The sequence below is a fragment of the Cyprinodon tularosa genome, unplaced genomic scaffold (assembly GCF_016077235.1).
Source record: "Cyprinodon tularosa strain WSP-4 unplaced genomic scaffold, ASM1607723v1 ctg193, whole genome shotgun sequence".
NCBI lineage: Eukaryota > Metazoa > Chordata > Actinopteri > Cyprinodontiformes > Cyprinodontidae > Cyprinodon > Cyprinodon tularosa.
Window position 1 is genome coordinate 565908 of NW_024038694.1, and position 144179 is coordinate 710086.

Below are 144179 nucleotides of genomic sequence, written 5' to 3' on the forward strand. Positions count from 1 at the left end.
TATTTTGCTAACTGTTTGTAGACTGGATATAACAGATTTGTTTAGCTCTTTTAAAAGTGTAAAAATTAAATAACATGATCTGTGAGTTGTTTATTTTAGAAAGTTCAGTAAAGATGTTAGGATACTTCACCCTAAAATCAAGGAAGCATCATCACAAGCCCGAATATCTCTTCTAGCTCTTGTTCATCCATTGAGCTAAGTAATGCAGCACTGAAAGAAAATGCTTTATGTCCGGAATGTTGGTGACGAGGCTGAATAGGAGAGAGAAGTGGAGGAACTTTGAAATTGTAAAGAAATTTACTCTTGACCCCTATAACGGATTGTAATAAAGTCATGCTCATTCAAAGCAAAAAAAAAAAAAAGAGAGCTGGCATATGTTTTTTTTTATAACTCATAAAATTCCACACCTGCACTTCAAATATTCCCCTCTTCACTTTAATATGGTGATGAACTAGTGAGGTTTTATACATCTACAGAAATCCAGCATGTGGGGTGTAGATATGTGCCTGATTGTGGATGTAGTTAGCCAGGCATGAATTTTCATTTGATCCCCGGAGTCAAGAGGAGAACAATTGAGTATGAACATAAAAAGCGGCATCCCAGTAAGACACACTTGGTTTATTCAAAATTGGAAAATTGCTCTTTGTAAATGTTGTTTAAATTGATTTTGTGGCTAAAACTTCAATGGCATTACCAATTCCATAGAAGTTTAAAACATTACATAAAAAAATGGAATAAGCCCATAGGGAATACAAATTTGAGATGCCCAGAGAATAGTGAAGTAGATTAGATTGATGAGTAATTTCCCACAATACTTGTCTAGTAGGAATTTTTAGACTCATAAAGTTGTCCTTGTGTACAGTAATGATGACGCAGTCTGTCTCCAATTACAGCAGGTATTGTGTAAGCATGTACACTGAGGATGAGAAGCCATTCCCCAGATGCTGAATGCCAACGTCACTGGTAGAGACAGAAATAACGCACACAATCTGTTTTAGATATGAATCCTCGAGGGGTGCAGGAGAATGTGCTGCTGTGTTTTGTGGCACCACTGGATTCACATATGAGACCACTCTGCCAATGCTTAAAAAAAGCCCAACTATATTTCAAATTGATCATCTATAATGACAGTTAAATGTGTAAAAAAATGTGAGGCAAACTTGCAAGGTTGCATTCATGGACAAGTCAGAAAAAGAGATATTGCACATGCTGTAGTTGCCAGGTTTCTTCCATTTCCTTTTTCTACTACTTTTTTTTTCTTCTTACAGACAGATATTACACCCACTTTGGAGCTCTTCAACCCAATCAGGGCATTCTCCTACCATCTTTGGAGATTGAGCTGTTCATCAGAGGCAGTTAATTACATTGTTCTCTAAAGGGTTGACAAGTTAAGCCACTTTCTTTTCCTATTTTGGATTCAGACAAGGAGGCTGATATAGTACGGATAACTGCCTTGGTGAAATCACATCTTCAATTGTTTAGATGAGGAAATAAAAACAAAACTACCTTAGTGTTGTGTTGGCTAATACAGAAACATTAGGATTCAAAATGTGTCCCTCCTTGGCACTTCACTATTGTGGTCTCTTTTCCCTCTCCCCTATGGGCTACTCTATTACAGAGAGAACAAGCACATAATTGGAATTTAACACAGTTACAGATAGAGAAGACATATGATTGTCTTGTGGAACTGAGAGACTCTTTAAACCTCAACAGTGACATGTACAACAAAGCCAACTGGCAGCACTGATCTCTTTAAGAGAGCGGTATTATGTTAATTTTGCAGGTTTATTAGGATTTGAGACGCACTGAATGACTCAGTGCTTTACAGGCAGAGCTTTCTAATTGTTGTAGCCTTTGTAAATGCTGCTAATTGTTTTTTTTTTTACTTACATGATGCTGTTAGGAAAAAGACTAAGGGACACAACCTTTAACTTTAGTTCTTTTAAGATACACTGCCATCGTAATGTTTTACATTCAGTGAGTGCGCATGAACAGTATAGAATGACTAACATGGACCAATTGGGAAACAGTTGAATAGTACGGTAGATATTCTTGTAACCATTGCAACCCTGATGAGAATGAAATAATCAGTCAAGTACTAAATTTTATTTAAAAATGACCTCCCAATAACTATTGACTGCACAAAAACAACCTCCTTTATTTCGAAATAGATCAAAAAGAGCCAATCATAACATAATAGTTTTCATTTTTAAGTGGCCAAAGTACTAGATTGTACCTCAGCAGACAAAGTGACATGCTAACAGCACCTTCTCTAAATAGCTCTTTTATACTGTGAAAGCATTTTTCTCTGTCTTTTTTAATATTTTATTTAGTGTATCTCAGAGAAAATTGTTGTGTAGAGACTTCACAAATTAGCTAAAGTGAGTAAAACTGGGTCAGTAGGTGTCAATTTTCTTATTAAGTCGTTAGATTAACCTCCACAGGTGAAGCCCTGGATGAGAAATATATTATTATCGCTTGGATCCTCAATCATTCACTTCATCACTTTGTATTGACATTAATTAGCCTTTTCTCAGACCTAATTACACACCAGTACATACAAATCCAGATGTATTTTTAGCATTCCATTTCAGGTTCTGATCTAGTATATTTAATCTTTGATGATTTCAAAATTTTCCACCTTCTAGACTTTAGTACTAAGCAATCTTAGTTCTTTGTAGCCATATATACCTTCATTTGTCATGATCTGCCCTGATAGCTGACCTTAATTATTAATTTCATTCACCTGCGCTAACTCTGCCCAGTTCCTAATCATTACTCATCTTATCAACCTGCGTCTGTTGCTTTACATTCAGCTCAGCCCAGCAATTAGGGCCAGATTTTGTTTGATGTTTGTTGTATGATTGTTTTGTTAGTTTGAATTTATTCCAAGATTCTAGTCCCCGTCCCAGGAGGCCAGTGGGTTGAGAGGGTTTTGGTGTTTGTCTTGTGTCCTGATCATGTCCTGGCTCCTCGGTGAAGCACAGTTTAAATGCCGTAATCCTGGCTCCCAGGTGTAGTACAGTTTAAAGTCCCATAATCCTGGCTCCTAGGTGTAGTACAGTTTAAAGTCCCATAATCCTGGCTCCTAGGTGGAAACCAGTTTAAAGTTTCGCAGTTATCCTTGTACCTTGCCTTGTTTCTTTCCCTCAACCTCTGAGTCTGCCTGTCTGCATCTGTGTGTTTCTGTCTGAGCTCGTTGCTGAAATCATGGAAATCTGAACCTGCCTTCATGCTCTGTGGATTCCTGGAACCCTGGATGTGTTTGTTCCTGTGTGGATCGGAACCCATGGCTGGGCTGCAGACTCCTGGATTCCAGAACTGTTCCTGTCATATCTGTATCCCTAACCTGATGGGACTGAACAGCCAGGTAAGCGCTCACTCAGATAATCATCTCCCTTCAGATGATCGTGGTCACTCACCTGTTTCTCCCTCCAGAGTGCCAGTGATTGGGTGTTGCCCCTCCTCCCCCTGCAGCCTCTGTGGTCTGTGGATCAACAGCAGCCATTATGTGTTTTGTGTTAATAAACGTTTTGAACTTTCCCTCTGTCTGTCTCACCTTGAATACTGGGTCTATCTGTCTCGCTTCATGAAAAAAAAAAATTCTCCCTCAACCTCCTTTCTCCTCTAACATTGCCTTATACAAGGAAGTCCTTCTACATCAGACATATTTTCTTATACGGCAGCAAATATCAATAGCATTGGATGATATTTACCGGTGTGGGGAAGATGAATGTCCTGCTCTAAATGCTTCAACCTCATTGCCTCTTGGAGTATTAGTCATGTAAACAACGTCTGCTTATTAATGGTAAAAGCTTTCCCTAATGATCCACACCTCACATGACTCTGAAATATCAAGTCAGGATATAAAGAGCAGCCATAGATCATCATAATGAATGATGGGAGGCTGGCAGAAGGCTGGGGGAGGAGACCCGTCTCGATGCTAATTCACTCTCTATTTCCCTGCTTGATTCATATTCTATTTGGTCATCATATATCAAAGCTGTATGATTCTTCCATTAATGCAGCAAACTTTGCCTTCACTTTACTGATGGGATTTGTCAGCATTACAGGGCACTTATGCACCTAAAAATGATGCAAGATTTATTTTTAGTCTAAAGTAAGAAGATGTTCTGGTCACCACAGTTGCTTGAAAAGATAAAAAACCTCAATCTGACTTCGATGTGAATGTTGAGTTACTGTGCCTCCACAAAGGAACTCCACAAGGAATAAAAATAATTTACCAATGTAATCAAATGTGTTCAGAAAAAGCAGTATGTGTCATCTGACAAGTGCTCTGATATCAGTCTGACACAATCAGTCTCCTGAGAGAAACCATCAAAGCCCTGTTATTTTTCTATTATGCTGGATGATTTCTCAATAATTGGCACTACTGTAAATTTGTTTCTTGTCAAACACTGAGTAATCAGAAACCAGCCAGCCGTAAATAAACAAATGCACTTCAGTATCCCTTAGCATACTAATCAGCTCAATCACAATATTGTTCATAATGAGGAGCATTTCCTTTTACTGTGCTGCTAAATGGTCAGTGTTAATGATAATGAATCAGAAGTATAGCTCTGAATTTGCTCCAACTGCCTCTGTCACTTATCCATGTCCATGAGCAGATTGGCTTTAATGCATCCAATCTGTGTAAAACACCAACTGGTTCATATCACATCAATGCAGTAATGAAAGTGCCTCTGGGAGCAATGGTTAAAGGGGTCAGGTGTATGTAGTGGTGCATTAGCGTTGCTTTAAGGGTGTAACATTTCCCACGATGCAGGTGGATGTGTCTGTTGAGCCTCTTATATCAAATAATTTAATTCTCCAATTAGCTCAAAAGGTTTAGAGAAGGTAATGGATGGGAAACTTAAGTGGTTTTAAACCCATCTGTTGTCAGTTCTTTTTCTTTTGAGCTAATGATATTGAAAGATAAATGCTTCTGACATGATTATTAGTATTTTATTGGATATCACAGAAATTATTTATTTTAAGTCTACTTTATGAATATTGTGTTATCCTGAGGAATATTGGCACAAGTCACATGCAAAATTATCTCAGTTAGACATATTAAATTCCTTTACATACTCTCTACTTTAATCCTTAATGTTAAACACTGGTGTCAAATTAGGTTAAATACACCAACAGTTCCAAGAAGAAAACGTGATAATCATCCCTCATCCTGAGCAAGTATGTGTCAACAATAAAAAAGGAAAACCTTTTTTCTAACACTAGAAGTCATCAGCCAAACCTGGATCAGTATTAGCAGCATTTTGCTGTGACCTACTGGGGATTAAGATATTAGATGTGGAGCACAGAAACATACAGCAGTAAATTTATTATTGTGTTCCTGTAGAATCCAAAACAGCTAAGTGCATAATCTGTAGTGTTATCTATAAAAAAAAGAGCAATTTTTTGTTTGAGAAGGGGACAACAACTGAAACTTCTATCATTGAGCCCAAACCTTTGAAGTATACAGCTTAAAGTATAAAGTTTATCAGAGAACAATGGCTGATGCAAAATGCAGCTGCCAGTGTTCTCCCTAGAACTAAGAAAGTAGTAACCTGACAACAGCCAGATGCATGTCTCACTCCGCCTAGCTCCACTCACATACATCTGGGAACCCGCCATAGGAATTGCCTTTACTGAAGGCTGGGCCTTATCAAAGCTCCTTGCATATGATTGGATAAGCCACTTGTCTGTCATCTTTATTGACGTGCTATTTCAACCACTCACACCGAAGCTAACCCGTGACGCTGTGAGAGGAGGAGCCATTTGGTAGATCAAGCTCTTGCCAAATCCGGTCGGGAGAAGGGCGAAAACATTGTTTCCACCAACAAAAGCCTTCAAAGCCGTTCTCTGATGTTCTTTTAATGAAACAATATCAGATAGATTGGACAACACAGAAGAAACAGCAGCATCAATGCTAACGCCTGCTTCCGCCATTGTTGTTGGAATCTCACGGTCGCTTCTCCACTCCAGGACACACCCGCCCTGCGTCCTGATTGGACAGACCATAAATTCGGTTGGGGAAATCACTTTCAATGAGCGGGTTCCCAGATGTATGTGAGTGGAGCTAGGCGGAGCGAGACATGCATCTGGCTGTTGTCAGGTTAAGAAAGTAGAGCATATGAGCCTGGTTTTGAAGTCCTTCCATTGGCTCCCTCTAGCCTATTGAACAGACCTTAAAATTCCTCTGTTATTCTATAAATCCCTGAATTGATCAGCACATCAATATATAACGTCTGCTCAGTGGAGCAGTGTGCATCCACTGAGCAAGAAGGTTGTGGGTTTGATTCCCGGCCCGGGTTTTTTCTGCATGGAGTTTGCATGTTCTCCCTGAGTATGCGTGGGTTCTCTCCGGCTCCCTCCCACAGTCCAAAAAGTCACAGTCAGTGTATCAACCGCTCAGGTCTTCTAGGGAGAGGCATTTAGGTCCTATATGCTCAGCTTATCTGAAGCAAACCTCCAGAAGGGTTTAAAATGGCTGAAAGTCTGAGTTCTTTTAAGTCAAGGTTAAAAACCCATTTGTTTAGAGCTGCCTTTGACTGTTGAAGTTAACTGGGGTACTATTAGTTTATGACTTAGACTTAGACAAACTTTATTGTAATTTTGTACACACAGAGTGTATACCAAATGAAATTTCGTTCAGTACAGCTCTCAAGACATTTCCATTTTTTAAAGTACAGCAGTGGGCAAATGTAAACATGTTATCAAATGTAAACATAAGACTGAGATATGACTTGGAATTCAGCTTTTCTTTTCAATATTCAGCTGTCTGATGGCTATGAGGAAGAAGCTGTTTCGGAATCTGTTGGATCTGCATCGGATGCTTTTATGCCTCTTCCCAGAGGGCAGTAGCGAGAATAGTCCATGGTGGGGTAGTGAGGGGTAATTTATGATGTTAGGGGCTCGCGACACAAAGCACTGGGATGATATGTCTTTTATGGAGGGAAGAGGATCCCCGGTTATCTTGGCATATTAATTTATATTTGATATATTGTCATAGGTTGCTGCACCCTTGAATATGTTCCAGTCAGAGCATTCAAAACAGTCTTGGAGTTTTTCCATGGCACCCTCAGACCATACTCGGACCTCTTATACTGTTGGTTTAGCCCTGATCAGCTGGGACCTGTATAAAGAAATTAGCTTGACAGAGAAGTGATCTGATGACCCAAGGTGGGGGCAGGAGCTGCTCTGAATGCATCTTTGATGTTAGAGTAAACCAGGTCTAAAGTGTTATCACCCTGAGTTGCAAAGTCCACATGTTGGTGGAAATGAGGGAGCACAGTCTTCAAGTTAGCCTGGTGAAAACCAATGGTGAAAACGCCCTCTGTGTATGCAGATTTGAGCTCAGAGATAGCCTGGTATAGAAACTTCATGGCCTCTTTTGTATTAGTGCTGGGGGACACATAAGTAACAGTAATGCTGATCACACTAAACTCTCTAGGCAGATAGAGCTGTCTGTAGTTGACATAAACTTGATGTCTGGAGAGCTGAAGCTGGCGACTGATCCAGCATTTTTACACCAGCTGCTGATGATGTAAACACAAAGCCTGCCACCACAAGTCTTACCGCTGAATTCTTTGTTTCTCCGCGGTATGGCGTTAGCCCCTCCAGGTTATCGCTATGCGACTATGGTTGTGGTCCTATTGTTTAATTTGTTTACACGTTTTTTTTTAATATTTATTTTCTTTTATTCCGCTTTTATTTTTCCTCTATTTTATCCATTTCATTTAAAGTACTTTGAATTGTCCATATACTGAATTGTGCTATACAAATAAACTTGCCTTGGGTTGCCTTGCCTAAATTATCAAAGTAAATGCACAGGCAAAAAAAAACAACAACAAAAAAACACCGCCAGGAAGGTGAATGGGCTAGACACATCTACACCAGGTCAGGTGTAGCTTAAATGAAGAGAAATTATAAAAAACAAAAACAAACAAGACAAAGTTAAAAGCAGCAAATAATCCAGATAATGAACAAATGTCTAGACTTATCTAGCTAGACGTAGACTTTAGAAGCTAGATACACTGACATAAAAAATGGATGAACAATGACAGGTGTCTCAAAAATGAACGAAAAAAACTTAGGTGGTTTTATGTTTTAAATAATGCTTACCTGGTACGGGGAACTGCAGAGTGTGCCAAGGAAGTATTCTCAACACCATTCAAAATGTTGGATACAAGTTAGCCATAATTCACACTTTACCACATCAGTTTATTTTTCATTATTACTCTGCTAGGTACTCTATATCACTTAGTTGTATCAGTTGTATATTGAACCCTAGCATAGATTTAATATTTGTAAGTGTCTATATCTTTTTTTTTATAAGCATATGAACAGATGTGTATGTACACTTACCAACGAGTCCAATGGGGTACATCCTTAAAAATATGTATACATGAGAGGATGTCAGAAAATGGTTCATCGTATCTTTTTTATCTAGTCAATTAATCACAGATATCACAGCCTCAACTTTTCACATCTATGCACATTTTCTCTGTGTTTCTAACCCACCAACTTTATTGGAAGTGAAATAACAAATCACTTTAGGTTACCCGTGTGTTGGAATCAGTGTAGTGCAGTTCTAATAATGTATGAGAGAAGAGAGGGGTGATACAGGCTTAGACATGGATTCATGTTTCAGATACATTACCATTCGGTCCACTGAGTCTGGATCTTTCAGCTTGAATAATCATCATCCGTCCTGTTGGCTGGGGAGCCAAAGGGAGCGGAGGAAATTAGCGGATGTCTGCTCTGAAAATTACTTTATATGTTACTGTGGTAATTTCTCAAACGAGGCTAGTAACAACATTGTAAAATGGAACTAATCTTGGAAAGAGAGGAAGTAACAGTTCAGGAAATCTGGTGCACAGAAACATACAAACATGCAGCTAGTAGTTAAATTAATTTTTACTGTTCAGGTTAGCTTTTATCAGTATCATTTGAGCCCATTAGTATTTTCAAATGTACAATTCCAAAAACACCTACAATTTATACATGCAGGAAATTTAGTACCTCAACTTTGCAAAGATTAATCCTTTTTTGCAATAGGGTATTCTCAGAGAACAAAATTTTTAAAGCTACTGGTATGAAATCAAAAGCAGGATATTTTAATGTTAAGTATGGTAGGGAGGATCTGTGACATTGTGTGTGTTTCAGTACCAAAAGTGTTTAGAACCTTATTTGGGTGTTTTTAAGAAATTAACACATTTTGAACAAAAAATATGAAAAAAAAGAATGAAACCAAGGCATCAGAGAAATGTTTCGCTAAGCAAACGCACAAAAAAAAAAACAGATTTTTTTTTCATCGTCATTACGGCAAACAAACCTAAATTCTATAGCAAATAGTTAGGTTGAGTTTAACTGAGGTGAACATAAGGAAGGACTCTGATCCCTGGACAATTTAGAGGAATGGGTAAAGAGCCCTCATGTTGCAATGTGTTACAGGCTGCATTTGCTCTTAGATTAAAGGGGGTTGCACGCATTGACAGCAGGTGTACTGATAATTGTGGCACTGGGGATTCAGTTAAAAACCAATTTTTTTTTTTGGTGGTGTAGCTGTAACATTTTTAAGCTTCTCATTTCTCTCAAGGTAATCCAGTCTGTCATTTCTAATTACAGCCTGCCAAGAATTTATTGTTTACCAATCATGTAGCACAGAGAGGAGGCCTTGGGAGGTCTTGGATAAACTGCCGTGTGAGATTTTTTTTCTGTTGTGGACACAAACATTGTGTAGGCTGGATATGCTTTGACATTTTCATGTGATTCCTTTCTAGTGCTTATCATACTCACTTATTGTCAAGGGTGACCAAATTTTATGTCTGAGATATTTCAAAGTGTTTTGGTGGATTTGGAAACATTGGAATATTTTCAGGACATTTCGTGTGGCTATTTATCCATCCTTGATTAATTTTAGTTTGGAGTTGCCAACCAAAGGTTAGATGGCTTTGGCAGTATGTATAGATCATTGGCTTAAAAAGCTACTGTAACTAGTATTGCAACTATATATTAGAAGAGGAGAAGAATAACAAGAATAAAGATGAGGGTGCCTGGGCATCTGAGAAATACGCCATAAGGCTTTTCACTTTCATCATCTTGGCCAAACATCAATGTTGAAATTACTTTGTTATGATTTTATCAACACCCAATGTTAGTAAACCTGCACCGATCCCTGCTTTTAATTCTACAAACCTTCTTAAAAAAAAGATATGTTTCTTAAAAAAATATATATGTTTTTTCTGCTTTTTCTTTCTTGTAATTCACCATGAACCTCCAACCATTCGCTGTTATATTGAGACTTGGGCTACTGAGGCTTGGATTGGATTCCAAAAACTACATCCAAGCATCCAGGCTTGTTAGAGTGAGTTTCTCTCATTCTTCTGAGGAAGTCAATCTTTTTAATGGATCACTGAGCTGAGACTTCCTCACAAAAGGTGAGACTTAAAAAGATGGACTCATGATCCTCTTATTGGCTGAAAAATATGCCTACCAGAAAGCTACCATGGAGGTAAAGAAATAAAGGTTTTTATTTACTCAAATGTTATGATTTCATGTTTTTTAAATGAAAAAAAAAAGACAATTTTCATGAAACGTTGGTTTAATTACAGTTTGATAAAATCTGATAACTAGTAAAACTTATTAAGTGGCCTACAGAGTATTCTGTCTGTTGATTCAAACACCTCAATTTTTTTTAACAAGAGAAGTAGAAGCTTAACCGACTGCTGTTCATCACTAATTTTTTAACTAGTGAATTCATATAACTTATAGTTAATAAAATTACACTTGTACTGATTCGTTTGGTCGCTTATTGTGATTTCTCTCCCCAACTCTAACACCTTTTACCTCTAATTGTTAATACAAGAAATTAATAGCACTGTGAAATTAATCTGACTTTTTAATTATATACCAACTGGTTGAATAGGAAGAAGAAAAATCCAGTTTGTTTAGACTGGCAAGTAAACATGAAATGACTGAAAAATATTTACAAATTAGTTATTTAGTTATACAGTTTTATGATCAATTAAAAACAGGGATAATACACATGATTTTACATAGTATTTTTTCTTCTTAAAAGAGAAAAAAATTGCCTAAGTAGAAATTTTGATTCTTCTAAATGTTTTTTGCATAAGATTTTTCTACTATTTAATTAACTGATTTTAAGGCAGCTTCCACATTTTACCTTGGGTACCAACAGATTTCCCATGCCTGTATTTGGATTGAATGTTGGAAACTGTAAATCATATACCAATCTTATGTTTACATTCTATCACTTCTTCTTACAGTTTATCACTGCTGCACTATAAGAATGCAAATTTGTTTAAAGCTGTACTGAATGAAATTTTGTTTTGGATACACTCTGTGAGTACAAAATGACAATAAAGTCTGTCTAAGTATAAGTATTTGAGTTGTTGGTTGTTGATATTAAACAGCCTGGCAACCATAAAGCCACATTCATATGAAAACAAGGTGGTGTTTATCATTTTAGGTTTTACAAAAATCCATAGTGATGTTTGAGAAGTTTGCTCACACTGAAGGGCTCACAATCAATCCACCAGACTCACACATAGTGCATTATTTAAAACAAGAGAGCCACTTGACTCAGGAGTGTTCAAAATTATTACTTTATTGGTGCCTTAAGTATTTCATTAGAGATGCAGCACAACAGGCCAAGCTTTAAAAGCAAAGTGGCTCTCAGATTCCCACGTGTGGAAGTGCTATTGGACTTGTCCTGCCAGCCTCGGCGCCTGTGCTTGCTTTGGCACTGGCACTAGATTGGAAAAGGGGTTATGCCTGGGGCCAACAGCAGATTCAAACACTGAGACTTATGTATTGTGGAAACACAATACTGCTGCCCCTTCCCCCAGTGTCTGCGTCTGAAGCCATTTCCTTGATCTTTGGATTCTTCTGTTGTGTATTTAGCGGTTTATGCTATGTGTGAGCAGGATAGACTATAGGGGTCAAGTGTTGAAAAGGACATTTTGGGCCTTCACATCTTTCAATCTTTTTGGTAAAACATGAAACATTTTTTTTCCCCTACATATGTGACTTCCTGCATGTCTCACCTGTCAGAAGGGATTTTCTGCAACTCTTAATGTGAAATTTTCTTGGCGGAGTCCTGACAGGATGCTGATGCATGGAAAAACAGCATGGAAAAGGATCACTTTGTCTCACCCTGAAGTCCCAGGCTGACCCTGGGCTGAATCATAATAATAGCTCTGTGTGACAACCATACTGGTCCACTCAGGGCAAATGTGAGCTGACAGTTGCTTCTGTGTGAGGAGCTTGCATGTAGCAGCAGTTAGTGTTGGCCACTCTTCAGCTTTATTGTACTGTTGGTAATAGAAGCCACAGGATGGTAGTATGCCAAGGCTGGTGAACTACAGGTGGGGCAGATATTGTACAAAGCAGCCAAAGCATCATGTCCCACGAATGATGCAGTAGAGCCAGGAGATAAGGAAGAGGATGTAATCAACAGTGGCCTATTAGGTACTAACATCACACCAACCAGTTACGCAAGATCCATAACTCAAGAGTTGTTTGTGTTTGATGTCCACAATCTCCTGAATAAGCTAGCTAATGTAATGCAGTGCAAGGTGCATGGTTCTATATTAAGTCTTATTCCATACATCCAAGACAAAGAAAATTCCCATGTCTATAGATGAACGGCTCAACTCTATGCAGTCTGGCCAGGTCCGTTAGCTTTCACAGGGTCTTTGTTTGTTATGGCCATTTAGTGGTTGCAGGGGACACAGGAGGGTCGAGTATCAGACCGCCTGACCAAACAGTCACTCTACTGTTCTCCAGCAGAGAACACAGGAGCAGCCTCAATTAGTTTCTGCAGTAATCTCCCACCGCTGTCACATGATCTGGGCTGTTTGTAATAACACACAGGGGGCCTAGACCAGTCCGCTCAGGAAATGAGATGATCCATGGATGACAGCTTAGACACAGCTGCCATGTATCCGTTATTAATATGCTGCAAAAACTGTTATCCTCTCCCCCTGTCAGTTTGTAACTGGATGCACATTTGTGCATGTATTTGCAAGGAGACACAAATAAACTCACGTCTGAGATCAGTGTACATCAGAGATCCGAAGATTAACTCTAAAAGTTGATCAGATCATTCTGTGTGTGCTATATATTTCCTGTGAAACATAAGCTGATCTCAGGGATTTAGTCCCAACCTGTTGGTATAACTCTATAATACTACTCTGGGACTATTTACAAGCATGCTGTTGCATAAACTTGAAAGTAATTTCAATGACTATTTCCTTTCTATTGATGCCATCTGAGCCCTCAAATCTTAAACACTGAACATTAACAGTATCTGTTTCATTGACAGTATTGAAGACTGTGCCCTACCCTGTATTAGTCCTCAGCCTTCTTGCATGAATTGGTTGTGGAGCAGAAAGTCGTATGACTCAGTAAAGCGTTTGAAGACTTCTCCGTAAGATTGGAGAAATACCAAGACTAAAAAGCTCCAGTTCAAAGGCTGAGATTTCCTTCTTCTTGGCTCTCGGCAGAGTGGGAGATCAAAGCTAAATGCTGAGCAACAAATGTGTGTTTCTGTCACTGGTGATTTGTCTGTGTGTTTGATCAACAGCCTCCCTTATCTGCCTGCTTCACTCTGCTGCTAATATGCAGTAATAGACTGCCATTCGAGAGACATAAGACGATGGAGATGACATGAAGGATGTGACATCGGTGTAGAGCTGATGAAGGGCAGTTTAAAAAACCTTAATTCTGTAAAACTGCAAAAGAAATATTTGACTAATGTTCCTCTAATGTAGAGTCGTCTACACCATCTTACAGACATGCTTCAGATCATAAAAAAATTAAAGGGTGACATAATACCTCACTTACTGTAATTAACTGTATTTGTTGGCTCAGTCATACCCAGGTCAGATTTATTTTTCTAAAAAGAGCCTGTCTGACAACATTTAGTGAAACAAAAAACAAGTTATTCATATCTATCTGCCTGAGAAAAAAAGTGTTTTCTAAGAATGTCGGACTTTGGAGATCCACACCCACCTATGGTGAAAATATAGAGCTCTGGTAAATTGTCCCAGGAATGAATAACAAATTGACCCTAAGAACATTGGTGACTTATCCCTCTTGTTTCAACAATAAGAAAGAGATGCAAAGAGTGCAAAAATGGTATTCATTACTGAGCTCCAAGGCCAAAACCACTGCTGACCAAGAGAACTAAAAAAATGGCCATATTTTGATAACCCATAAACTTTAGATAAAATATTTTATGGACTGACGAGACAAATGTGAAGTCTCTTGGAATGTTTGAACCATTTAACAAAATAAAAACAACCTTATATTGCTAGTCTGATAGATATTGGGATGTTATTGTAAGGTCTGAGGTTAAGTTACTTCTTCCAGGCAAGGACAGTTTGTCATAGTAGATAGAACCGTGAATCCTGAAGGGCGAATGTCCGACAATAATTTTTGACCTTATGCTTAAAGGAATAGTACACCCAAAACATAATTAGCCTTCATTTTCTACTCACCCCCATGCTGAACAACACTCTGGAGTACTATTTTGATATCCTAAATGCATCTGGAGATCTGGGAGGCTTCTTGCTGTCTGCTGACATTCAAATAATGGAGGTCTATGGTGCCTGAGGCAGAAAGGTCCATAAAAGTCCACAAAAAACGTGTCAATATTCCTCCATACTGCTCGTCCAATGTATTCCAAGTGTCCTGAGTGGGTAGCGTCCATAATTTACTCGAAACGAAGTCATTTAGAATGTTTTTAGAGCATAAACAGTAGTGTATAGGATTTCCTAAAAGCGCGTTCATGAGTCTATGGAAACCGCGGCGGACCAAACCAGACGAAAGTGCGCAAACACACAAACTTGTCACACAAACTGGCCGCTTGCGTTTTCCCCCTTCCACATTGCCTAGGCCACATCTAGACCCACAGCTAGTTCTTGATTGTCTCTCTTGTGTTGTGGTGTGGAATAACATAGCCCAGACCACGCCTCAAAATTGGGCATAGCATAAATCAAAAATATCTGCCTCATACCTGAAACAAGCTCACTGCGACACACTGCTGCGGGAGTATAACCAGCCCTTGCAAATTGAATAGCGACACGTTTATAGACTGACATTCACAAATTCAGACAACTATGCATACTCTACAAAGTTATTGACTTTTAACTTACCCAAGAGATTAGAGGGTGATTACCGTTTTCATATGAGGGCCAAGTTTGGATATAGTTGCCCTTTAAGAATGAAATCATCAAACTGTTTTTTTCTATTCAATCAGGTTATCTTTGTCTGATTTTAAAATCTGTTTGGAGATCTAGTCATTGACTCTGCTACTAAACCGAAAAAGAAGAAGTCTACAGGAACATGCAAATGTTTTTTTTCATAGCTCTCTGCTTAATAACTCAACAACTTAATCTCATATACCAATCTTTTAGACACCACTGCTTCCTCCTTGTCCTACCTATTTTGACTTTGAAAAAATAAAGAAATCAGTGAATTGAAGCCCATTTATTTTTCTAAAAGGAAATCCTGGCTTTGACCCTGTAGTGGTAAAATGCATGTGGTTATTGGCAAAGGAAAAACTTTTCCCACAGGAAGGACTGAGAGACCTGTTTTTCATGTCTTGGCTGCCTTTGGTCTCACAAAAAAGGAAATAACATGGCTTTTCAAGTTACTATGTAAATACTCAAAGAAGTGTGCCACTGTGCTTAAAAAAAACAGCATGGTGTTTATACAGGTCATATTTAACTGCACAAGCAAGCACAGCTAATCCACAAAGTGGTTCTTGATTTAAAAAAACTGAACACATTCCTGCGGGTTGTATGTTTGAAAACAGCAGCTCTTCTGTATGCGATATTTTCCTCCTATGGGCACATGTTTTCCTACTGAAAAAAACAACAACATTTTTTTTAAGTAGCTGAATCTGGACAAGTATGATAAATTGTAGCCCTATTTTCTGCTCTATACATGAAAATGTGACACCATCAGGCTCCCTGCTGGGTTACTGGCCTCGCTGACCCTTACCCATATTATGATGGGTCTAATTAGAAAGGTTAGATGTACCTCTAGTTTGAAGGTGAACAGTCCACTCAACAATTTGTCCATGCAGTCTTTCAGAAAGCCCCCTGCTGATAAAATAACCCACTGAAAAGAAGTGGAAAAATCCACAGTCTTTACTCAGAAATCACCTTTATGGTCCAAGTCAGAAATCTCCAATGACACCAGCTGGCTGGCTAGAGCGCAGACCACAGGGTGTTGGGATTGTCCACGTCCCTCTTCTCCTGCCAGCTCAGCCTCACACTGTGCACAGCTGGACAGGATCTGGATTAATGTTGTTTGTGTGGCAAGCATTAACTAAGAGCTTGTGATGGTGTGAAAAAGGTTGGGTTTGTTTTTGCTCACCCAGAGGGGCAATGAAAGGTGATGTCAGAATGGGACTGTTTGTTTACACCAAGGGTCACTGCTGGATAATTAGAACTCATACCCCTTCCTGAGTACTTTTCTTTCCCAAAAAAACAACCAAGGTGGCTTTATTAACTCCGTCAAGAAGGTTATGTTTTTTGGCAAGTTTCTGTTTTACTGTCTGTGTACAGAATAACTTAAAAAGTTACCAATAGGGCACCTTAGTCCAAGGAAAAATCCTTTACATTTTGGTGATGATCCATATCAATATCCGGAAGCAACAACTTTTTATAGGATTCTTTATTATTACTTGGCGGAACAAGCAGTTCCCCTGTAAACCAGAGGGTGGCAGCAGTGACTACAGACAGCCTCAGCGTCAGACTCAAAAAAATCCCTTAGAATTATACTGTATTTAAAAACACAGGAAAACACTCCAAGTCTCGATCTGCTGATCAAACAAGAAAGCAGAGTGAATGGAGAAAGTGAGAGCAAAACATTTTGTTATGATCCAGATCATGTGCAAGTTTTAGCTCCAGGTGTAAATTCACAATATAGGGCAAAATGAGCTGCTTGGCATATAAGTCACGAATAGTCCTGTGGACACCAAACAGAGATGTATTTATATTTTAGATGTAAAAAGTAAATGATTTATTTCTTTGTGACTGATGATAGAATTATCCTTTAATCCTCAGATGTCCTTTTATGCATGCAATCTGTTCCAAACCTTATGCTGTAATCAAAGGGTCCAGTTTGCTCCTAGGTAGACTGTCTTAGTGCCGCTCCGTCTGAACTCTTTGATGCCTGAATCTGGCTGTGTGGAGTCTTTATCAGATTTTCCTCTGAGCTGAGTGTCTGGTTCCAGGAGGCAAAAGGACTGAGTTAGTGAGAGTCTCAGGGGGGATAAGGTAACAGGTGGGCTGAGTGCCATTCACGAGGGTCAGACCGCACAATGCTGGCATCTCTCTTTGATCCTGATACCATCATCCGAGTGTGTGCTCAGCGCTGCTCCCTATTTCACCGCTCAGCGACTTTACATCCATCTGCCTTCGACTGTGTCTGCAGAACTGCCCCCAGATCCAATAACACAGCACCACTGTAAGACAATTACCCACTTTAATAACGGGCATCATTACACACCCAGTGGATAGAATATGAAATACTAATTTTGAATGCAAATATGTGTATATGTGTCATACGTGGGAGGGAAGAGCAGTGTCAAATCCCATCTGCACTTTTGCTGACTATAATGGGGCATTTTTTAAATGTTAGTTTCATCAGATCCTAATGCTTTCTTTAATGACTAGTTTTACTTACATTCTTCTTTCTATAACTCACTTCAAATCTGAATATCATGATTTGATGTACATGAAGAACACAGTTAGGTTTTGAATTTTGACTTAAGGAGTTGACAATGTAATTTTAACAAAAACAACACCACAAGCAGAAAACAAAGCTGAATTACCAATATAGTGTTTTATAGTAGAACAAGTAGTACATTTTCATGAGATATTACCAATACAGCCAGCTATAACATATGGGGGAATAATTAATACAACATACATCAAAAATTAAAAACATACAACAACATCTGGTCTTCTGTCAAAATAAAACTGTGAATAGATGTTAATAAGAGTTTATTGATATGTGTACATTTAATCAACATAATAATCTGTTGCCCTATGAGTGTTGGAGGTGAAAGAACTTTGTTGCAATTCTTAAAGTATATGTATAAACAAAGTTTAGACTATTATCAGCTGCATGACGCTGTAACATTAGAACAGAACTATATGAATCAGTCTTCTTGAGGTTCTTTTCATCCCTGTTGTGAATCCTAACAGACAAACAGGCTCTTAAACGATAAAAAAAGTTCTGTAAATAAACCACCTCTATAAATGCCCACCATCAGTTTGACTCTAGTTTACTGTACTGACATGTCAGCGAATTCCTTGTTCTTGAAGGAGCCACTAGTGACTTATTGGTTCCCTCTGAAGAACCAGCTATTCAGTGCAAGACGTGAACTAGAGTTGCTGCTCTGGAACGTCTTTTGTTTTGTTGGAACAGGCGCAACGCATTGTAAAACACATTCTGGAACATTCTGTATGGTAATAAATAAGTATTCCCATCAAACTACGGTAAGTCATATTTTCATTTGATTATAAACTAGAAACATAGACATGGTGGTAATGCATCATTTCAACCAACAGACTCCTCTAGATATTGCGCACTGAAATTGAATAAGATGATAAATATTGGAGAATTATAAATAGCCTCTTTCATTTTTCTGGCTTTACATAGACGAGAAACAATTAATTCTGATAACCTCCTGAATAGAAAGAAAAGTTTTATATATAACTATGTAAAATGTTGCTCTTTTTTTATTTTGTCATTAATAATCAAAAACAGTGAGAACTCTTAAGTGCTACTGCAGCAAGGCTGACAGTCACGTATAACAAAACAATTCCCGTTCTCACTTAAAAATTCCCTTAAAAAAAACACATTTTTATCATGTATGTTATCAGAAACACTCCAGAATATAACAATATATTTCTGTTATATATTACTCTCATGCTTGAGAAGTTTTATAGATAAACCAGCCACATACAATTGGCAGAAGTCTAAATGTAAACATTACTGTATGCGCATATATCTATATATAGATATAAATATATAACCTCTGTCAAACTATTGCATGTCTGCCTTTTATTTCAATGTTATAAGGGCACATAATATCATAGGAAAATAAACCTCCAGTATTGCCTGAATATAGATTTGATAATGTAGCAACACAAACTGGTAACCAAATAGACAGTGGCGGCTGGTGGAGTTTTCTCCAGGGGGGGCTATAAATACAAAATAGATTTATACAAACGACGAATGCAAACAACAAAAAACATTATAAAAACACATAATAATTTCGCATATTGGTTTACTTTTTGTTCATAAATCTTAAACTTCTGAGGCTTTGTGAAGATAAATCTGTGTTTTGCATGGTCCAATATTGAGTGACAAACCTAAAAAAATAATGCACCAGATTAATAATGGAGAAGCTATTAGTCAGTTTTATTTTTTTAATGTAGAAAAAACATTTAGTCTCAGAGAATGTGTTTATTTAAGAGCTACTAGACAAATGAAGAAACATCCAAAAAAGTACACTACATTATATTATTTTCCATATGATTCCCTGATTCTTCAAGGTTATTTGCCTTTTCTAAAATGTTATCCATGCTGGGTCACATCCTGATGTTTAAAAAAGAAGGCAGGAAGTCAAGGCAACATAATAAGGCGTTCCTGTCACCTCAGGGTGCACCAGATCTGCGCCCCAAGCTCTCCTATACTTCTGTATTGCAGAGGAGCTACTGCGCATGTACAACTTTTAATGAGAGCCAATGGGGAAAGATTTTTGTGCCCCAGGGCAGAAATACGTCACCAATCCGTGCCAAGTAACCCTTTGCTCCTAATTAAAGATTAAATATTTATCTTGCACATCTAAAAAATATACATCAATGTATTTCGAAAAATTTTACATATTGATTTAAAATTAAGTCAGAAAAAAAAAAGGTATATTAGGGATGGGAATCAAAAGCCAGTTCCTATTCGTAACCGATTCCATGTGTTCCAATTGCATGGCACCGTTCGGCAGCTCGCTTAATGATTCTCTTAACGGTTCCACACAGCACCAGAGCCGCTCTGGGCAGCACGACTTCTGTCACGTTTGCCATTTCTACAAATAAATCCATTTCCTACCCCTCTTTGTGGGTTACTAAAAGTGCTACAAAGTTGCTCCGGAGTTCAGGGAGCAAGAGAAAGGTGACACTTGTTTATTTAAATCAGGGGAAGATTAGTTTATTTCCCGAAATTGTACAATAATGCTTTTTCATTAAACTCCATTCTCCATTAGATTTAGATGACTGTGACGAGACGGGTAGCCTGGCTGTCTCAGAGGCTGGCAGCTCCCGTTCACTGCCTTCTGTTTTCGCCAAGGCAGGCAGAAATAGAATGTCCCAGGTGAAGGTAGACGAATGTCACTGTGCACTTACCAAGTTCATTGTTTCACTGAATTGATAAGAGAACCGATAAGGGAATTGATAAGGAATTGAATCGTTTCACAGAATCGATAAGGGAATCTGAATCATGTAAATCTTATCAATTCCCAACCCTAATATATATATATATATATTTTAATGTCTTAATCAGGGTTGTTGGGTGGGTGGGGCGGCGCCCTAGTGCCCTCTATTGACCAGCCGCCACTAGTCTGGTTGTGAAAAAAAAGAAGGGGGATGGTGGAACTTCTTTTTTTTGGAAGCATGCATAGCCTAATTAATATAGTCTATTCACCTAAAGCAATATACATGGTATGGTTGTTACTTGTCAGATACACCGGTCATTGACCTTTACCAAGGCACCTTACAGTAGAACTGCAGTCAGTCCGTGGACTGGCACGGATATTACTGACCCTACACAGTTAGGAACTAATTTCTCACTGGGATCAGCTTCGTAGTCATGGTAGGCTACTTCTTTGATTAGATTTATTTTGCTCAGGCTACTCGTAAGCCAACAGCCCGCCAAATGTTGAAAGGGCAATATTACTGTTATTACTGTTAATATATAGCAGAAATTTTACACATTCAGTGATAAAATGTCACAGGGGATGGTATGGGGGGATGGTCATTTAAGAAGGTGATGATTTTTAAGATTTTTTTAAGAAAGCGGATGGTATCCTCCCTCAACTTGAGTAGTGTATATAATTAGATGATTGAGCAACTCATTAAATGGCTTCAACTGATGGCAAGAGCCCTTAAATTAGTATTTTTCCATCACAATATAAGCAGTACCTCTTCTATTTCTGCACACGGATTATTAAATAATGTTTACTCACCAAAAACACAAAAGCTGATTGGCTGGTGGTGAGTTTTCTATTTTGTGAAAAACTTACAATAAAGTAAGCTATTTATGTTGCATCTTGGTTGAGCATTACATAGGTGCAAGAAAATGACCACCTGTTAAAACCAACATTCTTCAACACAATAAATGGCTGAATTCAAGAAATTTCAAGACCATCATCGTTTTTTTTTTTTTTTCTTTTTTAATTTAGGAATTTTTAATACTCTGCAGGAACCGTGATAAAACATGCTTTTCCTTAGATAAATTACAAAATAGTAAACCGTTTTGACAGCAAGTCATGAGCATTTCTCTAAAAGAGTGTTCTTTTGTTTCAATAATAGATAAACAATTCGGTAATTAAACAAAAATGTGTTACTTTCAAAGCACCTAAACACATTTTAGACGTGATTAATTTTTAAAGATAATGTAGAAAAAGCTGTTATCAGATTTGATTAAGTTTATTGCAGCTATCATATGTTCTGAAATTATTTTAATTTAAAAAAATGTTCCTTTACCTTGAAGTTTAATAACATATAGAAAACTCTTTGGCCTCTCCAGTGTAAGCTATGGGATCATCTCTGAAGCAGGTGTTTTGTGAGAGAGCAGGCACCAAACTAAATATCTAGAGCGAGAAAAAAAGAAATGGAGAAGAGAAAGTGAAAGATTCTGTCATGCACTGGGTCAGAGGAATGCCTGACTATAATCATCTGTGATGGTATAATCACAGCTCAGTCAAACTTTATTCTTGGCTCCTCTACCCCCTCCTCTCACTGCTTAGAAAACTCCTTCTGATATGAGTGAAACTGGCAATTGGACTTCAGAGAACCATGTCTCAACTTCGTCAGCAGAATCTCTATTATTCCCAGACTTTCGTTTTTTAAAGCTAATCTACGAGTGCTATTCCCAGTATAATCTGCGTCTGTGTATGAAGAGTGTCCCACTGCGGCTGCCATATGTTCAAAGATTAATGAACCCAATTTGCAAAAGTGACCTTTTGGCTGCTAAAGCACTGCCTCTACTAAGCCTCTTAATGCCTGCCTTTAAAAGATTTGTTGTAGAGAACCACTCTTAGATAGAAGAAGGGAAAATAAGCATACCACAAGTTAGAGGAGGAGACTGGATTAAAGTCAAGATGATGTGGAGACCATATGAGGCTCAAGAGGAAAACTTTCAATGGCGAAATAAAAAAAAAATGTGTGAAATAAAAGTGTAAAAAAAAAAAGCATGAAACATCTTAATAATAATAACACTGTCATAATCCTTTAAACATAATCAAATAAGCAAAGAGGGTCTTACATAGGTCATTAAAGAGACATTGTAAACATATATGCATTATGAAAAAATCTAGTGGTCAGTTGACGTGAATATTCAGTAATAGGAGAACTGTATACATTTTTGACCCCATTTAAATCTTCAAGGTCAAAATACAGAACTAGGCCTGAATCAAACTCTGTGTGAGCTACCCTTCACAAAAATCACCTACGCACCTTGAGAGAGTCAGATCTGTCTCCCAATAGGTCAGGGGTGGCAAACTGGTTCCAGAAAGAGCCGTGTGGCTGCAGGTTTTCTTTCCAACCAAGCAATGGCACACCAGACTCCATTCATCTCATCAAGTGAGTCCAATCTGAACATGATGACTTGATGAGATGAATGGAGTCTGGTGTGCCATTGCTTGGTTGGAAAGAAAACCTGCAGCCACACGGCTCTTTCTGGAACCAGTTTGCCACCCCTGCAATAGGTCATGTGACTTAGAGCACTTCTTTACGGTCTAGGTACAAGATCTTCTCTGGTAGTCAGACCTGCACGTCATGCCAGTGACGTTACGCTACATGACTGGCTGAATGTTGCCACATGATGTAAAACATAGTGGTTGCCCAGACAACGATAATAACATCATGCTCCGTGCAAAGTCGGGAGCATCTGTAGTGTCAGTGTGTCAAATGACTGATGAAGTTTTACCTGATCGATAACATAACTGAAAAAAATCTGTTTATGGTGAACAAAGTAACTGCAAGACCATGATATAAAGGGGGAGAGCTTGGTAGCGCTGTGACTAGCTGTACTCAGTAACCAACAGGTTAGCCTCTTTTAGCTTGATCAGTTAGCCATATTAAGCAACACTACTTTTAACTTTTTGTCAACAACAACCATTCTTTTTCTACAAGTAGAATAACTGTTTTATTTCTCTAAAATCTCTACGAAAGTCATTTTTTAAGAGGTCCCATTTGTCCTCCTCATCCCTCAGATCTTAATAAAAAGTATAAACATAAGCTTAGACTGTTTTTTCACCTTGTGACTTGCGAGCACTGGCGAGCGCAGCACAGCCCGAAGAGGAAACATGGGTCCCCCTTCCAATGGGCTCATCACCTCTAGGACGGGCCAAATGGGTCGGGTGCAATGTGTGATGGGTGGCAGTTGAGGGCGGGACCTTGGCGTTCTAATCCTCGGCTGAAGAAGCTGGCTCTTAGGACATGGAATGTTACCTCTTTGGTGGGGAAGGAGCCTGAGTTAGTGCACGAGGTTGAAAGGTTCTGACTAGAGATAGTTGGACTTACCTGGCTCTGGAACCAGTCTTCTTGAGAGGGGCTGGACATCTTTCCACTCAAGAGTTGCCCCTGCTGAGAGACGCCGAGACCGAGTGGGCATACTTATTGCCCCTCATCTTGGTGCCTGTACGTTGGGGTTCACCCCGGTGAACAAGAGGATGGTCTCCCTCCGCATACGTGTGGGGGGATGGGTTTTCACTGTTGTTTGTGCTTATGCGGCAAACAGCAGTTCAGATTACCCACCTTTTTTGGAGTGTTTAGGGGGGTACTGGAGAGTGCCCCTCCTGGGGATTCCCTCATTCTTCTGGGGGACTTCAACGCTCACATGGGCAATGAGCTAGAGATCTGGGGAGGCGTGGTTGGAAGGAATGGCCCACCTGACCTGAACTCGAGTGGTGTTCTGTTGTTGGACTTCTGTGCTAATCATGGATTGTCCATGATTAGCACCATGTTCAAGCATAAGTGTGACCATATGTGCTCTTGGCACCAGGACACCCTAGGCCATAGTTCAATGATCTATGTTGTTTCATCTGAGCTGCGGCCGCATGTCTTGGACACTCAATTGAAGAGAGGGGCGGAGCTCTCCACCGACCACTACCTGGTAGTGAGTTGGCTCCGATGGTGGGGGAGGGTGCCTGTCAGACCTGGTTGGCCCAAATGTATTGTGAGGGTCTGCTGGGAACGTCTGGCAGAGTCTCAAGGTTGTCGGTGCATGTTGTGGGGGCAACCCTTGAACACACTGGTGGACAGGAAGCTGTGAAGCTGAAGAAGGAGTCCTATCGGGCTTTATTGACCTGTGTGACTCCAGAGGCAGCTGATATGTACTGGCAGTCAAAGCGGCAGATGGCTCGGCTAATTGTGAGGCAAAAACTCAGGCATGGGAAGAGTTCGGAGAGGCCATGGAGAAAGACTTCCGTAGGGCTTCGAAGCAATTCTGGTCCATGATTCAGCATCTCAGGAGGGGGAAGCAGTGCAGTACCAACACTATTTATAGTGGGGGCAGTGTGCTGCTGACCTCGACTCGGGACGTCGTATGTCGGTAGGCGGAGTACTTCGAAGACCTCCTTAATCCATTAAGGAAGCAAAGCCTGGGGGCCCTGGCTCCATTTCTCCCATCTCTGGTGCTGAAGTCACTGAGGTGGTAACAAGGCCCCAGGGGTGGATTAGATTTGCCCTGAGTACCTTAAGGCTCTGTATGTTGTGGGGATGTGTTGGTTAATGTGGCTCTGCAACATTGTGCGGACATCTGGGGCAGTACCCCTGGATTGGCAGATTGGGTTGTTGGTCCCTCTATTTAAAAAAGGGGACCGGAGGGTGTGTTCCAACTACAGAGGAATCACATTCTTAAGCCTCCATGGTAAGGGCTATTCCAGGGTTCTGGAAAGGAGGGTTCGTCGGATAGTCGAATCTGTGATTCAGGAAGAGCAGTGTGGTTTTCGTCCTGGCCGTGGAACACTGGATCAGCTCTATAACCTCAGCAGGATGCTGGAGGGTGCATGGAAGTTTGCCCAACCAGTCTACATGTGTTTTGTGGATCTGGAGAAGGCATTCGACCATGTTCCTCGTGGGTCCTGTGGGGGGTACTCCGGGAGTAAAGAGTACCGTGCCCTTTAATAGGGGCTGTTAGGTCTCTGTATGACCGGTGTCAGAGCCTGCTCCGCATTGCCGGCAGTAAGTCGGACTCGTTTTCGGTGAGGGTTGGACTCTGCCAAGGTTGCCCTTTGTCACCGATTCTGTTCATAACTTTTATGGACAGAATTTCTAGGTGCAGCCTAAGTGTTGAGGGTACCTGTATTGGTGGCCTTAGGATTGCATCTCTGTTATTTGCAGATGATGTGGTTCTATTGGCTTCATCAGGGCGTGATCTGCAGCTCTCATTGGAGCGGTTTGCAGCCGAGTGTGAAGCGGCCAGGATGAAGATCAATGCCTCGAAATCCGAGACCATGGTCTTGAACTAGAAAAGGGTAAAGTACCTTCTCCAGGTTGGGGAGGATGTACTTCCCCTTGTGGAGGAGTTTAAGTAGCTTGGGGTCTTGTTCGAAAATGAGGGGAAGATGGAGCGGGAGATCGATAGGCGGCTTGGTGCGGCGTCTGCTGTGAAGCATGCACTGTACCGGTCTGTTGTGGTGAAGAGAGCTGAGCCAAAAAGCAAAGCTCTCGATTTACTGGACTATCTACGTTCCTACCCTCATCTATGGTCATGAGCTCTGGGTCATGACCGAAAGAATGAGATCCCAGATACAAGCGGCTGAAATGAGTTTTCTCCGTAGTGTGTCTGGGCTCTTCCTTAGAGAGAGGATGAGGAGCTCAGTCATCGGGGGAGGACTCAGAGTAGAACTGCTGCTCCTCCACATCAAGAGGAGGCAGTTGAGGTGGCTCGGGCATCTGGTTAGGATGGCTCCTGTACGTCTCCCTGGTGGGGTGTTCCAGGCATGTCCAACTGGGAGGAGGCCCAGGGGGAGTCCCAAGAAACGCTGGAGGGACTATGTTTCTGGCTGGCCTGAGAGTGCCTTGGGATTCCCCTGGAGGAGCTGGCCCAAGTGGCTGGGGAGAGGGACGTCTGGGCCTCCCTCCTGAAGCTGCTACCCCTGTGACCCGTCCCCGAATAAGCGGAAGAAGATGGATGGATGGATGGATGGATGGATGGATGGATGGATGGATGAATGGATGGATGGATGGATGGATGGATGGATGGATGGATGGATGGATGGATGGATGTTTTGTCACCTTAAATGGCAGTGCTCAGTGTGCAATGCTTTTAAATAAGTCATTTTTCTCAAATGTATTGTCTCAACTCTGACAGGTTGGAAGCAATTAGGATTGTTTTCTTCTATAATAAACACTGTAATACTTACATTTTGTGAAAAAGTATTAAAATAAATGGAGAGTGAGTGCATCTTATCTAAGGGGCCAGTTTCTTTATTTTTATTCTTTTACAGTATTTAAGTCTTCATTATATTTATCTTACAGTCAGCTGTTGATACTAGCTCAAAGCCTGAGATACTGTAATGTTTCCCTCCTGAGTGCTAATTCTAATGCAAAATGAAAACAGTCAGCTTGCTATTTTAGCTAGAGGCATAGAGGCAGGGTTTAGATTGTATGATTGTTAATAAGACTCTAAATGTAATCTGGGTTATTAATTGTTGCAAAAGTTAGTGCATTTGCTTTAAGCTGTTTGCATGGGTCTTTTCTCTGAGATCGTTAAATCTGTCTAGCTTTAGGGTTAACGATAGGACAGTGCCAAAACACAAACAGTTTCTGGGACACAGTTGAACACTAATGAACAAAAGTTTCTCAGCATGTGTTTTCAATATTAAAGACATAGACTTTGGTGTTTCTCTAGTGATAAATCACAAGTTATACTTGCCTAAATCCTCCACCATCTGACTTTGTAAGAGTTTTATGGTTAAGCAATTTGTCACAGCAGCTGTTTTAATTTTGAGTCTGAAACACCAGCACAGATGTTAGGACATTTATTTTACACAGTTTGAAATCAAAAGTGATGTTTTCATTGCCTTTTTCATTTATTTGTTTCTCTGTATTACTTAGATTTCACTGTAGTGCTTATTTCACAAGGCAGGGCAATTCATGGTAATGCTTAAAACAAAATCCCAAATTACATTTATTTGGTGTTTGTAAAAACATGACAACATTGTTGAATAATAATAATAATACTAATAATAATAAAAACTGGTGATTTCCATAGAAATTTAAATGTGTTAACCATCTCAGTGTACACTCTAAAATAAAATGTCAAAAATAAAATTTGATTTATAAAACCAGGCAACAACAATCTTTGCTATAGATGTGTTGATATAACCTACTGGCTGTTATTTTGATAGCACAGTGTCATGCCTTTTGCTTATGTTTGCCCTGTGTACATGCTACCCCAACCCCTAACCCTATAGGGCTGTGTATACTCCCGCAGCAGTGTGTGATTTATGCCCAACTTTGAAGCGTAGTCTGCACTGTTATTCCACACCACTACACAAGAGGAACAATAACGAACTAGCTAGGATTGTGGATGTGGTGGGTGGTGTGTTCTCTTCCTGTTACAGAGGTCATTCAACAACAATTGCGACTGGACCAACAGCACTGAGATGCAGCTGATCAATCTAAAAATAGATTCGCTTCTTCACAGACTCGCTGTTCTAGCCGGTCCTCCAAGTTGTTTTCACAATGGCGGTCATACAAACAAAACATGCTGGTAAGGTACCAGATATGAAATACGCATAGTGTAGAGCGGAGGTAGAATTGACAAATTAGAGGCCTCCTTTCTCTCCTCCCTGTGACGCTCTTTGTGGCAATGTCTTCGGTCACCTACAATTTTGGGGAGGTGCACCAGAGTGTCTGCGGCAGTGGGGGGGGCATATCTGGGTTAACTGCGACACACACACACACACACACACACACACAGATGACCTGGTTTCTGAGCATAAACCAGGCTTATCTGCTATCAAACTTCAAATGTGGCTGAATGTGGTGGAGTAGAATATCTGCAACCTTGAGTAAGGAAGATTGTAGAATGCCTCCTTTGCATTTCAAGAAACCACTCCAAAACGATTTCCCGAAAGATCCTCACATTTGTCTGTATTCTTTGCCTAGCCTCCTTTATTGTTAGACCGGTGGTTGACCACATGATCAACCAAAGTGGCTCGGATCTCATCAGCGATGATAGTTCTTGGCATTCCTCATCCTCCCCTCCCTCCTCCTCTCACTGTCATCCCTCTAGCTCTGCCTCTATTTCCAAAGTTGGCATCCATTGCTTTATAGCTCACCTGTTCCCTTTTATACTAAAACTCTTTTTGCTAATTGTTAAACTGTGTGGTAGGTGTTTACACATGTGTCGTTGTGCATAGTGGGGTATTTAACTTTAGAATTTGGAATGATAGCGAGTGCTTGTGAAAACAACAGAATTTCTTCATGAAAATTGTGGCAAAATGCAAAGAATTATGTGTAGTTTTGGAAAAAGTATGTTTCAGAACTGCAGTTTGAGTAGGAGGCAGGAATTGTGCCTGTAGTTGAGCAGAATCGGCTAGGGATGTTGGTGGGTGAGTGACATGTTTTGGGATTTTCTCTCTCCTGCGGGAGTTACCGGCAGTGTGGGCATGTTATTTGCGCAAACAATTATTGGTTTGTTGATTTACCCACTTCAACACTTTTCCCTCCATCTTCTTCATTCTTGACAATTTTACAGTCTGTTATAATACTGGAAGTTTTCCATATGTTGATTTTTAAATTGTTTAGCCTTTTAGCAATTAGTATTCTAAAATGGCATTTATTTATCCTGTGATATAACGAAAGTATAGATTATATGGGAAATTATAAAATTCCCCATGATTTATCTTAATTTATAATCATGAGGTTTGTATTAATTTATTTCAGTTGGTGGTGGATTAAACAAACACCTTTTACTTTTGCTGCAATCTCCTCTGCCCTATTTTTGTGAATATGGGGCATGGACTTTATCAATTAAGAATAAAGTTTGTTATAGAAAAGGTCTGTACGGTAGGGAATTTTTTCAGGTTTGATATTCAGAAGTAATAATATTTTTTTATGGTTGTATTTAAATGAGCAAGACTTCAAAATAAATGGTTTGTTGTAGGCTTATCATATTTCACTGGACTGCATTGACATAAACAAATTTAATGGGAATTTGGCAAATTTCCTTTTTATCATGTTATTAAATTGAAACCGCTAACATAAAGATGGACAAAAGAAAAAGGCCAAAATCCAACAAGATACCCTTTTTTTCAGGCAATTTTAAGGCAGATCCTTTAACTGTCAGCAAAAAGCTGACTTAAATATAGACAGTAGTTGAAGTTAAGAGTAGAAGTTCATGGTGGTTCCAAGAAAATGAAAAGGCTTCTCAGGATTATTTGTTTACTCACTCAGTCTTCACTCCTTTTGTTTACTTTGATCAATGGAAGTTGGAACTTTAATAAATCAAATTCTTGACTATATGTAATTGTTACTAATCATTATAAATGCTTCTATCAATGTCTCTTTGAATGATTCCCAAAGATAAGTGAAGAAATCATCCATCAGATGGCTTGTGCGACTTTATTGACAAATAAAAAACACTTATTGGAAGCTGCCATTTATTTTATTTTATTTTTAATCTTTATTTTACCAGGAAAGAAATCCACTGAGGTTTGGAATCTCCTTTAGATGAATGATACAAGACGCAAGCAAGGTATTACATGTACATAAACATTATTCATAAAAATAACAGTAATCTTAAATTATTTAGACTAAAGTATATGGAAATAAAACATAAAACACCATAAAAAAATAATCAAATCACCTAGAAGATTAATTTAACACTTTATTTAATTCTATAGATGATCACAAAATTTTAAGATAAAAAAAGTACACCTGTCCAGAGTGTTCCCCATGTCTCACCCATAGACTGCTGGGTAGAGGCACCGGCTCCACCACAACCCTGACGGAATAAGCGGGAGAAGAGAGAAGATGGATGGATGGATGGATGGATGGATGGATGGATGGATGGATGGATGGATGGATGGATGGATGGATGGATGGATGGATGGATGGATGGGGGCAAAAAATCACCTTGCCTCACCACCACACCTCAATGTATTGTCAAATTTCAAATAACCCTTACAAAAATCAGAAGTAATTGGAATCATGGTTTACAGTCAATTGGCCCAGACAATTTGAAGTCCAAATTCTGAAGTATTTCATTAACTATATTCTAAACCTTGGTTGTTGTGTCCAGGAAAAAAGTAGACCCATTTAATAAACTGAGATTTACTATTCTGAATCCATAATAAATTAATTACTTTCACTTTAAAACTGCAGAAAATAAATAATGCTTTGCTCAGACACAAAGTATGAGCATGGAATGACATGGAATGAAGTTGGTATCGTTTAGAGACATTTTAGCATAAGCATCTGGCATCTCTGGCTGGTTTCAGGGGAACCTTAAGAAATCCTCTGAGCCTTTACTCCTGCTGTGCAAACATCATGAAAGATTTTAGTGGTATTAGAAGAAAACTAAAATATGACTGAGCACCAGTGTTCAGCTGTAGTTTTTCCATCATAAAGTGTAGGCCCTAAAATACTTATTTAGATAAAATTATATTAATGCAGATATAGTAAATTGAACAGCAGAGAGCATGATCTCACTTGTTTACACAAATTCTGCAGGGTCTCTCTCAGTATTAGTAAAGTCAGAGCTTACTGAGGATGGCTTTGTTATTGAGTCTGACATTGGCAGAGAAATTGATTGTAGCTTTATTCACTAGACACAAATATGTTTTAAAGCAAATGAGTGAAAAATCTGATCTGTCAGGAATATTGATGCCTGTGCTGATGGTGTCTGATTGCAGAACTAAATGTCAGGGGGCATATTTTCCTATTATTGTAGTCCAGCTGTCTTAAATAATCTGTATTTTTGGGGCTAATCAGCAGGTGTCTTTTTGCAAAAATGAGTAGAATGCATGACCAACTAAGAGCCTGATCTTCAAAGATTCAAAATAAAGGGCGTTAAATTGCACACACAAATTTTTTTTTTTTGAGCATGTAGTAAGTAAGCATGTTGAGGGTGATCTACAAAGATCGCTGCACAAATATTAAGATGTCTAAATGAGTCCAGTCCCGCCCATTTAAAAAAAGCAGAGATACATGCATGTGATACATGCAGCTTAAAGGTGGCCTTAAAAGAAAAGTGAGGTTCTAAGCCATGACAGGGAAGGTAATATTGATAATGGTTATTTAAATAATAATTTCAAATTATTTACAGCAGATTATGCGATAAACCAGTGGCTCCCAAACCTTTTTTATGCCACTGTCCCGTTTAATGTCAGACAATATTTTCACTGACCTATCTGTAACTCTATTACTCTCTGGTCACTATGGTAATGTTAGGTATGCCTTTCAAATGAGACATCACAAAAACACAGTGTATAAAAACAGGCTACTAACTAGTCACAGGAGCTGTGAAAAAGTGTGAGCTCTATGTTTTTCTGCAATGAGACAGTGGAATTTATGGGAGGAGGCATCACATGACCTATGGACAGATGTAATAGAGGTAAAAAAATTCACAAAAAAACACTACTTAGAATTGGTAAAAAAAACAACAAAAAAAGTGCTTCTTGTGCAACTGGTTCTGGACCAGGACCTTGGGGTTGGTGATCGCTGCTCTAAACAGCTGTATTTACCTTCACCAGCTCCATTAAACAGCAGCTTGATGCTGCAAAACAAGTTAGGCCGATAATAATTTAATATCTAATATCATAACTGTGCCATGTGTAGAGCCCATTGAAGAATATCAAAATAGAAAAAATTCCATCTTGCCATAAGTAAACACTTCTGCCCTCCCCCATGTCTCTTTCCAGCGGTTGTGATGGATATTTTTGACGGGTTTTCATTATGTTTTGTTTTTAAATATCAGTGTTTTTTTTTTGTTGCTTTGGTGTAATTGTTTAAAGATTGTCTGCTGTCTCACTAACTTATGCTGGCCTGTTTTATTTACTATCATTAATCTGTTATTGATATTTTTTATGGTCCAAATATGTATAAATTTCCAAAGAATCACTCTCCAATGACTCCTTTGTGATAATATTGACCACAGAAGTATTTGAAATTTGAGTTTGAGCCTGACTTTGAAAAGTGCTGCAGTTTTTGCTATGAAGGAAAAACTTTACCTGGAGTTAAGGTCTGGATTTGAAAAATCTATTTGCATGTGGTAAATGTTGACATTTGCTTATCCTCCCCGGTTCGGACATTAGAATATGATCTGCCTATTGACGTAGGCACACAAGTAGAAAAGGGCTTTGCACATGCTGTTTGCTGAATTGCAAAAACAAATCACTGTGCACCTTTCTTGAAGATCTGCTCTGTGCATACAAACATGTCTGCATGTGTTTTAAGATGCACAAACCCTTTGATGGTCAATCCCTATGTCTTGTACTTGAAGAAAGGCATGCTGCCTGTACAGTGCCAGGAAATAATTCCACAGAATTCATCTTGGTAAAAAGAAGTAAGGGTTGTGCTTAGCCTCTTTTGCTGTAGGCCTACTTCTCTCTTTATCATTGAGACTTGTGTGAAAATATTTTAAAATTACATTACATTTAGTGAACATCCTTTATTCTTGAGGAATCAAAAACTATTGGTGTTGACTTTATGCAAATAATTTAATTTTGAAATAGGTTTATTTTTGACAACAAAGGAAAGAGACAAATGCATTAGATACTACCTGAAAAAAGAAATGGGCTGCAGCTATTCTTCTTTTTTATAAAACATGATATCTTGTAGTTTTTGATCAATGCTATGAATACATAACATAACGAGTTAAATCTGCCCCCTAGTGTAACACCATAGTTTCTAAATTTGACTACACACTTTACTGTAGTTTAGTCAACTTACTTTAAATGTACAAACAGCATTTTCCCAGTTAATGCACCCATCTATAAGGGAAATTCAAAGATGGAAAAAAAATCTATGGCAATATACGTGTGCTACATTTTTGTATATCCAAGTTTATCTAATGGAGCCTGACCTTATGCTGCTCTGCCCACTTCTTTTCTTGGCTTCAAACAATCTTTAAAAAACCTTCCATATCTGGTTCAGTAATTTGTTAGTAGATGAACGGAATTACAAAGGAAAGTGACAAGCTACATTCAACAAAACTGATTTATTGAGATGGTCCATTGAGCTGTCATTGATTAATGCTAGGAATACATCTGAAGATAGCCTTAAATCACAAAGGAGGAAATTTTGATTAAAGTGCAATATTTCTTTTTGTGGATGGCTCAGCATAAAACAAATGAGGTGCAGCTTGATGAAAGGTGATTCCCAGTATTTCACTGAAGTTTTCAGTCTGTCCTTCAATTTCTGCAGTACAACTTTATTTGAAGATAGTAGACTTGATACCCTAATTTTTTTTTAGATCTGGAAGAATTTATATATCATAGAAATTGTTTCTCTCTGTCAATTAAATTTCTATTATATGATTGATTTTGATCAATCATGTAATTATATTGATAATTTTCTGTTTCCTTGCACACATTTTTCTTTACCACTAGCAAATTGGCAAGGCAAAATCCCAAATTCATTTGTTTGCGAAACAAAGTGAGCAGGATTGTAGGGAAGCCTCCAAAGCTAACTCTAGACCTGCAGGAAAGAGTCTCTACACAACAACCATTACACTGTATTTGTAAGATAACACCTTGTTTAGGAGGCAAGCCAGGAAAACAGCTTTTTTGTCCTACCATCACAAGTATGCAAAAATGTAAAATTTTGTGAATTCCACTATGACTTCAACTGTGACTATATAGTTTGGTAAGAGATTTGAAGATACAATTTTTCAGTAACAAACATCAAGGTGGGTTCCACATGAAATAACAAATACAAATGTTGAAACATCTTTCTGTTCACTGTGGTAAATGATATGCTGTTGGCCTGTGTCTTTTTCAAAGGTCCATTGAACCTTGTCTGATTGCAAAGCATCACTACCTCTAAAATATATAACACATTAAAAACAAACCCAATCTGTCAGTAAACTGAAAATGGGTTATCATTGGAACTTTCAACAGGATAATGATCCAAAACATATGGACAAATCAATACAATAGTGGTTCATTAGGCACCAAACCAACCTTCTTGCATGACCATCATAATTCCCAGACCCAATGCCAATAGGGAAGCTCTGGGGTATATTGATGGGGTGAAAGCAAAATGAGTCTGAATGGTCCAGAGAGACAGGGTAAAAAGGAATGGTTAAATATCCCTCTCTCTTTATAATCCAGTAAGACAACTGAGTGCAGTCCTATTGTCAAAAGGATTCCCAACGCCTATAATATTAGAAACAATCTTTATTTTTTTTATCACAGGACCTTTTTACGTTTTTTTGGACATCTTTTCCTGGGGTGTCAAAAATCAGTGTTTCCATACTTAAACAGTTTATGTAATTTTGATTATTTGGCTAGTTTACAGAATTCTTATTAAAGTGTATTATTTTGACTGAAGGAAGACAGCATTTCCCATGAGAACCAACGCATAGCGTGGCAAAATCTTGATCAACCGGTCTCCCTGCAGATGGATTGAACTAAATTTTTGTTTCCACTGGCTGTGTGAAAGATGAATAACAACGAAGTAATGAATCTAATTGTAGCCTAACAATGTTGGAAATAAGACATTTTTAACTTTGATTTTGTACCATATTCCTTCACTGCCACCACTGAGCCCCCACTCCCTCCTTCTCCCTCACCTGACTCGTCAGTGACTGATGTGCTGACCAGTTTAGAGCCTTGAAAAAATACATATAATGTTATGTTTGATAATCACAGTGTTTTAATCACAGTAAAAGTGTGAAAAAAATTGCATGAATATACACTCTTTCAGTGATATTTAGCGGCATCAACTTCCGTCTGTATAAAAAATGGGGAAAGGGTGAAGTGATGTATGCTGTAAAGCAGTCTGCAGATTTGTAGATGTTTTGTGTGGCCATCCTCCTCAAAGTTGCTTATTGCCAGTGAAAGCGATAGAAACCCCCTTGGGCCATGACAGAGGTTTCATTCAACTAGATGTAATCTAATGTATGTATAATCACAAAACTTGTTAAAATATTTATGAAGGTTGAAAAGTTACTTAGTGTTGGTTTAACACTGTTGTGGTAAGAAGGTCCAAGGTCTGAAGCTCGGCTTGCAGTCTTTCTGCACGGAGTTTGCACTTTCCTCACATTAAACCATGAGTTCCCTCCATGTACTCTGGCTGCCTAAGTTAGGTAAATTGGTTAATCTCAATTGCCTGTAGAAGTGAATTTGTGTAATATATCTATACTTTCACCTTGGAGGATGTTAAATGCCTTTCTCTGCTCCAAGTCTTCTGATTCTTCGTGGTCCTGCATTAATACAATAATTGTGTTAGTAAATGTAGTTCTCTTGTATTAGAAATATCTACAGCAGTTTTCTGACTGTGACAAATGTATCTTACTTTCTCCACACAAGCAATAAGATTAATGTTCCATGCCTTCTATGTGACATTCATGTGTTGAAATGTCTTTCCATTGATTTTTTTACTTTAAAATACATAAGAACACTTGTTGGGCATTAGTGCTTTTCATCCTTTCTATGTCAATCTGTTTGATTACACTAAGGAAGTAGCGTAATGTTTTTTCCCTCTGGACAAGAGCAGTCTGTTAAGAGGGTGGTCATTGGGTTAGGGCATTAGTTGCCCCCACCCTATTCACACGACATGCTCAGAACAGCTGAAGGGTTCTCTTAGCAACCAGCAGAAAGTCTCAAAGAAATTCCTCTGTGTGGTCGTGCTCATTTAAAGAAAGGTGATGATTCAACCTGCTATAACAGAGCAATATTTTTCCTATTTTCTGGGACTCCTGTCAGACCAAAAGCAAAAACTAGGGCTTTCAGGCAGGTGTTTCGTTTCTCCTTCTGCCTTCTTTGGTCTTTATTCATGAGAGAATATTCTGCTTTGGGAGGTAAACACACATTGCAGTGTGCTTGCTATTTATTAAGTATTTAGCATCTGTCTGTCGACAAGAAAAGCTCAAAACTAATTATTACCATCTGAGAACAGCGTGCAAAACTGCTCCCATGTCCTCACAGTGTGGGACTTGTTCGCAGTGGGGAGGGGGGACAGACAGCCTGAAAATTAATTTGAGACAGGAGTATGCTGTGAAAAAGGAAAGGAGGGGGAGCGACAGATAGAACGAGAGCAAATAAAGCATCCAGGGAAGCATAGTCTGTCCCAGACAGGGTCCCTGGGTTCTGCTCTTGCTCCTCTGTTTACACATAGAGAAATTTCTGACAATTTCACAGCTTCCCTTTTCAGTGGCCATTATAAAGGGACAGATTCCTTCCTGGTTACTCACCCTCTATCCAGTGAGAGTGGTTGCTATCATGGGAAAATCCAAACCTTTGGCATCCTCAGTGGGTTACCTCTCTGCGTTGTGCTACAGCCTCAGTGCAAATAGCGGCCCCACGTAATGCCTGTGAAATCTGTGTGCACGCAGGGTCCAGGGCACATTGCTGGGATTAAATCAAACAGGACCCCTCATTCAGAGAGTCCGCTCTGTAGCAGCAAGGTCTGTTTGCATTCATGCCCCTCTTTCAGCTCTGTCCAGTAGGAGGGTTTCTCTGTGTTTTCTCTTTGCAGAAGAAAGTATTGTATGATTGTTCCTAATATACAGGCTTACCCTCCTCTAATCAGATGAGAGTGCCTTGAGGGCAAAATGGCACATAGGCATCATGAATCCAGGATGACAAGGAAAAAACAGATAGCAAGGCACAGGCAGGCAAACAAACCACAGGACTCAACCAGTGCAATATTTTAAGATGTAAGAGGTCATGCTGTTGTTATGATGGCATTTAATATGTTTAAACTAGCTGAATATTTGCCCTACTTCACTCAGAAAGGAGCTATGGGCCTATTTATGCCCTATCCCAGGTGTCTTTACTAACACACACACCCACCAGATTAAGTAGAGTTATGACCATCTCAGGCTAGGTAAGCTGAAGTATTAGAATAACATTCAGCCAAAGCACAAGGGCAAGCCACAGAACGTTTTCTGCTTATATTTACTTAAAAAAAGTGCAAGAAGTCAGAAGAACTCAACTCTGGAAAAAACCCATTGACACACAAAAAAAGCCCCTACAGTATACTGTGTGAGGGTTTATGAGTCATCCATGCTGCTGTGTGTTTAATGAGCATATGAATAGATGTAATCAGGTGTGCTTGGCAGTGGTCCTGTATTCTATTAGTGTCGAACATGATGCGGGTTGATGAGTTATGAATGTTTTTTTCTGGGGCAAACAGTGTGAGGTAATCTGAAGGCACAGTTTCTGAGGTGAGAATATATTGATCACACACCACATCAAGCAGGGCCAGCAGCTGGGAAACAACGGGAGAGCCTCACTTCCACAGAGCCCACCGGTGAGCTTCCTCTCATATTTTGCTTGTTGGTGTGCTTCAATGCTCCCCCAGCAACACCTCCCTTCTCTCCGCCTCTTTCTCTCTCTCTGCAATGACCACTCACAAGGCTTGAGAGATTGGCGGAGGAGAGGATGTGTGGAGGAGAGTGCATAAGAGAGCACTTAGTCTGTAGAGCATTAATAAGCATAGCTCTTGGCGAGAAAGTGCTTCCTACATTCCCACACAAAAAAATCTCACACGAAAAGTGTATATTCTGTCGCTCACATGCTCAGCAATGGCTGGCATATCGCCAGTACCTCTCAGGGCTTGAGAAGAAGGGATATGTAGTGCAGATTCAAGCAGCCACGTCTGTCTAAGGGGATGCCCGGGTGTGCAGAACACTGCCACTGTGGAACAATGTATTATCCATACCCCTCTGAATCTAAATGGTTCCTGCCATAAAAGAAGGGCCAACGTGTCAAGCAACAAGCAAGAGACTCCTCCATTACAAATCATGTCTGAAAGCCTATATACAACCTCATGATTCATATACACTCTGAGTTACAGAAGTGATAATTTCCACTGACATGCATCATGCCAAATGTAGCTGGAATATTATATTACCTACAACACATCCTCTTATTTTTTCTCAGAATGTAGGGGGTCTTCCATGCTACTTGGTCACTTGATAGCGTTTACCAAACCTACAAGACTTATGTCAGCTTTAGGTATAGTGACATGACTTTTCACCTGACAAGCACAAACGTTATAGCCATCATTGCCACCGTCCTGAAACCAAACACATAGGATGCAATAGTGATTCCAGCAGTTGCTAATTGTGCTATTAAGCTGTTTTTCTCAAAGAAATATAGATTGTTGATGATAATGATGAGATTTGAACTATTAAAAACCAGTCCATGACAGACAAGAAGCAAGAATGATCATTGTTGTGAGCGAGCTTCCTGTCACAGAGAATATCTTTGCTGGTGTCTACGCTACCTGTGGTACTGCTGAGGCACAGGATCATCTTTCTTTACCAGATGATTATACCAGCCAAAGATCTAAAGCACAAATATAGTTCTTGTTAAAATTTGTCTTCTTGTGAATCTCTTTTAATGCAGACTCCGTTATTGTTCCAGGCAACCAGTGAACATCAGTTTGTCTCGGATCATGGAAAAGGTCTTATCTGTGTGCAGCAGTTAACAATCTTTGTCACCTTTCTGCAAAGCCCACTAAATCAAACCCTCTACAGATCCATGCTGCCTCCCATTCACCTCTCAAGTAAGCAAATCAGTCATCAGTTGTCGTCAACTGACTCCATCCTGATGAGTCTTCTTTCTCTCCTTAGACCAGAAAGTTGAACCGACTTCCTGAAGTCCTCCACTTCCAGATTTTTGTATCTTTTGAAACAACAGTTCAATGTTCACTCGCTAGGCTACTGGGTTATAGCAGTGTGTTTGTGTTCTGAGAAGGTTTTAACTACCAGGTTTGATCCCCACAGCCTCCACTCTGGGTTCCTTAGCAAGACCCATAACCCTACACTGCTCCCTGGGTGCAGCCCACTGCACCCCAAAGTGAATGGTTTAAATGCAGAGGTAAATTTCTCCAATGTGAGATCAATAAAGTTTAATTATTATTTTAAAATGAATGGTTACAATTTCCCATTTTTAACACTCTACATCTTCCGTAGTAGCAGAGCTTTATGGTAAGTGGAAAAAATAAGCAATGGTATAGAAGAGACAAGACAATTACATGGATACGATCGATGATAAAAGAAAACTTAATTTTGAAATAATTCATAAAACTGAGCCTAAAAACTGATGTGAATAGATGCACTTCAACCTCAAGAGTTTGAGCACTTTAATAACAGGAATTCTATCATTAGGAGCCATACTGACCATCTCTATTTTGTTTGTATTTCGTTGTAAATATTTTTTTCAAGCCATTTTTTATTTCTGTCAAGGTCCCATGCTAGACTCCAGCAAAAGATTGATTTATGAAACACTACAAAAACTCACCTCACATAGCCACCCCAGATGAGCGTGGGGATGTTTATCAGCCTCAAAACTCAATGACCCACAGGTACTACTCAAGATGTAACATTGCCAAAGAAGACATCATATGCCTGTTGGTGTGTGCCTAAACATAAAGGTTATCTGTACATTTCCCCTTGTATATGTGAAATCTCTACCTTACTTTATTGCAGAAATATTAGAAAATCAAGAGAATCGCTCTTTTAAAGAAAAAAAAAAGACTTTAGCTTTACCACCAGGGAGTCATTTTGGTTTAAAGTGGGCTGGAGCAGACTGTAATTTATTATTGATCTCCAGGTTCCATCAGACTTGTTCTATATTACATTGTAGAGAACCTGTAATGTTTTTCAAAGACTTTCATGTCATGTGAAATATATTTTGCTTATTTAATCGATTAAAAAATTATTCTAAGCCTGTAGGGTAGAGGTGAGCTTTGGATAATATAAATATTCAGGTAATTATATGCACATAGAATACTTCAACTTTTTTTGTTTGCTTTGCACAATAATTCTTAAAAGCCCAGAAACTGGAGGGAGTCAGCTGCAGAACAGAAATTTATTATAATGTGTCTATTTAATGTCTTCTATCCATAATGTTCAACTTCCTGTGCTAACACTTCTCAAATATTTTTAGGAACTGTTTACCTTGAAGTACTATTTTCTCTCTCTGTATTGCTTATTTACACTGTCAAGCTGCAGCTGAGCTACTATGCTGAAACTGATGTCAAATTTACCTAATCTTCAAAACAAAGAAATCCTGACGTTGTTTTGTGTTTTGAAAATACTGAAATAATTGCATTGTGGACACACAGTCCCGTGAGTCTTCTCATCCTTATTTATATGATGCAAATTACATTCCCCTTTTCCCACATGTAAAACATATTAAAATTCCTCAAAAATCTGTAAGTGAAAGCATTAACAAGCCTGATCTAATAATTAAATTACAGGTGAAAAAAACATGATGAGAATGTGATTTCCTTATTACAATTGTGTATTTTATTTTATTTATGTTATTTTGACACATGTAAGGTGCAAAACAGAGGGCCTGGACAGGTTTCAATCCCTAGTCATCTGGGAGAAAGTCAAGTGTGCTGGCAAGTCAGCCAAAGGGATATACTCCTGGCCATTAATCAGAGGCGGCGTGAAATACCCAGTGATGGGACTAACGGCGTTGAAAGTAACGGCGTTACTAACGCCGTTACCCTCTTTTAGTAACGAGTAATCTAACTAATTACTTTGACTGTAACTATAACGCAGTTACCATTGCAGACACCCCGTTACTGCGCGTTACTCAGGTCGCACAAAGAACCTTTTTTCATGATAGGACTCGTGCGCAGCTGCGTGAAGCTGACACCCCACCCACGTCAAAAAACTCTGCAAATAGACTGAATGGTTAGTGCAACGTTAGTGCAGATTTGTGCAGAAAAAAATATTGTTTGTGCTACTTTTGTTTAAGAGATATTAAAGATTATTTTTTTAGGTCATCCAGAGGTGCGCGCCTTGTCATGAGAGAGGAGAGGATGAGAATGGCTGATGTATAGTGAGATTCCGTCTGTCAGTGGGTAGGTGGGTGTTTCCGCTGGCGGGTGTTAACGTACAGCACACAGAGAGATGGAGAGTGAGGAGGATCCAGCAGCAAAACAGCGTTTTCCTGATGGAAATACCGGTGTTACGCCGAGCTGCGTTTCCCCATCACATACGGTTTCCTCTGCATCTCCGCACAGCGCAGGCGGCACGAGTCACCGCGCAGGCGACAGGAAACGCGCATGCTCGCTAAAGGCGCGCACCAGTCGCCCTGTGCTCGCGCCACAGGAGAACTATGGAGAGCGTGAACGATCAAATGAAAGCCTATATGGAGAAAGGGAGAAATCTGGATGGATGGATGGATGGATGGATGGATGGATGGATGGATGGATGGATGGATGGATGGATGGATGGATGGATGGATGGATACTCTGCCTTCTCAACCTACTGTATTTTTTATTTTAAACATTATTTGATGGCCTTTGTGGCAGGGATGGAGATCCATATTTTATGTCACACACAGAGTATACATCTAGATAGATAGATGTATAGATAGATGTTGCAGTATCTATAACAACCCAAACACACAGGATTTCAGAATTAGACATCCCCAGTTATTAATTTCATATACTCACCAGATCGGAATGCCCTGTTAAAAAACTTCACATGGCGTACCCCCCTGATGTCATTTACATTGAGTTGCAATAAATGCAAAACTCTCTGCAGGTTCTTGTCTTTGTCGTCCGCTCTATTCAGCTGGCTTTTGAATCACACCGCGAGAAGGTGGGGGCTGGGTGGTGAGGGTTACGGGGGCGAGAAACGCAAAAGTAACGCAATAGTTACTTTTACTAGTAACTAGTTACTTTTATTGTGGAGTAACTCAGTTAGTAACTCAGTTACTTTTTGGGAGAAGTAACTAGTAACTATAACTAATTACTTTTTCAAAGTAACGTACCCAACACTGGAAATACCCCACATAAAATAATAATCTAAGATAATTACAACCTTACCTGAGGCATTTTACCTCAGCAGTAAACCCTACGAAAAAGACAACAGGCAGCATTTTTACCTCGGCAGAGGTTATGTTTTTAGGATAGTTTGTGTTTTCATCTGTCTGTCTGTTGAAAAGTTATGCATGGATTTAATGAAATTTATATCAGATGTGTCCCTCGTGCGAGGGACCAATCCATAACATTTTGGTGATGCGCTAGATCATGATCTGGTTGCAGGAATTAGAAGATTCTTTAACATTGTAAGATAGGGATACAGTATGGCAGAACAAGCAGTTCTCAACTAAACATGAGGGTGGCAGCAGTGACTATTGACAGCCTCAGCATCGGACACAAAAAGTCTGAAGGTATTTTAGTGAAGATAAGAACACATAAAAAGAAAAATTTTTGGTTTTCTCTAACAGAATCAGTTTAAAACTTATAAATTAATTTTATGGACTTTTGTTTAGCAGAGGTATGCATCATGCCAAGAAATAATTACTGTAAATTATCCCAATCATGTGCGAGTTTTAGCTGTATGTGTTAGTTACAATTTGGGCTAAAATTTGCAATCTCCGGGTGCTTCTCTACATGAAAGCACATACTTTCTACAATTAGGGGAAAAATAATGTAAAGTAATCAGGCAGGCTATGAGTTTTGTTGTCAAGCTGCTTTTGTGTTACAAAAGCTGGTGGGTGAACATAAATTAATAAATAAGTGAGTTTTTGAAGCATTATTTTATCAAGTGTATGATCAGGTTGTGTATAATTATTTTCAGCCCATGCCAGCACATACGCCTGTAATTAATTAACAACATAAGTGTTTCCCAAGCTAAAAATAAGTAAACAATGTAATTATGTCACAGAATGGAACAAATGCTTGTAACTTTAATACGGACAAACAACCGGTATTTCGTATTGATTACTTTTGTGTTCAGCGGCTCACAACAGGCCTGTCCATCTTTTACAATTTCAAAACTCTTTTCTGGTATTATAAACATTAGCACATTTCCCACTGACAACATTTAGATGTCTTTTTTTATCATTCCAATGTCTGCTATGCCCTCCATAAATTTGACAGGGAGGGAGACATAGCTGCTCCTACAGCGGTGGCTTGTTTCACGGGACATATTGTGATCTGAGAATTGATAGATATGTTGGATCATGTCAATTTTGGTTCATGGCTAAAGTGTTCCTCCATAACCATTGGTAATGAATAGTGATCAAACATGCCTATTGAAATAAAAGAGAAGATTTGCATTGGGGTTCTCGAGTAAAGGATACAAGTAGACAATTTAGAAGAGGCATGAGTACTAATGTACTAGTTATTGTCTGTTATTATAATAATTACCCAATAAGTCTCAGATATTCAGAACAAAAATTCAACATTTCAAATTTAATTTTAAAATTGTTTCAATTAAAGTTAGTCTCAATGTCCACATAAGCATAAAAAATATATATATATATATATATATATATATATATATATATATATATATATATATATATATATATATATATATATATATATATATATATATATATATATATCAATCAAGTAGCAGCTCAAGACAGTGGATTAAATGATGGAAGGAATCCCTCTTAGTTTTGCTCCTCTTGTAGCCCTGTCATCATAAATAAAAAATGTGTATTTATAGATAAATGGTAACACGCTGCTAAATTAGGTTTACATGAAAAGCTAGTCTAAAAAGGATGAAGAATGAAGGTGCTCTGTAAGATCATTAATCCATTATTTCAAGTATTTTTCTGTAAATGGTGTCAAAATAATTTAGAATGAACCCCTAGTTCACCTATAATGCTGAAATTTTCTGGAAAAATATATTATGTCTTATAGTCTGTCACTCACAGTTTTTACCACATTCATCATGAACAGTTTATATTCACGTTTAGTTACTTCAGATGAATACAGTGAGGGTGAAATCCAAGGGCTCTTTGATGGGTAAGACACCTCTCTATTGGGATTCCCTACCCTACTCTCCAGTTAAGCCAAGCAGCCGAGTGGTCTATCAGAGGTTCCTTGCCATTCTAAAAACATTTAACAGTGCTCTCATATATTTAACAATTGACTACGCATATGGTCTATTGAGGTGTACTTACTCACTGAAAAAGCATATTCAAATTACTTTCTAATTAACATGTAATGACCGACTCACTGGCTTAGGAAGAATCCCACACCAGCCTGCGGTGAAAACCCGGAGCTCTGCCACTTCAACACCGATTTAAAAGTACGCTATTTCTAGACAATTGAATACATAGATTAAGTTATAATGTGTACCTTATTCCCTAAAAACATCTTAAACAGTATTTTGTGAGAAGCATGAGGTATTAAAAACCACATTTGTACCTTCATCGGTTGTTGCTGCTGTAGCCAGTGGAATGAAGCACTGCAGCTTTACGAAAAGCACCCCTCCAAAGCCCAGAAAATGGATCTTTAGATGAACCTGTCATGATGGGATTAGATGTCTAACCCATATGCAGAAACACACGTAGGTTAGGAGAAAGTTCAAAAGGTTTATTGACAAAAGGTGTAAATAAAATGTGAACAGGAACTTGGGTGGTCAGACTGGTCACGGCTGGATCTCCACTGCTTAGAAGTGGAACTGATCAGCAGGGGGGGAAACTTGAGGGTCCAGAGGCTAGTAGGCAGGCAGAGGGCTGAGGGCTAGCAGAGACTGAACTGAGTGCAGGCAGGCGGAGAACTGAGAGCTTGGCAGAGACAAACTGAGTGCAGGCAGGCAGATTCCAGGTTGAGGTCTCTCTCTTCAGTGTTTCAGGTTTCTAGGCAAGTCAGGTTCTGAGAGACAGGGAGAAAACAGGGTCAGACAGGTTCACAAGAATCAGGCAAGATCTGGTAGACTGGCTCAGGTTTTGCTGGTACCATTACTGGCAACACTCTGGTGCTGGAGTGTCAGTCTCCTCCTCCTTAAGTAGGAGTCCTCTTGATGAGCAGATGGAAGACAGGTGTTGCAGGTGAGCACAAGCCCTCAGGAAGGGATCCTTGGAGCCCTCTGGTGGGCAATCCTCCGGATCCCAACAGGAAGCACAAGCCCTCAGGAAGGGATCCTCTGCGCCCTCTGGTGGGCAAGCCTCCGGATCCCAACAGGAAGCACAAGCCCTCAGGAAGGGATCCTCTGCGCCCTCTGGTGGGCAAGCCTCCGGATCCCAACAGAACCAAAATCCCAGGAAAGTGAAGCTCCAGGAAAAGTGAGGTAAATGGGTATGGAAATGCTCTAAAATGCTCTATAGGCTTTTCACTGACATTGAGAAAGGGGCTTATAATTTTCCTTAGGCAGACTTTTTAACCTCAGGTAAGAATCCAAATTTAGGCAGACTCATAAACAAAGACTTTTGCCCTCTGTCTCAGCAGTTTTGTTTGTACTATGAAAGAACAGAGCAGTACCTGCACTACTGGAGATGAAGCTCTAAATCAACATGTCCAGCTTTAGCTATATCAAACCATCATTCAAGAACAAGAATGGTGAGTCTTTGTAATCTTACTGTGGTAAATTTATAGCTTCTGTAAAGCTGGTTTAATAACTTCTGAGATCTTTTTTTATGGGCCAAGAAGATAATGGTGAATTTAAGAGGGGTAGATGCCCAGGAAGGCTTCAAGTTCTCTTGTTCATACACAACATATGTGTCACCTGCTCCGCAGGTGCTTCACAGTACTAGCCTACAGCTTTTACTTCAAATGTCAGATTTTCTTCGCTGGTCCCGACTTGAAAACCAAATATGGTTGTCTTGTACAGCATAAAACAAAGGTAGAAATGGTTTACGTTTGGTTTACCTTTTGCAATTTGAAAACAACTGATCATTTAGTACCGTGGCTGATAGGTGCAAACCTGCAGTAAATGACGAAACACGCAGCATAAACATGTATGATGCAAATTCCAAAACATGCAAGCACAACAACCAAATGCAAAAGAAAAACATAGCAGACAAAAATGCAATGAGCTGCAAACTTGTGAACAAGGCATAAAACTACAAACACATGTATGGTACAAAACACAAAAGCACAAAAAAAAAGGAATGTAAAAGGGAAACCCTGAAATCCTTCATGTTTGCACCTGTCAGCCACCGTAATTAAACCCTTTGATTTAGGTGTTTTGGACCAGGCAGCCATCTAACATCTGACAAACCTTGTGTAGTCACTCTTGGGCAAGCATTTACAAAGGGATAAAATGGAAATCACTAGTTGGATTCGCTTCATCTGAGTTTGGTTTGACTGTACTATCAATCTCAAGTGTTGCAGATGCAAGTCATGTTCACCTCTAGAGCAGTAATATATTGTCTACCATGCACATTGCAGCACACTTTTCACACAATGTAAGAAGACCTATGTAGGTCAAAATTTATTCCACTGCTGGACTACCAGCAGTGGAATAAATAAGGAGATTGTAAATGTTCAATATCTTTACTATTACTTAACTTTTTGGCTTCTACTAAAGGCTTTCTCGTTTCACGGTCACATGGCCCCAAAAAAAAAGACCTTCTTCAAATAAACAGCAGTACAATACCCCTTTCATACTGGCCGAAAAACCAGTTTAAATCGGCTTTTAGTATCAGTGGGAACAGCTCACTGACGCATGTCTACCCGGGTTAAAAAAGTCGATAAGCAACCCTTATTAAAATCACATTGGCTCTGATCAGGATGCTGTGGAAACACCAGACCTGGGTTGATCCACTAAATTGTGTGACACCATTGAATTCAACGTACAGACGTCACCTAAAAAGCACTAACTATGTTTACATGGTGCAGCGCTAAGAGTGATTCGGACAGATAAGAGCTAAATAATAAAGAATACTGACTCTTACTGTGCCGTACATGTAGTTCTCCATTAGTTACTTCCCTGATTTCCGTCGCACTGTCGACATCATCAATGCTCACCAAGCACGGTGCCTTCATCAGATATGCAGTGGTGGTGGACAGTGGCCAAGCAGCTCTCCAGCAGGGGGGTAGATCCTGCTTTTCCATCAAATGGGAAAAGAGCCAAAACTACATTTTGAAAAACCTGGGTTTTCAGTGGGAAAGTGGCTTAATAATCAAATAGGTCCTCAACTTTGAAACATCCAATATTGTGGAAAATGAATATTCAGCAGTATTTGGTTTTCATGGAGAGGCATGCAGAGCCCCAAACGGGACCAGCTACAATGGTGGCGCTATTCATGTTCCAATGCATTTCATTGATGCATTTAACACCTTTGGTTGCCCTTTTTTTATATATATATTTCTCAAGGTGTAAATTATCAAGATTTTCTCCCCTTTCATTATTTTTACTTTAATCTGAAACTTTTCTTTCAATCAAGAAAATAACTCCAAACTGCCCTCTATTAGGTACAACTCAGAAAGCAACTTAAAAACACTGAAAGCATGAGGACACTTGGTTGCACAAGAGATAGCAGACCTATTTATGTGACCTATATAAGTGCTCTAACAGTTGATATTGTTTTAGTGAAAAAAAAATTATTTTATTTACAGTTGGGGGACATTGCCAGGATTATTTTCTCTTAAATAAAACCTCAGGTTGCCGTTCAATGCACTCAGCAAAATGACATGTAATTGTTTTAAAGATAACTATATTAGACACGTTTCATTTCATAGCATCAGAACAAACATAATCACATGCATGTGCCTGAATTTTAACTAGATTTATTCTACTGTTCCTCTCACTTCATTAACATATCACGCTGTTTCAGAATATTTGCTATGCATTAAACATTGCTGGTAATAATTGTGACCAATTTGGTACAGGCTTGCTTTGATCTACAAGAAGGATGGCATAACATAATTAGTCCCATTTTTTATGTTTTCGTTGTATGTTAGCGTGTGTCTGTGATTTGGGCCATGGTTTCATACCATCAGCTTTTGGTTCTGGTGCACTCTTTGAATAAAATGTGTGCATTAAATCACAGACTCTCTGCTTCCTGCACACTCACTGGGAGGTATGTTTGTGACCAAATCATCAGCTTGCAGTTTCATCATTTAGGTACCTAAAATAGCAGGCCAGGTAGCCAGCAGCAGGCTAGTGGGTAGAAAACCTGCCAGCTGGCAAGCACACACATCAGCCAGCTTCTAAAGTGTCCAGCCAAGTTGCAGGAAGCAGCTGAATACATTTGAAATGGATGACTTTCAGAGTGATAATTGTGGTTTTCCTGTGAAAAGGGAGCAGAAGGGCAAGCAGAGGGTCTGGCTGAGAGGGTAATGGGGCTAATAGAGCTGGTAAATGAAAAGTCAGATGATGATAACTCTGCAGCTCATTCTATCTACACTCATGTGTAACCCTCTTTTATATATATATATATATATATATGTGTGTTAGAGCGAGCAAGAGGAAGAATATAGTTGCCAGCAGTTGAGAAAAAGGGAGTGGTACGAAGGCCAGCGACCTCCCTCAGGGTCTGATGAATCCTTCACAGTTCTGAGAGATTTATGAAACATTCATGATGGACGTCATCCCTTTCCGTTTCTCTGTCATCGTTTCCTTCTCTCCCTCTGCATGAGTTACTCTGTCCTTATATCAGATGGAGACATGAATTTCATTTTTTCAAAATAACACCCCTGTTTTTATTTTTTTGTCTCTTCCTGTTGAGTCCATTTCCATTTTTATTCTTTCCCCCACACAGATGAAAAATGCTTCCGATGGAAGTAAATAATGCATCCCTGTATTAACCTCCATACTTATGAGGTGCAAAGATTGTAGAAATTCTCTGTCAACGACAGGCAAGCACGTACAAAAGGAAACCAGATCTGAATGGTCTTCAGAAATAAACTGTTTATGATATATTTACTGCTCACCAGAGATGGTCTATAATGTGAGGTTCTTCACACATACACACACACATCCATGTTTAAGTGCACTGTCAACAAACTAGGGATCAGTCTTTCTTCCATCTGCTGAGTGCGTCAGTTTGCTGCAGGCATTAAGACACCTTCAGTTGATGTGCCTACAACAGTGAGAGCAAGTCACGCCACAATAAGATCTTCAGCTCAAAATCAGAGCTGACTTTGTAGGAACAACAGGAATAGATTAGAGTAAAATTGAAATTTCAGGAAGAAAGAAAAACATTTAAAGTAAAATCTAGCAATGATTTTCTACAAAAACAATGTCTGAACTGAGGGTATGTTTTTTTATTATGATTTTTTTTTTTTTTTTTCAATACTGGATATTCTCTGCTACAATATCCCTAAAAAACCCTCCTAGGTAGTTTTTATTTTTATTTTGCTGCATTAATTGCTAACAAGGGAAAATGAGACTGAGCATACTCTTACTCAAACATGAGATGGCACCATGATGAGTTAAAAGAATGCCAACCTAGGCTTTGGTTTGATCTTTTTACTGTTCAGATTCACTAACACAGTTCTACAGCCCTATTTCAAAATTAGATTGGACAGTTTGGCAACCGTTGCCTATGCTTCACTAATTATCCTACTGTATGGATTTTTCTTTGAATATAGATTGATTTCCTTCTATGATATTGAACTAACCTACAGTGACCAGACACACATACACTGAGAGCTCCCTTTTTGTCCGATGAGTCCATTATCCTCCATTTTAAAAATCAATATTTTAACCAAAGGTCTGTCTGCCTGATGACAGAAACAAAATAAGTTTGCTGAGGTCAACATTAATTTATCATCCTCTATGTTTTTTATACAACTGCAGCTGAATCAGAGTAAATCTAGAAAAAACTTCACCTCTAAGGAACTATACTTACTATTTAATGCTTTTCTTTTTGTGAAAGTTTTGATCTTCCCTGTTGCATGCACAAAGCTCACCAGGGGATGTCCTGAAAGGGCTTATCTGCTGTTTAACAGGTAACAGGCAACCAGCTGTCTAAGCACCTTAGCTTGTGACCGGAGACACCCTTGATGTCATGTGAGTTGTGAAATCGGACAACGATAAAGCTTACAACACACTGACTTGGCTCTCAATGCTTATTATTCTCTTAGTGTGTACATGAATGGACACAAAAACAAGCAGGCAGGTTTGCAAATATTGTCGTACATCTTTACTGTATCTGCTTTTCTGTCTAAAGTTTTCCTTGGCAAGACAAGGTGCTGTTGCAGAAGGAAAATGTGGAAAAGCTAAAAGAGTTGTGAAAAACACATTTTAGCTGATAATTTTTGAGTTGACAAGGTTCATATATACTGTAAATTTAGAATCAAATGATGTCAGAATGTCAGTTTTTATATGTTTTGCTGCCAGTGAAATGCTAATGTAAAGCAGGTGATGGTTTACAACCTCCAAAAGCTCACAAAAAAAAAAAAACAAGCTCAATGTCAGTTTTAAGTGATAGAGCAGAAACCTCTGCACAGCATTTCAGCAATTATTATTGAATATTTAGGAAGATATATATGTTTTTTATTTTTATGTTGGACCCACAGCCCCTTTTGGTAGCTATTGTATCAGTGATTCAGTTAGGGTAGGTTAGGGTGACTCTATTTGCAATTGTGAATGCTTGTACATGCATTTGGTACATATGTAAGCTCTACATTCTCTGGAACTTTACATCTATCTTTGCATGTGTACTTGCGTGTGCAGACAACACCATCTGCCTGTGGCTGTTGAGCTGAGTCCCTGAAAGGCTCTTGTTCCTATTTCAAAAACAGCTGATCAGTCATCCAACAAGCTGGCTGGCAGCTACATCAAAGACAAAGTTGTCTCTGGAGAACTACGTGTTATTTATTCAGAGAGATCACTTCTAATAACACTGATGGGTTCGATCTTGTCACAATAATGTGATGCAACTTTTGTACCATATTATAATCATACATGCAAATTTATTGAAGTCTTATATAAAAACATACCAACATTTTTATGTTTTTGGTCAATTTAACTTATCCTTAATTTTCCACACAACAGAATATTTTTTCAGAGCTTTTTTGTTGAGATATTGTACATTTAATTTGTATTTGGCAAATTAAGGTTTAAATGAGTCATATTCTGTTTTTAAAGATAGATTCCCACTGAAGTTGTCTTTAAATTCATGTTCAATCATTTTTGGGAGAAAAATAAATAAATAGAGCTATTTTTTATTACTTATTTTATTTGAAAAGGTGTGCACGAGAATTTGACTTTGTGTGTATACTCGTTCATGTGAATGTAGTGTTGGCAACATAAACAATTTCCTATGGTTCGTTTACTAATATTTTCCAGTCTGTTCCACAGTAGGTAAAAGGTTACACAAGCAGTAACACTTACTGACAGCAGTGCATGTGAGGTTGTTGGAATCACCCTTTTGGTGGAACAGAGATGGGTGTGGTGAAAGCAAGGTGGGCTTATGTTAACAACCCTTCCACGATTGACACGAATCAAGGAAAAAGACAAAGATTGAGCTCTGTCTAAAGCACACCCTTGTGGGCTTTTCCAGTATAAACAAAGAGTCCTCACAAAAAAAAAATAAAGCCACTCCTGATAACCCAATAAGTTTTAACCGAACCCAAACACCAACACGTAGTAGAATGAAAAAGTCAGATTTGTCTGTGATGACACCATTAACCCTGTATCACCTGAATGTATATGCATGTATATAAATCCCTTGTAAGTCAGGGGACTCCATAGAGCTTTACACTATGCAGTCATTCATGCACATATTCACACATTGATCATTATAAGCAGCCTTGTGGCCAAAGCTGCCCTGCCGCACAATGATATTGAGTTGATATCAGTGTTTTAAATCAGGGGTGTCTGGAAGGCCATCATCATCATCAGTTCTTGCGGCATGTTTTGTAGTGATGCTTGATACCACAAATCTCCTTTTTGATCCAATACAACACTTTTCCAAACTTGAAATTGTTTGTGTGATTCTTTTGGATCAGAAATGTAATACAGTTGAAGTATCGCTATGATTGAGAATTCTGTTGTTTCTACTTTTTGTTAGCATGGCAGAGAGTATATGACTAGCGAGGAGTTGACATGTGCTGCTTTTTAGTAAGTTAATTTGGTGTCAAAGTTTAGTGTATAACTGTCTTTTTAACTTGGGTGTCAAAATAACATGCATGCTCTTAGCTCACTGCTTGCATGTCTGTTTCCATCGCTATGAACCTGATTTACCTTCCTGTAAACAGTCTTGGCTTTCAGTTAGAGTTGTTTGATATCGATGCCAGTATCTGAAATGTCTCTCATTCTTCCCAAAGTGGTGGTATTTCAGGCATCGATCCAATACCTAAATTATTAAAATAGGAATGTATTTACAGATCATCTCTACTAATTCTGTTACAATTCTTCTTTTGGTCCTAAAATGCGCTATGCTGCCTTCTGCTGTTATACAGGAATGAGGAAGATCTGGTCACCCAGGTTTAAAGGTTTAACATGAGCCAGGCCTAATTACCATGATAATGATATAAAAGTGATTTAGCTTTTTTTTTTTAACATAGTAGTATCAGTATTTGGTCAGTACTGGTTATACTCACAGCACAAGTATCTGTTTTGGGAGGAAATATTGACATTGGAACATCTGTAATTACAAATTTCTTTCTTTGCTGTTGTATTCACTTACTGGGAAACAGGGTCAACAGCATGTGCCCTGAGGAAACATACAATACATCTTTACAAAACTGAAACTTGTTTTCTTTTTTTATTGTTTACAGTTACATCTTGGGCATTAACACTCAGGCAAGATAGAAATTAAGGAAAAAGTCCATCACCCCAGATGTGAGGAGAGTGTAAACTAATAGACTTTGAATGAATGGTGTAAATTTTGATGGTTTTACATTTTCGGTTCTGTATATATTGTAAACTTTTCGTTCAACCTTTTGTAAAAAAGTATTCAATTAGTAAGGTCTTTGATTTCCTTGTTCCTGGAGTTAAGGCTTAAAGTTCAGTTGGTCCAGGAGGCCGGAGAACAGGGAGAAGATCAAATCCGAGCAGATGAAGGAAGGCAGGATAATCCAGAGGGTGAAGCCAAAGCCGGTGTCGAGGAGGTGCTCAGGAGATCCGTGTAAATGATCAGAAATCATTGCATGTAGATGATCAGACATCCAAAGAGGTACCGAACGGAAATCCAGGATGGTGTCAGGAAGCAGTTCCAGGGTCGGTAAACAGGCAGAATCCATCAGATCTGAAAACAGATCAGGCAAACAGATCAGAACGGAACAGGCAGGCTCAGAGGTCAAAAGACAGAACGGGTCAGGATCAGGCATTTAGAAAACACTCGCTAGCGGACCCTTACCAAGGGCTTGAATAATCTGGCTTGATGACTGGAATAAGCCAGGGTAAATAGAGACTGGAGCAGGAGAAATAAATGAGCTGTAATGAGAAACTGGGTAGAGTTAGGCAGGTGAATGAAATGAGTAATGGCGTCTTCAGTGGAGCGGTTGCGTCGGTAGGCGAACTGGAACGGGTCGAATGTTGACGGCATACTGGAGACGATGTGTTGTTTAAACAGCCTTTGAAAGCACTTCATCATGATTGGAGTCAGTGCAACAAGCTGGTAATCAGAAATGAGTTGACCTGAGGCTTCTTTGGGACTGGAATAATGGTGGCAGACTTGAAGCATGCTGGCACTATGGATTGGTCCAGCGAGGTGTTAAAGATGTCTGTGAGGACACACACACAGCCAGCTGATCTGCACACTCCTTATACACCAGCCCAGGTATGTTATCAGGCCAGTTATTCAGCTATGTCCAGGTTTAGTGCCTCCTCCCCCTGGTGTGGAACAGCTTTCACTGCTGGAGTGCTGTTTAGTGCCTCAAACCTTCCAAAGAAGTTGTTCACTTCATTTAGGAAGTCAGTGTTTGCTGCATCTACCGGGGGGGAGGGTGTGTTTTAGTCTATGATCATCCGAATGCCTTTCCACGGCCTCCTGGTGTTGTTGTCATGGAAAAGATCCTGGATCTTCTGGCTGTGGTTCTGTTTCGCTGATCTGATGGCACAATTTAAGTTGGCACACGTTGTTCTCAGTGCCTCCATATAAAGCTCCACATATTCTCGCTTTACACCTGTTTGTTTTTAACTTTTTTTTTTTTTTTTTTTACTGGATTCCTGGGATTTTTCTGCCTAAAGAACCGAAAGACTACCTTGCCTTAGCAGCAGCGACACCTACATCATCCTCTATGCTGCATATTTTGTGTCGTGGTTTAACCTGTGTTCTTTCACAAGGTTGTTGTGATGGCACAACTTCTCATTGTTTTTCAACAAACATTACAGATCATGGGTCTGCATTTTCAATAAACTCAGAGTCAAATACATCACTCTGAATTTATCTAACCTGAGCTTGGAAACTCTGAGTTATTTGGCTTCACAACCACTGTTAGAGTTATTTTAATAAACTATCAGTAGGTTCCCTCAGAGTCAAGCGTGCGCGTAACATCTATAAAAAGCCATAATCAAAGGAGCCCGAATTCGGCGAGTCACCATGACAACAGGCTACATTATGTTTTCTGGTAAAGACAGTGTAAAGAAATCATTCACCTCAAACAACCGCTCAATCCCAAAATTATCTGTGTGTGGAGGATGGGATGAAGATAAGATCTGGCAGCTTCTCTGAAAGTCATCACTGTCCTGCCTGCCTTGAATGCTTCTGAGCACCTATTCAGCTGTGCTAAACGGCTATTTACTGCAAGAAAGCAAGAGTGAACTCTACCATATGAGGTCTAGTGGATATATTTTGGATGCAGTGAAGATCAGAATTACCAGGTTTTGAGCAGGAGGAAACCGCAGAGAAGCTCCACAGATTTTGAGGAGCCAGAGGGTTTGCTGTAAAAGAGAAAGATGGAGAAAAATGTGAATGGTTAGCTGCAGAGAACTCCAAAGACAGCAGCTGACTGAAAAACATCAGATATATACAGTATATTCCATTAAAAACACACATTTTGTTAAGACTTATATTGTTATTGTGTAAAGATATAACATTTGCTGTAAATAAGTGTGGTATAAACTTGCTTAATTTGACATAACTTGTTTTATTTTTGTGCTGCATTTTCCTTTATGAAAGTCCTTATTTATTTATAATTATCTTAAAACTAAAATCAAATCACACTTAAGAAATGAAAAAATGGAACAATAACTTTTAATGAGGCACTTTTTAAGCACATTATTTTTGTACTCTTTCCAGCTCGGGTGATTATCCCATCCACTTTATTCATATTGAGCTCCATCTTTATCTAGCCACTATAGGATTGTGTTCCAAACAGGCAAAACCTGCCCACTTTGTTGCTGCACTGTTAACTGAGCATGGCCAAACTCCAGTCAGAGACAAATTATTAGACCTCAGCAGAAACCTGCGTAGGGGACTTGCCTCACCCAGGCCACACTAATTAAATCTTCCAGACAGCTCGCCTCTTAATAAAGCCTGACATGACAGCTTGGCCTTTGAATGCAAGAGTGACCCAATAACCCGGATGTTGCCCAGTGCGTTTGTATGCATGCAGATATGGTGTGTGTGAGACACTTTGGTGAAGGTCTTGTCATTGAGGGAAGGGGCAGGCACCAGTCCCATGCTGAAAAAGAGGTCACTTTCCGGGGGTGTGGGAACAACTGTGACTCAGCAGCTATGTGATTATATTTGCAAAACAAATCACATTTTAGACAATCCAACACTTGTTTAGCACTTTTCGTCTTTTTGCCTACCGCTTTCTTTACACAGTATAGAATATGATGTTTTCATAATAAAATTTTGTTATTTCAAAGTTGAAGTAAATATTTAGCAGTTTTCAAAAACCTCTAAGCCACTTGCTAAGAAAAGCAAAACTTTGATCTGTGTGCAGAAATTATGTATAACTTTCATTACTTCACATCCAGTAAACTGCAGTTACTATTTTTTGTGATTTCTAAAGCCAGATGGAGTTATCTCCCAAAGGCTTTAACTCTGAGCACACCCCTTTTTCTTTTGTTGATGGATGAGTAAAAATCAAAAACATTAACATGCAGGTATGGATAAGTATGTAAAAATCAGATAAAAAGAAAAATCTGCTGTGTAGATGAACAGTTTTCACAGCTTTTACATTTGTTTATATTCTGTTGGCTTCATATTCCTTCAATTAAAAATCATGACTTGATTGTGACGTTTTCAGAAATTAATTAGAGAACAAAACTAAATGATAAGTTCAAGGTGTATAAATCATTTGGCAAGACATAATATAAGTTATTCTGTTACATATGGAAGTAAAATGTACAACAATTTATCTGATTTTTTCCAATATGTGGTCTGAAAGATTAATTAAGGAATAACCGTACTTACCTATGTGTAATTTGTTGAATTACTGTTTCCTCTTGGGTAAAATTGTAAGGTAAATCCCTTTATTGTCCCACAATGGGGAAAATTTACCTCTGCATTTGACCGATCCCCATGGGGAGTAGTGGGCTGCCATTGTGTGGCGCCCAGTGAGCAGTGTTGGATTAAGGGTTTTGTTCAGGAACCTAGAATGGAGGCTGAGGGGATTGAACTGGGTAAATGCAGCCTTCTCAGAGCAAAACGCACTGCTCTTGTTTTTTGTCAAAAGTAGGTAATACAGTTTAAATATTCGGTATTTCATTCTTCATAATATAAATAAATAGATAAATAGATAAATTCCAACCCAATGATCTTGATTACTGTAAGTGTGACTGAATATAAATATAATATAAAAAGACCAAAGCAATTCATATACAGCCAGATATGGGCCAAGGACAACAAACACCCAATAAGGGATGAATTGCTGATTAGTAAATGAACTTCATTACTGCCATATCCTTATGTTCTGTTTGATCTATTTTGACTCTGTTTTTAAGATTTTTTTTTTAACAAGCAATAATTAGTTGAATCATATTAGAGCATGTAATTATCTCACACAGAAAAAAAGTCAAAAACAGGTAAACTGGGCCATGTTCTCAGAGAAAGGCGTTGCCCTACATTCAGAAGTGGGAAGTATTTAATGGAGCAACTCCTTCAAATAACTTTAGTAGTGAAATATTTATAATCCTATTGATGTGGTCCTGTCACTTCTTCTCTCTCTTTTTGTCTGCAATTTGATTTAGTTTGGTCATTTATAGCTATTATATCCAGTGCTCCTGAGACAGCAAAGAGAGATTTTTACAGAAGGGAGTTTGTGCATTTCCGATTCTACTCTGCCTGGCTACAACAGACACAGCTGGCACTTAGGGAGAGGGTAAAAGCATCAAGACAAAGTTGCAAGTATAATTGCATCCAGCTAACCAGAGAATATAGTTCAGTCTGCTTTATTGATCAAAAGATGCATAGTAAAGTATAGTAGTAGTTATTTAACCTTTGTCAGTTAAATAACATGCTGCTGTCATTTTGCACCTATCTGATGTTGCTGCTATCATTAAATATCCATTACTGCAAAAATGTCATAGCTGTATATTAGTTTTTTATTGGTTATTCATTCTCCAGGTGCACAATTTTTATATTGTTAAAACACTTTACAGTATAGTCTTTTATTTTTTAATTTTTAACTCTTAACTATTATGTTATTCTTATACATTTTTCTAAGGTGCATATTTGTGTGACCATTTTATCTATAATCTTTTTGCTGCTGTAAAAAAAACACAATTTCCGCACTAAGGGACAATAAAGGGATTTTCTTTTCTTTTCTATTCTGTTCTTTTCTATTCTATTCTCAAAAAGAAACAAGGATTGGGGGTTCTGGAGATATATTTACTTTTACATGCATAATGAAGGCTGTTAGGATTTCAACTGGGAGGGACAAATCAGGGCATGTAGATTGCATATGCAGAATGCACAAAATTAAGGAGAAAATGTTGGAAATAAAGTGCAGTAAAAGGACTGAGTGGAATATGTGCTGTACATGAATAATAACTCACAGAAACTGGAGTAAGTTCAGAGTCTGGCAACCAGTGTCAGATTCTTTTTCTAAGTGATGAAAGGGAAATACAAAAAGCAAGCTGCCTGCCTCTGAGCAGCTGCAGCTGGCACACAATATCATCCTCTGTTAGCCTGTGGCTGGTGGTGATAGGTGAGGCCCCAGTGTTAATATTGCGCTCACAGTTCATATAACCTTTTGTTTTCTTTATGAGTTCAGACTGATTTAGTATCATAACACATTTATTTTGCCAGGATATTTCCAGTGATATTGTTAGCAAATTTAATTGTTTTTGTTTGTCAGTTTTTAAAATCTTTCTTAAACTAAATTCATCTATCAAAGCTGACTGATGATCAGCTTCTATGAGGTATGCAGCAACACACTCTGGTTGGATACAAACGTCTTTGGTTTCATTTATTGTGCCCTGTTAGCTTATTACATTTTATGCATTATATACTTTGTTTCTGCTTAGTTTGTTAATAAACTCAAGAGTTTTCTGTATCTACCATAACAAGAACACATATGCCAAAGATGCATGTATACAAGGATGAAGTGATGAAGCCAAGCAGCTCGGCATTTCAACAGTGGAATGTAAAAATAAAAGGAAAAGTCAGAGATCGGGTGTGACACCTTAAGAGCAACTTATCGCAAAAAGCTGTAAGTCAAGAATAACGCCAAAACACAATAGGAAAGTTGGAGTTCAGTGAAGCTGTAGTTAAAGCTTAGAAGCAAACATGTTGGGTTTGTGAGTAAGTACTGGCAGCAGATAGTGATACAACAATACTTACTGTATCTAACCTGATACAAATATTCTTTTCAGACTCTGAAAACACTTAATAAATACACTCAGGATGAAGGCTTTGGAGTTTGCCACTAATTTAGACTCCTTTAAAGCCCAGATATTGTTTATAGGTGCAGTGAGGGGTGAGAAGGGAGATATTTTACCCTCTTTAATTGAACGTATACTTATATGGTATCCACAGAAAAGTTCTGCATAGGATCATATATTTTTCTCATCACAATTGGTATTGTATGTTGGTATTATTTTTGCTAGTTAGATCACATGTATTTGGATCTAAATCTATACCATGTCTGAAACATAAAGGCAACACTGTGCAACTTTTAGCCACTAAGAGCACTAGACCTGTTACATCCATGTTTAGGCCCCTAAAAGCAATTCACAACACTTCACTGTCACAATATTAAACAGTCCCCTTCCGTGTTTTTGAATACAATGGCAGACCACTTTGAGGCAGTGGACTGAGAGGTCAATGAATTACCTGTAAAGATAAGGCCATATTTGTCCTTGTAAATCAAATTAAACATGCAGTGGCGACTCCTTGCCTGAGCATTCCTAGCTCTAACCTGATTGATTATCAACAAGCCCTGGATCTTTTTTCACACTGGGATATGAGAAATTATCTGAACTGCCCTACAATATTAAAGGAATAGTACACCCAAAACATGATTAGCCTTCATTTTCTACTCACCCCCATGCTGAACAACACTCTGGAGTACTTTTTTGATATCTCAAATGCATCTGGAGATCTGGGAGGCTTCTTGCTGTCTGCTGACATTCAAATAATGGAGGTCTATGGTGCCAGAGACAAAAAGGTCCATAAAAGTCCACAAAAAACGTGTAAATATTCCTCCATACTGGTCGTCCAATGTATTCCAAGTGTCCTGAGTGGGTAGCATCCAGAATTTACTCGAAACGAAGTCATTTAGAATGTTTTTAGAGCATAAACAGTAGTGTATAGGATTTCCTGAAAGCGCGCACATGCGCGTTCACGACGCTACGGAAGCCGGCAGACCAAACCAGATGAAAGTGCGCATTCAGCGTCTGCTCTGCCGATAATGCAAGCGTAGAAGAAGAAATGTGCTGTTTACCTGTGCAAAGAAAGAAACAATGAAAGAAAAATGTCTGAGGACTTCAGTGTTGAGGAAGAGCATGAGTTCTTTGCCGAGCTGAATGCGCTGGTTTGGTCTGCCGGCTTCCGTAGCGTCGTGAACGCACATGTGCGCATGTGGGATAAACGGGTATTGACTATGGGTATGCTGGTCTGATGGGGTACAGTATGCTCATCTGACAGAACAGGGGCAATGCATCTGAAGGTTGTTCACCAACTGTTATTAAAAGGGGAAGAGGAAGAGAAGGAAGTCATATGTTACATCTTGGCAGAGATGTTATTTTCAAAACATGCAAAGTGTAATGTTTTTTCCGTTGTTTTGTTTTTGTCCTCTTTCCCTTCTTGTTTAAAGGTAAGGATTGCATTGGAGTCAATCAGTCCATACAATCAACAGGTTTTCAATAGATACAAAACTTTGAATCAATTTGACTGTATAATCTGGTGAGCTGTAAAGTGCTTTGAGATGAACTGGGTTGGGAATTGGCGCTATATAAATATACTGAATTGATTTGAATCACTTTATTTGGAGTTTTAGATTTGATTCCTATTCATAAATTTGTGATTTTTCTCTTGACCATTCATCTTAAAACTCACTCAGAAAGGCCATAATTGGACACTTAAGTCTGAATAAACACAGGCAGAACATGTCGAGTTGCAATTGATGGGTTTCACATGCTTAATGTCACTTCTGCAAGAAAGATTAAACTAATCATTGTTGAAGTGCATGTAGTGTAAATGTGTTGGCACATAAGCTGACCTGAGTTTATTGGGAAACCATAGGAAAACATGAACATACAACATATTTAATTGGTAGAAATCCATCAGGGGTTGAGGAATTTTATAGAAAATACAAGAAAAATCCAGTTGGTATCAATAAAACCTCAAAAAGGGTACTGCAGGGCATTGCTGATTGATTAACTGCATGAAATCCCATATTATATTATTTTCTGAATCCCAGATTTTTCATGCTTCTTTGCCTTTTCTAAAAAGTGCTTTAAATCAGTCCTACCAGTCTTTTTCCATGCTGAGTCAGATCCTGACATTTTAAAAAGAATGTAAGGGAAGCAGAATAAAGCATTAGCCTCGCTGCATGCAGTTAGCCAAGCCTTGTAGCTAAACTAGGTCCAGGAAAAAGACAGTGCACCATCTCCATCTGTCTTTGGACTGTCAATTAATTTTTATGTTTGACTGATCAGGTCCAAATGATTAAACCTCCAGCTTCTATTGGTAGGTGTGCTTTAAGGGTTTTCCCTTCTTCGACTCGTCATATCAGTCAGCTGCACTAAGATTGTGATGACACTTCCTTTCACCTCAGGGCGCAGCTTTGGTGGGCCCTGAGCACTCCTATACTTCTGTATTGCAGAGGAGCTTCTGCACATGTACAACTTTTAATGAGAGTTAATTAACAAACATTTTGTACCCTAAGGCGGAAATATGTCACCAATCCAACAAAAAAAGAAACAGTTTACTTGTCATTAAAGATTAAATATTTATTTTGCATATCTAAAAAATATATATCAATATATATTTTGAAATAGTTTATCTTTAATAATAAATCATAATTCATAAATTTATATTATTATTCATAAATAAATATTTTTTTATGTCTTAACCAAGGTCATTCAGTGGGTGGGGCAATGCTCTGGTGCCCTCTATTGGCCAGCTTTTATTTTTTATTCCTTGGTCTAGTTTTAGTTAGTTTTTCTTTCTCTTATCCCTAGGAAGAGTTTTCCATGGCTTCAGTTATCTCCAGTTTTTTCTCTTATCCTCTAGTTTTCTCCTTGGTTATCCGTTATGTTGCAGTCATTAGTTTTGTTTCCCTTTAGCCTTATTTAAGTTCTTTTTTTAGTTACAGTTAAACCCTGTTTTCACTGGTTACTCTTTGTTACCCCCTAGTGCTCCCTTCCTGTCCACACCTGCTCCCAATTAACTGATTACTCCTCTCTTGTTTCTGTCTTCCATATACTCCTCCTCTGCATTTCGTCGGTGCTGGATTCACCTAATTACTTAATTCTTACTCTATGTTCCTCCTGAGTGTCTCCTTGTTTTTGTTCCTGATTTCCCTGTCTGTAGTTTATTGGATTAATTCGTCTGTTGCTGCCACATCAAATAAATCTGCAAGTACTAATCTCTGCCTCCTCATCTCTGCATTTGGGTTCTCAACCAACTTCCACCCAACCCTGACACCCTGGGACTGTACTAACAGAGAGCAGCTATACATAGACATCACAAGGCCTTCTGTCCACCATCGGAGGCGATGAAGGTAAAGGACCCAAGAACACATAAACAGAAATGAACAGAGCTGAGGTTTGAACCATCAACCCTCTAGTTGCAGGACGAACTCTTGCATCCTACACCAATATCACGCTACAACAGGAAACTCTGATCACACTGTCTTTATTTCAATGAGGCTAGACTCAGGGATTTGAGGTATTGGCCAGATTTTGACATTTAAATAACTCAGTTCGTATTAATAAGTTATTAATTAGTTATTAATAAATTTCAAATGAAAAAAAAAGCATTGTAACGAAGACTATGAGATGGCTTCTGCCCAACTTAACACTACTGGCAAATACCTTTTCTGTCTTTTAAGGATCCCCCTGGTGCTTGATTCAACAAAGCAGACATGCTTTGGTCAAAACAAGACTAAATTCACTGGGTCAAATGCTATAGTAGCAAAGTCAGACTCAGAATGAGTCAGCTTTATCAAAACCAAACACCAACAAAATAAGGCAGACTTTGCTAGCTAAGCCTGGTTTACGGACTACGCCTGTTTCATGAAAAACCACTGTGAAGTTATATGTATTTATAGGTTGACAACAAGGAACAACTCAGTGAAAAAAACCCTAAGAATTATGTAATAATAAAATTTCCCTTGGGATAAATTTTTTTAATTTTTTATTGAATTGACGTGAATTTTATCTGTAACATAGCTGCAACAATACCTACACCCATCCATCCATCCATTTTCTGACACGCTTCATCCCAAGTTGGTTCGAGAGTGGTGCTGGTGCCTATCTCAAGCTTTCTATGGGCAAGCGGCCGGGTAGATTCTGGACAGGTCGCCAGTCCATGGCAGGACAGTACCTACATGATGGAATTTCCCAAGCACTAGCTTATTTTGATACTAATATTAAAACATTGTTTGTAATAACTAACAAAATCTTTTGATTTTGGCATCCTATTTAGAGCACAAACTTAATCAAAAGCCCTTGTGGGCCAAGAGGCAAATTATCTTTTCTTTTCTGTGGTTGCACATTTGTTGACATATATAATGAAGATGTTTTTGCACTGCTAGTATGCATGCAAAAATTCCACAGCAGCTGGTAGGCTTCCTAAAATTTAGAAGACACATTTATGAAAGATAAGAAATGGTCAAATATGCTGGATATTTAGCAAGGACATCTTTACTGGAAATTATTCATTTTTAAGAAGTGACATTTGTGACAGCTGGAGTTTGCAACAAAAATGAGCATAGGTTCTTATGTGTAGCAGAACCAAAACAGTTTTTTTTAATAAATAAAAAAAATTAAAGTTCAAAGGATGTTTGATGTTGGATGTGTGAGTGTAAATTAAGTCTGTTCCATATTTTGCTGATAAAAAGTGTCATTTTTTTTTGTCTGTATATGTTATTTCACTCAGCAGCACTCTGTTCTCTTTGAGGACAAACAAAAGGATGTGCCTTTGATAAGTGGCCTTTTTAAAGATAGTATTTAAGAGAGGGGTTCTCTTTCAAAAGGTCTGGTTCCAGTTACAATGTGAAATATTTAAGTATTGTAAAAAGGAAGGCAGAGCAATCCTTCACTTACTCCTTGTCCCTGTTTCTTTATTAAAACATACTTATGTTCATTATTCAATCAAATTACTACTCCGTCCATTGCCTGCTGCCTATTAGTAACATCAGATCAAATTTGAAATGACCTGTAAATGCTAAAATTAAACAAAGTGTGGTGATTATTTACCCCTCCTCATATAATCATTCTGCTGTTGAGTGCACTTGGCCCTCATTTCGCCATCTCTCCTCCTCCTTTCCAAAGTCATTTTCTTACATAAGCAAAACAACAGCCGTCAGCATATTTATCCACCCCTGCAACTTCAGCTAATTATGATAATTTCCTTAAAAGACAAAGAAAATTCCCTTATCATTTAACAGGTGCCATTATTCTACTGACTCACGCAAATTAATTCAAACATAGACTCTTCATTCATTATCGTTGAGGTTTCTGAAAAAAGAAAAGCATCTTTTGTTTTTCTAGATTATACCCAATTATGTTTTTAGCATAACAAATCAAAAGATTAATCATTGAAAAAATAAAAAGGAGCAACACTGTAACAAAAAAAGTGCAGGATTGTATCTATGAGTTGGCAAATTGATGTGTGTGGGTGTATTTGCAGAGGTGAGAAGGGCACTGAGGTATGAACCCATGGTGAGAGGTTAAAGGGTCTGTCTAAGAATGATTAAATGTTAAGGGTCATTGCTGAAAGGGAGTAGCACATGCTGACAGAGACAGACTGTCTGTCTCTTCTGCACTAAGGATCTTAGGGACACTCAGAGACTTAGCCGTCGGTCTAGACCACGGTCAGACTGGAGGAACTATTGTAGTGAACTCATTAAAATCCTTCACTGTCCTCCCTGTGCTACAGACAATATTCAAGCCAATCTCCAAAATTAAAGCCATCTATTTCACTTTCTATTTAGATTAGTAATGCTCTCTAACCACTCAATGCATGGCATTAACAAAGTTAATGTAATTCAAATATAAGTTATTTTAGCAAAAGAAACGTGTTTTTTAAAAAAAAGATTGCATCCCTGAAAAAGTTATCTTAAAGTTAATGTTTATGCATCAGCATGTTATATCTAATGGGGCTTCCCTTAATGTGTGTATTTAGTTCTGCACATGCATGTCCATTTTTAGGTTTTTTAGCTCCACCAGGAGCTACAAGAATATTGTTAGTATAAATAAGCTATTATTTTTATTTAACTATTAAAGAATGGCAGCAACTTCTAATACATTTATCATAGAAAAAGTAAATCAGTCTGCGGTGCTCCAGACTTGGTGTAGGAGTCTTGCACAATCAGTCAGTGTCATGATCTTGGCACCGATGCCTGGTTTAATGGTTCATTCCATTCACCTGCCTAGCTCTGCCCAGATTGTCATTACTGTTCATCTCATCCACCCGCCCCTGCCTCTATTTAAGCTGCTTGCTCCCAGTCATTAGTGCTAGATTATCCTAGCCTTTGGTGAGAGTTCCTTAGCATACCTTGTGTGTTGTTCTGATTGCCTGATCCTGACTAGTTCTGCCCTTTTGACCTCTGAGCATGCTTGCTCCCATTCTGATCTGTTTGCCTGACCTGTCTTTGGACTGCTACTGGATTCTTCCTGCTTACAACCCTGGATTTGTCTCCTGATCTTGACTTGGATTTCCCTCTTCGGCTCGCCGATCTTCTGACTTGTACTCCTGTTTACCTCATCCACACCGACACTTAAAGAGATTCCTGCCTTTTACTTCCTAGCTAAAGATTCAGTTGCAGATTCAACGTTTTGTTAATAAATGTTTTTTCTAAATTACATCAGTCCATCTGCCTTTATAACTAAATGACTAGACTTATTATTTAGAAGCAATTGTCCAATTAATTGACATAGTTGTCAGTCGCTACAATTGAAGTTGGCATGTTAGTAGCCAGGGAACACTGATTTAATTTATCGTCATTTCATCAAAAGAAAGAGCTGTAAGTGAGCTCCATGTGAGATCAATCTACTATGAAATAACATCTTAAATATGCATAGAAAGTTGAAAAAGGTTCAGCAACATGTTGCTGCTTGAGTTTCATAGTTCTTTGGCATTGTTATTAGAAAAAATGTGGGATTTTGAGGCTTGGGTCTTTCTGAATTTGTCCGTATAGAGTTTCACCATTAACATTCTTATGTTTATGCATTGTATGAGATGTAGAGTATGATGTAAGTATGACAGACATGGTCGGCAGATGTACACCAATGAGTGTGTGTCTATTTAAAGGAGACAATGCAGAATGTTGTCTTTTTGTGTCACATTAAGCATTTACATATGGTGCACCTCTTGTCTCCACCAGTAGTTTTCATTTACTATCTTGATTTGCTCACACTTTTTTAACACAATGTTTGGATCAAATTATTTTTCTCTTTGTTATAACTTTTTATTTTGCATTGTATTTTTACTTCTGTAACAGTGCAACCACACTATGATTCATTCATTCATTAATTTACTGAATTTGAAACATTCATTGAGTTTGTGAGAAGAATCTGAAAATGTTGTTGCATGAAGCCCAAAGACAAACACATTTTGGATAGGTTATAATGCTTTAATATTTTATTATTGCAAAATCCTAAATTCAATCCAGCTGAGCAAAAGCTTTCTATTAAACCATTGCTCCACAGTCAGAACCCATCTCATAAGCTGAATCTTCCAATATGGGTAATCAAATAAGTTCAACTTCTTTTTTTGTTTCAATGCTTGTCTAACAGCAAAAGCTTTATAAGTTTTATAAGTGCTTAAAATTAATGTTTGACGTTTTTTACCAAAACTGACTAAAAGTTGCACACAGTTTGTAAAATTGAAACAACATGTAATGTTTTCAAAACCTTATAATATAAATCTTAATTTGTTGGGAAGTGCTACGTTGGGGCAACTGTTATTTTTTGTGCCTTATAGAATTAACACTTTGTTCTTTGTGGAAAAAATGCCAAAGTTTGTGAATCAATTCTTAAAAAAAAACATTTTGTTAACCGGACATGTAATCACCAACAAGATGTAAGATTTGCTGCAACTCAGTTGCTTGAAACATTATAAAAACAGTAAAAAATTGTGTTTTGTAGGACATGAAAATTCCAGTATATTCTTTATTTCTAAGAGAGAGAAGATTGGTTTATACATAATTATCACAATCCTGTTGCAGGAGTTTTTCAGTAGAACCTGTGGAGCAAAGTACTTTTGTTCTATTTTAGGTTTACAGAGCTGTGGATTAAAGCAAAGGCAGGAACTACCTGCAATGTGTTTTACTTTTAGCTCACATCATTATTAAGCCGTCTGTTGAAGCGTATGCAAATGTAAGTAGGCCAGGTAAGCAAGTAGCAGCCGCTGTCACTGAAGAGGGTTTCCTGGTAGGTAAGCTTGCATTGGTGATTTCCAGGAGGAGACCAGACAGCAGCAGTGGAAATGCAGTGGCAAATGCCCAAAAGGGGAGTTCCAGCATTTCTCAGAAGACACAACCCTTGGGATTAGTAGCTTAGGAATAAAACCTGGGATAACAAACAAGAAGACTTGATCACTGTCACGAAAACCAGGTTAATAGAGGATAGAAGTATATTAAATATAATTTCCTACATATGAATGGATAGCCATATGAAGAGAGAGCAAAGAACAAAACAACAACCAGCCCAATATTATGATATATAACTGAACTTAAGTATTTTTTGGATCAGTAAAATATAATAAAAAGAATAAAAATAAAACTAAACATAAAAGACGCCTGTCGCCAATCTTTTATACAACCCCCAATATTACAGCTTAATTATAGACTCATATGCAGAGAAGTTTAGCTAGGTAATCCATCCATCCATCTTGTTTATCCATAAATCCAAGCAAGCAAAATTTTTGTCCACGATCTCATCCAGGAGGAATGTCTTGCAAATCTAAAATACTCAATACATTCAACCGGTTTACCTTGATAGAGACTGGTAACCAATCTGGCTGTATTATCTCTGTAAAGTGCCTTGAGATGAAGTGTTTTATGAATGGGCTCTATATGAATAAATTTAATTGAATTGAACTGAATCTTCTCCAGCTTATGTGTAAGGGATGTGTTGGGGCCAGTGCCTATCTCCAGCAGTCTTTGGGCAAAAGTAGTACAGGGTACATCCAGGTCTCCAGTCTGTCACAGGGCAGCACAGAGACACACAGCCATGCCTACTCATCATCCTCCACTGTATTTGGGACTGTGTTGCGTGGGCAGCAGTCTCAACAGAGACTGCAAGACTTCCCTCTCACCAGACACCTCCTCAAGCTCTCTTCTCTTGGCATCTTATTTTTGCTTGAATAAAAGCTTCCTTAAAATCATGAGTGAGCAGCATGACTATAAAAAGCCAAATAACTAGTTGTGGAGTAGCCTACTAGATTAGACAGAATTATAGGTGCCAAATCAAGAACTATGACTTTATTAATTTATTAGCTAATAGCTGTATACATAGAAGATTAATTTAGGCACTCTGATTACACATTATGTTTTATTTCTGTATTTAAACTTTGTCTGAGGTCTATTTTTAGTATGCTTAAGCATTTTGAATATTTATCATAAAGACATCATGTGATTGGAGGTACAATTTTTCCCTTTTTTATTGGCATACATGACACCATACCTTTAAGGCTTTAATAGCTTTGTTGTTTAATTGAATAACTGATTAAAAGAAGTAAGTCATATTTTTTGTCAATTCAAAATAAACAGTGCTAAACTTTTTAAATGACAAGAAACCTCTGATTGTTTATTCTGCCCTAGTTGCTGTCACCTCTGTGATGAAAAATATATAGGTCTGAAACCTATGACAAGATATGGAGGGCTTGTAGATTCTGTTACAGTAGTAACCCATAGTTGTAAATGACAGACATCTTTAAAACATGGAGAAACTATGCAGGTTTAGAAGATGTCATAGTATGATATCGATTTTTTACATTAATTGGGATGGAAATTTAATATCACTTCTCTGAACAAAGAAAAACAAACAAAAAAAAGTGATAAAATTGCTTTATTGCTGCTAGCCTTCTGCCTACTATACTGACCCACACCTGCTGCACCCTGAGAAGGTCATCATCAATTGAATAAAAGTAATTTGGATTCTTCTATATGCCTCCAAGGAAGAACAACTAAATGTTTTATGGGCAAAGTCCTGCTGGGTTTGTCTGTCTGCCTTTCTCTGCCAATGTTTTACTTTTTGTGTAAGGCAGCAAAGTAGAAGCCACACCACAGATGAGCTATTGCAACAACTGACTGGTCCCTGTTGTGTGCTGATAGGTTTCTGTCTTTTTCTGTTCAAACAGAGGTCTAATCAGGCACTTTAACAGGCTGCCTAGTACAAACACATCACCGACGGCAATTGGAACCTGGCAAACAAAGGCTTGTGTTTATGTATATGAAGAAAAGCAAGTGTGACGGACCAGGCTAGTTAGTCATGCAGACAGAGTTAAAAAAGGTTGTATTGTTTTTTTTTTTTTTACCCAAATATTTATTATTTTTTAAATACAACAATCAAATAAATAAATGTCCATGATGGAGGTCAAATGAGCAGAACTAAACCTCAGAAATTGTAGTAATTGTACTTAAAAAATAGCAACTTAATAGTACAACAGTTTTGCTATAATATTCATAAAGCTGATACAGAAATGGAAACAGTTATACACCTTGAAATGAAAACAACTGATTTAACTTATTTCAAATTTTCAATAATCAAACATACAATTAAGAACTTGATTTGCATCTGAATTGGAATGTGCTTAGGAGGATAGACCTTCAACCAGAGATTACTCTGGTTTGACACAGACTCCTGGGCAGGTGTCGAAACATCTTCTGAAAACTTAGTGAAAGTGAAGTTGCAGTCCAATTTAAGCCTGTTCTGTGTTGCCATGACTAGTATGACTCAGAATTTCCAGAGGCTCAGGGTTACTGTCTTTTTGGACCCTCAATTTATGCTCAAGCTTTAACTTGTTTGCTGATTTCTCAGGATTTGGCTTGAATGTTTTCATACATGTATCTGCCACTCCCATAGTTAGGATGGTGTTCTTGTGAACACCAAGCTTGTAAGCTTGGTGTATTGTATCTTACCTCTCTGTAAGATATTTTCCTCACAAGTTGTTTGTAAGTTTTATCTGGCCTTCTAAATTGGTTATGTACGGAAGCCAAGAGGTGTCATAGTCAACTTTTTTTTTTTCCTTTGTCTTCTCGAGATAACAACATAACTTTCTCACTATCTCGGTTAAACAATTAATTGCTAACCCTAACCCTAAAACAGTTATTGATTTCTCTAGATAACGACCAACAGCCCCGGATTCCCAGTCCATCTATGCCTGCGGTGCTCTTAGTTGTGCAGTCGTGGTACAGTGTGTGCACAAATAATCTGTTTTTGTTTTTTGTTTTTTCACTAATTGTTAGGTCATGGTGGAAGATTGGATTGCATGGAATACAGTAAAAACAAATCTTACTGTTCTTTAATGAAAATCTTTAACCTGGACTCATTTTGGGGGTTAATGCATCTTATAGCTGTTGCAGGTGTAACACCCGGGCTGTTCAGAAAATACCCGGCGCCGGAGGCATAGGTCTAATTGTTTATGAATAACAAGTAGAGTCAAATCATCAAACCAACATTTTCTCGTTACCTAAAAGTTAAATACAGAATTATTTACAGAATTACACATAAGCTGCCATGACTTATACTTATAAATCCTTTCCCGCTGTTGTGGTATTGAAGGATGTAATCAGTTTTAACACACACCAATCATCTTGTTATAACCAGAAAACGGCTTTCATGAAAAAGTATAGAAAACGCCGTGAAAAAGTATCTGAGTGACATGACCGCGCTTGGTTTCCATAGATTAGGAATAATAGGTGTTGCATTAAGTTATGCTAAGCACACCTTTGCATAAAACCTAGTTCAAAGTAGATAATGGATCTCTAATGCTAGCTTCAGTCACTATCTTCATAAAAATGTGTGATTTATCTACCATGTCAGATAGGGATGCTATGTGTTTTAATTATTGTCATGTTTGGGTTTCAGGTTCCTAACCCACGTGCAGAACACTCAACAGACAGGGAAAAAGTTCAAAGGTTTATTAAAGGATTTGTACAATAAACAGGTCTGGGGGTTATCAGATCCAGGACTGGTCACTACAGGGTTCACTGCAGAGGGGGACAGAGGAGTTAGCAGAAGTCCAGGTAATTTGCAGGTAGTGGAGGTGCAGGTCTGTACCTGTTCTGGAGTTTGAGCAGAGCGGCAGAGGGGGGGGAACCAGGAGGGTCCAGAGGCTGTCGGCAGGCTGAGGGCTTGGTGGAGGCATAGCTTGGTTTGAGTGTTTTCAGATCACAGGTTTGAGTTTCCCTTCCAGATTCTTCAGAGAGAAGGCAGGCAGGTCCTTGACAGGTTTGATTCTCCAGGGTTCTTCAGAGATCAGACAGACAGATTTCCAACAGAGAAACTCTTCAGGGTTTCTAGTTTCAGACAGGTTCAACCTGGGAAGCAGAGAAGACAAAACAGATCAGGTTCAGGTTTTCAGGGAGTCAAAGATTCAGACAGGCAGGTTGGCTCAGGCTTGCTAACCATAACTGGAAAAACACTCTGGCGTCGGAGTGATGTCCTCTGCCTCCTTATATACTGGTCTCCTGATGAGCAAACGAGCAACAGGTGGTGGTAATCAGCTCCAGGAGACCCAGAACGCCCTCAGGAGGAATCCATGGCGCTCTCTGGTGGGCAAAGTGGACAGGCCTCCAGATCCCAACAATTATTACCCTTCAACTACTGTAGTATGCTATAATTTCACTCACATTTTCTGGTCTTTGCCAGAAGTTTAATGATAAAAAAGTGTATCTCAGTTGTTATTCTGTACTTTAGACAGGGAGGGAAAAAATTTAATTTTTTTTTTAAATACAGATTTGTTTGCTTAAAGCTTTAACAGTTTGCCTAATTCAAGGAGGTGAGAGATTGAAAGAAAAGCCCAAACATTTGTGTGCGAGAAAGACTCGAAACAGGAAAAAATTAGGTTCTTTGGTAATTGAAGTTTGGCAGGTTTGCAGTGATCTCACTGTCAGTTCTCTCACACATGAATAAATACGGCACACACTTACAAAGATCATGCCTCTGTGCGTTAATCCCTTTGTGCTTGGTGGCTCAATTCCTTTGAGGTTAATTAGAGATAATAAGAGGGAACCACCATTCTGCCACAGAGCAAGCTCCACTAATTTATTATTGCTGAACCCTTGTATCCCTCACAGGTCCCTCTCATTTCCGTCTGTGCACCTGTTGTGTGTAATTGTGTATGAGTGTGTATGCGTGCCATGCATGTATGTACGAGGGGAAGCCGCAGGTAGTAGAACATAAATATCATAGCCTTTTTTTTGTTACGTAATAAAAAGTTATTTAGTGTCACTTCAGTAAAGCAGTGAACCCTCATCGATATAGGTATTATTTTATTTTTTTGGAAAGGATTAAAATTTTATTATTTCTTAATTATTGTGTTGAATTAACAAAAACCCTTATCAGCACCAGATTTGCTTGGAAATACTAAAAAAAAAACTTTGTAGTTAGATATAACATAATATGACCTTTAAACATTGGAGAGAAACTTATTTCAGAAAAATAAAGTGCAATATAATTTCTAGATTTTTTAAACTGTAAATCTGCAGTTAATTTGAAAATGTATTTGCAAACCAATAGATTTTGGCCGGTCACTTTCTTTTATTGCTTCCCAGTTTAAAAAGCTATAGATAATCATGTTTTACACATTACATGACTGAGATAATCACTGAATGATTTAATCTTGCTCTGATATCCTTGGGCTGTAACTATATATTTTTTGTTTTTACAATTTCACATAAATGATGTCTACGTCACAATCTAAAATAGTAACATTTATTAGTGGCATTGCATTAAGGCTGTAAAAACTCAACGGGTTGCAGAATAAAGTGAGGAGGAACAGAGTGGAATCATGCTGAGTTGGAACCATCAACAGAAATGTGGCATATGTCCCCATAATTGACTGTAACTCAGTTCAGCTCTCAGTCAGTGTTCCTAACATTTTGCTTGGTTTAAATAACAAATATCAAATATCATTGATTTGAGTTTAAGTTATTGTATTTTCTTGTGCTTTTCTGTTAGAATCAAAATTATTCATACCAATGGCAGATGAAGACATGCAAATTTAATGATATTACTTTTAAAAACATGTTTCTTTTGATTGTAAGCAATATTAGTATTGGGGCTCAACCTTAGTTAAACCTGATATGCCCCCTTTTCACTGGCTGCAGTAGCTGTACCCCACGCCTCCCGATTTGTAGCTTTTTTCGACTCTACATGGGAGGAGTATGAACAGATTAAAATTGGTGGGGTGATAGAGAATCCTTTGACATCACAGATGGCAATAGGGCCTTTCCACCTTAAAGACTTGTCACTAATTAAAATATTTAAACAACTAAAATAGAACAAGAAACAGACAAAAAAGCTTATCAGTATTCATAAGAAGGGTTGACTACAGTAGTACCCGTAGGGACTTAACAATAACTGTCAAGGTGCAATTTTATGTTAATACTCATTGTAAAAAAAAACCCCAAAACATTTCTTTTGTAAAACTGGAAAAAAAAAACTTTTAAATTGTTTATCTTCTAAGAGATACCTTTCTTGTTTTGTTGACTCTACCAGCTTTACTATGATCAATGACTTTAATGCAGAGCTGCAGGTGCGCAATAAGGGTTTTTACAGCAGCTGAAGGGGTGCTTGTGAGACATGAGGGGGTCGTTATTATACATTTGTGGTGCATCATAGATTTAAATGTTCCTTGTGTTTGCACCTGGTTACTGGACATTTGCATTTACATGAATAATGTCCTAAGCTACGTTTATGGGTCGAATCACTGAGGAAGAATTGTAATAATTACAGTTTTTTTCTACCTCTATCCAAATTAGTGAGGACCCATCAGTACAAAGTGTTAAAAGTGGTCTAAATAACACTTTTAAAACTTATGATTGGTCACCAATAATATGAGCCTTCACTGATATGATTCAGAGTTTGCATTTAATTAATCTTTTGAGGTGTAAATATTCAACTGTTTGGGAGTTAAATTAATTTACGGTTTGCAAGTCCAAGTAAAGTTTAAAAGCATGAAGACAGATTTTTTATATTTTCATCAAATGCATGTCATGTAAGCTGCAGATCCCTCTGTATTTTTGGAAAACACTAAAAATAATTGTCTTTAGTAATTTGTCTCTAACAGCAGTTCACGATTCACTTTTTGTATTTACCAATAATAATTTTCTTACCTTTAAAGTTTGTCAACAATAAACATTGACATTGAAAATTATCGAAAATATTTTTCAATATTTAAAATGTCAAAAACATTCCTATAAGTTTCTCAGATTTATTAATATTAAGCTTAATTTAAACACATTCCAACGTAAATATGCATCTCTATAAATAACAATGATTCAATTCAATTTCAATTCAATTCAGTTTGTTTATATAGCACCATTGCACAACACATGTCATGTCAAAGCGCTTTAGAGACACTATTCAAATTTTTCTCTTTAAGGAAAATAAGCTGATTGCATCGACTCATTGACTCAAATGCAGTCCCTCACACCAAGCATGCTTGTAGGGACAGTGAAAAGGAAAACTTCCTTTTAACAGGAAGAAACCTCCAGCAGAACCAGGCTCAGTGTGAGCGGCCATCTGCTAAGGCCGACTGGGATTCAAGGAGACAGAAGCAGAGATACAGAAAGAAGCAGAGATACCAAAAAGCAACTGTCAACTAGCTCCACAGGCAGCCCCGTCCAGGAAAGACACAGCCAGGTGGACAAGCTCCGAGGCAGCTCTTATCTTAGAGAATGAAAAAGTTAGTCACAATAAGTCAAACAGGACTAAAATGGAAAACAGGCCAACCTTGAATATCTGTAAATAAAGGTGTTGATGGCAGCAGCATAGCTGATATTTCTCTCCCGGATGGTGTCACAGCCAAGCACGAACAGACCAGTTGAAGCTACTATGACAAAAAGCATAGAGAACATAGTGTTAGAGATTGAACTAACAAATACTACCGAATTGGAGAATAGAGATAGAATAAAGAATGGACATAGTGGGGTCCCTATGTCCTTCAACAGCCTAAGCCTTTACAAGCATAACTACAGAGATAGCTCATGACAACCCGAGCCACTCTAACTATAAGCTTTATCAAAAAAGAGAGGTTTTAAGACTTGCCTTAAATACAGACAGGGTGTCTGCCTCACAAAATAAAACTGGTAGTTGGTTCCACAGGAGAGGAGCCTGATAACTAAAAGATCTGCCTCCCATTCTACTTTTAGAAATTCTAGGAACCACTAGTAAACCTGCAGATTGAGAGCGAAGTGCTCTGTTAGTTACATAAGGAAGAATCGAATATCTGATGTAAGACACAGCTTGGCCATTTAAAGGGTTTATATTTGAAAAGCAGGATTTTAAATTCTATTATGGAATTAGAAGGAAACCAATTAAGAGAAGCTTGGAGAGGAGATATACAGTCTTTCATAAAAACTCTGGCTGCAGCATTTTGGATCAGCTGAAGGCTTTCAACTATAATTTTTGGACTTCCTGATAGTAAAGAATTACAATAGTCCAGCCTTGAAGTAACAAATACATGGACTAGTTTCTCAGCATCATCCCTGGACAGGATAATTCTAATTTTTGCAATATTCCACAGATGAAAGAAGGTAATTACAGAGACCTCTTTGATGTGGGATTTAAATGGCAGGTCCTGATCAAATATAACACTAAGATTTTTAACTCTATCATCTGAGATCAATTTAATCTCATCCACAGGAAGTTTCCTTTTCAACAACTCTGGTCCAAAGACAGTAACTTGTGTTTTGTCTGCATTTAGAAGCAGAAAGTTAAGAGTCATCCATGTTTTTATGTCTTCAAGACATGACTGTAGTCTATGTGATGGGTTAGCTTCATCTGGAATTTATAGACAGATATAGCTGAGTATCATCAGCATAACAATGGAAATTAAGTCTATGCTGTCTAATAAATCTAATAAATAAATAAACCAATTGGGAGCATGTATAGAGTAAAGAGAATGGGTCCAAGCACTGATCCCTGTGGTACTCCACAGGTAATCCTGGAGCATAAGGAAGATTTATCATTAACGTGAACAAATTGAAATCTGCCAAACAAATAAGATTTAAACCAGCCTATTGCAGTTCCTGTCATGATCGCTGCCCTGATGGCTGACCTAATTGTTCATTTCACTCACCTGCCTAACTGCCCCGTTACTAATCATCACTCATCTTATCCACCTGCACCTACTGCTTTATATATGGCTCCGCCCAGCTATTGGGGCCAGATCATTAAGTTTGTTTGTTTGAGTTTGACTTTGAGGGCTGAGTTAATGTGCTTGTTCTCGGAGGCCAGTGGTGAGAGAGGGTTTTCAGTGTTGTCTTGGTGTTTTCTGATCATGTCCTGGCTCTTATCCACAGAGCATGCCCTGTTCCTGTTTTTGGCTCAGTGGAGGGAGCTAGTTTAAAGTTCCGTGAGCCTACCTATTTGCATCCGAACATTTCTGCATGAAATCTCTATTGAAGTCTTGAAACCCTGGATCTGCCTGTTTCTGTTGTGATCGGAACGCGTGACCGGGCTATGTACTCCTGCATCTCAGAACCATCCTAATCTAGACTGTTTCCCTGACCTGGCTCAGACTTCTACCTGTCACGGGGGCTGCAACATACGGTTCACTCTGGGCGGCTACTGCCGCATCTTGCTTGGCAATCCATCAGCTGGATCCTGCCACGCTCTGAGAAGTTGGACTCAACTTTTCAGAGCGTTAAACCAGAGTTGTTAAACCAGAGTTGCCAGTTGTCGTGCCAGCTTACCAGAAGATTATGAATATATTAAATAACTAGAACTGGAAGTTCATTAATTAATCATTAAAATCAATGGCTTCTTTGGCGAACAGCAATCAGGGTCCCCGTTGTTCGGGGCTTATAAGAGTTGGATTAGCTCTGCTTTGTCTCTGCTGCAGCAGAATTCAGGATACACTGTGTTAACTTACTTTGAATCGCAGGAAGAATAAAAATACTGTGTTAAATTGGTTTGAAACGTAGGAAGAATAAAAACACTGTGTTCAGCTCCTTCTGAATCACAGGAAAAGGGCAGTCTGACTCGGTCCAGCAAGCACAGACTTCTGCGGAGGGATTTAGGTGCTACTTAGCGTAGCCTTCAGCAGGAAACACGTTGCTCAGCCTTTGAGCGGCGCAGGGCCACCGGAAAATTAGGACACTAATATGGGAAGCTAGTATTTTTAAAACCTACGCAGGAGGGGTGTGTCTTCAGAGCTGCGTAGTTCCATCACATGAGTGACAATGTATCACACAATCCTCCTACGCTCCAAACTCTGGCATCCCCCAATCACTGTGCCTCCCCCCACAGCTCAGATCCGCACATCCACAGCCCGCTTCTGTTCTGTATTGTACATTAACAATTGAATTAATTCAAGAATATTTTCCCTCTGTCTGTCTCTCCTCGAATTCTGGGTCCTACATTCATTCCAAATGCAGCACTGAGATCAAACAGGGCAAGAACAGATACAAGACTTAGACGAGAATATCATTAGTGTCTTTAACCAGAGCTGTTTCAGTACTGTGATGAGCTCTAAAACCAGAGTCTTAGTTTCAATCATGGTACAAGTGGTCACATACTGTTTCTGCCTCAGTTGTCATAACCAGTATAGCATGCAATTTCCAGTGCAAACATTTTACTGGTTCATATTCAAACTAAGCTATTTCCAGGTGAAAGCAATTGGAAGAGTCATATGATGATGTTATGAGAATGTTAACTGAATATTATATCAATTTAGGGCTTTCATACACTGTACAACATTTTCAATCATTGTTCCTTGGTAAAGTTCATCCCTCAAGATATCTTTTTATACACTGTACACCCTTATGCTCTGATACCTAAGACTGCTCACACTGTTCGAACAAAAACCAAGGCTCAGCACAGTAGAGAGAGGGAGCTGATCAGACTCGTCTATCTGGCAGTAAAGTCAGAGAAGAAGTAGGAGAAGAATATGGGCAATTTGGGAGGTTGAGGCTCTTAACTCTGCTTCAACAGTAGGAAACCATGACAATCACCTCACCAGGACTGATTGAATTTCAAACGTTTGATTTTCAGATGCTTGATTTTACATGAAGCAGGACACATGATGAGGCTGAAACTCAGCCTGTTCCAAATAAAATTCTGTATGAATGAAGTGTAAACCCAAAAAGGTCAAACAATGGTACGGCAGCGTTATGGTTATGGGTATGGTATGGCAGCATTTAGCAAGTTCTATTAATTTGAGTTTATATACAGTATACAGTTTTTTTTCCATTATGATTATTTAGTCTATGTTTTAATTTTGGAAGGGTTTACTTAAGTTAGAATAATTTGTTAAAGGGTATTTTTCTTTCTTCTAGTGGGCAAAGACTATGTCTTTAAAAGAGTGCTTTGTTCCACAGTCCGCCAGTCTGTTTAGACTTGATACAGGTCACACGGATTTTGGTACTGCTAGTTTTGGTTCTTTTAAACTACCTGGGTGTCAATTGTAACAAAACAAAAAAAAAGAAGAACAAAACGACCCAAACAGGGCGGATGGAGGGTGTCGGAAAAGCCAGACACTGATCCGAATCACCCTAAAACAGTTCAAGGGGAGACATGGCTCCTGACAAACTGATCTGAAAGGAGTGACGTTGACATGGCTGTAGTAGGCGGAAGTGTGGGAGCGAGGGTAGCCTCATTGCACAAATGTGTCAGGATTTCTTGCATGCCTGATCTGAGCTGAGTTATACATTCTTTCCAACATCAGAACGCCCCTCTCTGGGTTAGTGTTTGGCCAGATTATTCTGTTAGGACTCAGAAAAGGGGACCCAGTATTCAAGCAGACAGACAGTCAGATGATTCAAAAGCTTTTATTTAAGAATAGTGGATCTGCAGTATCAACAAGGACATCGAAGGAAGGAACCTCTGCAGGAGGAAAACTCAGCTAAGTGACCCCTTAATCTAACATGGGATGATTATGAACATGTGAGTCACTAACCTGGTTCTAAAGTTTAGTTTGTGCTCCAAGAACGAGATTGATTCCAGCTGGTCAGCTGTTAACAAGACACAGCAGACGCTGTCCAGAGATTCCCAGATGCCTCAGTCCCAGAATATGGAGAACAAGCAGAAGATTAGATTTGAGCAGACAAAGGAAGGCACAATAAGCCAGAGAGCGAAGCTAAAGCCAGTGTCGAGGAGGTGCTTGAGAGTCAGAGCCAGGAGATCAGAAGTCTGAAGAGGTTCCGAAAGTAAATCCAGGTCGGTGACGGGAAGCAGTTCCAAGTTCGGTTAACAGGCAGAACACAGCAGGAGTCCCAAGGCAGAGCAGGCAGACAGATCAGATGGGAACAGGCAGGCTCTGAGGTTAAGAGGTAGAACAGGTCAGGATCAGGTGATCAGAAACACTAAGGTAATGCTGGAACACTCTCACCAATGGCTTGAGAATAATCTGGTACTGATGACTGGAAGCAGGCAGGTTAAAAGCATGAGCAGGTGGATCAGAAGAATGGTAACGAAAAACTGGGCGGAGTTATGCAGGTGAATGAAATGAGTAATCCAGCCAGTCATCAGTGCCAAAAGCATGACACATATGACCTATCCTTTTTATACAAGTCATTACAGAGCCTTGCCACAGAGTCAAAGAATGTTTTTTTTTTGTCTTCTCATCTTTGGATAGGGATATAGAATGTTCCTGTTTTTAATACAACTTAAATTAATGAAAAAATTATTATTAAACAGTTTGCATCTGAAGTAAATAATCAAAACTTCAGTGATGCTCACTACTGTAAGTGCAACTAAAGTTAACCTGAGGGAGGATGATTATGGCTGCTGCTCATGATTTCAATCATGAAATCTTGCTATTAAACTTACTATTATTAAACTTTCTTAATAGAATGCAAAAAGAGACAGAAGCTATAAAAATGCGTGTGAAACTGCTGGATGAGTCCAGATTCGATCCACGTGGATCTGTTACAAGGATTGTGCAGAGAGAGGCAGCAGAAGAATTACAAGCAGACTACCTTAAGGGCAAGTTAAATCACTCAAGGGGGACTGTTAGAGTTTGCAGCTTATTTTCTTGCATTTTCTTGTGTGGTTGAAATGAGAGCTTAAAGAATACATTTTGAAGTGCACAAAGCAAAATTTCAAGATTCACTAATTAATTATTCAGATAAGTTATGTGGGCCTTTCTGGGCAATGATTCAAACCAAACACTTTATCAGTTTAAAGCATTTATTCCCAGACGTAAATAAGTCTTATGTTGAGCCACCAAAAGTGATAACCTTTAATCTCATTGAGTGCCTATGTACAGACCAAATATTTCACCGAGCATTTGTTCCTAAGATATTACAGTATTACAAAGCTTTTTAATAAAAGCAATAATATTTTGCAAAATTCCTTAATAAATATATGCTTCCATTCAATTATATTCTTTGTTTAATGCAACTGGCAACTGTCCAAAGTCAAAAAGTGTTGTGGCCATTGTTCAGCATATGGTGTGGCCATGAAGATCTCTTCTTCAGGGATGTGGGAGAAGTGGAAGTGTTAATGCATAAATGTTTTCTATTAGTGGTGCATTTATATTTCTGCAAGAGTGTGTTTGTGATTTGCTTCATATAGGTTATTATGGCTGCTTGTGTGTGGTTGGTCATGCAAAGCCACAGGTCATTAATAATACATCAGTCCTACTCTCATGCATTTAACACTTGGTTTCACATCATTTACTCTGGCTTTTTAGCCACAGAGGGATACAGTTATCATTTAAACATCTCTTTCTCAAACAAATTTCCCCATTCAAAGAAACGTTTTAAGCACAAATCTTATTTTAGGCTGGCAACATGGTTCAAGTAATTTTACTGTATAATTTTAGAGGCTTTAATTAAAAACAACAACTACAAAACTCAACTTTTAGTCTCATCTTTCTGTAGATTTATTCATTTTTTTTGCCTAATGTACCTAAGGTGCACAAATAGAAAGTAAAAATATTTTTTCACAATCAGTCAACATACACAGCATATTGCTTGCTACTGTTATAGTGTCAGAAAGGCAGCTCTACCTTTAAAACAAAAGTGGAGACGGTCTTAGTCAACCCATCAAATGGAAATTTCAATCACATAAACAGTATGACGTACATTTCAAACAATTTGTCATGACATGATTGACATGACACTGAAACGCTGTCACGTTTTCCATGACACTCATTCTCTGCTGAAGTCAAGTTCCTTGGCATCTGTTATTCTCTGCAGGATTCCACTGTTGCCGTTACCTTGGCCTTCTGTCAAATTCTGTGAGTTTTTAGTTTCACCGTTAAAATCAGTCTGTCTTGCCTCTGCCTTCTCCTCAACTTACACCAATCATGAATATCATGAGTCCACCACTCTGGTTTGTTCGCTCGTGATGCCTCTCAGTTATTATTTTGAATTCATTCAGTACTTATTCTTACTGGTCTTTTTAATAACAATAGTATTGCAAAACATGGGAAGACTTGATATTTCAATGTTTTATCTTCATTTTCATTTTCACATTCATACCTATAGAACATATGTTTTCCAGAATCAGGTGTGAAACTGGTCTAAGATTCTGAATAAATAGTACTAAATTGCCTGTGTAAACAAGAAATTGCATATACTATCAGTGGGATTTGTCATGATGGGTTTCAGGGAGGCCCAATATGCAGAACACTGACGACACGGATGCAAAGTTTAACAGAGTTTATTGGCAAGTTCACACATATAATAAAGACTGATGCAATGGTTCTGGGCTTGGACCGGTTCACTGGCGTCTGTGAGAAAGACAGTTTGGTTAGCGAAGGCTTGGTTGAGACTTGACTGATTGTGTTCAGGTTTGTACCTTGATGAACGTAGAGGAGGCTTTGGGAGCGGAACTGTTGGGTCCGGAGAAAGCTTGGGTTGGCAGAGTCCTTAAGCTGTTTCAGCGTCTTACTTCTAAAGGCTGTTTTGACCTTGGCTTGTGTTTCCAGCTCGGTATCCAGAGCTGCTAGGAGATCCAGAGAGAGAGTCTTCAGGTTTGGCTCGGAGGGCTGGCTCGGCAGGTTAAGCTCTTCCAGAGCTTCACAGGAGAAAGAACAGGAAACCTGGAAGCAGAGACAAAAGGGTTAGAATCCAAGTTGTACTCAAAGGAGACTTGGTTCACTAGGGATCTATGGCTTAAGTGCTAACCAACTGATTAAGACACTGCGGCGTCGAGGCAAGGTCTGAAGGCAGCTTAAGTAGTCCAGGTCCTCCAGATGAGATCATCAGCTGCAGGTGTGCAGAGCAGCTCAGCAGGGAGGATCCAGGGCGGACTCTGCTGGAGAAAAGGTGTATTTCTCCAGCTCCCAACAGTACCCCCCCTCAACGACAGCCCCTTGGCGGTGCGGAAGAGGTAGACGGGAGGGAACGCTCATACTCCTCGATGAGAGAAGGGTCGAGGATGTATGAACCAGGAACCCATTGTCGGTCCTCCGGACCGTAGCCCTCCCAGTCGACGAGGTACTGCCAACCGCGACCTCGCCGACGGGAGTCCACGATCCGGCGAACGGTGAAGGCCGGGTGTCCATCAACCTCCAGGGCGGGTGGAGGGGAGTCGGATGGAGAGCAAATGGGACTAGAGATGACTGGTTTTACCTGGGAGACGTGGAACGTAGGGTGAATCCTGAGTGTCAGGGGAAGTTGAAGACGGACGGCGGAGGGGTTGATGACTCGAGTGATCTTGTATGGGCCGATGAATCTCGGGGATAATTTGCGGGACATCCCCTTGAGGGGAATGTCCCGGGTGGACAGCCAGACCTCCTGGCCGACCTTGTACTCGGGGGCTGGACGTCTCTTGGGGTCTGTGAACCTCTTAGAGGACTCAGAGGAACGGTTGAGTGCTTGGATGGTCTCTCTCCAAACACGCTGGCAACGACGGATGTGGTGATTGACAGTCTTCACCGATATCTCTCTCTCATCTGCAGGGAAGAGAGGTGGTTGGTAGCCGAGGCTAACTTGGAAGGGAGACTGACCGGTAGATGCAGACTTAAGTGAGTTATGGGCGTATTCTATCCAGGTGAGATATTGACTCCAATCGGTGGGATTATTGGAGGTGAGACAGTGGAGGGTGGATTCGAGGTGTTGGTTCATCCTCTCAGTTTGACCGTTTGACTGGGGATGATAGCCAGAAGTTAGTGACACTTTACAATTTAGAGCAGAACAGAAAGCCTTCCAAACCTGTGTAACAAATTGGGGACCACGATCTGAGAGGATGTCCTGGGGAATACCATGGAGGCGAAAGACGTGCTTGATCAGCAACTGGGCGGTTTGATAGGCCGTAGGAAGCTTTCTGAGAGGGATCAGATGACAAGATTTGGAGAAACGATCTACGATGGTTAAAATAGTTGACATACCTCGAGACTCTGGGAGACCAGTGACGAAATCGATGGCAATATGGGACCAAGGACGTGAGGGCACAGGGAGCGGTTGCAGCAAACCAGAGGGTGGCTGATGAGAGGCTTTGTTCCGTGCACAGGTGGAGCAGGCTGACACATATTCCTTTACATCTCGATGCAAAGTGGGCCACCAAAACCGTCTTGAGATCAGTGAAACTGTTCGGCTCACTCCCGGATGAGCAGAGAATTTTGCCGAGTGCATCCAATGAATGAGACGAGACCTAACAGACGAGGGGACATAGATACGGTTAGGTGGTCCATTACATGGGTCAGGTTCTGTGGCCAGGGCAGCGTTGATTAAATCTGTTATCTCCCAAGTGACCATTCCAACGGTACATGAGGCAGGGAGGACAGGTTGGGGTGACTCAGGTTGATCCACAGCGTAGAGACGAGAGAGAGAATCGGGCTTGGTGTTCTTAGATCCAGGTCTGTAGGAGATAATGAGATTAAAACGTGAGAAGAAGATAGACCACCTTGACTGTCGAGGAGTAGCTTGTTTAGCGGACTGGATGTAGGCGAGATTCTTGTGGTCAGTCCACACCAGGACTGGATGCTCAGCTCCTTCGAGCCAGTGTCTCCATTCTTCCAAAGCCAACTTAATGGCCAAAAGTTCTCGGTCCCCAACGTCGTAGTTGTGTTCTGCGGGAGAGAGTTTACGGGAAAAGAAGGCACAGGGATGGATTCGTTGATCAGAGTCGAGTTTCTGAGACAAAACTGCCCCTACACCGGAGTCAGAAGCATCAACCTCTAGGATAAATTGCTTAGATGGATCTGGTTGGATTAGGACTGGAGCTCTGGAAAACAAGGTTTTGAGTTTGTCAAAAGCTGCTTGTGCCTCGGGGGACCATCGAAAAACACTCTTGGAAGAAGTTAATGCAGTTAATGGGAGGGCGGTTTGGCTGTAATTTCTGATGAACCTCCGGTAGAAATTAGCGAAGCCCAAAAATCTTTGTAGCTGCTTACGGCTTTCTGGAACGGGCCATTCTAAAACAGCTTTTATCTTCTCTTCAGAAGGCTTAACCTGCCCGCCCTCGAGCTCAAACCCCAAAAAGGTAACTGAAGATTGGTGAAACTCACATTTTTCAGCCTTTACAAAAAGTTTATTCTCTAGAAGTCTCTGAAGAACCAGGCGGACATGTCTCTTATGTTCAGATAGATTCTTGGAGTAGATCAGGATATCATCAATGTATACGAATACAAACACATTGAGAAAGTCTCTGAGGACGTCGTTCACTAGGGCCTGAAAACATGCGGGGGCATTTGTTAAGCCGAAAGGCATGACCAAATACTCGAACTGGCCCAAAGGAGTCTTAAATGCCGTCTTCCATTCATCTCCTTCACGTATCCTAAGGAGATGATAGGCATTTCTTAAATCGAGCTTTGTGAAAACGGTAGCTCCTTGTACAGGCTCAAAGGCTGAGGCGAGAAGAGGATATTTGTTTTTGATAGTGATTTGGTTCAGGCCTCTATAATCTATACAGGGTCTCAAAGAACCATCCTTTTTTCCAATAAAGAAAAATCCTGCGCCCAACGGGGATGAAGAAAGGCGAATTATTCCTGCAGCTAGCGACTCGTTAATGTATTTTTCCATTGTTTCACGTTCTGGTTTGGAAATGTTATAAAGTCTACTGCTGGGTAACGGAGCACCGGGTAATAACTCGATGGCACAGTCGTATGGTCTGTGTGGTGGAAGGGACGAAGCACTGACCTTACTGAAAACAGGAGCCAAATCATGGTAATCAGGGGGTACCAAAGTAAGGTCAGGGACGTCCATCTCCCCCCCACCTCTAGGGGACCCCACAGCGGGAGCTGCAGAACGGAGGCAGGTCTCGTGACACAATGTGGACCAGGACTCCACATGACGATCGGCCCAATTAATATGGGGATTATGCTTCTCCAGCCATTCATAACCCAGTACCAGTGGGGAACATGCGGATGAAAAAACAAAGAAGGTTATGGACTCTCGATGGTTACCTGAGATTAGAAGTTCAAGGGGTTGAGTTTGGTGGGTGACTTGATGAAGTCTTTTCCCATCAATCGCAGAGACTCTGAGAGGCTGGGTTAAAGGAACCGTAGCAATTTGGAGCTGTTGGACGAGATCAGAGTCTATTAAATTACGTTCACATCCAGAATCAATGAAGGCTGAAAGAGAGAGGCTCTGGTCGAGGAAAAACAACGTGGCAGGAAGCAAAAGACGAGGAGGTTTTTCATTTTCTTCATGGCCCGTCAGACTCCTCAAAACCTCTGACGGGCCCCGGCTTTTGATTTTTCTGGACAGGAAGCAATGAAGTGTCCACTCTCACCACAATAAATGCAAAGTCTGCCCAAAAATCTCCTTTGCCTTTCCTCAGGAGACAACCTTGTGTGTCCAACCTGCATCAGCTCCATTTCAGTTTCTCCAGGATGAGTAGTCTGAACAGGCAAAGGGAGAGGCTGGCTCTTTGGCTTTGGTCTGGATAACTGTTCTGTGGGGGCAGAAACAACAGTCACGTTATTAGAGGCGGGGACAGAGGAAAATAACGCCAAACTCTCATGTTTGCGGCTGTTTCTGGCCCGAATTCGGTTGTCCAGTTTTATAGTTAATTGGATTAGTTCTTCGAGTGTAGCCGGTTCATCGCGGATGGCCAATTCATCCTTAATATTTTCGTTTAATGCTTCGAAATAAGCACTCTTTAAAGCACCCTGGTTCCATCCGGAAGCAGCTGCTTTAACCCGGAAATTTATAGAAAATTCGGCCACAGAAGAATTTCCCTGTTTTAAATGAAGCAGAGCTCGAGAATCAAGGGTTTGGTCAGTGTCTTGGTTGAATACCTGGGAGAATTCAGAAACGAAATCTGAATAGTGACAGCTTAAGCTTTCATCTGAGGCAAATCTGGCTTGAGCCCAAGCCAGAGCTCTTCCTGTTAACTGGGAAAGGATAAACGTTATTTTCTTGTGGTCCGTGGGAAAACTGCCAGGAGAGTTCTGGAAAATGAGACGACATTGAAATAAAAATCCCTTGCAATCAGTTACGTTACCAGAAAACTTCTCTGGGAGACTTGGGCGGAACTCGGATGACCTCGGTGGAGGAACTGGACACGGAAATGGTTGGGTTGCTGGAGCAGTGTTAGCATTACTAACGTAGTTAGCGTAGCTTTGAAGCATATGATTATGCATATCAACCAGACGGTACAACTCACGGAGGGTCTGAGTTTGTCCTTGTATTTGGACATCTTGTTCTTGCAATCGGCGGAGGAGATCATCTGCTGGGCCTTGTGTTTGGCCGCAGTGTTCTGTCATGATGGGTTTCAGGGAGGCCCAATATGCAGAACACTGACGACACGGATGGAAAGTTTAACAGAGTTTATTGGCAAGTTCACACATATAATAAAGACTGATGCAATGGTTCTGGGCTGGGACCGGTTCACTGGCGTTTGTGAGAAAGACAGTTTGGTTAGCGAAGGCTTGGTTGAGACTTGACTGATTGTGTTCAGGTTTGTACCTTGATGAACGTAGAGAAGGCTTTGGGAGCGGAACTGGTCCGGAGAAAGCTTGGGTTGGCAGAGTCCTTAAGCTGTTTCAGCGTCTTACTTCTAAAGGCTGTTTTGACCTTGGCTTGTGTTTCCAACTCGGTATCCAGAGCTGCTAGGAGATCCAGAGAGAGAGTCTTCAGGTTTGGCTCGGAGGGCTGGCTCTGCAGGTTAAGCTCTTCCAGAGCTTCACAGGAGAAAGAACAGGAAACCTGGAAGCAGAGACAAAAGGGTTAGAATCCAAGTTGGACTCAAAGGAGACTTGGTTCACTAGGGATCTATGGCTTAAGTGCTAACCAGCTGATTAAGACACTGCGGCGTCGAGGCAAGGTCTGAAGGCAGCTTAAGTAGTCCAGGTCCTCCAGATGAGATCATCAGCTGCAGGTGTGCAGAGCAGCTCAGCAGGGAGGATCCAGGGCGGACTCTGCTGGAGAAAAGGTGTATTTCTCCAGCTCCCAACAGGATTGTTGTGAACGATCTAGTAAAATTTCCTGTGTTGTTAATAAAAGGTGGAAAAAAGAGTGTGTACTACCTTCTATCACCATGGAGTGTTTTGGGAAGCAGTGTAGATTTACTCTGCATGTTTCAAAGACAGCCACAATTTGCAACAGGACTGCACACAGACAACATGTTTGATCCTTACGTGGAGAAGAAGCAGGAAAAGGAGAAGAAAAAGGATAATTTCACTTTGTGTTAAATGTAAAAAATACTCAAGACTTAATCGCTAAAAGGTTAATTTGAGGCAGAAACATAAAAGAGTTGCTTCTGGCATCTGGATCCCTTTAACTGTTGCAACTAGTCAAGGTCATTGTTTCAATTTATGAAAGCAGTGCGGTTAAGATCCATTGGTTAAGATTGACAGTATGCATAGAGAACTGCAAAGCAATACAGCACTCCCCATGACCTCTAAAACAAATCAGCTGTACAGTAATCCATGCTAAATTAAGCTACCTTTGGGGATGCTGCTAACTCTGATGGTTCAAGTTTGATGAGTTGTTCTTGGGTTGGTAAATAATTACTTTTTCCAGTATTTTGCATGTTCTTATGACCAGCATATGTTCTGCATATCCAAGAAGGTAAACTGACTAATTGGACTGAATCTGCTATTTTGCTTGTCTCACGGATGCAAAGCCTCTGTGCACCTGTTTAGCATAGCTTAGCACACACTGTCAAGTTTCCACATGTTGTTATACACTCATACTAAGGGCCAATATGCGGCATCATCAGAAATAATGTACAACAGTTCAGGAGTCTTAATGGACTGGAAACATTATTTTGTGCAAATTTTGTAACCATTCCAGTTCAGCAAACTAAATTTATGTATAATGACCCCAAATTCAGTCCAAAACTCAGAAAAACAGACAATACTTAGAAGTCAGTGGAGAGAAAGTGATCAGGAACAGACTATTGGGATCCCGAGGTCTGCCCTCCAGAGGGCGACGTGGATCCCTTTCTGTGGGCTTCTGTTGTCTGTTGGGATCCAGAGGCTTGCCCACCAGAGGGCGCCGTAGATCCTTTGCTGAGAGCTTGTGCTCGTCCGTAACAGCTGATCCCCATCTGCTCATTAAGCTCTCCCTTCATAAGCTGGAGGAGAGCTCCACTCTGAGCCGGATTGTTGAACCAGTTGTGGTTAGCAAGCCTGAGCCAGCCTGCCTGTTCTGAACCTGTAAACCTGAACCTGTAAACTTGAACCTAACCTGCCTTGTCCTCTCTGCTTCTCCAGGAAGAATCCTGCCTGTAAGCAATAAACTATTGGACTTTTATCCTGTCTCTGTGTCTGTGAGTTCTGCATTTGGGCTAGTAATCCTGCCTGATCATGACACAGACAGAACTAAACACAGGGAAAGCTAGAGTTAGTCCCGCTAGAAGCTAGAATAATCTGGCACCAGAGGCTGGGATAGATAACCATAAATAGCAGCAGGAACAGGTGAATCTGATGAGAGATAATGAGCTTCAGTCGAAGCTCAATGCTCGGGATGAATCTTGGTTTTAAATCAGGAACGTCATACATTTTTGAATTTATAAAAAACAATTTAAAAACTGTCCCATCAAACCAGCTTTTTTCTAGTGCCCCTAATTATTTTGTTGTTACTGTATGTCAGCTGTTATTTATTGTTTTATTGATGACACTATCAGTTTTCTTTTATTGGCCTTCTACATTTCCTTGTTCTGTTTTTTTTTTTTTTTTTTTTTTTTTTATGGTGCCCAAAGTATGGTATTATGTTTCATAAGCCATTTTATTATTATTTTCTTTTAAATAATGTAATACATCAGTAAAACATTTCCAAAATTAGAGAACGAGGGCTTGCATGCTAAGCAGTTGTTGGGTAATTTGTGGACTAATTCAAAATAATAAAATCTGCTTTTTGAGTCTCACACAACAGCATCCATTACTCCAAGGTCTGTAAACTGCCCATTCAGTGTGACCTAAGCCTTGCTTATTGGGCATTTTAACAGTGAAACCAAAAATGTAGGTGCATGAGACATATCATTCAGAGATCTTTTGAATAAGTTAATTTAATCAACTGATTCTAGTGATTCTTTTTATGCAAATGTTCAAGTCATTACCATTAGTTTACAAAAAGGGGCTTGGACTTGAACTCTAGCCTTGGAATTAAAATAGAAGTTTTGTTTTATTTCTATATATGTTACTATCTCACCCTTTATACACACGGAGTCTTGTTAAATGAAAGAAAAACCCACAATGTTCACAAAAATACCTTGAATGTGATCAAATAAAACATTTCATGAAATTGAACAAATGAAAGCCAGACGTTGCTTCTTTGCCATGCTTTAACTGAATGATGAGTCTGAAACAAGTCTTAGAAAAAGTTATGGTACCCTTAAGGGAATTTTTTGTTGCACAACCATTTGAGGCAATCACTGCTATCAAATGATTCATCTTTCTGTCAATAGAATTTCACACCTCTTTGACGTACTCCTCATTCGCAAACTACTTCAGTTGTTTCAGGTTTGAAGGGTGATTTATCCAGAGAGCTTGTTTCTGCAATTTTAAGAGATGCTTAATAGGATTAAGGTCAGGCCTTTTAAATGGCCACTTCAGATTAGTCCAATGTTTTTCTCTTAGCCATATCTTGGCTGTTGTAGCTGTGTGTTTCGTGATTGTCCTGCTGTAAGACCCATTACCTGAGAATGAAACCAAGCTTTCTGACACTGGCAGCACATCTCTGTCTAGAATCCTTCGATAGTCTTGACATTTCATTGTACCCTTCAGGGGTTCAAGACACCCTGAGTCAGATGAAGCAAAGCAGCCCAAGAACATAACAGACCTTCCTCCATGTTTTAATATGGGAACATTACTCTTTTATTGATCTGCTTTTTTTGGTTCCATCAGTTAATATAGCGCTGATGTACCTTGGCAAAAGTCCCCCTTTTATTCTCATCTGTCCATAGGGCACTCTCCCAGAAGCTTTGTGACTTGTCAACATGTAGTTTGATAAATTCCAGTGTGGCTTTGTTATGATTTTTTTTTTCAAAAATGGTGACCTCCTTGGTCGTCTCCCATTATGTCCACTTTAGCTCAAAAAAGATGGATGGTACACACTGGAACCGATTTCCTTTGAGCTTGTAGTTCACATTTAAACTCAATAGAATTAAAATAGAAATGGACTCTTTTGTTATAACTCATATTATCCCTCTCTTTGATTTGTCATCAATTTTCCTTCTGCAACCATGTCCAGGGAGGTTGGCTACGTGGGCCATGGATCTTAAATTTCTAAATATCAAGCTGCTGGTAGATTGTCTTAAAGCCTGTATCCTCTTCTGAATCCTCCTGAACCTCTCTATGGACATTCCAACCTGCGAGTTCATGAGTCTACGTAAACCGCGGCAGACCAAACCAGATGAAAGTGCGCATTCAGCGTCTGCTCTGCCGATAATGCAAGCGTAGAAGAAGAAATGTGCTGTTTACCTGTGCAAAGAAAGAAACAACGAAAGAAAAATGTCTGAGGACTTCAGTGTTGAGGAAGAGCATGAGTTCTTTGCCGAGCTGAATGCGCACTTTCATCTGGTTTGGTCTGCCGCGGTTTCCGTAGAGTCGTGAACTCGCCTGCGCGCGCTTGTAGGAAATCCTATACATTACTGTTTAGGCTCTAAAAACATTCTAAATGACTTTGTTTCGAGTAAATTATGGACGCTACCCACTCAGGGCACTTGGAATACATTGGACGAGCAGTATGGAGGAATATTGACACGTTTTTTGTGGACTTTTATGGACCTTTCTGTCTCGGGCACCATAGACCACCATTATTTGAATGTCAGCAGACAGTAAGAAGCCTCCCAGATCTCCAGATGCATTTGAGATATCAAAAAAGTACTCCAGAGTGTTGTTCAGCATGGGGGTGAGTAGAAAATAAAGGCAAATCATGTTTTGGGTGTACTATTCCTTTAAGGCATAAGTTGTTACTGTGTGGCCAAGTTGTTTAGTACGATGAGTTTTTTTAGTCTTTTTGGGACGGTTTTTACAAATGCTGTTTTTATTTGTCAAACCATTCCTTTTGTTTGTCAAAACAAAAGGAATAAGCCAAAGGCCCGACTTTCAATTTTTTAAACAGCGAAGCAAAGATGGCCGTTTACCTGTCCCTCAGAAACAGACTGCAGATAGCATCTCACTTTGATGCTGCGGCTCTATGGAAGTGCAACTTTAAAGCCAGAATAAGGCTGGAGTTTCACTTACACAGAGCCACACAGAACATGGAGGATTTTATGCAGTTGTGGGGTTTTGAAAAACATTCTATGTACTGTGTCAGATGATGGAGAACTACATGTTAACAAGCTCCTTATTTAATCATACCTGACACTTGTTTTTACCTTAATAATTATTTTTAACTGACCCTCAATTGTTTATATGTTTGAATTGTGTTAACAAAGTGTTGTTTAAAGTCAGTATGATGAGTTCTCAAATCCGAGTTGCTGTTTCTTTGTGCCCATAATAATAAATAATAATTTAACTTTATTGATCTCACATTGGAGAAACTTACCTCTACATTTAACCCATCCCCTTGGGGAACAGTCGGCTGCCATTGTGTGGCACCCGGGGAGCAGTGTGGGGTTAAGGGTCTTTGCTCAGGGACCCAAAGTGGCGGCTTTGGGAGTGGGGCTCGAACTCAGAACCTCAGGATTTTAACCTCTATGCCCTAACTACTAGACTGCCACTCACCTGTTAGATTAAACTTTAAACATCTTTTCCATTGTAAAAGTAGAAAGAGAATCAAGACTGTCCTGTTTTCTTTTTGTTTTGTTTTTTTTTAAATAAAAAAAATTATGATCAAAATAGCTGTCCTCATTTTTTGGTGGCATTTTTATGCTGAAGTTCTACTAGCAGAGTGGTTGTACACATCAATAAATCTGGTGGTTTCTGAAAGTTACAAGGTTCTTTAAAACTTACTCTGAAAAATGACACAGTACTGACATTAGAACATTTAATGTGTGTTCTTAGATACTGAAGTACTTTTAAATGCATGTACTTTTTAATACTAAAATAACTTATTTAGATTTTTGACTTAGAGACTTTTAATTGTAGTAAATAAGATTTAACTATTATTATCAGTACTTTTACTCAAGTACTACTGTTAAGTACTTCCTCTGTCACTGAAACCCTTTAAGGTTTGTGCCTTCAAAGGTTGGGTTATCTGTCTTCATGTAGAACTGTATTTTTCACCAGCATGCGAGTGCACTCAGGGTGTCTGAATTGATGACAGAGTATGAAGCTCATTGGGTGCGTGGTTTGTCCTGGCGGACTGAGGCACTCAGAAAGGTTTATCAAGTATCATGTAGAAATTTATTAGGTATAAATTCAAAATTCTCCAACTTCACACATAGGTTAAATTCTCCTCTTCCTAGCTGGCTCAATCAGCCATGCTCTCCTTACTGTCCAAAACATCTTTCTTTAAAAGTCAAATTAAATGATGAAGACTCTATCCAAAACTAGTATTAATACAATCTACCTCTATCCAAAAACTGATCTAACATTATCTCTCTGAAAAACACCCACATTGTGACAAAATTAAAAGTCCTTTAAATGGCTGTCAGAACTCTAGGGGAATCTGAACCACCCATACAATACTCATGTGGTATGGCTGGGTAGCAAGGCCACAGACGTCAGCATTTCTGTCTCCTCCACTTAAAGGAATAGTACACCCAAAACATGATTAGCCTTCATTTTCTACTCACCCCCACGCTGAACAACACTCTGGAGTACTTTTTTGATATCTCAAATGCATCTGGAGATCTGGGAGGCTTCTTGCTGTCTGCTGACATTCAAATAATGGAGGTCTATGGTGCCTGAGGCAGAAAGGTCCATAAAAGTCCACAAAAAAAGGTGTCAATATTCCTCCATACTGCTCGTCCAATGTATTCCAAGTGTCCTGAGTGGGTAGCGTCCATAATTTACTCGAAACGAAGTCATTTAGAATGTTTTTAGAGCCTAAACAGTAGTGTATAGGATTTCCTAAAAGTGCGTTCACGAGTCTACGGAAACCGCGGCAGACCAAACCAGATGAAAGTGCGCATTCAGCTCGGCAAAGAACTCATGCTCTTCCTCAACACTGAAGTCCTCAGACATTTTTCTTTCGTTGTTTCTTTCTTTGCACAGGTAAACAGCAAATGTCTTCTTCTACGCTTGCATTATCAAGAGCAGACGCTGAATGCGCACTTTCATCTGGTTTGGTCTGCCGCAGTTTCCGTAGGCTCGTGAACTCGCAGGCGCGCGCTATTAGGAAATCCTATACACTAAACTTTGCTGAAACCTCCGCTCCATTACTGGACACATTTCGAAGCCTTAATTGATCTCATAATTCACTAATAAACAACAACAAACATTTACGAGATGCCACTGTTTTTTAGGTTTTACTTTCATAGACAAAATAATGGATGTTATAATCTAAGGTCTTGCAGATTGCAGCTACAAGAAATATATCTAATGTGTCCCTGTATAATAGTATTTTCAGTCGAATAAATGTGATACACCATGTGCTTTTCCTTGTGAGTGTTAAATGATTTTGTAAACATTAAAATCTAACCTGTATTTAATTAGGCTTAAAATTAAATTAGACTTGATTTTGTTTGTTTTAAAGGTAGAGTTTTTGTTGTAGAAAAGTGAGAGAAAAAAGGAAATTAGAAAAAAGAGAAGAAAGCGGCGAGGTGGGAAGGTATTTTTATCTGTGCCAGCATCAATCTCTGACAGGGTTTTTGGTCAATACCCTCTGTGGTCTTCACCATTGGATGTCAGCATAAATGATTGATATGGCAATAATCTGTTTACCCATGTGGCTTAAAGTAGTGGTCTTCTCTGGAATATTGAATAAAAAGCACAACACCCTCTGCAATACTTTACAGTTCCATGTGCATAGACAGACATGCTGGCTCTCATGTTAAAAACATGTAAGGATTTGTTAAAAACAAGGTTTTTAGATGGATCCATTACAAAATATTTCAATTATTTTAGCTCAGCCTTTAGCTGTTCACTATTTTGTGTTCGTGCTAACTTAACTATAATCTTGGGGAACTATATCTATGCCCTACTTGCAATAAACAAAAAACTGTAAGATTAAAGTTAAATCTGAAATAATTTTGCCTGCCTCTTTCCTTTAAATACTAAAATCAGAAAGGTATTTATTCATTTTGAATCTAAATAGTCTTAACCAGAAAGAGAGGCTGAGGGAAAACAAACAAATTAAATCCTACAGTGCTGTCCAGATAAGGTACTGGACCACATCCTAAGTGGAAAAGCATTAAATAGATGTTTTAATATAAGATACAGATTATAATGTGTTGTTCTGCCAGACCAGACCATTTCTGAAGATGAACAGAGATCTTTTATTGGATCTGTAAAAACTGATGTGTACATGATATTTTTTATTTACTGTAGTTGACAACCTTAAGTGCTGGATGTATAAATAAGAGCAGAATTAATGCTTTGCTCAAATATTCTCAATAGACTGCTCAAGCCAAATCTAAACATAAGGTGGCATCTCTGAAGTTAGCTATAATTGAGATTTTGATCTCTGTGCTCTAAATAACGTGCATCTGGCTCAGAGCTGAAGGCTCACTAAGAGGCGGATAAGATAAAATTCTCTTCCCAAGGCTTCAGCCATTGAGTCCCTTTGACTTCTCACTTGCAGCTCTCACCACCTCCAACCTTAATGTGGTTGGAGGTGCCTTTTGATCTCAGCTGGTCAGCTTATCACCCGGACTCTAACCTTTACATACTTGTTCTGTAAATATAAAAAATCAGAGGAATCTTGTTCTATAATAATAATAATAATAATAATAATAGTAATAATAATAATAATAATATCGATTGTGTCCACAAGGTCAAAAATCCTATATATATTTTGCATACAAAAAGTATTTTTATGAAAAAAGGGACTTACATCACACATTTATGTTAATAATTGTCATATCATTTACTGGTATTAAATGGTATAACTGTTCTTAAATATCAATCAGTATACAGTATATATTTTTATTTCAATATCGCAACATATTATGTGTTCTGACTTGATTTACTGAGGTCAGGAAGTCCATATTTGCTCATGGATTGGAATCCTTACATCTTCCACAGATGTTTAAGGGGGATTTCAGGTAGCAGCTGGAAATGTCCATTATTCGGTTCCTTCTCCTTTAGAAGATTTTCTTATCAGACACCCTGTTGAAATATCAGAAAAATTGGCAGGTAGGTTATTTTGCAAATTCAGCAAGGCTTTCACTTGCAGTTGACAAAATGACCAAGAGTGAGAGCTGATAGCAGATGCTGCATTATCCCTTATTCTGCTGACCTTTTTGTTCCATTCAGTTGGGTCGTCAATAATGTGGATGGGATTCAATATATGTGGTATTGATATCAAGAATGAAGCAGCAATCAGAGAACATCATCCACTTCTCCCAAAGTGATAGAGAGTTGTGCAAAATGTTGTTTTACTTGTGTGGCTTTTATAAATACATGTGTTAACGGTGGGACTCAGTTAACATTTTTGATTTAGTTAATTACAGGATCTGTAATTAATCAATTAATCATTCAAAATTAACCACCATCACTATATAATCAACACAATAAATAAAGTAAATAAATATAATAATATATAATATATATGAACAGAATTATTATATATATATATATATATATATATATATATATATATATATATATATATATATATATATATATATATATATATATATATATATATATACACTGTTGGGCAAGCTACTTGTCCAGTGTAGTGAGCTAAGCTATCAGTTACTCAACAATAAATTAAGCTTCACTACACAAAAGCTACCACCTAAAGAATTATAGCAAGCTAAGTTACACTAATGTGTTAAAAGTAGCTTAACTACATCAGAAGCTACTTAACATTGTACCAAGCTAATGTCAATTCAAAATGAGTCTGATACACTAGTTGAAACATTTATTAAAGATCAGCCAATGACATATCACAGTGTAAACATTGCTTTATGATCAGCATATTGAAAGTAAAAACTGAAGTAATTACTAGTAGACAAACTAGTAAACAATCTGTTGTTATTAGAACCAAATTAAAGGTACTGTGTAGTGTTCTAAACATCGAGACATGGCTATGAGTTTGCATTCAATGGACATCTCTAGGGAAAACAAAACCCTACAAAAGGCATCTTATTTCTTTAGGGTCTCCCTTAGAGAAAACTTCCTCAGACCTCAATTAAACAGTTGATTCAAGTAACAAATGAAACTGTTGACAAAAAAGGGGAAAAAATAAAGAAGCTAATTAAGAGATATATATACATTTATGTCTCACTGTATAATTGAATTTCTACCTACATATTTATTCATTGTATTTTGGGGGGTAATTAATTGAATGCTTATTTATTTATTGAGCATGTATTTATTTATGTATTTATTTTTATATATGGTAGAGGTGTTCCTCCATACCTAAAAAATCTTATCTGTGCAAATAAGCCTAAAAACAGATTTATGTAAACATCCTGTCTGGTAAATTAGGCCATGAAAATACAATATCCAAATTTGGCTACTGCTCTCTAATTAGAGTATCTTAGTGGCACACATAAGATTGAACTATCTGGAAATTAAGATAGTTCAGTTAAAGCTGATATATTTTTCTCATTTTCATTTAAAAAAAATTGACTGCAGTTGACTGTTTTAATGAGTGTTTGGCTATATAAAACAAATGGCTAGTCTTGGCCACATGAGCTCTCTATGGCCAAGAACCGAAATTTGAACACGTACTTTTTATCAGTGGATTCAACAAGTTTCAAAATCTCTGAAGATAAGGCGCTCTGCTCCTGTCTCCTCCTCCATCCTGTGTGTGTGGCTCTGTGTGTCTGCGTGTGTCTGTGTGTGTCATTCTTTGAGTTCCACTGCAGTGCGCATGCGCATGTTTAGTAGATACAGACAGGAGAGGCAGAAAAGAGGTTCATGCGTGAATGTCCAACGAATAACTCCGATTGTTGTTTCAAAAATAGAAAACCTGCTTTCATTACTTAGTTATGCCCTGGATTTTGTAGCGTTTGTGGACGCTACGTCGCTACTTGATAAAAATAATAACGTCACTACTGGAAAGTTACTTGATAAAAAAAGCGGTCAAACTACTGGAAAATGTACTAATAGCTTCGCTACATGTAGCGGCGCTACTGCACATCACTGTATATACGTATATATATATACACTATATTGCCAAAAGTATTTGCTCACCTGCCTTGACTCACATATGAGCTTAAGTGACATCCCGTTCCTAATCCATAGGGTTCAATATGACGTCGGTCCACCCTTTGCAGCTAGAACAGCTTCAACTCTTCTGGGAAGGCTGTCCACAAGGTTTAGGAGTGTGTTTATGGGAATTTTTGACCATTCTTCCAGAAGCGCATTTGTGAGGTCGCACACTGATGTTGGACGAGAAGGCCTGGCTCTCAGTCTCCGCTCTAATTCATCCCAAAGGTGTTCTATCGGGTTGAGGTCAGGACTCTGTGCAGGCCAGTCAAGTTCATCCACACCAGACTCTGTCATCCATGTCTTTATGGACCTTGCTTTGTGCACTGGTGCACAGTCATGTTGGAAGAGGAAGGGGCCAGCTCCAAACTGTTCCCACAAAGTTGGGAGCATGGAATTGTCCAAAATGTCTTGGTATGCTGAAGCATTCAGAGTTCCTTTCACTGGAACTAAGGGGCCAAGCCCAGCTCCTGAAAAACAACCTCACACCATAATCCCCCCTCCACCAAACTTTACACTTGGCACAATGCAGTCAGACAAGTACCGTTCTCCTGGCAACCGCCAAACCCAGACCCGTCCATCAGATTGCCAGATGGAGAAGCGCGATTCGTCACTCCAGAGAACGCGTCTCCACTGCTCTAGAGTCCAGTGGCGGCGTGCTTTACACCACCGCATCCGACGCTTTGCATTGCACTTGGTGATGTATGGCTTGGATGCAGCTGCTCGACCATGGAAACCCATTCCATGAAGCTCTCTGCGCACTGTTCTATAGCTAATCTGAAGGCCACATGAAGTTTGGAGGTCTGTAGTGATTGACTCTGCAGAAAGTTGGCGACCTCTTCGCACTATGCGCGTCAGCATCCGCTGACCCCGCTCCGTCAGTTTACGTGGCCTACCTCTTCGTGGCTGAGTTGCTGTCGTTCCCAAACACTTCCATTTTCTTATAATACAGCTGACAGTTGACTGTGGAATATTTAGGAGCGAGGAAATTTCACGACTGGATTTGTTGCACAGGTGGCATCCTATCACAGTTCCACGCTGGAATTCACTGAGCTCCTGAGAGCGACCCATTCTTTCACAAATGTTTGTAAAAACAGTCTGCATGCCTAGGTGCTTGAATTTATACACCTGTGGCCATGGAAGTGATTGGAACACCTGATTCCAATAATTTGGATGGGTGAGCAAATACTTTTGGCAATATAGTGTAAATATATATATATATATATATATATATATATATATATATATATATATATATATATATATATATATATATATATATATATATATATATATATATATATATATATATATATATATGTGTGTATGTATTTTGTCATGGTTTTGTTCCAGTTTTATCTCTGAGTTTTCATTGGTCTTATTTTTCATTCTTGTGTTCTAGGTATTTTTGATTATATTTCAGTTCTTAGATATGTCCTGTTGGCCCTCCTTTGTCAGTCTCCTTTTCCGTAGCTCCCTTCTTGCCTCTGTTCACACCTGCTCCCAATCTGCTAATTAGCCTGGTCTTTGTTTCTCCCTCCCATATAATCTCCTCCTGTTCAGTCACTCTTGGCTGGTTTGTCGTCATTTCTTTGCCCCCTTGATTTGAGTATTCCTGGCCTTCAGTGTTTTTGTGGATTTAGTCCAGCCTTGAAGTGACAAATGCATGGCCTGGTTTCTCAGCACACCCCTGGACAGGATATTTTAAATTTTTGCAATATTCCACAAATGAAATAATGAAATTCTAGAAACTTATTTGATATGGAATTTAAATAAAAATTCCTGATCAAAAATAAAACCAAGACTTTTTACTTTATCGTCTGAGATCAATTTAATCCTTTCCAAATGAAGTGACTGACTAATCAGCTAATTTTTCAAAGTTTCTGGTCCAAACACTATAATTTCTGTTTTGTCCGCATTCAGGAGAAGAAACTTAAGAGTCATCCATGTTTTTAGGTCTTCAAAACATGTCTAAGCTATGTAATGGTTTAGCTTCATCTGGATTTATAGACAGATACAGCTGAGTATCATCAGCATAACAGTGGAAATTAATCCCATGCTGTCTAATAATTCTACCAATTGGGAGCATATAGAAAAGAGAATTGGTCCTAGCACTGATCCCTGTGGCATTCAACAGGTAACCGTGGAGGATTTATCTTAAAGAAGAGTTAAGGTAGCAACAAGCAGTATGTACACAACAATCCTGTGTGTGAGAAGGTCAAAAGGTACTAAGCTCCGAGTGTCATGGTGTCCTTGCTGATCATTGAAAGGTCGTGTGAAATAGTTATTTTCCCAACAGACCATGTCAAAGATATCTATTGAATGTTTGAAACACCAACTCTGCGGTTTAGTAGGGATGAAATACAACTAAAAATCATAAGAATAAAAGAAAAATACTTTTTATAGTTTGTGCATAAACAAATTGCATACCCAAATGCCATTGGGAAGTAAAATTATATCTTAAATCTCAAATGCTTGTGATATATCTAAACTCAAAGCTAAGATCTTTCTGGTTCTGGAGACATACGTACAAACTCAGTGAGTTTTTCACAACTTGAGCTGTGTCGCTTCAAATATGTCAAAAATTCAATTTCAATATTCTATATCTTGACAATAATTCATAGTTGACCTCACTAACTCTGTTTTGATCAACAACTGTGTAAAACTTCATATCTCTAGTCATGAGCATTTTGAAATTGTGACCATTTTTATGAATTCAAAAAGTCCATTTGACACTAAATTAGGACCAAAAGTGCCAAACTGAAATATTTGAATTTTATAACTAACTAAACCATGAAAACACATTTCTATATGTAGCTTTAAACCATTTTTCGTTCGAGCACTTTCTTTTATAATATTTAATATTTTCAGTTTTCAGAATTTTTACTATGCTTTTTCTGTGCTTTATTTCTACTCTCCTCTCACTCCTTACACAAAATAATGTTATTCATTGCAAAAAATACAAAATTATGGTTTGAGCGAGGGAGAAAAGGAAGCCATCTTTGTAAACCTGGAAAAAACTGTCTCTCAACAGAGATCGTGTGACCTCATTGGCCAATCCAATGGGAGGCATCAAAGCAACCTTTTGCGCCCCACCACTAGTTAGAACTGAAGTAGCCTGTAGGATGAGACGCGAAACGTCTTCTAGAAAACTTGCCTGTACTCAGAACGGAACTTGTGCTGTCTGCAGATGGCTCTGTGGGTTTAGCTTTTCAGGACCAGTTTTGCCAAACAGCAAATAAACTACATGTAGAGTCAGAGAACAACAAATGCTGACAAAGAGTTATGTGATCTATACGAGATCTGTTAAGATCTTAAGAAGTTACCATCACAAAGGTATTTAATTGCATTAATAATGCAAACTGCATGTTTTAATAATCACTGCAGACCCGCCAACAGACATTTTTAGAACATATGCTGTTGTTTATGTGTTGACTCAGGGTTGAGAGAAAGCACCATGTAGCCAAATCACAGAGTGCTGTATGAAAACTAAAAAGCTAAGTGCAATAAAGTTACAAGAGGAACAACAAGCAATCTAATTTGCCCCTTTTTCTGTCATTCTGTATTATGTCTTTAAAATAAATTACGAGGAAAAGTGCTGAAAACACTGTTTATAACATCTCAGAGGATACAAATTGTTTACAAATTGTTTGAAAAACATTGATAATTTGCTGCTGTAATATTATAGTTTTTTTTAGAATAAAAAGCTATTAGATGTGCATAATCAAAAACAGAATTACAATTATAGGGCATTCAGTATTGTAAGATAGCCCACACTGTTTCTGAATAAATACATTATTGTATGAGTTAAGTTCTGTTCCGTTTATGCCTCTTTCCTTGTAAGTGTGAAATGTCCCATGCTCCTGAATGCACCATAGCTATCTGACGCTCGTGAATGCATCACACTGGTCTGTGAATTATGAGGTGCCCCCAGGGACATAAATCAGAATTAACTTGCATATACACATATTAAATTACACTCTTCCATATAATATACTGAAAACCTCACACAAACACTAGTAAAAAACTCTCACATAAACTAGTGAAAACATTTACCTCTTATATAATCTACTCAAAAGCTCTCATACAAAGTAGTGAGAACTGTTCATATAAACTGGTGAAAAGCTTTACCTTTCATACACACTACTAGAAAGCTTTCATATACACTATTAAAAAGCTCTCATATACACTACTAGAACGCTCTCATATACACTACTAGAAAGCTCTCATATACACTATTAGAAAGCTCTCATATACACTATTAGAACGCTCTCATATACACTATTAGAAAGCTCTCATATACACTATTAGAACGCTCTCATATACACTATTAGAACGCTCTCATATACACTATTAAAAAGCTCTCATATACACTACTAGAACGCTCTCATATACACTATTAGAAAGCTCTCATATACACTATTAGAAAGCTCTCATATACACTATTAGAACGCTCTCGTATACACTATTAGAACGCTCTCATATACACTATTAGAACGCTCTCATATACACTATTAGAAAGCTCTCATAAACACTATTAGAACGCTCTCATATACACTATTAGAACGCTCTCATATACACTATTAGAAAGCTCTCATATACACTATTAGAAAGCTCTCATATATACACTACTAGAACGCTCTCATAAACACTATTAGAACGCTCTCATAAACACTATTAGAACGCTCTCATAAACACTATTAGAACGCTCTCATAAACACTATTAGAACGCTCTCATATACACTACTAGAAAGCTCTCATACACACTACTGAAAAGCTATTAGTTGATTTCAGTTGAAACGGAAGGTGTTTCAGTGAAACAGGAAGGACCGTCATTACACCGGAAGTTGTTTTAAACGGAGGTCATTCTGGCTAGCTCCGTACATTTTGTGCTATCTCCGGCCGAAATTGTATCAAATAAAATTATTGATTCATGCTCAGCTATCCGCTAAACAACTCACAGAAGCATGGGCATTACTCGACTTTATTTTTTATGTTTTTGCTTCAACAGAGATCCTTTTCCGATGTCGTGCGAAATTCTGTTCCCATGTGAAAATCTGTTCCACCTGTGTCGGGAGCGCGCCGCGCATTGCAGCCACATAAGCGGATCTGATCATTTCCCAGGCCTTTCGGATCATTTCTTGGTTAAATAAAAAGTCGTAAAATTATACAAGGTTGAGACATTTAGTTTAATCAGCCGCTGTTGTTTACAAAATTGTAAAATAAAAAAAATAAATGCGGTTTTCTTATGCTGTTTTGTGTTGTTATTTTAAACGCCAAGAGAATCAGTCTCTTTCCAAGTTTTTTCACTTCAGCCTGACAGAAATAAAAGTCAAGTCACCAAATACCAAATTTGTATTTATAATTTTTAATTACTGATATAAGATGATGGGAAGTGCCTGATAGCAGTTCCATAATATAGAAACAAATTAATTTAGCTGCAAATCTTAAACTGTGTTTATTCCTCTCTTCATCAACAACAAACCATCTGGATTCGGTGATATTTGAGCAATGTTAAAAATGCCTAAATTAAAGGAGGGGGACCATATATTTTAGCTTTCTAATAGTGTGTATGAGAGCGTTCTAATAGTGTATATGAGAGCTTTCTAATAGTGTATATGAGAGCATTCTAGTAGTGTATATGAGAGCTTTCTAATAGTGTATATGAGAGCTTTCTAATAGTGTATATGAGAGCGTTCTAATAGTGTATATGAGAGCATTCTAATAGTGTATATGAGAGCGTTCTAATAGTGTATATGAGAGCGTTCTAATAGTGTATATGAGAGCTTTCTAATAGTGTATATGAGAGCTTTCTAATAGTGTATATGAGAGCGTTCTAATAGTGTATATGAGAGCATTCTAGTAGTGTATATGAGAGCTTTCTAATAGTGTATATGAGAGCGTTCTAATAGTGTATATGAGAGCGTTCTAATAGTGTATATGAGAGCATTCTAGTAGTGTATATGAGAGCTTTCTAATAGTGTATATGAGAGCGTTCTAATAGTGTATATGAGAGCGTTCTAATAGTGTATATGAGAGCTTTCTAATAGTGTATATGAGAGCTTTCTAATAGTGTATATGAGAGCGTTCTAATAGTGTATATGAGAGCATTCTAGTAGTGTATATGAGAGCTTTCTAATAGTGTATATGAGAGCGTTCTAATAGTGTATATGAGAGCTTTCTAGTAGTGTATATGAGAGCTTTCTAATAGTGTATATGAGAGCTTTCTAATAGTGTATATGAAAGCTTTCTAGTAGTGTGTATGAAAGGTAAAGCTTTTCACCAGTTTATATGAACAGTTCTCACTACTTTGTATGAGAGCTTTTGAGTAGATTATATAAGAGGTAAATGTTTTCACTAGTTTATGTGAGAGCTTTTTACTAGTGTTTGTGTGAGGTTTTCAGTATATTATATGGAAGAGTGTAATTTAATATGTGTATATGCAAGTTAATTCTGATTTATGTCCCTGGGGGCACCTCATAGTGAATGCTGTGCTGTGTAGATGCGCGTTTGATTTTCCGCTTAAGACAGAGCTTTGCAGTTTCAAACCTCACGTCGGCTATCACTGTTTATTGTTGTGTGTGAATGACAAGAGACTACAACAATTGAATCAGCTGTACCTCGGACAAAATTTTTTGATTTCAGTATTTATACTACGTTACTTGACACCTTTGTAGATAACTGATAGAAATTATCTGGTTATAATATTAACTCTTAAAGGGGCCATAGAATGCAAATTTGGTTAGAATGCAAATAGTTATGAAGAGTCGACTGCTGGGGCAGCTGACTGGACAGGACCCCAGCAGAGAGCCATGAGCCGGCCTTCCTCAGGCGGAGGAGGTGAACTGGTGGCTGGTAAAGCAGGCAGGGGAAAGCACGGGTCCACCTGTGTCCAGGCTACCATCACTGGGTCTGGTTTGGTCGCTCAGTCCTCCACTGGTGCCCTGCCCCCCGTCCGCCGGAGAACAAAGACCAGCCCTGGAGCTGATGGCTTGGTTCGAATGTCCGGTGTGTTGTGACTGTGTGCTGCACTGTGGTCAACCAAAATCCCGGACAAGTTTGAAATTGCCCCTGGATCTGAGGAGGACAAAAACACCTGTGACCCCTGTTTCCATCCAGGGGGTTCCTGTTGACACTGTGGAGTACCTGGGAGTGTACTTTAACAATAAGTTGGACTGGATTAGAAACACTGAGGCGGTCTACAAAAACGGCCAAAGCCGACTATTCTTCCTGAGGAGGCTGAAGTCCGTGGGACCATGCTGAGGATATTTTATGAGTCTGTTGTTGCCAACACCCTCTTCTTTGCTGTCACATGCTGGGGCAGTGGGCTGAGGGTCGCTGAAAACAACAGACTGAACAAACTGATCAAGAGGGCCGGTGATGTTGTGGGGGAGCAGCTGGACAGCCTGACCACCGTGGCAGAGAGGAGGATGCTGTCCAGGTTTCAGTCCATCTTAGACAATGACTCACATCCTCTCCACGACACACTGGTCCAGCAGACGAGCTCCTTCAGCAGAAGACTCCTCCTACCCAGATGCACCACAGAGCACCACAGGAAATCATTCCTACCTGTGGTCATCAACCTATATAACGTCCCACTCAAGGTATTCAGGCACCCACCCCCCACCCCCCGTTATTGACATTTATGCACTATTTTTGCACGCCACGTATCACTTTACTTGGATTTATTCACTTTAATTGGACTTTTCACTTTATTTGGATTTAGTTTTTACATATACATAGATATACAGAAGAGCTATATGTGTATATATATTTTATCTCTTTTTATTCTTATTTTTTATCTTTATTATATTGTATAGTTGGATGTGTGTATATATCATGTAAAACTGTAACTAGAGTGTGTAACAAAAGTAATTTCCCTCTGGGATTATTAAAGTATTTCTGATTCTGATATTTTTTTTTATGTATGAAAAGTAGGACATGTCTGGGAAAAGGCGGATGTCTGGTCATTCTACCATATCAACATTTTCGATGTTTCAGTGAGTGAGTGCTTGTTGCTGTGATGCGTCTTTGCTCAGCAGCCGATTGTTGTAAACCAACCAATACGCGCACAGCTCATCTAAATATTGATGTGTCGATGCAGCCAGTCTCTAAGAGGCATCAGTGGTTTCTAGCTGCCACAGCAAGTTAATCCTGCTACCAGGTAATCTATCACACCTGGCAGAGTGAGCCAAGGGGATAGAGCTCCTAGCTCATTGAAAAATCACTCTGAATTTCAAATTTGTTAGTAGAATTGGTAACAGCCTCATTAATATTGCCAATTCTAGAGGAGCAATTCTTATTTGCACTGAATGTTTTCGTTTAAAGCTAGTACTGTGGGATCATAATATTGCTATATACCAGGCAAATGTCACTTAACTCCAAGTTTTTTTTTATTTTTTTTTATCATTTTATGTGTGCTGCCTCCCACAAAGTTTTTCCTGTATGTAATGCCTCTTTGAGCTCTGACCAAGCTGCACAAAACATTAACTTCTCTTTGAAAACAGGTCTGTAAGTATGTCCTCAGTTTCCCTATTTGCATTATATTTTTTTCCCTGTGTAGTTGCTTCCCTGATAAAAAAAAATCACAATTCTGATCCTGCAAATTTTATCATTGTATACTGGGCATGATCACCAAATTAAACATTGTCTCCTTTTTTTCTGCATCAGGGAACATGTATTTAAACAATACAGATTAAACACATTTACCAAGAATTATAGCAGATATTGAGCAAGGTCGCCTAGCAGAATATCAGAAGTAAATCTATTGTTGGTTTGGTAGATATATAATTTAGCTTGGATAATTATGATAACTTTTATCATAAATCCCACATTTCTTTGGTTGCTGGATGGGAAGCTTTGTTCATACAAATAAACTGTGGAATGGTACCTGTTGTATGGAAAGAGGGCATTAAGTCTAACGGTGCATGGCTGTGACTACTAACAGGAGGGTGATCGACAGTCGTAAGACTTTAGGGATGTCTTTTGCTTAGCACAGTCCTTCCAAGAATTGATCGAGCATAAGGCAAAAGCTGATAGCTGAGTTGCAAGCAGCTAGGGAGCTATCTCCTAGTGTTCTTCGCTCCTGACATGGCCTAGACCAGCATCATTATTACAGCATTAAGCTTTGGCAGTCAGGCTGTACTCTCTCTTCTCTCACCCCATGATAAACTACTGATGTGACTCAAGCAGGATAGGTTTCTCAGCATACATCAGCTCCAAAAAGAACATCAATTATTCAACTTCACACTGGCCTATTGTAATTACTTTGCATTGATAGGCTGCCAGGCGTCACAGGTGTGAGTCAATGAAATAATCAACGAGTAGCGGAAACTGAACTCCTGCAGCATTGCAAGGTGCCTGGTGATTAGGTTGTCCTTATAGCCAGCAGGACAGTAGGAGAAAAAATTAAAAACAGTAAAACCCACACCCTGTAATTTAGACGCTGATACTCTGGATGTAGTGTTTGTCTAAAGGATGGAAATGCTCCTTTCTGTGCATGCATTTTTAATGTAATCGAATCAGTGACTTGTTGGACATTTTAATGTGTTGCAGACAGAAAAGAATGTAGATAATGTAATGCACTCACGGACAAAGATAATGATCAAAAGCCAGACAAAAGCACACTTTAATTTAAAATTAGAAAGGCTTATCTGTGTCTACCTGTTTACATTTCACATGACTTTATCATTGTTGCCTTCACTTTTATAAAGCCTGTGTAATCACAACAGAAAAGAAATGCATTGCTCAAACAGTACAAAAGCTAGATTACAAGGAGAGAAGTGTTACGATGGAAAAATAGAAAGCAAAATGTGGCTCTTTCCATCTGATGTATTTACAATTTTTACTATCTTGAGATTTGAATAGGAACATAGAAAAATAAATAAGCGAAATACTACTGAGATCACCACAGGCAAAAAATAGGTTCTCCACTGATTCTTGCTGAGCCCAATTGAGGTGTTTTAACTTCCACTGTTACAGCTGAACCGAAAGGAACAGGGAATAGAAAATGAAACTGGTGACATGTTGTTGCCAGTTTCAATCATTGTGCTTCAAATGCTTTGTGTTGCCCATTCTGACAGTATATGTGTGTGTGGCCATGTTTTTGCATACTTTTAGGGACAATTTCCCCAGAAATATGGTACGTTTTGGGGACCTTTAGGTACTTGTGGGAACCTAGAACTGGTTAACCTCAGGAAAACCTTCCTTCTTAGAATGGGGGCTAGGTTTGGGACTAAGGTGTAAATTAAGCTTAGGTTAGGTTTAGGGTTAGGTATACGTTGGTAATTGTTAGGTTAGTGTAATTATCAGGGTAGGACATCTACAGAATGCCAAGTGTGAAGCAGTAATTAAAGTAAATGTGGCTACTTTGAAGGACCTAGAATATAAGACATATTTTCAGTTGTTTCACACTTTTTTGTTATAATTCTACGTTTTAATTCATAGTTGTGATGCCTTCATTGTGAATCTATAATTTTCATAGTCATGAAAATAAAGAAAACTATATATGTATATATACAGTACAGATCAAAAGTTTGGACAAACCTTCTCATTCAAAGAGTTTTCTTTATTCATATATATATATATATATATATATATATATATATATATATATATATATATATATATATATATATATATATATATATATATATATATATATATATATATATATATATATATATATATATATACCGTATTTTCACGACCATAAGGCGCACCGGACTAAAAGGCGCACTCTCAGTTATGTGTCCCATTTCTGTATTTAACACACACATAAGGCGCACCGGACTATAGGGCGCGTTTTTTATATACAGGTACAAGTCCTCTACTACCTTTAAATACCTCTACTGCGTATTTAAAAATACAGCGGGGGCAAAACTGAGTATGACTGTGCTTTATTCATGTATTTATTACAAAGTATTAATCAAACCTGGCAGCTGGCCGTGAGACAGAGACATCGCAGATGACACAGCGCTGTGGTCACTCCTAAATTAACTTAAAATCCTGAAACCTGCTGACGGAATATGTTCGCTTTTATTGCCGGTATCCTGGTGCCTGCAGCTAAAATTATTTAGATGAAAAACACCTGCCAGCAGCCGCGGTGAACCCCAGGCTGCCCAGCCTAGAGGCTGCTGATGAAGAGATTTCTGCTGTCAGCGCACCGCTGGTATGTGGGGGTCTGAGCGCCTCCGACAGAAATAGATAATCTGGATGAACTGACTGCAATTATTAAGTTTTCAGGTGGACTTTCTCACTTAAAAACATATTAAAACTACTTTATTCCCACTGATCACAGCAAATATAGCTGCAAGATTTAGATTATTTAGATGAAAAAACACCTGCCAGCCACCGCGATGAAGAGGAGGAGACGCGCCGGGGATGCTGTTGAATTAAGTTTTCAGGGAGAAAAATACAGCGGGAGCAAAACTGAGTATGATTGTGCTTTATTCATGTATTTATTACAAAGTATTAATCAAACCCATCAAAGTCATCATCCTCTGTTTCTGAATAAAACAGCTGCGCTAAATCAGACATGCCAGTTTCCCCTTCTTCGCTGTCAGAGTCACTTTCCGTGCAGCGCGGCTCCTCAGAAATAATGCCGGCTTTTGCGAAAGCTTGAACAACAGAGCCAGCAGACACTTTAGTCCAAGCATCTACAATCCATCCGCAAACTGTGGCGTAATCTGCCCGGCGCTGCCTTCTTATCCTGAAACTGTGGTCTCCGTCTGTCATCCATCGCTCCCACGCCGCTCGCAGCCTTACTGTGAACGGCTGCTTCACACCGATGTCGAGCGGTTGAAGCTCCTTTGTCAGACCCCCGGGATAACGGCGAGCACAGCGTTCATTTGATTCACCTTTTTTTCACATCGGCTGTGAGATGGGCACGCAGCGATGGTGATGCGTGGAAAAAACCACCTAGTCTTCTCACATACACCTGCCTCAGCCACGCATCCATCCAGCCTTTTCCATTTGCGTTAATATCATATGTCATCAGAGCGCTGTCTGTCTCGCTGGCAGCTCCCAGATCAGCTTCTCTGATTGGTTGATGCGGCGCGTCCAGCAGCAAAACTTCCATTTTTCCATCTCGAGCAGCAGAAGCGCGGCGCTTCAGATGCTTAAACGCTCCCGACCTGCTGCACCAAAATGCGCTGCGGGACCTTTTGCTGCACCTATATGCGCGTCAACCATTGACTTTGCATGTAAACTCGCTGCTTCTGCTGCACCTGCTGGGTCCGGTTCACACCGATGTCGAGCAGCGTTAATTTGTTTCCCCATGTTTTTCACATCAGCTGTGAGATGGGCACGCATGGAGTTACATATTAACAGCGATGGTGAGGGGTGGAAAAAAAACACCTGGTCTCCTTACATTCAGCCACTCTTTCATCATCTCCTCAATGAGGTGGTCTCAAAAGTCGCAGTTACAACACACATAAGGCGCACCGCACCATAGGGCGCACCGCACATTTTGGGGGGAAAAAAAGACGTTTAAGTGCGCCTTATAGTCGTGAAAATACGGTATATATATATATATATATATATACAGAGACCTATTGGGCAGGCATGATTCTTTTGACAGTTTTCTACATACATTTTCTACATTTTTGAAACATGCTCAGTACCAATTACTGACTCCATTACTCACTAATGTGTCGTATCTGGGATTTTTGCCAAATACCGCATAAACAAAGCAGAAAGCAAAATTGTTTTTTAAAAGAATATAACAACCATTTAAAGCTTCTAAACCTGTTTTCTTGACAGGCTCTTTATTTGTGCCAAACTGATAAAGCGAGTACTATAACAGTTCTAACTGTTTAGGACCGATAGTCTTATCTCTCAAAAGGCAGATTTTGAGATCCTTTGGCCTGGTGGCTGGTCTGCTGCTCTCTCTTTGTCCCCTCTTTTGTTTCCCTGCTCTGATCTGTCTCATCTCCCTGTTCTTCCTCTCATTGTACAGTATATAGATGATATATATATATATATTTTTTTTTTTTTTTAACCAAGTTTCTAACCAAATACATTTTCTCTAGGTCTCCCTCTAAACTCGGTTTGTAACTAAAAACTTTTTTTACAATACAACTAGACAAATATTTATTTTAGATATTTTAAATATTTAGTACAGATGATTACTGCAATAATGTCGTTATAGGATTGCTCAAAAAATCTATCATTTAGCTGCACCTGATTCAAACTTCCGCCACCTGTTTTCTCACTAGAACTAAGAAAGTTAAGAAAATCAGCTCTGTTTTGAAGTCTTTACACTAAAGTTTAAAATCCTTCCACAATAAAATCCGTACACCCAGAAATAGGGGCAAACGTGAAGAAGCAGCATTCAATTCCTAACACTGTAAAGGTGCTGAAAGCCCGAGTTCTTTTAAGTCAAAATTAAAAACCCATTTAGTTAGAACAGCCTTTGAGTGTTAAGGTGCCTTCAAACCAAGCACAGTGATTTAAATAGTATCCCTATTCAAAGAGCGCAGAAAATTGCAGGGAAGCATGGTTCCCTGGTTGGGAAGCGTGGTTATTGTTGTGATTTAATTTAATGAACTCTAGTGAAGATTTTTCAGTTAAAAAATTTCAGTTAAAATGGAATATAGATAAAAATCCCACAGACCCACAAAGTGTTATTTTTCCAGAAATGGGCCCCACAATGTATTAAATACAAGAATACACAGACATACGTCATGCCATGTTATCATTATGGTGACTTTCTATTCATCTCTATTAATTTAGCATTCATTTGTATGAGCTAGCCCAGACCCCATCCCTAAATATTACCACTAAAGTAGGAGTCCCCACAAGTACCTGTAATTTCCAACAAAGTAGCATATTCAGGGGAAATTGACCTTACAGTAGCAGCCATTCAAAATGGCCGTTCCCAGTCAAACGCTAACTGAATGGCAACCAACCACCGGCCACTGGAGTGACCCCCTCTTTCTCCAGGGCGTGCAGATTTTTTTATTCTGATTCCACCCTTTCACTGAATTACAGGGTCTGACCAGGAGAAGGTGCTTCTCTCTAGATCTTAATGTTCACACATGACCGAAATAATCTTTAGTACAAAGATTGAAGTTTAAAAAAATTAATCTTAAGGGATGACCCAAGGAAAATGGGGACATTTTGAATTGCTGGTACTCTACATTGTCTTCACAAGGTTACAAACACATAGCTACACCTCCAAACACACACATACACATACAAATATATGCAAGATAAGAACAAGGAGTTCAAAATGCTAATTCAGACAAACATGCACAAGGCGTAAATCCAGTGCTCATTGTGCATTCACCACGTTGACTTTATTTTGCAGCGGTGAGCCCCTTATTCAATTGAACCACCATCCATCCTGGCTATGGCACTGAGCAGGCACGTACAGGGAGCTCCCACAGGAACTTTAGACTCTCTCTCACGCACACAAAGGCTGTGTAGAAACACAGTGACAGACAGCGTGTTGTGACAAAACCCATTAGAACTGTAATGGTGTGATATAGGTCTCTGCAGGGTCATTATTATCAGTTGAAATATGCCAAAATAACACTTTGTTGGAAGGAAGGTGCTTCTGTGTGTATTTGCCTAGTTTGTTTGTGCCTGAGCATTCAATATTATCACGAGACCTATTTTATATGTTCTGTATCCTGTCTAGACTATTATTTTTTAGGGAATGCATAATTCTTACCATAATAAATATATACAAGTGGGATGGAATTAAACATTATGTGCTGCAGAGGTAAGACGTCAATTTAAGTTGAATCTTAGTTAGTGCCTGCCGCTGCTGGTTTCAAAATTAACAAAATAAAACATTAGTTCTCCTTTCATATCTTAATAAACATAAAAATTTTATGATCTTTTTGATTTAATGTATGTAACTCAGCTGTATTTTTGAGGATGCAGGCTGATAATCGAGGGGAGGGTAAAACAAAAATCTTCCATGAATGAATGCACTTTCAAAACCTCTGTTAATTTCTGGTGAATTCACTGACCTCCACCTTTGCCCCAATTATTTCACAAAAGACATTTCAGAGCTTTTTATTGTTATGCATGTTGTCTTTCTTGCTATTGCTGAAACAACTGCTTCTTTAATTCTCCTGAGACGGACAAGTTTTGTAGTGGAGAGCATCTTTGCAGCAGTGTTGTTTTTTGTTGTTTGTGACTGCCATGTTCAATTTAGTCTTAGTTTTAGTCTTCAGGACAAAAGAGGGAGAGAGAGGGCTGCTGCAGACAGGCTGCGGTTAGCCCTGGCTGCCGTTTGAGGTCTGCTGGTTGCCGCGGTCCTCTCAACTTCGGAATTTTTTTTTATTTAATAACTTAAAAAACTTACTTATTAATTTAAATCCGTAAATGGACCATATACTGACGCTTTAAAGTATGATATTCTCACCTCAAATGATCTTAAAATGTACTTTTATTGAACAACGGCAACAGAAAAGAGAACTTTTTACTTTCAATGGAGTGCTCCGTTGAAAGCTGCTGCCGCCGCAGTGCATGCTACTGTTCAATGGTTGTTGCCATCTTCCTTGTTGTGCTTTCTCCTCCTTTGCATCCAAAAATTCAAAACACATCTCTGCATTGTGATTGGTGGCCAGTTCTAGGGCCTGGGGCATTGATCGAGGCTAGACCAAACTTGCGTGGGGCTAGTTTACAATAACCTGACAACAGCCAGATGCATGTCTAGCTCCGCCTAGCTCCACTCACATACATCTGGGAACCCGCCATAGGAATTGCCTTTACTGAAGGCTGGGCCTTATCAAAACTCCTTGCATATGATTGGATAAGCCACTTGTCTGTCATCTTTATCGACGTGCTATTTCAACCACTCACACCGAAGCTTACCCGTGACGCTGTGAGAGGAGGAGCCATTTGGTAGATCAAGCTCTTGCCAAATCCGGTCGGGAGAAGGGCGAAAACATCGTTTCCACCAACAAAAGCCTTCAAAGCCGTTCTCTGATGTTCTTTTAATGAAACAATATCAGATAGATTGGACAACACAGAAGAAATAGCAGCATCAATGCTAACGCTTGCTTCCTCGATGCGAGCTGCCATTGTTGTTGGAATCTCACGGTCGCTTCTCCACTCCAGGACACACCCGCCCTGCGTCCTGATTGGCCAGACCATAAATTTGGTTGGGGAAATCACTTTCAATGAGCGGTGTCCCAGATGTATGTGAGTGGAGCTAGGCGGAGCGAGACATGCATCTGGCTGTTGTCAGGTTAAGTTTACAAGGCCAGGCACTAACCATCTCTTTAATACAACTGAAACAGTTTCCCCGTCAAAAATTTTCCTCTTTGGCAAAATTTGGTCCAAAAAAAAGACTCCTTTTAAATTGGATAGCTTTCCACACAGGGAAGCACTTTCTGTAACTGAAGGAAAACATGTCTTCACGTCTCCCGAGCGTAGTTGCTCTGAGTTTTTTACTGCTGCATTCAATATTCTACATTAGGCTTGGTGAAGTTAATGTTAGGGTTCTGCCCTCTTTTTCGGCGTATTTTTAGTTTCTTTGTAATTTTGTGTCTGTGTAGTTGTTTTATAGCAGTATTGTGTTCTTGAGTTACTCTCTGTTGTCCCCTTGTGCATGTTTCCTTTCCCTTTGGCTACCTTCTAGTTAGTTCCATTCACACCTGCTCCATATAGCTCATTAGCCCACCCTTTGTTCTTTTCCCCATAAATTCACCACCCCTACAGTCCTCATTGCTGGTCTCACAAGAAGTTTATTTGATTTTTGGTTTTTGGAGTTTGCTTAAGTTACCTGTGGGAACCTGATTGAATCTAACAATCTCTACTCAACCATGACAGATAAAAGACTGGGTGCAGTTGCTCAACCATGGAAAACTCTTTAAGCTGTTCACTTAAGCTAATCTGAAGAACATACAATGTTCGGAAGGTTGTAACTATCAATTCTGCAAAAAAATCGGTACCTTGGTTCTTGGTAAACCTAAGTATACATTGTAGCGGTCATATGTTGTGCATACCATCCTAGCATTAGCTGAGCTATGTTTGCACAAATCTTTGTATAGGAATGCGCAGATTTTGAATTTTTTAAATCTGGCTACTAAAGTTGTTGGTGAATTTGCTTCAATTTTTTAAACTGTGAACCAATAGAGTATATGTTTCTAAACTTTTTTTTTTTTTTTTTACTGCAGATTATCTGCAATAATTTTCATAATACTATTAACACATGTGGTCCTCTTCTATAACAAAAATATACAATGTTTACAAGAGGAAAGTTTTTAAAGGTACTTTAAATTTACAATGAATAAAATATTAACATAAATGAGTGACATACACTAACTTTTTTATGTTACTTTAGAGATAATTGCTTAAACCAATCTTTGTTTAGCTAATTTTTCTCACTGACCATTACAGTTTGAAATATATTGCTGGGCATTTGTTTTAAAAGTGCCAAAATCCACATTAAATACAGGAGATAACACATCCACTTTGTGTACCCTCTCATCTGCCCACTGATGGATGGTGAGAACAATAGTTTTAATAATGGGTGTAGGGACCACACACGTCTAAAGAACAAATATGAGGTGTGCTGCCTGTTAAGGTGGGTGGTAGTAAAGTTGTTGGGTGGTGAGCAGTGAACCCTGGCCCTGTTTGTTATCATGCTGAGTTGGAGATCTCCTCCACCCTCAGCAATCTGTACATATCACAATGCCAAGTGACATCATGCAGTTTTTCTATATCTGAATAGATAATCCTACCTTTTTTCTGTTATGTTTTCTAAAGCCATTTTGCATTTGTAACAGATTCTTACAGGAAGTGACTTTAATGTTAAAACTCTACTGTCAGCACTATATTATATATTTTCTAATTGAGAAGTTTTTAAAGAGTTATGTCAAAGAGATATCTTAAAATGAGTGCTCTAACAAGCGCTGCCTTGAACCAAAACCCAGCCTGGTTTTTTTTGTTACTTTGCACAATATGTAAACAATAAAAAAGATAAAGATATGTCACTATACAGAAAATTGCTAAATGCAATAAAGCTTTCTCGTGTTCATACATCTCTCTGTTTTAGCTATGTAAATGTACTCAAAAACAAAATAAAGTATAATGAAGTGCAAAGAGAGTCCACATCTGTAATGTACTATTAACAAAACTTAAAGAGGAGAGGGCTGTTCCACATTTCCACAAGCTTACTTGCTATAATAACAAAAACACTTGTTTTGGGACTTTAAAAAAAAATGAACATAAGAAGCTGTAAAGTATTTTCTTAAGAAGAAATTCTTCACTTTACTCTTAAGAATCAACAAACTCACTACTTGCACCAACTGATGTTGGAGCGGACAATCACTCCCCATCCAACTCATTTGAATGAAATTATTAAAAACACACAGCAACAATAACTTTTTATTGATTTGATGTTTTTTTCTTTTTATCCCAAAAGCTTGTGACTTTTTGTAAACTGTTGACTTAAAGACGTGTTGCCTTAAAAGAGAGTTCAGTCGTTTCTTCACAAGTTTCTTCATTGTTGAACATCATATTGAAAGGTCCTAACATACCATTATGAACCTCCTTTAAATGTTCTGTTTATTGTGTGACTAAGAATCATTTTGATTCCAATTCAATAGCTGGTCTACTGGCTTTGAAAAAAAAATGGTCACTGAAGTAAACAAAACACCTAAGGTAGCCAGCAGGGTGTCAGCATAGCAGCAGGAAGAAAAACCTGCTGTCAACACAGCAGAATAATGGCTTTCCTCCATAATTTTAGGAATCAGGAGAAGTAGAGCTAGAATATGGCTTTTTTTTTGTAGACATAATGATGGTGATTAAGCATATCTTCTATTTATTGTCTGAACATGACGGTTAAAAGCATAGAATGACAGCACTGATTTTTCCTGTTGATCTCAAGTCACCCCTTCACCCTGGCTGTTTAACGCTCCTCTCGAGGATAACAGGACTTTTTTTTTTTTTTTTTTTTTACATCTACACGTGTGCTTGCAGCTTGTTTGCTTAACATGGATCTTTGGAGTATATCTGAGCTAAAACTGGACTCCTAATGGGAAGCAGATGGGTCCTCCTTTGATATCAGGGATGTAGCAGATACAGCTCTAGAATATGCACACAATCCTTTAATGTTCACACAAACTTTGCCAAAAAAAAAACAAAAAAACTTTTGACATATTTCCAATCAAATCAAAGAAGCAAGCATACAAAGAACAGAATAAAATAACTATAACCACTCAATACGGTAGTTGCCAAACTAGTCTGCTTTGTCCCTCACAGGAAATAAGTGGGAGACTCAAAGGGCTTGCATCAATTGCATTAAAGCAGCAGCAGGTGGAGGTTGGACCACTCCTTTACTAAGTTTTAAGTGAAAAGTTTTAAAACAACAAAGAAATATAAAAATCTAATGTTGGAAACATTTAAAAATGTGCTGAAAACATAACCAGCCAATCTCCATCTCATAGCTATGATCTAAACCTTGTAATCATAATAATGTTTTTGTTGGTGTTTGTTTTTTAGAGTTTTATTGGAGTTCATAGGTTTAGAAAATCATTGTAGTGCTGCTGACGCAAAGCCAAACAAGAATTTCTTTTTGTCAAAACAACATATGGAGTCTGTGACAAATACAAGGGAGTGTGACTCATAAAGGAAAAAAAAAATACAAACACACAATAAACCAAGAAAAAAACATAATCATAAAGGATCAAGAAAATGAGAAATGTGAGTGACAGAAAAGCACCATTGCTCATGTAACATCCCTTGTGTTGCTGCCTGTTGGAGCTTAATGCTGACACACAGTGACTGGCAAAGGTCTGACAGGAGGAGCCCTGCTGTCTGTCACCCTCACCTCCTGTTGTGGAGGCCTGTGCTTGCACTCCAGGGATTGTGGTTGAGGAGCTGGAGGAGACAGATGAAGAGGGAGAGAGAGGGAGAATTAAGTTAGAGCAAATGGGACAGCAGGCCATATCCATCTTCTCTGTCTCCTTATGAATATGTAAACCAGACAGGTCAAGTAGGCACCGCTGACTCCATGTGGAATTTAAGGGGATGCTTTCATTCGATAAGGGTCGATCTTTCTGTTGCAGGCATGGCTGTGTGTGTATGCAACAGCAATGTGAGTCCTTCTGTCTCAGTGTAGGGTTTAAGTGTCAATGGGAATGGCAATTATTTATTAAGTACAGCAAAATTGCTCTTTGAAAATTACCTTTTCAATACCCTGCCCCTTATGTCAAATTCCCTTGGCAATCCAGAAGAGGAAACTTGTGAACTTTCTTCTCCTATTCATGGGTTGTTTTTTCCTGCTTTTTTTATGTGTTATGTGTAGATTTAAAGGAATGTGTCTATTGGTGATCTTACCACACTTCCTCTACCTTTGTGTCTGCATTGCCTTCAGCAGCATATGTCTGAATGAAAACACTGGCACAGCTTCAGTGGCTGAACTTACCTCTCAGTCCTTTAAATGTTTCAGGACAAAAGGCAAGTGTTTGGATTTAATTTTGTCTCAAACATTTTCCACTCAGACCAACGGCTGTTATGTTTAGGATTTAAACACCCTGTCAAGTCTGAATAATTTTCTGCTCACACTTACACTTCAAACACCAGACACTGATATATTTGTTCTTCCAAATCACTTCTAGAGCTTTCTTGGTTAGCATTACCATTACAATTACCTACCAACATTGTGTATTTTTGAGTATTATTTTTCCTTTAAACCATTCCTATTTAATTACTATTGTTTAAAGTATGAAGCGGCAGAAATTTAATAATAGTAGTCTTGTAATGTATTTGGGAAAATATTGAAGTTCCACCTTTAGTCTGATGCCTTCAGGAAGAGAAGCTTGTCCCCATGAAGAATCCACAAAGTCCCATGCAGTTGAAATGTTGAAAAAACATATAACAACAGATATGCTATATGCCCCATGTTTCTACAGTATTTGAAAGCATAAACTATAAATTCCAAATTTTAAAGAAGTACCTTGATCCCTTATTTTGCTATTAGCAGTTAAGCTAATTACTTATAAAATTACTTAAAATGATAATTAAGTATATAGGTGGAGGTGGACTTTGGAGGTACATGAAATACATCAGAAGTACTTTTTCTTGTTCACTCTTGCACGCTATATTAATTAATATAGTTATATTTACTTTCCAAATACCAAAGCAAAAGTTAGAGTTATGATCAGTTTGGTCCCAACCAATATGGATGCTGCTGTGGATGATGACATTTACTAACTGATAGGTCTGAATCATTATACATCCAGCATTTAGTACAGAATTTCCCTGCAGTAGTAATGCGGTGGACACAGTTCAAGTTCTACATACCAAGGAATTTTAATGGTGATTTAAAGTGTATCTTTGCATTCACCCACTAAATGGAAAGTAATAAAAGGCTGTGGGATTTTTTTTTTAACAACTTGAATAGAAAAAAAAATTCTTAGGATCTCAGACTGATTTTACATCAAAGTCTTCATATTAGCTTTCAATTAAGAGCAGTTTATTGTTATGTTGTGGTCTTTGCCTGTCTGGACGAGCCCAATAGCATGAAATCATAGGCATTACTTTTCATAATTTGTCATGCACAGTTACGTCTCTTTGTAGGTTTATACTTTAAAAAGGAGCAACCATACTGATGACAAAGCAAACGTTAATCCTAATCTCTTCAAATCCACACAGAAAATCTACACATTGAACATAAAAAGATGTATTTACTATGGTAAATCCTTTAAAACTCACTCATTCGCATTCAGCTTTGTGACCCCAGTCGAATGTTTTTGCTTTTGTTAAATTTCAAACAGAATCGTGACAATGATTATTTTTCATTCTATCTAATGTCTTCATGAAGTTTATTATTTTTATTTCATGCTTTAATATTTTCCTACCTGTTTTGTTTAAACAATGTTCCCCAATGCCTAAGTGGTCAAAGGTACCGTGCTTTGAAGCTTTGTCTGTCTAAACAATTTCTGTAAACAGTGAAAGTGAGCATTCAAGATGAGATGACACGCACACATGAGTTTTGGCAATATTGTCATCTTAAATCCTTTATCAGAGATTGAGTCTGAGTTTACGGTAGTATTACAGCTCAGGATCAATTATTACCTGAGAGATTGAAGGAGAAGCACAATGTCAGAGCTCAGATTGGCAAACCAAACTCAATGTGACAAGCATGCAGTAACTTGAGCCATTACAGGTCAGCATATGGTCAAAATATTGATGAGGTGGCAGTGTGTCAGGCAGTATTAGCTGAGTTTTGCTGCTTTGATAGTCAGCTACATAATACCTGGCAGAGACTGAGACACCTGCCAGTCAGAGGGATGTCGTATTCCCCCACAAGAGTGTTGAATCATTGAGTGCTTTTGTCACAGACAGGTTATGTGAATTATAAGCACACAACAGGTAACCTCTGCATTCCTGCTGACAATATTATTCCTGTCTTTTCCTCATACTCCCCATGAAACACAAATTGGATTGTGAGATATTTCATAGAGCAGTGGTTGGCAGGAAATACAAGTAGCTGTCAGCAGGAGGGGAACCTCTTTTACATTCTGCCATTTTTGTTGCTCCAACTCAAGGGTAATGTATGCAGAATCATGGCCAGGCTGGACACATGCTGAGAGAGGGGTCATCTCTACGGTAGCATAATCCAATGGCACATTAGGCCATTCTGAGTCAGACAGTAACAGAATCATTCACCAAGTGTATTCACACATTGTTTCAACCATGTTTTTGGAAAAACTCAACTAATGACTGCAAATCCAGCAATCAAGGTTTGCATCTATTATTATAAGTATTTGAAATCATAAAAAAAAAAAAAATCATCATAACATTTTTTTTTCAGAATCATTTTAGCTCTACATCTGTTAGAAAATATGCAGAAGAATTCAAGGAAGATACTCGGTATATAATTTAAGAATAGCAAGTTCAAGGTATGCAGATAAGTAAATACAATGCTAATCATTGGGGTCTTTTGATTATGTTTTTGCTTCTTTGTTGTCCAGTCCAGATTATGGAATAGTACAATTGTCTGTGAAGTAGCCATTTAGCATGTTACCACGCTTGACAGATCAGCTATTCCTGGTTTCAATGCTTCCGCATGGTTCAGCCCTTCTTTTTGTCTTAGTGTAGCTACTAAATAATAATGGTTTTGCTTTCTGATCAAATGTTTCTCTAGAAGAGATGAATTTTGTTCCTGTGTTTTGCAGGGTTGTTAATTTTGTGGTGTGTAGTTTTTTCATGGATTGGCACAAGAAAAATTTGGCTTTAATAAGGGCACAGTCACTGGTGTTTCTGCAATTTTAACCTTGTAATTTTTCGGTAAAGTTATCTGAGGGGTACAATTTGAGTCAGATGGTTAATCTTTGCTACTGTTAGTCAATGTCAGTAAGTCAACATTTTTCTTTATAGCCCTTTAAAGCAGCCAACCAGACTTTCAAATTACTGAAAAAAATTAAAGATATAAAATAAGGCTTCCCCCAGCAGAACTAGAAGAGGTGTCTGGACAAAAAAGGAAATCTAGGAATCCCTGCTGAGACTGCTGCTCTGACCATAGAGCTCCGGATACAGTAGAAGAAGATGAGTATAAGGTTGAAGTCACACTAGATGGAGCTTAAGCATTACCAGATCCTAGTAGCTCTGTGATAGAAGAAAGGGAGGGGAGTGTGGCCTTATGGTTAGCATTAGCGTTCTCTGCATTAGTCCCTAACTATGTAGGGGCAGTGATAGTCACGCCAGTCCAGGGACTGACTGCAGTTCTACTGTAAGGTACCTTGTTCAAGGTCAATGACCGGCGGACCTTACATGTAACAGCCATAGCATGCATAGTGCTTTAGGTTAATAGAATATATTAATTAGGCTATGTATGCTTCCAAAAAAACAAAAACAAAAAAAAAATCCACCATCCCCCTTATTTTTTGTTTACAACTAGACAACAGCTAGCAAACTGTATGGTAGCTGGCAAATAATGCTAATGCCTTTGCCATTAGCAGACCAGCTGGCAAACATTAGAGTGGACAAGCACAAGTTTGCCTCTTACTGGGCAATAGGAGTTAAAATGGTGGCTATCATCTACAAAGAATTTTGTTTTACACACTATTTTACTTGGGAGAAAAACAGAAAATCATCCTATACACAACAGACTTTGAAACAAATAAATCAAGGAGACATTATGCCTCAGGAATGACCCTGACCTACACTGACTGAAGGTTTATCAGGGATGACTCAAAGCCAAGTCATTTTAAATTAAATTCTGCTCTTTCAGCAGTCAAATATACAGTGGCAGCTATTTCAAAAGCCTGTTGCTGTTGGGATCTGGAGTTCTGTCCACCTTCCTTCAGCAGAGGGCGCCCTAGGTCTCCTGTAGCTGAAGCTGACTACCACACCTGCGGCTGATTTGCTTATCAGGGAGACCAGCATATAGCAGCGGCAGAACTTCTCTTCGGTGCCAGAGTGTTAAGCTAGTTACGGAAGAACCTGACGGTAACCTGGAGCTCTGGAAGAGCTTCTCATCAGAAACCTGCCTGCCTGCTCTCAGGAGCATACCTGAGGATCTAGCTGTCTGAATCTGCCTGCCGGCTCTCTAGGAGAGAACTTGGAGAACCTCAAGGTCTGAACACCAACTAGTCTGAGGTCAAGCCCTGCCGCTGCCTAGCCCTCTGCCGACCCTCTGTCTCTGGACCCTCCTGGTTCCCTCCCTCAGACGCTCAGCCTGAAGCGCTTAACAGTGTACCCTGTGTGACCAGTCCCGGATCTGTTTCCAGTCTGATATCCTGTGTCTGTTCTTTCCATTAAACAGTTGAACTTTTATTCTGACTCCGTGGTGTTCTGCATTTGGGCTAGAAACTCTACCCAACAGGACAGTTGCTTGTTAAGCCTTATGCAAAGGCTGCAACTTTTTGGCCAATATGCAAATATCACTATGTACACATTTTATCCTTGATTTTTAAAGTGAACACATTGTTGACCAGTGAATATTGTTTTCTATCATTGAAGAATATTTAGACCTTTTGAATATCATACTTGGTTACACTTGTTCAATGGGGTAACATGACTGTACTCAGATGTACTGGAAGCCCTGAAACATTCAACAGCTTTAACACAATAGTTTGCATGAGAGACATTATCCTTAGGGTTAAGTCGATAAAGACCTAATCATTAATGCTTTAATAACAGTTTACTGGCCTTGTCTACATTAAACTATTTAGGCTTCACTAAATACTTCTGTGTGTTGATAGTCAGTATGGTCAGCTCTTGCAAAGATACTGTTTAGCTGTGAGGGCTGGAGGCAGAGACTAATGATTGTAGAATTACCATGGCAGAGATTGTGATGGTAGCTGTAATGATGTCATGTTATCGTAATTAGCAGGGGGCTGGTTGGAGGCAGAGTGATGGAATGGAAGATTGGACAACCAAAACAAAATGGTTGAGGAAGAGAAACAGGCAGCAGTGGGAAGAGATAAACAATAGAACACTGAGTTTCTCTTAGAGAGAGGCAACAAAAATATATGAAGAGAAGGTGGGATGTGGGAAAACAAGACAAAAGAGATGGAAGTGTAGGAGGATGTTCATTAACTAAATGAGGATGGATAGTTGGCACAACTGTAGGCTGTAGAGGCTACTCAGCTTTAATTTCATAAATGCTCATCTCACACAGAGAAGAAACCCAGACCTCCTAACATGCTGCAAGCTTTAAAGCCAGGAGATGAGCCTCACCTCGTCAACATCTTTCTCTTCCTGGCAACATTGTTAGCCTTGTTCGCAGAGTAATGCTATGTACATCCTACTCATGCCTAACTTTAAAATAATGGTGTTCTCTATGAATATTGCGATTTTAAATGCTAGATTAGGCTTTTAGTGCATCTCATAGCTTTTCGGGTTGAAATTTCTACTAACCAGGTAATTAGTAATGAAGGAATAATTAGTTTTCGAATAGGATGAAATGCAATATAACATACGAGCCCCAGTACTAATTTTATCTTCTAATATAAACAAATATTTTTTGTTTATTTGTTTTTTGTTTAACATAAACAATAACCTTCCTTCAAAAATTGTAGTTCAAATCAGTAAATTATCTTATCTTGTTTACAGTTCTTTTGCATCTGTTATTTGTTTTTTATTTCTGTCCTAGAATCCTAATGTAGCTGAAAATAATTATGGGTAGATGCAAACATGTTCATGAGGTTCAGCAGTTCTGAACGTTTTTCACTTATTTTTGCATCAGGTCACAGATATAGCAGCTTGAAGCTCAAACCAAGCAGTTGCAGGCAAGTCATTAAAAAAAAGTTCCTTTTGCATTTTTATTATTATCAGAAAGTACAGTGTACTGACCTGATTAGCCTTTGACATGAACTTGACATTATCCCATTGGAGGAATTTGTCAGCACATAAAGCGTTGTCTAACTCAATTCCATAAGTTCAGCATTAAAAAAATTATTTAAAAGGAATGTTTGTAGCTACACAAGGAAAGTTCTCCGCTGCTCTGGTGTTGTAAATTTACAAACATTTATGTTGCATTTTTAGCCACTTTGTACACTTTAAAAAAAACATATGCCTATGCTACTCAGTTTTGGTTCTTAAAGGGCCAGATCATTTGCTGTGATGGCCCCAATATGCCACTGTTGGGATCCAAGGTTTGCCCTCCAGAGGGCGGTGTGGATCCCATTCTGTAGCTTCTGTTTCTGTTTGGATCCCTTCCTGTGAGCTTCTTTTCCTATTGGGATCCAGAGGTTGCCCACCAGAGGGCGATGTGGATCGTTCTCCTGGGAGCTGGTTCTCAGCGCACAGCTGTTTCCCATCAGCTCTGCTCATTAACCTCTCCCCATATAAGCTGTGTGACAGCTTCACTCTGAGCCGGATCGTAGTCTTGTGTTTCCTAGCCATGTGTTCCCAAGCCATGTAGCATGTCTTGCCATGTTAACCCTGTTTTGCCACGCCTTGCCATGTCCGTTACCTGTGCTACTCTGCCTGTCTGAACCAGCGAACCCGTGAGTTTTCAGTTTAGTTTTTGATCCCTGAGTTTAACCTGTTTTCTGTCCTCTCTGCCTTCCAGGGCAGATTACCGGTGTTCATAAATAAATATTGGACTTTATCCTGCCTCTGAGTCTGTGAGTTCTGCATCCTTGGGCTAGCAAACCAACCACGCATCATGACAGAACGATCCGGCCAACAGACTAGCCCAGCAGACTCCCAGCACGCTCACCTGGTGAGGCCCGCTCAGTGCCGTCCGCTACCTCCCGGGTGGGAGGCGCTGCGTCGTCACTATGACGAGCTGGTGGCTGCCTTTGCCCCTGAGTTAGCCCCTAAGCCTGCTCGGATTCTTCCGCCAGCATCAGTCCGGTGGGAGGAGGTGATCCGGAAACAGGAGATGGAGCGGCGTCGACGTGAGGAGTCGAATCACAAACGGGAGATGGAGCGGCGCCGACGTAAAGAGGAGTTGGATCGTCAATGGGAAATGAGGTGTCGCCAACGTGATGAGGAGTGGGATCGCTGGAATCGGGAGTATATGGGTAATCTGGAGACCCTTTGGCGTGCTATGCGCTGTTCGCCGCCTCCCTGGCTGGTGGAACCTCAGTTGGAGGTTTCCACAGCTCCTGATGCGAAGCCGCAACGGCCGGCCTCTTCACTTCCTGATTCGGAGCCGCAGTCGGCGTTTTCCCCTGAGCCTCCTCCGGAACCACAATCGGTGGTTTCCCCTCTTGATGCTGAGCCGCAATGGGCGGCTTCTTCTGTTCCTGACCGGGAGCCGCAATGAGCGGGCTCCTCTGTTCCTGACCGGGGGCCGCAATGGGTGGCTTCTTCTGTTCCTGACCGGGAGCCGCAATGGGCGGCTTCTTCTGTTCCTGACCGGGAGCCGCAATCGGCGGGCTCCTCTGTTCCTGACCGGGGGCCGCAACCAGCGGGCTCCCCTGTTCCTGATGTGAAGCCGCAAGGGGCGGCCTCTTCTGTTCCTGATCCGGAGCCGCAATCTGCAGCCTCCTGGGTTCCTGTGGAGCCACAGTCGGTGGTCTCCCCTGCTCCAGGGGTGGAGCTGCAGTCGGCGGCTTCCCCTGAGCCTCCTCCTGAGCTGCTGTCGACGCTTTCCTCTGAGCCTTCCCCTGAGCCACAGTCGTCGGTTGCTGCTGAGCCTGTTGCTGTGTCGCTGAAGCTGAGACGGCGTCCTACTCGGAGCTTCCTGCAGCAGCAGAAACGGCGTCCTCCCCGGAGTTTACTGCAGCAGAGACGGCGTCCACCTCGACGCTTCCCGCAGCAGCTGAGTCGGCGTCCACCTCGACGCTCCCCGCAGCAGCTGAGACGGCGTTCCCCTCGTTGCTCCCCGCAGCAGCAGAGACGGCGTCCAACTCGGAGCTTCCTACAGCAGCAGAAACAGCGTCCTCCTCCACGCTTCCTGCTGCAGCAGAGAAGGCGCCCTCCTCCATGGCCCCTGCAGCTTTTGAGACGCCGGCCATACGGCCGGCCACCTGAGACTCTGTCCTGCTGCCGGTCACACGGCCGGCCACCTGAGACTCTGTCCCACTGCCGGTCTCACGGCCGGCCACCTGAGATTCCGCCTTGTCCCCGGCCCCACGGCCGGCCTCCCGAGACTCTATCCTGCTGCCGGTCCCACGGCAGGCCACCTGAGATTTAGCCCTGCTACACCTAAGACTTTCTCTGTTCTCGCCCACCCTAGGTGGGTTGTTTTGAGTTCTGGTCCCTGTGGTTTTTTGTGCCTGGCCCCCCGTGCCTGTTTCCCCCTCTGCTCGCCCTAGGAGGGTTGTTTTGTTTTCTGGTTTTTGTTTTTGGGCGTCTGGTATCCGCCCTTGAGGGGGGGGTACTGTTGGGATCCAAGGTTTGCCCTCCAGAGGGCGGTGTGGATCCCATTCTGTAGCTTCTGTTTCTGTTTGGATCCCTTCCTGTGAGCTTCTTTTCCTGTTGGGATCCAGAGGTTGCCCACCAGAGGGCGATGTGGATCCTTCTCCTGGGAGCTGGTTCTCAGCGCACAGCTGTTTCCCATCAGCTCTGCTCATTAACCTCTCCCCATATAAGCTGTGTGACTTATATGGGGAGATCGTAGGATCGTAGCCTTGTGTTTCCTAGCCATGTGTTCCCAAGCCATGTAGCATGTCTTGCCATGTTAACCATGTTTTGCCACGCCTTGCCATGTCCATTACCTGTGCTACTCTGCCTGTCTGAACCAGCGAACCCGTGAGTTTTCAGTTTAGTTTTTGATCCCTGAGTTTAACCTGTTTTCTGTCCTCTCTGCCTTCCAGGGCAGATTACCGGTGTTCATAAATAAATATTGGACTTTATCCTGCCTCTGAGTCTGTGAGTTCTGCATCCTTGGGCTAGCAAACCAACCACGCATCATGACAGCCACATGTAATAGAAATCGACCTTGATGCTAGATTTAGTGGTATTTAAATAATGACAGCCTTACACTGACTCATTTAGTTATTAAAAACACTAGGTTACATTTTTTTGGATTATAGAAATTATATCTGAGTAATAAAGCAACCTTTTTGTATGGCTATATCTTACTAATTCCCCTTAAAATAGAAAAAAAAGTGTTTGGTTTCAGTCTGCCATTTCAAGTTTTTGCATAGTTTCTTAATAATCACATATGCATACAAGACTAGTAGGCAGAAGTAACAAAAAAAGACTAGGCAAGGCTCAATACAAACAGAAAAATCTAATTAAATGTTGCATGTACAAAATATCTTGTTTATAATATCATAATAATATTGCAGTTTAGTCCATATTAAAAACACACCATAAGTGCTGGGAACCCGTAATCAACACAACTGGTGTAAAGTTGTAAAGTAGGACATTTCGATTTGACTTTACACACTCTTAAATCAGGCAAGTTGTCGGAGGTCATAATAATTTTTCATTGGGGTCTGCACCAGAGATGTTATATTTTAACATGCCTGATATTGGACTTGTTCATAAAAAGATTTCAAAGGATGTTTGATGCTCTTCATAAACCAAGGATGTTTCTTGCTATGATGGATGTATTTGTCCCCAAAATGAACTGCAGCTGTATAGCTTGGTGAGTTACACTACAAATATTTAGTGCATATTTTTTTACTGTTCCTGCCTTTCATTGCAAATTGAGCATCAGTATTTGTGACAACAAACAGATATGTAAGATTTAAACAACTATAGCTAAGCAACTGCTACCCAGTGGAAGTATAATTACCTGGCTGGACTTTGGCTTCATTTAAGAATTAACAGAACAGATATTTATATATAATATATTTGCTATGTTCCTGTCTTACATTTTATGTTAGTTCTGTTGCTTTGTTTTGATACAGCAGTGAAACCACCTCCTGTTAGCCAGGGGGAGATCAGCAGTCAAGTAGATGCTTGGTTACCATAAACACTATCTCAGCTCAGTTTTTTTTTTTGGGTATGTAGGAAACCAATATTATTTTTAACATATTGCAGAAATTTCATTTGATTAGACCAGATTTGTGCAACATGCGTCTCCAAAGCTGCATTGGGCTCCCTGCACCCTCTACAGTGGCTCTTAATAGTGGTTAAAATTATGAAAAACTAACTAACGGTTTTGAATAGAACACTCAAGCAGAGGAAAAGCCCGATTGGCAAGTGGTAAAAAACCACTGATATATATATAAAATGTCAATCATTATGATTGCTCTGCTGATCATGTTTGTGTCACTGCAAGTGCCAGTTTGCTTGCTGTTGTGACTTATACCATAGGCTGTGCATTTTTCACTTATTATATGTGGATGAAATATAAGGCCCTGGAATGGCGTGAGTTATTATATTAAGGATAAATAGCAGCGCCCTCTTCTAGATGGCAGTCACACTGCAACACAAAGCAGGACATATTAAGTAGTTATCAGTTCATCAGATGGAAAAAAAATCAGAATTGTATCAACCCCTGATCAACTATTATTCATAAGTCATAATAAGGTAGCCTGGCCAGCCAGACATGGAGTGTGATGGGGTCTGGTAAACTGCTGTTGACTCCCTTAAGATCCTACCAGACCAATCTCCATTTGGGAGGCGGGACTTTATAATGCATCACTCTCAGTGCCAGATTTACCCATAATGCAGCAGCTCTTCTCTGCTGGTATAACCGCATCATGGCGAACAATGTTGGAATGAAAATTGAATACCTACTAGATAGCACACCTTATATCCTCAGATGTTTTAGGCAAAACTGACGGAAATCGTTCACTTGAGAATTTCTTCAGTAGCTTCACATGTGTCATGCACTACAAAATTGCAAAAGCTAGGTGGGTCACACAGAGTGTCAATCGAAAGCCTTTCATCATTTCATCAAATCAAATGAAAAGTAATTAAAGTTGTGACCTCTCCGAATGGATTCATCGAATGGAGTCCCAGCCTCTGACTTTCAAAATATAGTAATCCTATATTTGCTTTCTATCATAGCTTTTGGAAGAGTTAACCCACCAAGGAATGTACTATAATTGCTAATAAGTTACATAAATATATATTCTTTTTTTTTTCATTTTATCTAATATGGATTATATTAATACAACAATGACACAATGTTGCCATGCATTTGTTAGATCTTTGCGCTGTGTTTGAGATTAAACTAATCCTACCCTTCTGAAAATTTTTAATTCAAATCTTCCTGTCCAGAAAATAACTTCCTGGCCCTTCACTGACATGTCCCACTGACCTCCAAAACCTCAGGCTTCTCATGTTCTTCTCTCTGTCTATGAGTGAAGGAATGGTTTATTCAGTTAATGAAAGAGAGCAGGATGGTTGTATTAAAGCGAGAGTTGTGACAGCCAGCTAATCCTCCTCTGCCTGCTCTACCACTGCTCAGGAGACCTCTATATGTCAGTTAGCATTATACCGTAAATAGCTAATCACAACACTGAGCAGTGGAAACTTGTGAAAAATTTAGCAGCCTCAATAATGACCTGCATTAATGCGCTACTAATTGGGTGCTTATCATTTTTCTCACATTAATGAGGTTGTTATTAGTGAACTTAATCCTTAAACTCACTCCTCAGCAACACTAAAAAAGAAGAGAGTCTGAGGATACACAGTTTTGGTACAATTTTTGGAATATTTTGGAACACAATGCACATGATTTCCATCTTTGGGGTTGGCTGCAGGTATAGAAAAAATTCACTTGTTACAGGATGTTCTTTGTCCTCCATTATGAACATGCTCTCATTTACACTTCGTTTGCAGTTATTTAAGCGTGGCTTGATATTCGAAATGTTGCTTTAGTTTTTTTTTTTTCTATCTGAAGGTAAGTTTATGAATAAAATGTTCAGAATTACTGAAATTAATTAAAACCATATAAGACAGCAGCAGTGAAGTTTCTTATGTTTATTATCTTCTGACTGTGCACCACCAACAGCTCCAGCTAAAACCGATCATCTGGATTGTTTGACAGTCAATTTTGTTTAAACTGCCTAATATATATAGATTTCTTTTTATTGGTTTGCATATACTGGAGCTCATGTTTAGTTTTGGACCCCACTGTGCTCTCTCAGTGTTAAACACATTTTTTTCCTGCCAACTTTTGAGGTGCGGTTCATCCTTTTATTTTTTCAATTTTGTTATTGCATAAATTAACAAGGTGCTTAAATAATTTTCAACAATATGAAGTTGTTTGGGATAATGCAATATACTTATGGTAAGTTATTTAGTTCCGATTATCTCTAAAATTCTTTGTGATTATCAGATTTATTTAGACATCAAAGGCTCAGTAAGAGGGTAGTAACACAAGTTTTTTTACATTAGCTGCCAATCAGCTAATACTAACTACAGTAAGGTGACTTTTTAACCAGATGGTTAATCTCTTTAGATTTGATATTTTTATCTCATTTTTTGTGGCTATCAAATTTGTATTTTCTTAATTGCAGCTGTCTAATTTTTTTGAGGAAATTCTTGGATGGATTTTTATTGATATTATGGACATCATCTGTGATGAATATGATAATAAAATATTACCGGTACATGACCTAAATAATTTAGATAGCTTTAAATCTATATTTTTTGTAAGTAGTCTCAAGCAGAGGTCAAATATTTGTTTTTTGTTTTGTTTTTTAACAAGTTGATGTTAAGTGTAATTTTGGTTGCTTGTTTGATCCACATGTTGAAACATTACAGGAGACTAAGATAAACATTTGAACGCATTTATTTTACAGAGGTAATACTGATCAATATGTACAAGAATAATCCAGGGAGGCACAGGTCAGAGAATTCGGGCAGCACCGGAGCTCTACTGTATACTAACACCGTGGAAGATGAGTATTATGATGAAAGATTAAGTGTTGGTTTCCTCTCATCAGTACTTTTGGATCCCATGTGCATTTTCCCCTATATGATCAGCCTGCAAACCAGTCACCATTGCCAGATTAATCAAAAGCCTTTGTCTATTCTGCCTGCCTGATCTTGACCCAATTTTTGCCCCTTGAATTACCCTGCTCTGTCTTGACCCTGTCTGTGCTCCCAGTGGCTCCTGTTTTACTGTCATTGACCCTGTTTCTGTGCCCTGGTCTCTGTCTCCAGCTGAACTCCTGATTACATCTGCTCTCACAGCTCTGACCCTGGCCCTACTCCCTGGTTGGATGTGGATATCCCTTCGCATTACTACGACTAACCATGCGTTTCTGGCTCTGACCGTGATATGACCATCAAGCTCTCAGGCAGTTAACTTACACCAGAGCTTGACTGGATTGTGGCAGGTTTGGTTAAGAAAACCTGTTGGCCTGATTATTGAATTCTGAAATACCTTGGAAGCAAACACAGAAGTAAGTAACAAAAGACCAGACATGGCTTGAAAAAAAAAAAAAAATCCATCAAACACCAGGGCTATGAGGCTTGAATTATCGAAGGAGTGGCAGCTTACTTCCAGAGATGGGGGATCTGGAGTCCACAAGTCTTCTCTATGTCATCTATTTGTTCTGCCCCGCCACTGAACCAGGTGAGTCCAATCTCTTTTAACCTGTGGAGATTGGTCTCACCTTTTTCATTGGCTAGGCAGATCAAATACATGACATAGAGCAGAGGTTACAGATTAGCGGACCAAGGTCTTTGTGGCAAGCTGGGCGGTGGGTAATGATGATGAGAAAACGTGAAAGAAAGTGTAGACTGATGGAAGAAGCGCAATGAACTGGTGATAGCAAAGTGCAATGGCATGCTCAGAGATGACCCTGCACATTTTGAGTATGTTTGGCTTAACCTGCTGCTGTTAAGTAGGATTCTCCACCATGAACAATCAAAAATAAATATCGATCCAGGCTCACGAATGAGCACCTTGATTTGTGCTTGAGAATAGCTTTGTGGCCATTTAAACTTAGGTTTAAAAGCCTTGCAGGTCAGCCTAAAGCCAACATCTCTCATTAAGCCATAAAAAAGAAAGAAAAAACAAACGGTCAGTTCAGATGTTTTATAAAATATGTGAATCAGGAAATTGTCTATATAACAACTGAATGATTGTTGTTATTTTCTTCAAAAAACACTTTAAATTTTGAAATGCAAAAATTTTCTTTTTTTTTTCGTATATATTTTTTTTATCAAGTCAATGTATAACACTGATGCATAGAAACCTCATTTTATTTCAGTGTTAAATTCAGTGTTAAAGTAACAGATTATAATTACAAATGTCTCCGGACCTTTACTGGTTGTTGATTTCCTTTATTCGGACCCTGCTGATTTTTAATTGGTTACCCCTGACATACAGATTACTTGTTGACTCCAGATCCCCTATCTCTGCTCACTCCAAGATGCAGGGCTAATTGATCCCAGATACAGCTAATTACATGTAAAGTTGGTTATCACTAGCTGAAGAGATAATTTGAAGTTATTAGCTAGTATTACGTTTACACATTTTGAAATTCCAAGAATGTTAAAGGTTTTATTTTATTCATATATAAGCTTAAACATCTGGTATTTGATTTTTAGGTTTTGCATTTAAGATCTCATTATTGAGTGGTGATAGCCGATGTTATTGAAACATATTATGCCAAATCCCTATCTCCGACAAGGTCGTCTGTAAAAGGAAAACAAAGACGTGGGTGAAACAAATGTGAAATCGACCCTGAATCTATATTATCTCTACAAAGACTTTAATCTTTGATGTTTGAATATAGTAGAAACATATGTCAATGAATAATCCGACTACAAATAATCCGATTACAAAGCCAGGTTATAGTATAATAGATGTCCTTTTTAATCTCTTTTGTGATATCTAATCCAACAGTATCCTTTGCCTTTTAGAGAGCACCGGTAATTATACATTGGAGAATATCCATCACTCTCTAAAAAATAGCGTATTTCTTTCCATGATGGCAAACAGAACAAAAGACTGAACACACTTACAAGTGACCCAAGGTCATCTAAATATTTGACTTAAACTGGCACATAGTCGTGGAAGAAAATCCAATAAAAGGTTCCTTGGTTTTGGGGGATTTTTCTGGTTAACAGAGAAAGTAAATAGCTCTCAGAATCTCTCCCATCTCTCAGCTGAACATATTTGGTATCTTGCCACTTTCAGTATTCAAAACATGCTTTAGATTACCACTCATTCATATGTGTGTGTGTCTCTGCGGCTTTGGAACTGGCCTTTTCATCCACTCTTAATAGTAATCAAGCACCATGGAGATCCATGTAGCTTCTGAAGGGGAATATGGCTGACTCCGCCTGCCCTCGATCCAGCCACTGCTGCTTTGTGTAGTGATTTATGTTACTTATTAGCAGGCCCCTACTGGCAGGGCCCATCATCAGAATTATAACCAAGGATTAGGCCTGAGGCTGACGATTGGATGCTGAAGGAAAGCTGATCATGTGTTTAGCTGTGGTGTTTTTTCAGCAAACCAGATTATAGGTCTCATGCAGGGCAAAACATGAGAAACCGGCGCACATAAAAATAAAGGGCTGTAAGAATGTGTCTATTAACCACATAAATACACAGCAATGGGAAAGCAGCCTGTAAGTAAGTGGTTTTGCAGCTGTGCAGCTGGCTTATTTTATCAGTATTACTTTAGCAAATTAATCAACTGTTCTACAAGGAGTTAAATTGCAGAAACTGCAAAGTTTAAGTATGGAGGTTTAATTTAATTCAATTCACACCACATATCATCTCAAGGCACTGTGGAGGGCAATTCAACCAAATCATACAGTCAAACTGATTCAGAGTATTCTATATAGGGAAAACCAGTTGATTGCATTGAATCATTGACTTTAAATTAGTTTCCTATTTCTGTGAAATTAAAAAAGCACAAAAAAGTAAACAAGCAATATTTTAAAACAATATCTGATTCATAAAGCAAAAAGCCTCCCAGTGACACACATGCAATTTATGTTAGGGTCACTGTTTGGATAGACATGGCTGCAAGCAGTTTTCATACACTATGTGATGCACATTTGCAGTGTAGTGGAGTAATGGTGCAGTGTGTCATAGCCCCCAGCTTTTCGATAACCCAGTATAGTGACACTAACTGACAGTCAATGTTTTTTCTTCTTGTTTTTTATTGAGAAAGATTGCAGTGTAATATCTTCCTACCTCTGCACCCTCCCAGGGTATACTTTTATTCAACCTGCCTACCCTGTGCAACTGTCTGTTTGTGCCTGAATTGACTAAATGTTGCACACTGCAAAGAGCACAGATCGCTGCATTTCCACCCCAAAGCTCGCAGTCCTGCAATCCAATCTCAAGAATCAATACACCCCTGGTCCTTTATGGACAATACCAGTAGATTCTTTTTTAAGTTAAAGAGTATTACAGAGGTGTTTCCATGAACCCATTATTAGTTGAAGGGCAGGTGTAGTACAATCAATAATGGTTCAGCACAGTGCCACCTTAGGAAGGGAAGAAGTTCAAGAAACACATTTTTCGTCGGTTGTGATTATCACTTAATAAGAGAATCTTTAACTTAGTCCTCATAGATATTCTTTTCTTTTCTTCTATTCAAACAGCAGATTTTTCTGACTTGATGAAAGATTTCCAGAATTGTACCAATGAAAGAGGTTATTTGAATACCAGCCCACCAGTTATCTCATTTATCCTATATTAATCCTCATTATACTGAGCAGTAGTGTTGGTTGTAGACCTTAAAGCAATCAGAAAATAACCCCCCCTCGGGAACATTTTAAGAGAGACACCTTCCAGCTAATAATATGCAAGTACCAAAGTATTACTATAAACAAAATGTGCACTAAATATCCATGATATCATAACAACAGGCATTGCATGTAGAAAAATAAAACCTAATAAATTTGATATACTGTCAACGTGGGGGTGGAGGTTAGTTGAGGACCCAAATGCAGAGATGAGGGAGGTAGAGATGAGTTCTTGCAGGTTTAATAAAATGTAAAAGATAACAGGAACGAAATCCAAGAATCAAACCAAAAGGCCAGGAGACACCAGGAGAAAACACACGGGGAGCCAAGAAACAACAAGGAACCAGCACCGAAGAACTGCACAGGGTGGTGTATATATGGGAGACAGAACAAAGACTGGAGTAATCAGCTGATATGGAGCAGGTGTGGATAGAAGTGACAAGAAGGTAGCTGGAAAATAAACCAAAGATCAACTAAACAGAATGATTTGGATAACGTACAACTTAAAGTCTAAAAGGGGAAAAAAACAACATATACTGGACGTACTACTCTATATCCTGTTAATGTCCTCTTTTTTCCACCAAAAAAAAAAACTTTCACTGTCTTCTTTTCCTCCCCTTTACAATACTCTCTTAACTGAGCTACTTTTACCTATTTGAACATATCAAACTGTTATTGCCAACATTTCATTTCCAGCAAAAATTGTTGACTTTCAAATTGTGTTTATAATTGAGCAGAGAACAGAAAAGGAAGTTACCAGACCATGGACAGTAAATATAACCTTTTAATGCAGCTTTTTTCTTGTAAATGCAGTTGCATTTTGGCCCTCTGAAGGGTGTAATGACTTCCTTGCATAGTGTGTACCTGAATATAAAACATCTCCCAGTGTGGCAAAGCTTGGTCTGAGCTTGGAGATTGGTTAAGTCTGACAAATTGTTTAGAAATCACTCAAATGGTTCCTAGATTAAATCATAGGTCTTGTTAAATGGGCTTTGACATTATTATTGAGGATGATTTTTCTCGGTGTGCCACTTAAGAGGAATTAGGGAGGAGCAATTTTGAAACAAACAATGCAGCTATGGCAACCAATCCTAATCACAGACCCCTGTCAGCAGTAACCACAACAGTACAAGTGTTACACTTCCTTTTTTTGAAGGGGTAAAAATTGCTCCGTCTTTGTGTGAATGAAATGCATAATGTGTAGCTTTGATTTCCCAAAGCTAAAACCAACAAACCAGCCAATGTTTGCACTGTGCTTGCATGTGCATGTCCACTTCTGTCTCACTGCTTATATGTCTTCTGGCTTTGATAGATTACTTTGTTGTGTCATGAGTATTGCCACAAACAACAGGTTTATTCATACTAAATATATGATCACCAGAATTTTGTTTTGTGATGCATAGAACCAATTATAAGTACAATATGTAACACTGAACCACAGGGTCAGTGTTACATATTGTACTTATAATTGGTCCTATGCATGTGAAAACTACTTTATGTAGTATTTTTTTGAAACAGTGTAATTGCTTTTTCTGGCAAAATCACCAATAAAAGCTTAACAAAACTATATTCAGTTCCTTTTAAATCATATGATATAATGTTCTGGGTATCTTCATCTCAATTGTGCTTTAGCGAAATTTAAATATCTTCTGTGATTTGTTTGTTTTTATGACAACAGTAAATAGAGAAAATATCACATGATAATTCTATATGTTCTTTATTTATTAAATACATGCTTTGGTTTTGAATGTAAGAAATATATCTTTGGTTTTTTTTCCCCACCAAACCACAACAACTTAAAGGGTCCCATCATGCCTTGCAGCCTGCAGTTTTAAAGTCTTTTATGTAAAACTTCTACAATATATTTCAAAAGTCCACTTGCGGGTGGGACTGGCTAGAGATGACTTTTTCAGGTCATCATGTTACACTGTCACATTTCAGTGTATGTTTTTAGGATTGTTATTTGATATAACAGAGTAGAACATACTTCTGTAGTTCAATAAAAATATTCTATTAATAAATAAAAAGAAAATCTGAAGAGTGTGCCAAATTCAGCCCAAATCATTTTGTTTAAAAAAAAGTCAATAATATTTTTCACATTGGGCTTAAGCTACAACTTTGATTCTTACACCTTGAATAACAACTCTTTCATCTAAATTATTGTGCTGCTAGAGGACATCAGCCCAGCCTTAGGCATCTGTAGTCTCTAAGAGATATCAGTATCTTCAAGAAGTAAACCATGACGGCAGCCTTCACTTCTGAAGGTATATGCTTCAGCCTCTCCTTTAAGAAAAGGATTGTTTTAGCAGGATGATGCTCTTGGTATGTTTCACTGTTAAGCTTGTTACATACTCCACAAGAACTGAGAAATGTGTTACTCTTGTCAAGGTTGGTTGCATTATCTCCTAACCTGTTTGCCCAGTAGGTGGAATGCGGGGGATCCAGCAGGGGTCCAGATGTCCTTTAGATATATTAACACAAGTCGCTCAGGGAAATCCAGTCAGAGACCTGTAGTCTTTTACCGCCCGGGGTGGGGGGTGGGGGGGTAAAAGACCTGTTCCTTTTAAAGATGGAGGATGGCTAAGAACTAAGAAAAGTCCTGTATTTCTCCATGGTAGAAAATATATATATTTTTTCTGCACAAAAGCAAAACAGCAAATCATAGCATGCAGGTGTGCACAAGACTACAAACTAAAAACATAAATATGTATAAATTAAGGAGGCTGACAGGTGCAAACTCAAAGTAAAGAATAAAAATAAGCTGCAAAAGCGTGCAATACAAACTCCAAACATGAGCTGCACACACATGTAGGATGCAAATTCCAAAACATGCAAACACAAGAAAACAAGTTGAAGATTTGTTTTTGCTTTTGTTTTCTTTGTGGTTGCTGCAGTTTTTGACAACATTTGTTTCATTGGTTGCAGGGTTTTTCTTTTATTTTTAGTGATTAAAATTAATACGTTTGACAAAGAATGGGGGGGGGCACCTACACCTTTAGTATATTAATCTCAGTACTCCCACCACTACTTGGAACTAAAGAAGCCTCTTGGATGAGAGGCAAAATGTCTTCTAGAAAACTTCTCATCAAGTTGCCTGAACTGAATCTTTTCAAGCTTGTCCTGGAATTACTACCCTTCCTGAACCTGCTATTTTATTTTACAGAGTTGAAAAACTTAACCCAAAACTACACAGTCGGATTAATAAAAGCAAAATATCAAAAACATATGACAAATATATAACATATCAACAAAACAATCTCTATTAATGTTTAGCAGTAAGTAATAGGAAGCTATATATGTAAAAAGTATAATAAAGACAAAAAAGGATGTACATCCCTTGATTAGGTTTATGGCAAAGAATCTAATACTAAATCCAAAAAACAACTATAGTCAACAAAGATTACAGTCACTAAGATAAGATATCTGTGAACTTAAGTTAAAATGGGAGGAAGAATTACAGATAAAAATTACAGGAAATGAGTGGGAAAAATATCTAAGGAAAATTCATAAAACAACCGGATCGTTATTTTACAGAGAATTTTCCTGTTGACTTAAAGGAAATGTCTGGCCACTTCAGAATACAAACTTCTAAATGTACTTTAAGTATTAGGCTATTACATACTGTTCAATAAATGATAAGTGTTTTTAATTAAGAGTAATTTAATTTGAATGTGCTTTAACAGAGACATCCATGTTTGTCAAAGAACACTACTGCCAATTACCGGTGACATCACTGTGCGGTATCAGCTGTTGAGCAAGTCCCAGTGCTGTATCTTGTGTTTGTCACAACGCACTATTATCCTTGATGGCGATGAGCAGTGCACTAAGCGAAACAGAGAGTAACGGAATAATGATGTGTTTTTTCGCAGGCCAGAAGTTCGATGGCAAATCCTCCCTCCTCATGTTGGTAATCCAATGTTGAAGCCATGGAGAATCATGAATTGAAAGGTGAAATAACTAATTTTTTCTTCACTTTTACCCAATGTATTACAACATCCAACAGCCTTTCAGGTGGGCATTGTCAATTTAACTATCGCTCTGGTGAATTTCAATGGTGCAGTCCTCTGTAAATCTTAAATAATTCTTGTTAATTGCCGATGTGTCTAGTAGTTCCCATTGATTTTGCTTGTAAAGCGGGGAGAATGGCGCTACTCTTACCGCACTGTGACATCACTGCCGGAAAATGTCAGGAGTGAGCTGTTACTATCCTGACAAACCAGACTAGATGTGAGATTAAATGTGTAATTCAGTCTAGCCCCGATGAATGAGACATCGGAAGATTGTTGATGAGAACAACCTGTTGTTTTGGCCAACGCTCTGACCAATGAGCGCAACTGACTGTGACATAGTAAGCGCAACAGAAAACTAGTGGGGGAGTGTAAACAAACAGCCTGTCGGTAAAATGGCAAATAAGTCCTTCTTAAAAATGAATGAGCCTCTTCCTGCTCACGTTTCAATGAAAACTCCAAGTCTAATCCTTCCAAAACTGATTCCAAAGCTGTTAGGAATCCAGTTTGTGTGGGTTGTGTTTTTCTCTCCCTCCACCATTAGGTGGTGCCCTGTCCTCATTGGTCCTCCTGCACACCTGCGGCTGGTTTGGCTCATCACTGAGGACTATTTGAGCAGTGGTCTGTCACTACCTCGACGCCAGAGTGTTTGTCAGTTTTGGGTACTCTAGCCAAGCTGAGATTAGCTGAGTCTAACTGAGTCTTTGTTTCACTGAACCTAACGCTTTCTTATTGTCTTTGCCTTTGGCAGGAAGCCATCCTGCAAGCTGGATGTTTGGCCTTCTTCCCCTAGAAGGATTGATTGAGTGTCACACTGGATGGGGATTAACCTCCACACGTTCCGTTCAAGTTCTCCCGAAATTCCAAGTGACAGTCCACTCTGTTGCTCCTCAGGATCCAACCAAGTCAAAACCTGTCCGCCATCCAACGAGCCCCTTATCTCTGAATAAACCCACACCGACTGGATTCTGGGAAGAACGTTTTCTCCACTAACGTGAGTCCCATTTTCTCAGTTTCTCCAAATCATCCTCCAAAGTTCCCACGGAACCTGAACTAACCTCTGATACTTCCCTTCTCACTTCCAGTTCCGGTTCACAAGTACACTGAGTTTCCTGAATCCTACACCCGTTGATCGTCTCAATAAACCTGTTAAACTTTCCCCCCGTCTCTCTGAATGTTTCTCTGCATTTTGGGTCAGATCTCTTAAGATCATCATGACAAAAGCCGAGTCAAACGAGAACTGTTCAATAGTTGTTGCCATCTTACTTGTTGTGCTTTCTCGAGCGTTGTGCAGCTTTGTTGTCCCGCCCTCAAAACCCTGCCCGCTTTGCATCGAAAAATTCAAAACACATCTCTGCGTTGTGATTGTCCCGCCAGTTCTAGGGCCTGGGCCATTGATCAAGGCTAGACCACTCGCAGGCAAAAATGATTTTGGCCGCTGGCGGGTGGAGCTAGTTTACTACGTAGGCTAAGCTGTTACTATATTTGGGCAAAAATGGCCCCTCCCAGACTCAGTGATTGCGACGAAAAACACTGTTTTTATGTTTTTACTGATTAACGCTAAATTCATTAAATCACTGCAAACATAGTTTTTGGTATAGATAATGATCCATTGAATATTCCTTGCTGACCGGACTTTTTCTTTAACCCCAGAAAGTATGAAACAGTAACCTAGGCAACAAGCCTTATATTTGATAAAAAGTGTTGAAGGGAAAGCTTATTATTTACACATTTTTTGCATATAAAAAAATTTACAACCATGCTGGCAAGAAGTTTTTAGAAACTTGAAATATATTTTCGAAAATGAAAATTGGAATTCAAAAATGACAACTAGAGTAGGCTACCCCAAGACAAAAATTTTATTTTTAGAATCCAGAGAATCCCAGTAATTCTGAGAAAACCAGTAAAAATGGTTGAGGACAATTCATAAAGTAAAAATATTATTAATTAACCTACAAAATAAGGAATAAAGAAAAGGTATTAAAAAACTGTCTATGAAAGATTTTGATTTAGATAACAAAAGAAGGGAAATCAATGTAGGATTTATTTACCTGAAAAATTATTTTTCGTGAAGTTATTATATTAGAAACATAAAGGGAAAATTCTGAGTAACTAAGGTTAGAACTTAGTTTGAATTATAGTGTCTCAATGAATATGTTTGAAAGTAAGGTTCTGCTTGATTTTCTCCCCTTCTAGACAAATTTTAGTGGTATAGTGAGATTTATTTTGTAATAACATATTAGGTAGGTGTACTGTATGCAAAAAACTGTGAATATGAGTGTGAGTGTGTGATAGGGTTATACGTTTAATTATACTATTCTTTTTTCATTCTTGTGTAAAATGTATGAAAGGTATACTTTTTTTTGCGTGGGTTTGTGGGGCGGGTTGGGTAGGAGTAGGATATGGGTGAGGGATGTGTTACATGGCTTTTTTTTTAATACTATTTGATGTTTAAGTTGTGGCTAGAAAATGTGAAAAGTATAAAGTATACATAAAAATAAAAGCAAATATATTTGATTGAAATTTGTGTCTATAGTGTGAGGATAAAATAGGGTTGAATGCAGAACTTTAAAATAAAGAATGGATTAGCGGTACAATTATGTATTAATATTTTAAAGCAAGTTTTTTTCATGCTTCTGTCTAGTCTGGTATTAAAAATCTCAAATCCAGGTGCATGATTTAATCCTTCTTCACCCTTCGTGAATCGGCAGGAATCAGGTGACTTTATCCTTTATAGTCTGCTATTTAGGTTGTTTTTTAGTGGCTTTCTGAGGCACAGACGTCATTGCTGTATTTGCAAGGTATTCAATATGTTTTATTTTTGGCACATTGGCATTTATCACATGAGCTGCTGCAGGTGCTCATGATAGCTTTCTCATTCTTCTATAAGCAAGGTGAAAGGAAAACTGCAAAAAGCATATCAAAATAAAAGACAATTACTTGTTTTGATTAAATCTGACAACTATAACATTATTCATTGCTACAGGGTCACAGCAAAAAAATGTATTTAGACTAGACTGTCTGCATGCATGAGTACAATTAGAATATATAAAAGCAATATTGGAATGTTAAAAAAAAACAGGAAACAAGACACTCAAAGAGTAATTGTTGAAGGCCTAAGAGCTGAAATGTGTTAGCCTTTTAAATTCCTTTAACCATGAAAAGAACCCTCACTTTTTGAGGGCTTCAGTTTCCTGTTTTTTGACTATTGTGAGGCTGATCCTTACACTCAAGAGTACGAAAAGGACAACACCACAAAGACTTTTTTTTTGGCATCCAAATATAACTCCGCCATGCATTGACTTGATATTTTAATGTTGTTTGTCATATAATATGCAAAGATTACTGGCCATGCAGTTCTTTAAAATATATATTGTAACTGTATGGTGGACGCTCTCATATATACCAAGTAAAACAACATTTTCCTCTGCATAGCTTTCTCTAAACACCAGTCAGAGTAAAAGAGGAGATTTTTTTGGTATCATTCTTTCCTATAAAACTCTATTTTTAGGCTTGGATGCTTTAAAGATGTTGTGTGTGCTACACAGCATCACTGGATTTCCATGCTGTTTGGTAAAATTCTGCCTGTCGTTTTATCACATGCCACCAAATATCCCTCTAATTGTAGGTTGGATGTTAAAATCCCTTCATTTTGGAGCCTGAGAGCAGTTCATTGTGTGTAAGAATTTGAATCATGACTCAGAAGGCTTTTAAGGAGTTTAAGGACTTTTTCAGAGTTGATTTTTACCACTGAATTACAACAAATGTTTCAGATTTGGCTCAAGGGCATTAAATGCAGCACTCCAAAATGCCAGTGGGAAATACTATTGTATATCATTGAAAAAAAAATAACCCATTTACTCTAACTATTATTTAATATTGTATATAATATATAATGGATAAAAAGTGGATCATATTAGAACATTTACAATAAGCACCATCCCTTGATATTGAGTTTATTTTTTTCTTGAGTTCTGGGGTTTTACTTCAATATATTGTATTTGTTTCATAGCAAATGAAAATTATACTGTAACCCTCCTTCTATTAGAGATTCTGTGGTGTTTTTTTTTTTATTTTTTTATTGAGTGGAGCACTCCAATGCACCTGCGTCTCATCAAGCCCATCAGCTGAAGATAAGAAGAGTTTGTGAACTGTCGACACTTGAGTTTCAACCAGTTTGATAATCTCTGGCCAGCTCCCAATATTTATACTTTCTATGTGTTCATCTTATCGTATATATATATACGGAGTCCTTATCCTTAGATAATCCTATCCTCAGTGGAACTTCTTGTTTTGTTTTTTATCAATTGTGCTTCAGTGACAGCCGTCTCCTGTTTTAACATTGAAGCCCGTAGCGCAACACAAAGACAAACAATTCTTTCAGGATTCTCCAGGTCATTCATTTCATTCTTCTCTAACTCTTTCCCTTGCAGTGCACCAGCACTGACAAACCCCTCATACCCTCACCTAACTATTCATTTTGTATTCCAGTTAATCTGTTTTGCTTTCATCAACCTATCCTAAAATGTTTTGGGGTCAAGTATTGCTGTCTGTGATGCTTCACACTTTTTTTTTGCACTTGACTGCAGAAACAGCAGCACCATGAGGGATTTAGGGCCCCATCGAAATATATTTCACTAGCCCACCCATATCCAGCAGAAAGTTTTAAAACTAGTTTGCACGAAACAATACATTCAAATTATATTTTTGCTAATCATTCTGACATACTGGTGAAGATTCTCAGTCATCCAGATCATAGTCAATCCAAAAACAACCAATCCCCTGGACTTTGTTTCCAAGTTTGTAGACGTTTGGCTTCCCATTCAGGATGCTTTTTTTTTCAGTTCAAAATATCAACTCGGTGAGTACGAGGCTTTTTAGAGTAGCTCAAAAAGCCTTGTTTTGGCTTAGAAAACATGCAAATTGAACCGGAAGGACGGGTCCACCACTTAGGAATGGGGAGTCGTTTGGGTTCTTTGTTAGCCTGCAATACCCAAATCTGGTATTTGCCTCTGAAATGGGGGTCGTTAGGGGCATTGTTGGCCTAGCTGACTAGGCGGGATGTCTTGGTCCCCTGCATGGGCGTGTGACTGAGATGATAGCGGGAAGGAATCAACTCTGCGTTGTGTTGTAGATCCACCCCCTCTGTTTGAGGTTTAGTTTTTCTCTCTTATCATAAATGGCTTCCTTCAAACTAGTCTCAAACCACCTGTTTTCTCTGTCAGTGCTATTTATCAATTATCATTGAATACTTTTGGTACTGTAATTTGTATGTTAATATTATCACACCGTCATTTTGGTGGAATTTATGGTTTAAGTGAAATTAAAGAAGAAGAATTAAAGCCAGGCACTATGGATGTAAGCTGATTGTTAAAGTGTTCTCTTAATAACTTTTACCTCAGTCAATGATGTGAGTGGCAGAGTGCACAGTGAGGCAGTGGGTAGCACTCTGAATGTGTGTGCACGGTTGTTTATCTCGTGTTTCCCCGCAACAGTTAGGGTGAACTGTCCAGTGTGTACCATGCCTCTGGGTGGGGCCAGTGCATCTGGCAGAATAAGTGGGAAAAGATGGATAGATGGAACAAGAGGGTATAATACTAAAGAGTAAAGTACGGTTCTCCACATGAATAGATATTTGTATTATTTTACAAGAACAACTTCAGAATCTTTTTCTAAACCTCTAGCACTTTTTAATTCCTAATCAT